The sequence below is a fragment of the Eulemur rufifrons genome, chromosome 12 (assembly GCF_041146395.1).
Source record: "Eulemur rufifrons isolate Redbay chromosome 12, OSU_ERuf_1, whole genome shotgun sequence".
NCBI lineage: Eukaryota > Metazoa > Chordata > Mammalia > Primates > Lemuridae > Eulemur > Eulemur rufifrons.
In genome coordinates, this window is record NC_090994.1 from 12626609 (window position 1) to 12770787 (window position 144179).

Consider the following 144179-nt stretch of genomic DNA (forward strand, 5'->3'; position numbering starts at 1 on the left):
ATATGAAGAGAAATGTCAGTGGTTTTGAAAAATTCTTTAGCATTTTCTCTTAAAATATTGCCTCTTTCTTCTGAAATTCCACTAAGGGAGGTATTAAACATTTTATTTCCAAAGTTTCTTGACACAGTTCGCGCTTCCTCCCCCCATCCCTGTACTGCATTCTCCTTGATTTCTTCAGATAAATCTTTAGGTTCAATAAGTCTCTCTTCAGTTGCATTTCATCTTCTGTTTAATCCACTGCTTACTGACTCTTTCTTAAAAAAATTTCAACAATTATACTTTTCATTACTGGAAGTCCTATTTTTTTTTTTTTCATATCTGTCTGGTCTGTTCTTTATTGATAATTTCCAGTAAGTACCTCACATGTCTTTAATCATTTTATACATAATTATTATAATTATTCTACATAGCAATTCTACAGTCTCTGACAATTTCATCCTAAAAATTCCTTTATGGGCCCAATTAGTTGCTTATCATTTGCATTGATGTTCACTCTTGTGACTTGCCTCCCTGCGTTTTTGGTGATACTTGTGAACTCATAATTGCTTGTTCCAAATCTGTGTGGTAATGAGTTGCTATATTTAGAATGTTCATTTCCAGAAAAGTTGTATGTCCACTTTTGCTGGAAGTTGAGGCACTTCAAGTCAGCATGTTTGAAGGAGAAAAATGGCAGCACTTCCTCCTCCTCCAAGTGCCTTTTAGCATAACATGGACTCTCTGGTTTAGTTCCCACAGCTTGCTACAGGCCCAAGCCTCAGTATTTGTATTGGAGCATGTTCACCAGCATTTGCTATTAGGCAAACTTTTGTTCTCTAGCTTCCTTTTTCTAACCACTACCAAATCCAGTTTGGGCTTATAGTTTGTTTTATTTATCTTCTGGGGGAGTCAGGAGAGATCATTGGAGATTTTCCTGATAACTATGTGTCTCTAAAAATGAAGCCAAATGAAGGATATTCTGTTTTCATCCATTAAGCAGTAAAAATTATTTTGTAATAACATACTCATTGGTTTAGACCCATAAGATTATGATGGGCCCTATGGACCATTGAACCCTCCATGAATGACTATATTAAAAAGGCAGGACCTTCTGCAGGGCTGATTATGCCTTTTCTTGCCTGGTTCTCTCCTTCACTTTGCCCCATCCACCCATGTTGAAGGTGGCTGAGACTATGTAAGTCATAACAATACACTGTGGGGTAATAGAAGCTGGTTCTTACAATGATCATGATAAAGCAACATTTCTATATTGGCCCTTTTCCACTGGTCCATCTTTCCTTGGAATTAAGTTTCCTTAAGGTTCTAAGCTAGATGTGCTGACAATTGGCACAATACCACAATGTCACCTGATAGCTCACACAAACCACAGTATCTCCCCAGGGGACTGCAGACTATTTGTTTTTGGAGTAGAGAAATACTTGTACTTTTGTTTAGATTATGCTCTGCCTTCATCAGGATAGAAGAAAGATCATATATAAGGCAAGAATGAAGGGATGTGTCTAGATTTCTGAAGTACCCATTTGGGAAAATTGAACTCAAATAAGAATATCATATTGATTTTATGTTCAATGATACACATACTGATTTTATTTTTTTTTCTGTTTTCCCATTTATTTGTAGCCCCATGGCAGGAAAAACAAAACAAAACAAAACAACCAATAAAAGAAAAGGCAGACTCACTGAAAATTACCTAAGAGAAAAGCAATTATTTATAAGCCTCTGTAGAGATATTCAGAATTCTCTTTCCTCTTTTTAATTTTCCAAAGTTCTGAAGACATTAGTTTTACAACAGACATCACATCTTGGTAAAATAAACAGCTTAATAAAAAGATACATGATATATATCTCTAAGGAATAAAAGTAAATGGAATATAACTTCAATATATCCAAGGGTAAAATAAGTAATGAAATGCCTCTTAGAATATGAAGGAAATGAAAAGTATGTATTTTTTGTAGTCATTCATAATATAGTATTGAGTTAGTGAAAAAGTAGAAAATTATCTTTGAATACATTTCTGCTCTTTTAAAACAACATCCGTGATACAGAACAAGTACATACAACTTGTTTCAAATAGTCTTCCAGTGTTAAAACTATCAGAGACATCTTTTCAGATGTATATTCAAGTAATATTCCCATTGGACATTTTTCATATTGTCTTTTAATTCAACACACATTTCTTGTTATTCCCTGTAGGACTGGAAAGGTACACCTGAAAAAATAATATAGCTTAATTTTTTTCCATAGGAAATTTGGTATCTCCAACCAAGTTCTTCCAATCACCATTTTGCAGAATAATGGTAACTACCATGGGATGACTGAAATAAATATGGCGCCATCAAAATCAGGAAAGCCTAAGTGTATTTTGTCCTTGTCATCTCTGAAAAGTTTATGACCTGCAGATGTAAGTGTACATTTTATCATATGGATGGAATTTAGTGCCATTGAAATTTATGATAAATCACATGCATAGGGTTTATAAAAAGAAAATCATGAAACAAAGGGGCTTAAGAAATTTGAAAGTTGAGACACTATATAAAGAATGAACTGGCAAAGGAGACTAAGAAAAGAAGGACAGAATTATTGTTGATTGAACTTAAAGAATATAGTGTCATAGAAGCCAAGGGAAAGTGTTAAAAGTGATAAACTGTGAAATATTCCAAAATTGTAAATATCATAATGACTGGAACTCTTTTTTTTTTTTTAAGAAACAGGGTCTCACTATGTTGCCCAGGCTGGATTCAAATTCCTGGGCTCAAAGCAAACCTCCCACCTCAGCATCTTATGTAGCTGGAATAATTACAGGTATGCACCACCATGCCTGGCTATTAATTGGAACTCTTGAATAGGGACTGGCTGTATGTAGGTCAGTGATGACCTTGACCAGAAGCATTAGGAGAATGGTGTGAATGGAAGCCAGGTTGCTGCAGAGTAAAGTGTCAGTGAGAAAGTAGGAAGTGTGTCTGTACATATAATTCATTTAAGAAACTTGACTTTCAATTGTTGCAGAGAAATAGGAACATGACAATCAATAATGAAGTGTCAAGAGGAGGTTTTAATTTTATTAAGACATTCAACAAATTTCCTTAGGTATCGTCTATATTTCAGGCCTTCTTCTAGGTAATGAGGATACAGTATTAAACAAGACTGAGAAAACCTGTCTTCTCGTGGAGCTTACATTCTAGTGGTGGGAGACAGAAAATAAACTAGAGGAATAAGTAAAATATATAACATATTATCTGCTGATAAGTGTTATGGAAAAATAAAACAAAGAATCAAAGAAAGGTAATACAAAAATGCCAACTGAGATTGGGGAAATGCCTCCCTGAGAAACGGGTTTTTGAGTAAAAACCTACAGGAAATGAGATAGATATCTTGTAGATGTTGGAGAAGAACATCTTAGAAGAAAATTCACATACAAAGTCCCTGAAGATGGAGTGTGTCTGGGGTGTTCAACCAACAGAAAGCTACTGTGGCTGAATGGAGAGGAAAGTAGAAAGAAATCAGATCAGGTAGATAATGAGAATATGCACATTCTAGTGGGCCAGAGAGGAGAATTTGCCTTATGCTCTGAGACAGGAAGACACTGGAGGATTTCGAGCAGAGAAGTGACCTGCTAAGACTTACTTTCTAACACAATCACTTTGACTGAGGTGTTATAAGAGGTGAGGGCCAAAGCAGGAAGCCTATTTAAAACTTGAAGAGAGAGATCATGGTATTGAGATCAGAGCAGGGCCTGTTGGGTTAGGGAGAAGTGCTATTCATAGAATTCTGGATCTGTTTTTAAGGTAGAGCTGACAGGATTTGCTCAGGGAATGGGTGAGCCTTTTGAGGGAAGAGGAGAAGTCAAAGATGGCTACAAAAATTTCTAGCATCAGAAATGGAAAGAATTGAGTTGCCATTAAATAAGATGTGGGACGGTTGAGAGGAAGCACTTTCTAGAATGAGCATATCAGGAGCTCAAATGATGTTAAAATGAAGATGCCCGTTAGACACTCAAGTGGACACATTGATGAGATGTTATTGGATAAATGGGACTGAAGTTCAGGGGGACATATGGGCTGAAGATTTAAATGCAGGAACTATTAGGTTCTAGATGATATTTAAAGCAGTGAGATTAGGTGAAATCACCTAGGGAGTAAGTGTAGTAGAAAAGGAAAGAGGTCAATAATTGAGACCAGGGTTACACAGAATTTAGAAGTTAACACATCAAAATAAAATAGCAAAGGGATCTGAATATGAATAACTAGAAAGGTAGGAAGGATGCCAAGTTAGATGGTGTCCTGTGAATGAAGTATGCCAAAAAGCATGAAAATAATCAATTATGTCAAATGCCACTACATTAAATAAGATAAGAAATGTGAAATGACAGTGGCTTTAGTGACTTGGACTTCAGAAAAGTAATTCTCAGGAAAATGCCAATTAAAACCATATAGTGTTTTTAACAAAGAAGTGGCCTTTTTAAAACAAAAAAAATTCATCATCAAACATTCACAAACATAAAAAATGGATGGAATTGTATAGTATTTATAGGAATAAACATGATAAACTCTTAGGAAAGAAATTTCACATATGCAGATGAGCATACGCTATCATTCTGAAATCCCTCTCTAGTTATCTACCTAAGGAAAAGTTTGTACATCATATACAAGAACCCTTGTAGCTGACTCTATTAATAAGGGCCCCAAACTGAAAATAATCTGAATGTTCATTAAGAGTAGAATGGATAAATGAATTGGGAGTAAATTCATACAATGAAATAATCATCAGCACAGATGAAGTACATTTATAAGAAACAACATAGATGATTCTTAAGAAGACAATATTGAGGAAAAAGAAAGCAAATCTCACAGAATGCATAGAATAGTTTCTATTTAGATATGATTAATAAATGAAACAACATAAACTTTAAGGACACAAACATGTTATAAAATTACAAATAAAACAGTGAAATTGTAAACACCAAATTCATGATAGGAGTTCCATCAAGGGAAAAAAGAAGTTATCAGTACTGTGAAGGCACACATGCAATAATTGAAAGATAATGGTAAACTCTATTTCTGAACCTGAATAATAAACATATACATATTTATTACTATAATTCACATCCTCCACATATGTTACAAATGTCAGTGTGTATCTACTTGATATTTACTAAAAACAAAAATAAGTCTTTACCAATCTATTGTCATTGTTCATAAAATAGATATAACATATATGTTAATGCCCTATATAATATAATCTCATAGTATCAGGTAACTCTTTTTTGTCACATTTATAAAGTCATAATTTTACATGTGTGTTTGCAAATATTTTATTTCTATTTTCCACCCCATTAGATAATACACTCCACAAAATGTGAAGCTATACTTTTAACTCCCTTATGTATCAAATGGCTAGCATTTTAGTAGGCTTTTAATACATATCATTGTGTGCGTATATATATGTATAAGTGAACGAATGAATGAATGAAAATACTAACTTGTACAGTGCACTCATCTTAAAATTCCTCATAATTTATGACTCTATGTAGTATTTTAGAACTTAAAAATTAAATCATTTGCCACATTTGAATATGACTTTCATTTTCCCATAAGCATATTGTAGTTCAAGTTCAAGTATGTGCAGAGGATTTTATAGATCCTGCCAAGCAAATATAACATAGTATCCATCCAGCAACTCATTTGTTCAGCAATTCTTTGGCAAGTAACCATGACATGGTGGGCCAGGCTAGGGGTGCCTGTGACTCAGCAGCATACCATTCAGATCATGGCCCTCTCTTCATAAAATTAATTTTAGCAGAGATTCAAATCTAAACAAGTAAATTTACATGAAAAGTTCATTTGGTGTTGTGTGATGGAAAAACACTAAACAAAGCAATGGGATAAAGAGAGCCTGAGAACTAAGGAGATGGAAGGCTTCTTTGGGTTGGGTGGTCAAAGAGTCCTCATATTTGAGGTGAGATCGAAAAAAGGAAAAAGAGTAAGCCATACAACATTCTGGAGAACTGCACTTCCCACAGAAAGAATATGAGGAACCATGGTATGAACTAGCTTCGCAAATTCAGGGAACAGATAAAGGCCAGAATGGCTAGAACAGTCCTAGTAACAACAGTCAGGGGAAGGGAGGTACAAACAGAATGGATCATGTAGGTTTTATAGACATGGTTAAACATTAGGAATGAATTTCAATTGCGATGGGATGCCATTGAAGAATTAAGGAGGAAAATGATATGTACAGAAATAAGTATGAAGACACAAGAGAGGAAAAAATGTACTACAGTTACATTTTTTGGAAATGAATATCAGTTAGGGTGACAATTCTAGTTTTGTTTGGGTTTATCATGATTTATCATGTTGTCCCCAAAAATTATTATTTCCAACATTGGATAATACATTTTCTGGTCTTTCTAGTATCCATTCACATATTGGCAAAACTTTCCAAAATATTTGTTAAATCATTACACACAAAATATTTGCCTTTAATTTTGTTTTGCAAAAAATAGAGAATAATTTTATTTAGAGTGATTTAGGCATCACTCCACCTAGATCTAACACGATACTTTTATACTATACCTTTATCTTAATTCCACTCCAGTGTTAGGGTATTATGAATTATATTATTTCACATTAGGTTGAGACTTATGAGACAGTTCTAAACCTGCTTCGGAGAAATTATCCAAATGGATTATAAATCATCTTTTTATTATCCTCACAGTTGCTTCTGAATTGTTTAGATAGGAAAAAAGCATCAGACTCTTTTTATTAGCTTGGACAAAAGTGGAAAAGCAATAAAATGCCCAGAAAAGTGTCACACAGGGGCAATAAAGTTGTGATAAAAATGACTTGGATTTTGTTATTCATATTTGCTGTTTGGCATCCAGTACCTAGAAAATGGGCAAGGGGGCCTTTATATTATAGCTAATAAATTATTCATAATCATTGGGTTGTAAAAGATAAGCACTGAAATCCTAAATATTCTTTCTTTCCTATCCCTCTCCCTTTTCTCCTTTCCTTCTCTACTCTGTAACTGGGGCTTAAAGTGTGTAAAATAGAATCTGAAACGGAAAAGCAAAAGTATGGAAAAGCTTCCTTCCACTAGAGCAGTGAAAGGCAACAAACTGCAGTCATTAAAATCAAGGGGTATTTAAAAATCTCAGAAATCCAATCCGATAGAAATTTTCTAGGAACCAAGCCACATACTTGCTGCTGGCAATTTTAGATGTTTTTCTATTTACATATCTACTGCAGTCACAATAATGTTACTTTTCTTACGAGTTTTTAATATTTTATTTTTATTGTTGGAAAGAGTCTAAAATATAAAACATTGATATTGGGTTTAAAACACAAGTTCTATGGAAATAAACTGTGCACATAACGGTAAACAAAAGGCACAAATGCAACTATCACAGTCAGCCTCTTAAATTTTACCCGGACATAATTGTTACATTTCTACTTTCAACCCGTTGGCACCATTATTTTTCTCCCAGGAAGTCACCTTCTCTGGGTTCTCATTTCGATTCTCTGATAGTTTTACCATTAGAAGAACTGATTGACTCTAAACCATTATTTTTGGACAGGTCACCTTGAGGTGGAAATTATCTTTCTAAAACAATTTCCCAAGTAGGTCATTACTATCATTAGAAAAAAAAAGTTTAATAATATCCAGTTACCCCCAAGGTAAAATCTTAATAAGTTTTATGTTATAAAAAAATGTCATTTTTCTGGCCAACCATTCTAACTTCCACCAGAAGCCCCACGATCAACCGTAACTTCAGTTACGTGTGTTTGCATACTTAACAATTTTGCTCATTTTGTTTCTCTTCTAATGCTTGAATTTTAAGACCATATTAAATGTCCTCCTTTCTTTGAAGACTTCTATGACTTTGAACCCCAGAGAAGAATGAACCTTTCCCCCTGCCATTTTCCATAGCATTGACTAATGTCAATTGGTCAATTGGTGACATACTAATGGGCACTGAGCACAGTATCTGCATTGGCGGTGTCATCCTGGTGAGAAAGTTAATCCTCAGATCCACATTGTGTGAAGTAGATACTGTTTCTGCCACTACGCAGGGCAAGGCATTGAGACTTGGGCAGTGCACATTCAATAAGTAAAACAGAGCTATTAGCAGCCATGATGCACTGTCACTTTCAACTGATTCCACACACTGTACAGTTTCCACCCGATCGTATTTTATTACAGTCATTTTTCCAGTCACCTCAGAAGGCCCACTTAATGTTTGTGAGCACAAAGAAAGAGGCCCACATACCTGTGCCTGACATGAGGTTCTAAATTATGTGCAATGCCCAGTCTGGGTCCAACCCAAGGCCCTGTGGCTAGCTCAGCCAGCATCACACTTGTCCTTCTAGAAGTGCAAGTTCTGCACCCCGACCCCATCACCTCCCTACAGCTCTGCAGACTGTGAGCCTTGGTGGTTCCCGTTATCTGCTGTGGGCAGATAAATGTGGTCTGGGCCCAGGGCACGGTCTGCCTGAACCAGGTTGGGGGACAGGGGTTGGAGTCTTTTACTCTCCTTTAAAGTTCTCTTTTTAAACAGGTTTTCCATGCAATTTTAAATGCCTCACAAAACAATCCCCACCTGAGCGGAGGCAAAGGTGAACAGGATGATCTTGGAAGCTGGTCAGCTTAGACACCCATGTGGAAGGACTTAGGGGGCCGGGAGGGCTGTAAAAGTCATGGTTATCCTCTCTCCATCCACTCTGCACACCCTCCATTCACCCTCCTTTCCCTCACCCAGTGCCCACATCCTTTTGCTTGGGGAGATGCACTTCTGCTTGCCAGTATTTTCTCTGGGTTCAGTAGGTTTTTGAAGGGTCACATAACTTTGTCATAACACGTGTGAAGCTTCCAAGGCATAAGGCACAGGAAAGGAGCATCCGATGACCAGCTCTGGAGATGCCACTACCCTCAGCTAGACACTGATCAGTAGGACAGGATTTTATTCATTTTTTCACAGCCCTTGCAAAAATTAGGGGCTGAATGATTGTTCTTTATTTTTGACTAAGTTAATTTCAAAAGAGTTGTCCTCAGGCTCTAAGATTCTTTCTTCTGCCTGCTTTAGTCTTAAAACTTTCCACTGTGTTTTGTATTTCCTTAAATGAATTTTTCATTTCCAGAAGTTTTTTTTTTTTTTTTAACATGTCTATCTCTTTAGTAAATTTTTCATTCATTTCCTGAATCCTTTTTCTGGTTTCTTTGAGTTGGTTTTGTATTTTCTCTTGTATTTCATTGAGATTCCTTACAATTCATTTTTGGAATTCTTTATCTGTCATTTCAATATTTTCATTTTGATTGGTATCCATTGCTAGAGAGCTGGTGGTCCCTTTGGGGGGGGGTGTCCTTTCTCTCTGATTTTTCATACTTCCAGAGTTCTTTTGCTGATTCCTTCTCATCTGGACCAGGTGTTGCTTATTTTTGGATTTTCTTTTGTTTAGATGGGATTTCCCTTCACACTCATACAGGTGTGTCTGTAGCACATGTTGGGTAAGAACCTCTGGCTTTGCTTGTGGGTGCTGTGATGGCGGTCGAGGTTCTGGATGGATACCTTGGCTAGAGATATCCTTAGTGTGGTGGTTTTCTCAGTTGCTAGCTATTTGTAGGCTGTAGCAACGGTGAGCTACCTGTGTGGGCAGATTCCCTGTCTCTTGTCGATGAGAGAGGATGGAGGTCTTTGAAATCCTTTCTCTTTCCCTAGCCCTGTAGTCTTCTTAACTGTGAATTGTGTTGGCACACTCAGTTTAATCTCCGAGACAGGTGGTGCTTGTGGCTGAGAATAAATCACACCCTGTATGATTGACTGAGTCAGTGAGTGCTATAAAGGGCTGTGCAATTTGACCTCCCTGCCAGTAGGTGGCACTTGCCAGAAGGAACCAGCTGCAGTGTTGATTTGGGGAACTGTGACCAGCTCTGGCCCCTAAGGAGAAGCACTTGAATGCCCCAGGTGATGGATGGTGCCCTGGAACATCTAGGTAAGTCCTTATTCTCCACCACAGCCGAGGCGGTGATGAAGTGAGCCTGTCCTCAGGCTCCACAAAAGCTGGCAAGGTAGCTGTCTCAGCAGGAGTCAGAGGTCCTTCCCAAATTGCTGGGGAAAGCCACCAGGGAGGGGCTTAAGCAGCCCGACCCAGGCAGAAAGTCAGCTTGTGGTGGGGGGGGGTTAGGGGGCGGTCTGACATTCACAATCTGGCTGTCAGGAGCAGATTGGCTCTTCTCCCTGCACCCCTGCTCTGCAGTCTCTTTCCGGCGTCTGCCAGCAGGCAGTAGCTCACACTGGCTGAGCTCCCCAGCAGTGGCACTGTGGGCTGGGGGCTTCCCTGTCCAGGATCCCACCCTGGGCTGGGAGTGCGGCCTTCCCGTGGGAGGAGGGGTGCTCCACAAATACACCACAGCTGGGACCCGTACTACTCTCCTTTCAGTTCTGCCCACGAGGGCTCCTTCACTTCCCAAGGTTAGTTAACAAACCTCTCCATGCCCCTAAGCATGAAAATCAGATCCTGGGGTTCCGGATCTGGCCTGTGGGCCTGTCCTTGGGCCCCCAAAGATCAGTCCCTGACTGTGCCAGAGAGAAGCGTGCTAGTCCCAAGTTTCCTATGGGGTGTTCAAACAGGTTTGATGTCCCTCCCCTTCAGGGTGTGCCCTGCTCTTAGGACCAGCCAGGCAAGCAGACCTGGGGAGGAATAGCGGGCAGGGAGCTCAGAGTCTAAGCACACACACACCCCTTAGTCCACTGCAGGTCTTTAAGAGGAAAAGTTTGAGCCCCACTCTCTGTAGAAGCCTGTGTGCTGGGTGCACCCACAGAGGGGAAGCAGCTGCTTTTAAGATCTCTGGCTCAATCATCTCTCAGCAGCTGAGGGCAGGGGAGGGGGAATGGGAGGAACAGAGTCTGAATGGAGAAAAGCTAGCACTCTGGTCATCTCTGTCCCTCTCCAGAAGGCAGCCTGCCCGAATGTTCAGGCTCTGGGGTCACTAAGATCCCCCAGAACCCACCGGCCCCCTGTGGCTCCCACAGTCTGGGCCAGATTTGGGAAATGTTTGTGTGAGATGAAAACTAAGGGGCTTAAGCTCCCCGGAGGACAAAGGCACACAGTAGGTGGAGAAGCAACATGGCACCTGCCATCTTGGCTCGGGTCTGTGGTCATGGGAGGTGCCCCAAGGGGGCTGGTGGCCTCGTGCTTTTCCTCAAGAAGCTCCCAGTTCACTGGCGGCAGCAGCTTTTGGGCTTGCGAGGGTAGAAAGGCTCTCCAGCAGCTCAGGAGACTGCTGACTGCCAGAGATGTGAGAGACAGAGAAACAACCCCCCACCCTACCTCCCCTTTTTGCCAGACTCCAAGCCTCTCAGGGTTTGAGCTCTGCCAATACCTTGCTCCTTGTTCTGCTTCGCATCTTCTTCCATTGGCATCTCTGGTAGGTTCTGGCACTTTTCCCTCAGAATTTTACCCAATCCATGTTAATTTTTTTTTTTTTTTTCATTTAAAACTTTTTCTTCTTTGTGAGGCAATCTGGCAGCTAATGTCTCTGGTCAGCCATCTTGTCTCTATTTCTACTATTCTTTTTTTTTTTTTTTTCCCTATATGTTTTTAGTTGTCTGGCTAATTTCTTTCTTTCTTTCTTTCTTTTTTTTTTTTTTTTGGTAGAGACAGGGTCTCGTTCTTGCTCAGAGCTGGTCTCAAACTCCTGAGCTCGAGCAATCCTCCAGCCTCAGCCTCCCAGATTGCTAGGATTACAGGCCTGAGCCACCGCGCCCCGCCCCACTATTAATTCTTAAACATAAATTCCACAAACTCCTCACACATATGACTTGCAATCCAGGAATTCATTTATTCAGTCATTTATTAAATAACAAATACTGAGCACCTGTTCTGTGCTAACCACTGAAAGAACATCAGTGAATAAGGCAGTGTTCTCACTGATCTCCAACATTACATTTTTTTCTCCTTACAATGCATTCTTCTCAGAGCATCCAAGATGATATTTTAGAAACATACACCGGGAAATGCCATTCCCATATTTAAGCTCTGCAATGGCTTTGTAATGCAAGAATCTAGCCTTTTGCCCAGCGTTTTCTAGGCACTTCCTGATCTCTGATCCTTTTAAATCTCTGTAGCATGTTACCATTTGCTCATCGCTTTCCAGACACCCTGGTTTTCCTGCCCTTTAATATACCAAGCTTGTTCCTATCTCGGTGCCTTTGTATGTGAAGTTGCTCAGTCTGCAGACTCTTCTCCCAAACTGTCAGAAAACCCTAGGTCTCAAGTATAAAGTCAACACCTCAGAGATGCAAAACCTGAACTACCTTTCAAAAATTGCTCTCCACCCACACTGAGCACCCTCAGTCACTCGGTAATGGGCTTTATGTTCTGCATAGCAATCGTGTATATTAAAGTCTCTTACTTATTCAAACATGAGTTTTATATGAGCACCTTGTAGCTTCTTCTATGCTGGCCTCATTTCTAACTCCAAACAAGGGAATCTATGGCAGTGGAGGTCTAGAGTTTAGCAAATTGCATCTGTTGGATAAATAAATGTTGATTGGAAGTCATCACATTGAAATGAGATGAAAGATACCTTTTACAAAATGACTCCACTTCCATAATTTCAGGAAATGGCAGTTTATATAGTTAAATGAGTTCAGCTCTGTTTTTCCCATTTAAGTGTCTCTGAATATCAGGTTCTTTTTTTCCTTTTACTTCTCAGTATTTTCTTCTCTGTATCTTGAGGTATTAAATGCTTTCTTTAGTTATTACTTGAGGACATATATGTGTGTGTGAATAGACATTTTAAAAAATTATTTAGTGTGCAACTCAACGTGTATTTGAAATATCATTTTCTAACTTTAACAATGCAAAGCAATCTGCTGAAGGTCTCTAATATACATTTAATGTTATCTGTTATGGTTTATTAAGGAGATACATCCTGAGGGGAGGCAGCGGAAATACTCAAAGGCACATAATGTGCTAAGATTGTAAAAGAGAAAATAGTTTTACTAGTTTCCTCAGGAGGATATTACATTTTGGATTTAGTTGCCCTGGGTTATGTAATTTTTTTCCTTTATGTTGCTAATCTCCAACTTTTAGAACACTGTATTTTATTTTTTCTCCAAATATTTTGCCTATTTCTTAGGCATTAGTTGTAGATGATCCATAGCTTTTCATCTAATCATATTTCTGAACTTCTTTTTGCATGGTGGCCTTCCTATTTTAGAGAATTACATAAAAGTAAAATATTTCTCAAAAATATAAAAATACTTGCTGGCTTCATTTCTGAAAACCATTTATGCCTGGAAACTAGTGGAAAAGTTGTTTTTTTTTTTTTTTTTTAAAAAAAACTGTAATCATTTAAAAGCTGAAGGCAAATTTTATATTTCCTATAACAGTTTGGTAGGGCTGCTACAACAAAGTATTGCAAACTGGGTAGCTTAAATAACAGAAGTGTATTTTCTCCTAGTGGTAGAGGTTAGAAGTCCAAAATCAAGATATTGGCAGGGTTGGGTCCTTCTGAGGGCTGTGAGGGAAGGAAGAATCTGTTCCAGGTCTTTCTTCTTGGCTTGCGGATGGCAGTTTTCTCCTTGTGCCTTGTCACATTGTCTTGCTGCTATGTTTGTCTTCAAATGTTCCCTTTTTATAAGGACACTGGTTATATTAGTATATTGGATTAGGGCTCACCCTACTGACCTCACTTAAACTTGATAACCTCTATAAAAACACTAGATAGTGTCACATTCTGAATTACTGAGGGTTAATATAATTCAACCCATAATTTTGGTTTATTACAAAGTTCTATTTTTTAACATCAACTGACTTTTAATTATTAATATGCTATTATAAATATATTTTAAATTAATTCATATTGTATTTCCTACATGGTCTCCATATGGAAATGGAAACAAAATTCCTGCTAACAACTGACTTTTTCAATGGTTCTATATAGGGAGAACATTCTTTGCAATAAGGAGCAATTGAACGTGAGCGGTTGAGTCAGGGAGAAATTCTTTGCATTGCTCAAATTGTTTCACTCCATTGCCTTTATCTGTTCCTGCAGTTATCTTGTTTGTTTTAATATAATGTCTTTCCTATCTCCATGAATTATGAAAATTAATTTACTAACTAAATCTCATGAAAATTCTTTTATCAGTGACATAGTAGACATATGAAGATTGGTTATCAAATTCCTTTAAAAATCAATTCCCAGTGTTTTGTTTTGTTTAATCACAAAACAAAAAAGTTCCTTAATTTATTAGAAGGCAGAGCCAGCAGCTTTAGGTCTGCCAGCTGGGATTCACCTCAAGTTATTTGCATCTCTTTTCAGGTTTTAACTGTTTCACAGAAGAGCCTAATGGACACAATTTAATTTATTATTATTTTATATATGATACAGTACATATATTTTAGATGTGCTATTTATATATATAAAATATTTATTTCTAGGAGCCTCATCCTCTTGAACATTTAACATTCAATTTGTCATTTAGGGGTATTATTTTGTTCTCTATTTTTTTTTTTTTTTTTGGTCCATTTAACAACCTCCTCTGCTTTCTTTTTTAAATTTACCTTTTATGTTTCAATATTATTTAATGAAATTTACTTAACTTTTATCTTTAAATGTAAGGTATAATTAATGATGAAAATTCATCCTGCAAATAAAAGAAAAAAGAAAGTTAAAAGTTTTCTGAATCTACAATCCAAGGCGAATATTATAAACATTTGGGTGAACGTAATTTCAGATATTATCTAATTATCTATGTATTTATTCTCACTCTCAAGCAATATAGCTAAAAAATCATAACTATGAATTTTTTTTATAGCTAGGCATTTTTCACTAATGATATGCCAAGAAAATATTGCATGGTGATAAATGTACTCACAAATACATATATAATGTATATTTTTATTTTAGCAACTAATATGTATATAGACATATATGTAGGTGTATATATGTACCCATACATGTATTGTTAATAACTTGGTAATTTTTTTCTATTAACTATGAAATATTTAATAATCTAATTATGTGTATAATGAATAGAGTTTTAGTAATAATAATAAATTATCTGTATTCCCAACACACTTGTAACAAGTAGATTATTTATAATGCTCCAAATTTGGAAGCAGCCCAGTTGTCCTTCCATAAGGCAATGGATAAATAAACTGGTACATTCATATAACGGAATATCATTCAGTGATAAAAACCAATGAGTTATCAAGTGACAGAAAGACATGAGGGAACTATAAATGCATATTGTTAAGGGAGAGAAGACAATCTCAAAAGTTTACATACTGTATTGTTCTATAATTATATGACATTGTCAAAAAGGCAAAACTATGGAGAGTGTAAAAAAATCAGCAGTTGTCAAGGGCTTGAGGGGAGAAAGGGAGGATGAATAAATGGAGGACGGGGGATTTCTAGGGCAGTGAAACTTCTCTGTGTGGTACAGTAGTGATGGATACATGTCACTGCAGTGCAAACACTCAGAACGTGCAACACAAGGAATGAAACATAATGTAAACAATGAACTTTAGTTATAATGTATCAATGTTGGCTAATCAATTGTGACAAATGTACCACACTAATGCAAGACATTAACAATAGGGGAAACTGGGGAGGGGGCCAGATGGAGGGGTTTTAAAGGGACTCTTTGTACTTCCTACTCAATATTCTATAAATCTAAAATCACACTAAAAATAAAATAGAGTATCACTAGGTTCTTTAAACGCTTTTGCATTCCCCCAGAAAGCAGCCTGAAACTTACCCAGTCATGATCCTGAATTTGGTGTTAATAAATCACCTGTTTTACTTAGTGGTTTTTTCAGTATCCCCAAAATAAAATATTTAGTTTTTCTCTATTGTTTATAATTTTTACAAATAAAATGTATTGATATATATATTCATCTAGAATTAACATTTTTCTCAACATGTTCCTAAAATTCATTTATGCTGACTAGCTCTTATGCATTTTCTCTCTTTATAGTAAGCCCTTGATTCATAAGACCCAATTTAGATAACCTTTCTACTATTACTGGATATTTGGATTGTTTTGGATTTTTGTTTGTTTTCTGCTATATTGAACAATCCTATGTTAATTAGTCTTACCCGTGCTTCTTTCTACTTTGTAGTTCATCTTTTTATTTTCCTAACAGTATCTTTTGAAAAGCAGATAGTTTTTGTTTTGATGAAGTCCAGTTTAACAATTTGTTATTTTATGGATCAGACTTTTGTTGTCACACCTAAGAAAACTATACCACCCCCCAAAATTAGCAAACTAATTCAGCAACCTAATGACAAATAAAACAAGTCTACAAAAGACTCAAAGAAAATATCCTGAATTGCAAAATGTTTAAAGCATTCCCTTTAATATCTGGAAGAAACAAGGATACCCCCTCTAAATATTTGTATTCAACATTGTTCTTGTTGACAGCACAGTGAAACAGGATAAATATATACAGGCTGAAATAATTTAAAAGAAATAACAACATTGTCATTATTCACAAGTAATAAGTTTTTACTTAGAAAACTCAAAAAGATAGAATCAACAAGGAATTTAGTAAATTGTTGGATATGAATTCAATATATAAAAATCAAGTGCATTTCTAAACAGAAAGCATAGAGTTATAAACGCTATACTAAAGATTTATTTACAGTAACAAAAACTCAGATATGTTACTTAGGAATAAATCTAAAGAGAGATGTGTAGTAATCTATGGAGAAAATTAAAACTTAAAGATGCTAAGCAAGTCCCAAATAAATGAAGAGACATACACTATTTACTGATAGAAATTTATTCCCCAGGTATAAATGATTTACAAATTGATCTGTAGATGTAATGAAATTTTAGTTAAAGTACTAAAGTTGTTTTTTATAGAATTTTTTTTCCAAATAGTATATCAACAAATAAAGAGCCAAGAACAGCTACAATATTCTTATACAGGGATGGAACTCAAAATAATTATACTGAGTGCAAGAAACTTGATCCAAAAAAAAAGCATGTAATTATACATATATATATATATATATATATATATGATTATATAAAATTCTAGAAAAATGTAAACCAAATTTAGTGACAGAAAACAGATCACTGTTGCCTGGGTAACCAAGTATGGAAAAGTGCAGGAGGGGTGGATTTCAAAGGGGCATGAGGACATTCTGAAGAATGATAGATATGTTACTTTTGTTGATTCCAGTAGTTTCATGGATACATACAGATCAAACATAGCCCATTCCACACTTTGTAGCTTATGGTATGTCAATTATGCGTCATTAATATTGTAAGGTAACTAATCATAAATTAAAAACAATAACAAATAGATGCCCTTATTTCTTTTTGAAAGTGATCATTTTGTATACAATATGAGTGGCCGTGGAAGCATTCAAACAATGTTAAAAAATAAAAAGGCACAGTAAAGATACATCCCAATATCATCCTCAGAAATTTTAAATGTGCTAACAGAGCTTGTGTTTGTCAACAAGACCATTAAAAACTAAAAGCAACTACAGGATACCTTCTGAGCAGATCTGGACTAACCCATAGCAGGCAGGTAGAATATATTGGCCTATTTCCTACATAGCTCTTTGTGAATATCTGTGGGTCTGGACTAAAATCGATTCTCATTCTTAATTTGTATTTGCTTGCCTAGTAACTGAAGGAAAGCTCTAACTGTCTAAGAGACCTATCACAGAAAATATTATTCCATTAGGACCCCTTGCTGATATATCATCTGATCCTGGCAACAATTTTACTGTAGGCACAATATTGCAATGGTCTAAGAAGCAGAATATAGAATAGGCCTATCATATAACTAACCACAAAGAAGTGAACTGATTCAGAATTACAACTGACAGTTGAAACACCTACTTATTAAAATGCTGGAGTAGGAAAAGACTGAAGGAATGGTTTGCACAATTGAATGAATGCATTTTAAACAATATGCATGGAAATGAAGATCACCATTCGCCACATTGTTGAAATATTATGGAGGAATATAGGGAACAAGGGGATGGGAGATGACACAGGAGTTACATAAACTTCTTTCCTACTATTTCTCTCTCTGCCTGATCCTACAGAAAAAGGATCTGGATTGAGTTTATGAGTTCCAGTTGAAGTATTGGTTGCTAAATATTGCCCATGGTACTACCTCAAAATTGTATTATCCCAATTCCTAAAAGCTGATGGTTTCCCTCACCTATTCAAACTAGATTAATGGTTTCTGCCTCTTTCTTATACAGGAGATTAAATAGTCTGGATAAGCTTGTATTTACCCTATCCTACTCCATATGACTGGGAATGAAAGTAGAGAATGCTTTGGCCACATTCAGAAAGCTGTCAGTCCTTTGACAGAACCTGGTGCCCCTCCCCTAGAGGCTTTGGGTGAAAGTTAATAACAAATGGAAAGAAAGAGAAGTGGTTACTCTTGGATAGGAAACTGATAATGATAATTCAAAAGGAAATGCCTGTATCAACTTGGAGCCTCAAAATAGATGGAGAGCAAGAAACTGATACTGTCTCTTAGCTATATTTACTGAGGCCAGAAAGGTGAGGCTAATTGCCTGCAGAAACCACCTCATTTGTTTTGAGTTGAAGGTCCAGCATGGGCCCCAGCTAATTTAAGAAGGTTCAGTCTGAAATCATTTATATGTTATGTGGAGATAACACTAGCAACATCTTATAAGGAACACTTAGAATAACTCTAATGTTGCTTTGTCTGCTCAAGGGCAGTGGCCTGGTATTACGGCAGCAGAAGCACAAGCGTTGATTTTTATGGGAGATTTATGGTCCCCCTGGCCTATGAGAATTCAGAATTGAATAATCTAATTTGCATAGGTGTCCTCTAACTGCCAAGGCCCCACTCATAAACAAAAACCATGCGTATCCACTAGTGTAGTTAGTTGGAATTGGAAATCTATTAAACTTCACTGGATTTTATGAGTGGGAAGCAATGAGCATTACTTAAAGATAAAGCACATTTGGAACCCATATCAGTATAACCTTATAGCATAAAATAGGACACATGGCTCTTCCCATAAGAGCTTTATCATCCAAAATTAGCTGAGATTTCACTTTTGGTTTATACCCTAATCTATGACATTTGTTATATAGGCATGGGCTGATTTTGTTGGAAAGACTGAGAAAATTTTATTATATTTAAAACTGACTAGTCTTCTAATCTTATTCTAAGTTGCAATGCAACTGTTTTTTACCATAATATTGGTGTAGTTGGTCAATTCATTGGATTGATAATACAGATGTTGACAATCAAGTTAAAACCTCCACAAAGTGTCATGTTGGAAACAGGCTGGCTATAGTAGTAGCTAGATTGAGTTAATTATTTAGTTATTACTTGAGTTGATCTTTGTGAGACCATTTGCAAAGTTCAAATTTTACTGGTGAAAGGAGGCAAAAGAGTTGTTGAGCTTTTGCATGATTACAAATACTTTTGGGCTGGAATACTTGGCAATTGAAATATCTCTTTGAAGCAACACTAACCTTAATTATACAAATAATTAGTATTTTAGATATTTCCCTTTTCTGTGTAATAAATGGCAAAATACACAAAAATATGATAATGATTTATAATTTTAAAAAGTTTGAACATGAGTCAGGAGTGTGGACTGCATACAATAAAATTACTTTACAGCTGGACTGGGGAAGCTTTATGGTCATCTTTGGAGACATCTGTAAGTCTGACACCAACTCTTGGCGGAGGTTAGGATGAAATGAACTAGTTAGTGATTGACGATGTGCTATTGAAAGTTCAAAAATATCCTTGAGACACCAAAGACTAGCCTGTTTGCATTAGTTAGGAATGTACGGAATTATGATCTATACCTGGCTTTACCAGTCTTTACTGCCTGGCTTGGCTACATGATCTGTGGGGTATAAAAGGTTTCTGAAGCTAAGATTCCTCAGGCGTATCTGGGTGTTTCATAATCTGAAGATAAAACTCATCCTGTGTGCACAAGAAAGGCCCCTGTGGGCCTGTGCCTGAAAACTTTTCTAATTCCAGTGCCGCCTGCATTTCTCCTGCTTTATCTTTAGCCTTTATTAAAGTTGTACACGACTCAGTACACACAGAAGAGTATTGTGAATCCCTTCAGTTATCCCACCCTGTGTAATTGACACACTTCAGTATAATTTTCTAACTATAAAATTTGTTTTTGTGCTCTATCTAATTATATCTATCAATATTTTTATGGTTTCTGGTTTTGTTAATATCAGTAATCGCTAACATTTATTGAATACTTACTATGTGTCTGACATGGTTCTAGATAACTTCTAAAGATATTAATGTAATCCTCAGAACAATGTTGCATGCAGTTTTTTAAAAAAATATTATTATTCCCAATTCTCACATAAGGAAACGGAAGTGCTGACATCTAAGAAATTTGTTCTCCCAGGTCACATGTATTAGTTGAGCTACGCACCACAGCATTTGGACCCTAAGGTCTACCTGCTGCTCCTCCATTCTTTCCTGCCCTAATATGGTATCATGATATCAGAATTAGAAAATTTTTTCTCAACTCAAAATTATAAATATATTTGTGTAAGTTTTTCCCTCATCCTCACTTCCTTCATACTAAATTATTTGCAGTTTTCAAACATTTTGTATCTTATTTTTGTGTGTTTTAGAGACAGTGTCTAGAGCAACCTCAAACTCCTGGGTTCAAGTGATCCTCCTGCCTCAGCCTCCCAAGTAGCTGGGAGTACAGGTACGTGCCACCACAGTGGGCTAATTTCTATTTTCAGTAGAGATGGGTTCTCGTTCTTGTTCAGACTGATCTCAAGCTCCTGGTGTCAAGCCATCCTCCCGCTTCAGCCTCCCAAAGTGCCAGGATGACAGGCATGAGCCACCACACCTGGCAACATTTTCTATTTTCTGTCACCACCTTATTTTGTCTTTGTCTTTCCTTCCATACAGAAAACATTTTTCTGTCCCACAATCTCCTTTTATTTAGTTAACTCTGCTTTTTAATTAGGACTGTCCCTTTCCCATAGCAATCTGAGTACAGTGTCCCTGTAATGTATTCCAGTGATAAATACTTTACACCTATGTACAACAGGCATAATTATAGATTGTAATCTTCTTTTTTCCTAATGTGCATGTATTTTCCTAGTGTATATTTTAACTCCAAAATATAATCACTTGAGGTCAGGATTATACCTTATGTTTTCTATCTACAGGGTCCAACAAAACTTCTGAGATTTAGCACTTGTTCAGGAAATATGAGTTAATGGAATGAGTATGGCAGGATTTGTATTTCTGTTACAATAATTCTGCCTATTTTGACAAGTTTTTGGTGTTTGTTTTTGTTATTTGGTCATTTAGTTTCCCTGCCTCCATCAGTTAGTACCACTGGTTTACATCAGTTTTTCTTTGTCAGATAGCAACCACCAAACCATCAACATTCACTTTACTTTATTTTTTTTTTAGCTTGAATAAATGTGGTATGAAATAATATATAAGAATAATTATGCTGAAAGGAATAAACATAAATTGGTATTTAGTGCATGGTAAAATCATATTGTTTTAAAAGAGGAATAAAACAACAGATTCCAAAGTCCCTACTTTAAAAAGAATGCTGTTTCTTGGTCCTCTCTGGACTCTCAGATATATCTTTTACTTCATTCCAAGAGTATGCACTTTGATTTTCCTAAAGAATATTGCTAATTATCTCTTCTTTAAGAAAGATAAAATGAGAATCTTGATGGACACAATTAGGTTATGTATTAAGAAATGCTTGATTTAGAATGCTAAGTCTTGAATTAATGAGTTAGAGGTAAATTTGGACTGGTTTTAGGTGAACTTAAAATACCATAGCAATTAGCTGGTTTAAAAGTCAATAACCCAGTGGGATTTTTGACTCTGTCGTCTGATGTAACATCCTTGCCTTACATGGACCATTTAGGAGGAAGTAGCCCCAGTGAGGGGTAGAACTACAGTTCTTCAGTTCTTCGCTTACTGCATTCATTCTGTTTGGATAGGACCCCACCCTACTCTACTAATTTGGCCTCTAATGGAAGCCACAGATTGGCCAAGCGAGCACGGCCACGTTATGTCCAAGACGAGCCATGAGCATACACTCATCACTGTTCATGTTTGTGCAAATAATAAAAAATATTAGATTATGAGAGTTTCATGCCCTCTCTCCAAGTAGAATAGTGTCATCTACTAGTCTTTATACCCATAAGACACCCCTTTGCCTTTTAGTTTTATTTATTTATTTTTATCTTAATTATTTCTTATTAAGTAATACTGTTTAATAGGATTCATCCTTACCAATTCAGTAACTTCATTTTTTAATACTTTTAAAAATCTTTCTTTCTATTATCTCAGTCGCTCTCTTTTCCTAAGTCTCAATGTTGATCTCCAAATTAACATGGAATATATTCCAGCAAGCTTCTCTGGACATGCACGTCTGGATTTCATTCACTGAGTCATGCCAGGATGCTTGCCCTCTGTCTTGCAGGAGGGAGAGAGCCACAGTGTTACATTTCCCTGCCCATGAGATCTAGCAACACTGCAGCTGCTTCCCTCAGTAAATACAGGATCCAGGATTCCATGACACAGCTCAACTTTCCCTTGTAAAAATTCCACGTTAGAGCCGTGCTTCTTTTCTTCTATTATTGAAAGTGCTTTTGTTCTTAATACCTTATCATGAAATACTCTTAAAGTCTGAGACTGCACTGGCTTTACCTGTAAGCTCACTTCTACCTATCTGTCAGCTCTCTTTCGAGAGCAATTCTTTCCTTGCCAGTGGGCCCAGGTCTTTGACTCTTGATTTCCCTCTGTAACTCACTCATGCAGATTGTCCCCTGGTACCACCATCAATACAAAGTGTCACGCACACATCTGGGTCTTCAGAGGCATCATAATCCCTGTCACTTTTCCAAGGAGAGGGTTCCAGAAAACTTGCTCTCCAATCCTGAGATGGGAGTGAAATTAACTCAGTTTTCCTGTGATAGGAATCCATATGAATCTACTAATGCTGGATTTCTCTCCTGATCTCCCACACACACCCAAGAGCAGACATTTGTAAGGACTTATTATACCCAAGAACTATAGTAATAATTCTGTAGGAAAGGGGCAAATGGACTTTTAGAAACCCCTTGTAACTGATATTACTAACATCTCTATTTTAAAGATGAAGAAACTGATGCTTATAGATAACCTCTATTTTGTTTTAAACTCTTACTCAGAGTTTAAGCTTATTAATGCCATCATCAAGAGGTCAGAAGTAGATGTTACAATAAAATTCTTTTCCCAATAAGATGCTTCAAAGTACTACATTAGATGTGAAAAATTTTAAAAATATATAACACTGTCATTATAAAAGAATTATGGGTTATGGGATAAATTTTACATTAGGCTTGCCTTGTTTCAACTTTAGTTCTAGCAAATATATCTGGATTACAATTAACAAACTTGAAGGGGAATTAATGAAAGTTTACTTTATTAGTACGTAGAAAAAGGATGGGCATACTTCTTTGCTTCCGTGATAAAAATGTAAACAAAAAGGGAGGTAAGAGGTCTAAACTTAATGCCTACTCTTGACCCTGAAATTTAACCACCATTAATACTTAAGACTACCATATATTCTGCTCCCAGTCAACATCCATCGATTAGGAGAACTGTGAGACTCAGCCTGTGCGTATTGTCACCTTTGTTAGATATGGTTGTGTGATGCTAGGCAGAAAATGCCATTGAGTGAGGTGAAAAGATGATGATTTTCCTCTACGTGCCAAGGTGTTCCTCAGAGACAAATCCAGTGATTGGGAATCTGCAGACTCTGTTACTGTCACCTCGCCCCTTTGTTCAGTTTTGTTTGAGCATCTCATAGGCTGGCGAACATCAAAACGTGGACTTCCATGCACTGGGAGAGTAGTGGGTCTTTCTCCAGTGCCCTGAAGGGACATGGAGGTCAGAGTAAGTTTTCATTCAGAATTACCAAGATCAAACTTCCTAGAAAACTAGTGAAGTTTTCAATTACCACTGAAAAGTAGCCCCTATTCTTTCAAATGTTGCTGTATCTTCTGTTGAATTCAATGAGAGTTAATTCCCATTTCTTCTATGATAATATAACCTAAAATAGTCCCTGCTTCTGATTTAATATCTGTTGGAATGCAGCATTCTTTAGACGGGAAATGTGGATCAATTGTCTGGCTTCATTTAACGTTGGAAACATATCGATTTACTGAGATTTTCTAATTTATTCTTACACATAAACTATATTTTCTTAAAGCTAAAAAATGGTTGAATATCCAATTTCGAATCAATTGAAAAAATAACACAGTAAAGTTATGCTGCAAATTTCCATTTTAATAAAGGTATGAAAGAGAACATCTAGATTCATCTACCTCCTGGGATCAGTTTATTCTTCCAGATCAGTTCTCTCAATCACCAATCATTTGTTCTTGATGATAATGGGAAGAGACTGTCTAAAGTATACAGTCCCATACAAGATTGTCATTTTCTATGAACATAAAATAAGATTACATTATTACTCACTTTTATTTGATTCTTTATACCATCCACACTAATGGTTTTTATGCAGAATCAATAAAACAGGCAATAGGCAGTATAGTCTAATAACTATGTTTAGGTATCCTTTGGTCTTAGCATTAATAATAGGTTACTGAAATTCTTGAATGTTTTTTCTAGACTTTTCATTAAAGAAACTTTTACAGAAAATGTTAAAAGCACACGCACGAAAGGGAAGGGCACCGCTTAACCAAAGTTGAAGGCAGGATTGTGCAATTCCAGGACAAGGAAATTTTCAGAGAAGGCATTGTTAGTGGGTCAAAGACTTGGCATGAAAGAGCAGTTCTCAAGTATAATATCTGAATACAGAACAAAGAATAAGCAACAATAACTGCCTGCTGTCCCATCACACCCCAATTCCCCCCACTGTCTGCTGAGTTATTTACAGGTTGCAAAATATTAATAGTCTTCACTTTGGGTTAGGGTTTGAGACCATCCATACTTCTCCCCACATTCTAGTCTGAAAACTCTTCAGACAATAAGCCAATAAGACATGGGGCTCATCTTGTAATAGTGTCACCTCTCTGAGGAATCACTATCTTGTGCTACCTTATGTCAAATGCCTGAAAATTATTTTCATATATTTTAACTAGTTATACAGTTGTTTCAGGAAGGAGGGTAAATCTAGTCCCTGTTACTCCATCATGACCGAAAGCAGAAGTTTTATTTGTTTTTCTTTTTATCATCTTATTAAAAAACAGAGATGATTAAATTGACATTTATATTTTATGTTCACATGGAAACTGGAAGTCTCGATGGCTCCTTGTATCACATGTTGCATCGGGAGTTGTGTTAAAGGTCTAAGTTTCTTAATGTAGAGGGCGTTGGCAATGGTGTCATTTATTTCCCTTTCAGTGGTTTGAAATGAACATAATATTTCTAGGTAAGTAGGCCTGGAGTTTAAAGCACTGTCAGTATTCTATATTTTAATAAAGAATAAAAATAATCAGAGGTAACACCTATGCTATTCTTAAATGCAAAATCACTCCCTGAACATTTTTATCATAAAAATTAGGTGAAATATTCATTCAATTTAATAATTCAGAAAACAAAAAAGAAAACCAAAAAGAGGAGAGAGGAGAAAAGTAATAAAGAGCAGGTATCGATATATATAAATAAAGTAGCATTTTATTTTTGAAAAGTGGGCATCTTGCATTTTGCCACATAAAAGTCCTTCTTCTTTTACTTAGTGGCAAAATTTTATTTTGCATTTTCTCAAATTGCCATGTCATTTTCTAACCAACTATTGAGCATTTTATTTCTATTTTAGGTTGCTTTAAAATGTGTTCACAAATTCTCTACTGTTTGTCCTTTCAAGAGGTCAAGCCTGAGACTCTTCCTCTTGACTGTGGACTATGTTTAGAGACTCACTTCTAATAAACAGAATAAAGCATAAGTAATGGTATGGATTTTGGAAACTAGGACATAAAAAACACTGTGATGTCAAAAGTCAAATAAAAAATAAAGATGAATCTCTGAAATTAAAATAATTTATTTGAGAAGAAAGGATCTATTGTGTGTTTTACTAAATACCTTCCTAAATATCAGTAATAACCCAGTTAGAAGGTATAACACATAGCTTACATTCAAAATCAATATGTTAGAAGAGAAAAAAGAAGAAGCTCCTTTCCAAATAGAATTATAATCTTTACAAAGATTATAATGTTTTACTCATTTGTTATTTACTAGGGTTTAGCATCATGCTCAATATGTACTAGAGTCAATATTCAATAAATAACTAATAAATGAAAAGATGGATTGCAAGTATATCAAAATTAATGCACAGGTTTAGCATGATCCCCCAAAAATTTCAATGAAATACTATTCAAAAATTGACAAAATGATTCTAAAGCTCATCATCAATAAGAATAGCTATATTTTAGAGTGACTAAACAGTCATCTTAATAGTTTAAGAATGTAATATAAAACCATAATTAAAATCATTTGGTGTCGACACACAAATTGGTAAATAAATTAATGGGGAAGAATTTTTATTATTAAGACTTAGTATTATTATGCTATTTAATACAAGACATCACCTTCATAGAACTAATGCAGCTGAAAATGCTTTTGATAAATTGTCTATGACAAAAACTTCATACAGAGTAATCATGGTAGGACACTCAAAATTAGTTTCGAATATGTTTAACACATTTTCTTCTTAAAGAAAAATCATTTATGTGGGAGATGGTAGGATATATGTATACAATGTGCAACCGTTGAATCAAGCTGATTAAAATATCCATCACCTCAAATACTTATCATTCATTCCTTCTGTCTAACTTGTCATTTGTGACAGCATGAATAAACCCAGAGGACATTATGCTAAGTGAAAAAAGCCAGGCACAGAAAGACAGATACGGCCTGTTCTCACTTATATATGGAAGCTAAAAAAATTGAACACATAGAACCTATATAGATAAAAAGAGGAAATTGCTTTTTAAAACCCAGAAATACACACAACTAATCTTAGAAGAGGTGAGGCTTTCTTAAGTGTAAAGTCATAATAGAAATCACAATAGAAAATGTCAATATATTTATAAACATAAAATTGTTTAAATTTTCTGAACATTAAGAAATGGTAAGTGCTATAGCTTAGTGGCAAAATTTTATTTTGCATTTTCTCTCATTCCATGAAATCTTCATACAATTTGTCAGTCAAATTGCCATGTCATTTTCTAACCAACTATTGAGCATTTTATTTCTATTTTAGGTTGCTTTAAAATGTGTTCACAAATTCTCTACTGTTTGTCCCTTCAAGAGGTCAAGCCTGAGACTCTTGGTGTTCTGAGAAGCGTTGTGCAGTTAAGAGTTAATATAGCTAATATAAAAAGAAAAATATTGGAAAAACATTAGTGTTAACGTTAATAAGCAACATAAAAGTACTGAAAGTTCACATAATGAAATTTCAAGTTAAATATGTGAAATATGAGGCACCTCACTATTAAATAAACATAAATTAAAACACAAATAGATTTTCTAGGTCACCTATAAAACTGGAAATATTATTTTAAAATAATTATGCTAACAACTGCTGCGGGAAAACAGGCAAACCGTATCTTTCTGGTCAAAATGGAAATTAACACAAATTAATATTTTATGCTTTAACCAAGAATCCACCTTTAGGATTCTGTCCTAGAAAAGGAATTAAGGATCTGTATATGAATTTATATGCGATAATTTTTATCAAACAGCTAGTTACAATGTTTAAACTGCAAATGATCCTCATAAAAAAATATAGGAACATTACATAAGTCAATAAAAATCATGGCATAATAGGCAGCCAATAAAAATGTTTTATCTAAGACTATTTAGAGACATGAAAAAATGTTCAGTACAAGATGAAACTTAAAAGGCAGTAAAACATGCACACAAATTATAATTTTAATTAAATAATAAATATTGTATAAATTGAAAAACAATGCCTGACAGGAAATATCCCAACATATTAATAAAATTTATTTCTAAGAAAATGCAAGTTAATTTTTAATTTATAAATTTTCAAATTATCTTTATTACTTTCAGAACATAAAATTGCATGATAATTTTCAAATTAACAAATGCTGCAAATTGGATTATATATCTCCTTTGCTCTCATAAACATGGAGACTTTTTATACTTCAATTACAATGTTACTAGTTTTCATATAATTTGAGTAAACTTATTGCTTATAATATATGTAGCCTGTTCTAGATGTCATGGCAATAATAATATTTTTTTCTATAATTATCATTTTTTAATTATATGTCTTGAATATTTTATGCTTGCTATCATTTTCAAGAATAAAACCGTTACTCATTTTTGATGTCTGTCTGAACAATAAGGTTTGGGAGTCTATTTCTTCACTTATTTTGAAACAGAAATTTTCAAATCAGTCATTTGAAATATAGCATGAGTATGAGCCACACAGAAAGGTGCTACTTCTCTTTTGTTGGAATGTTAGGAACATCTGCCAGGCTAGCTTTGGGGCAACACTGTCAAGTGGTCTTTGGAATCAGAGTCATCAGTCTTATTACAGGAAATTATGGCCATGCTACTCCAGAAAGAAAGCAAAGTAGCTTAAGTAACAAAGTGGGTTATTTAGTAAAAGTTGCAGGAGAACATTTGAATCTTGCTAAAGCTTTTCTAAATAATTACCAGTCGATACTCCCCACAGATGTTCTGTAACACGAGAAAAGATCAGAGGAGTCCCGTTATGCTGCTCTTTCATTACTAAGAAAGCCTGGCTTAACCGCTGGTTGCAGATCTACACTGAGTTTTCTATGCCTGAACAACCAGTATCATGATACGATTTCTCATAAACAAAATACATTATTCTGTAAGAAAAATGTCTATTAGAAATACTATCAAGGGAGAAATTTCTTTATTTCTGTCTTTTTGAAAGAGATGAATAAAAGTTAAGGAAGAAAAATGTAAGGGGTAAAATTTAAGCTGTTGCTTACAAGGAAAGGAATGTGTGTTGAACAAAATGTAAAATAATCTGCAATGAAAACTATACATGTAAAAAGACAAAATGCACCTATAAATTATAAAACAATTCAGAAGGAAACCAATGAGCCTTTATGTGACATTTTCAAAATATATCTAAATTAAAATAAAAACCAGCGTAATTTTTGAAATGTTAGAGGTGGAAGGTTTAGAAACAGTTAGGAATTAAGAAACCTAAAGGAACAAATTGGGGTGTTTAACGTTATATTTGTTGATTAAGGAAATTTAGAAGGAATTGAGTACAGGAGTGCTATAAACATATGACTGCTATAATAAGAAAAGATGCCATTCTTATATAGTATTACTGCAAGTTAATTTGTTTTTTGCAAATAAAATTCTACATTTTAGAGTAAGAAGGGAAAAGAAAAGTATCTTAAAATTTCCATGTGTTTTAAATGAATTAAAAGGAGGAAGAAAAATGTCAAGGTGTCCATCTGGGCATATGAAGTCCGAGCTGTCTGAGAGATACCCACATCTAATTATTAACTAGGCATTTGGCTAAATGAGTTTGAAGTTTATCAGGGTTGGAAATATAAAACTGGGAACTACTGATATATGGGTAATATTTAAAACCATAGGAATGGTCTCTATCATCTAGGAAAGGAATAGAGAGTGAGCCTTGAAAGAAATACAATATTTAAGAGATTGTATGAAAAGAATAACTTGAAAGAGAGCAGACTGAGAGCTATTTCAAAGTTACAGGAGGAGCAGTGGTTAAGGTGACTATGTAAGAGCCAAGAGAGGAGAAAAGTTGAAGAAAGAGGATGGGTGCAACTGAATTAAATGCTGTTGAAGTTCCTGGTAAGATAAGAATTGAAAATGTGCCCACTGGATTTTGCACAATGAGTGTCTGAGTTTAGCAGCCAGATTGGAGTGGAATATGAACAATGAGAAACTGGGGCCACTGTGTGTAGATTACAGTTTTAAGAAATTGCTAACAAAGGAATGTGTAGGATAGAGTGGAAACATGTGGGGGTAAAGGATTTATCTTTAAGTTGGAAATAATAAAGTACATTGGTGTACTGATGGGAATGACTGAGCTCAAATAGAGATAAAATATTAAACAGGTGGACAAATGACCCAAAGCCTGAGAGAACTTGCTGTCCAGCTGCCATCATTTGAAGGAAGCTCAGAACCAGCTTCCAGGTTGCTGGAGAGAGCTAAGAGGTAGAATTTCCCCAGGTGAGGCCAAAAAGCTCCCCTGTAATCACTTATTTACTCATGTCCCTACTGTCACCTGAGATAGCAGATGACACAGGGACCGCTCAACCAACAAGAAGAGCGTTTGCAATCACAGTGCTAGGAGAGCACTGAGCATGAGAGCACCCCATGCTTCACATCTCCTGTTAACCTCAGGGAAGAATCCAGTCATCCATCATGAACCAAACCATTCAGAAATTCTCTTTCGATACTTGTCTCTCAGGTCTTAGATGAGATGAAAATCTATTTTTGCATATTTTCTCTGGAGTGGAAGAGCCTACAGATGAAGTACTGTGTTTTGTTCTTCCATGTATCCAACATTGATTCCATAAATATTTATTAAACATATCTTTAAATCAGTAGGACACTTTGTAATGCCTAAACAACAGTAGGTGTGCTATAAGAAAAATCATCAAATAAATAAATTAATTCATAAATGAATGAAGTAGTAGGAGTAATCAGGGTTGAGTTTCATAGTAATTATTTTTCTGGAGCACATTTTTTTTACTTTTGAACTTTGATATTAATATTCTTTGAACAGTGTTTTATCATATTTACTTTTTGAAAAATTACATTCTTTACAAAACATTGAACCTGTTGTGTCATTATATGAATATTAAAACACCGTCTTTATTAAGAAAGTCCTCAAGAATTTTAAATGTATTGTCTTACACAAGCTAATTTTTCCCTAAGCCCACAGGATTTGCCAACGTAAGCAATAGATAAGAATAATTCTATGAAACTTTTAATTTTGTAATATCCATTCAGAAAGAAAAATGCAATGCCCAAGTAGGGCTTTAGTCAAACATGTGCTAGAATGAAGAAACTCTTATTGCCTCAAACAAAGATCCAATGAGAATTGCTCAAAAACTTACACTTGTGTCTGCAGATCATTCAAGATGCTCACAAAATAATCAAAGTAAGCACCTACAAAGTGTACTTTCTATTTCCTGTCCATAAGGTATGTTGTATGACAAATAAATCCAAAGGTAGATATCAGGAGTCTTACTTCATAAATAACACATATAAATATAATGAAGCTCCACTGTATTCACCATCACTGGGGGTAAAAAAGAGTAATAAAGAAAAAAGGGCTGGGCGCAGTGGCTCACACCTGTAATCCTAGCACTCTGGGAGGCCAAGGCGGGTGGATCATTTGAGCTCAGGAGTTCGAGACCAGCCTGAGCAAGAGCGAGACCCTGTCTCTACTAAAAATAGAAAGAAATTATATGGACATCTAAAAATATATATAGAAAAATTAGCCGAGCATGGTGGCACATGTCTGTACTCCCAGCTACTCGGGAGGCTGAGGCAGGAGGATTTCTTAAGCCCAGGAGTTTGAGGTTGCTGTGAGCTAGGCTGACACCACGGCACTCTAGCCCGGGCAACAGAGTGAGACTCTGTCTCAAAAAAAAAAAAAAATAAAAAAATAAAAATAAATAAAAAAAGAAGAAAGGAAGAAAAAAGTTGAGACACTCTAGAATTCAAAAGTTTAAAAGGTTGTTTTGAATTCATTTGCTTTTAGACAGCCACAGAAGCTGTAAGGACATTCTCTTTTAATGTACTACTTAAAGAAGCAATAAAATTTAGGATAAAATTCACTTCCTGTTAATGTGGAGCAGCTCACATAAGACTTTACAAATAAGTCATAGCCTAAGAAAAACTCTAAAGTGAAATTTGCCTTCACTATCTATATTTGGCCTTTTAAACTACTTCTCCCTTCTTCCATCAGGTCCCTAATGTCCTCTTGCTATCTAACCCATCTAACCTGTCTTCACAGAAGCCATGCGGGGAGAGAGTTAGGGACACTCTGACCCAAGATCCTGAATTTGCTGCTACTGCCTTGATACTGACTGCTGCTGCCTTATCCAATCACCCTGTAGCTTGCCCCAAGGACCCTCCTGTACCCCACCTTATTGATGATGGAGAATCATTTATGGGGCATCTAGCGTTTATAGCAAGGCTCTGATTTTTCACTCAGGAATCAAACCCTAGCTGTTTTCCAGTGTTCAAGGTATCTTCTCAGTTTTTCATCTGTTTTAAGTTCCTACCTGCTTTTTGACAGTGGTTATGTATTTTGTTTTCCTCTGTTTTGGGTTATTTGTATTTAATATTTGGTGTAGAAAGAGGAAACTTCAACATATGATCAGTTGTGCCATCTTGAATTGAAAATATTGCCCGTGTTCCTTGAAAAAGACACAAGTAAAACAACATGGTAAGATGTGATGGCCATGAGAACCCACCTCTCAGATCTCCAGCTACGAAGGGCAGATTGAATGATGTTCAACTTCTCTGAAATCCAGTATTCACACAGCATCCTGTGCTGCTCCCAGCCAATGACAGTAGTATCAAGTCATGCTGCTCCTAAGAGATGCAGGACATCTCTGACATGTGACTTTGGCTTGATGCTTTCCCCTAGTGGCCTTGCTCAACTTTCTTTAGAACACAGACCTTCCTTCTCTGTCTCCTTCTCTCAGGTCCCTCCCCACCCTCTCTGGCTCCCTTCCCATTTTTTCACAGCAGCATTTTCCTAATACATTTCTTGGATAATTTATCTTGTCTTATATCTGCATCTGCTTCTCAAGAACTTGGACTAACATATGAGGATATGAGGACATAAATACATATGTAGGGTGTATATGAAATATATGAGCTGAATCTAGGATGGGAGTCTGCTGGACTGTGACCCAGAGATAGACTGAAGTGTCTGGCAGTGAGTAGCAGAGACCAAAAGTTCACATAAGTAGTGAAACAGACAGGAAGAACTCCACTTACGTGAAAGAAACCTTGAAAGTACTGGAACCACTGTCCAATGTTGGCTCCATAGAGCAGCTTAGCTACCGTGGTTGAGGGAGCAACAACAGAAAAACCTCTTGCAGGAACTGTCAAATCCCACCTGGCTAAAGGAATGAATCCATTGTGGTTGCAGTTGGGAGCCCTTGAATACCAATAGAAGATCTGATTTTATTTTTATTTTTTTATTTTTTTATTTTTTTTTGTTGAGACAGAGTCTCACTTTGTTGCCCAGGCTAGAGTGAGTGCTGTGGCGTCAGCCTAGCTCACAGCAACCTCAGACTCCTCGGCTTAAGCGATCCTACTGCCTCAGCCTCCCGAGTAGCTGGGACTACAGGCATGCGCCACTATGCCCGGCTAATTTTTTCTATATAGATTTTTAGTTGTCCATATAATGTCTTTCTATTTTTAGTAGAGACGGGGTCTCGCTCAGGCTGGTCTCGAACTCCTGACCTTGAGCAATCCACCCGCCTCGGCCTCCCAGAGTGCTAGGATTACAGGCGTGAGCCACCACGCCCGGCCTGAAGATCTGATTTTAAACGATGCTTCATGATGGCTTGGAGGCAACCACAAGATTTCTAGACAAAAGGTGATGGGTAGAAAAAGAGAGAGGAATAATGTTCCAATCAAAATAAGCTTTTGAGCTAAAGTTACAAATACGTGAGGAAAACTAACACCAAATCAGCAATAAGAAGGTAAATTAATTCAAAATAAAAATTTTTTTTAAAAGTACAATGCTTCAAATCTTCAGAAAGACAAAAGGAAAAGGAAAATAAAGAAAATATTAAAAATAATACTAAATATAGCTAATGTATTTTTTTATTTATTCCATACTTAAGGAGGTAAATAAATATGAAAAAGAAAGCATTAAGGTTATATGGAAGATAGATTTAGCAACTCCAGTATGGCTAAGAACCAGTCCCAGGAATAAAGAGCAGTCATTGGAGTGCTAAAGTTAGAGACTTCCATAAAGAAAAATGTGAATTTTTCAGGAACACATCTAATAATGAGAAGGATGAAAAAAAAATCACACCCAGACACATATCATAGACTACAAAATACCAAGAAAAATGAGAAAATGTCAAAAGCTATCAAGGACAAGTGAGAGTAACAAGAAAAAAAAAAATAACTGATTATTAAAGACAGCCTATTACTAACAGCCACCAAAGCATAAGAAAATAGATTAACTTAATAAATTAACAGAAAAGATATTTTAAGTTAGAATTTTCCCATATAAACTATCATTCAAGAGGATTGTAAATAAGGGATTTACAGATTTAAGAAAAACTAAAATATTTTACCAGAGCATTTACAGCATATGCTTTTAGCAGTAAGAAAAATAAATCTAGAGGGAAGAAATAAAATGGAAAAAACAAGTGTAAGGAATAATAGTATATAAAATATAAATCGGATCACATAAATATAGATCAAATAAAACATAAATCATATAAAATTCACCTTATTTTTTAATATTAAAAATAATCTGACTTCAAATGCTATTCAAACATTACAAGAGGGCAAGTCGTAAAAGGTAATTAAAAAATACCAATATCTTTGTTTTGTGTAGCAGTATGATGATAAAAATACAAAATTTTATAGAAAAATATACATTATAATATTAACTTAAACATTAATAGTTACCACCAAAATAAGAAAAATACAATATAAAACTTCCAAATCAAGAGAAGGCAACAAGGGACAACTAAGGAAAAATTTCTGACTTTCCTTCTTCCCCTTTTTACCTCTTTCCTTAAGTCAAACTCTTCACTTCCCATCACTTCAAGATTCCCAGAATGTGGGAGTGAGAGAAGACGAATGGTCTGAATGTTGGTGCAGCCCCAATTTGTAAGTTTAAAATCTAACCCCCAAGGTGATGGTGTTAAGAGGTGGGGCCCCTGGGGGTGATTAGGTCATGAGGGTGGAGCCCTCATGAATGGGATTAGTGCCCTCGTAAAGCAAACTTGAAGCTCAGATTCAATTTTGCCACGTGAGGACACAACTAGAAGGTTCTATGAAGCAGAGAGGCCTCACCAGACACTGAATCTGCTTGCACTTTAATCTTGGACTTCCCAACCTCTAAAGTTAAAGGCAAGAAATTTCCACGGATTATAAATTACCCAGTCTAAGGTATTTTGTGATAGCAGCTGGAATGAACTAAGATTGAGAAGAGGTGGGAGCAGAATCCATTTCTTTAGTTGCATTTTTCCTAATATTTGAGTTTTAAAACAAGCAATGAGAATTAAATAAATTTTAAAGAGTTGATGTGAACTTCCCGAGTTCACCTTAAATGTTTACGTAGCAAGGGGATTGATTTTATAAAGGGGTAGGCACTGTGTGTAAGGAATCCTCCTATAGGAACTGAGGATAAGTATTGAGAACATAAATATCTGAGCAGAAATCAGAGGTTGACAATTGTATGACATCAAGGTAGGCTGAAGGCAGAGCAACCTCTGAAGCTAGGGAATTAAAACCTGACTTTTGTCATTTAACCTCTGTGCACACATCTGCAAAATGTTGAGCAAATGCTATAGTGGTACCATGGGAAACTGTCAATATTGATATTGCCTATAGATAAAGGGAACTCGCAAAGAAAAACCAGACTAAGCAAACCAACTAAAACTATGTCAAAGAATCCCAATTATTATAATTTTTGAGAACTGCCCCATGTGAATACCTATTTGTCAGGCCTTTTGCTAAGATTCTTATTAAATCTGCATCATTTTAATTTAATTATAATTTGATTTTATAAAATGATTTTTTTTTCATTCTTGATCATGCTGAGATCACAACTTATAAAATGATACCATCTTGCTGGCAGAGTTTAATCAAACAGAGCAATGTGTTTAAATAGAATTTTCTTTCTAACATTCTGTCTTATGTTTTATTTGGAAATTATCTATAAATAACATTTTTTTCCTCTTGTAAATTGTCACTATTTTATCTTAATCACCATTATGTTTTCACAGTATGTGAAGACTGCCAATTGGATAGAAAAGCATTTCTCTGTAGAAACACCCACTTTAAATATAGGCAGTCCTCTCTTTGCATGGTAGTATAGAACAATAAAAATAACCATGCAAGTTAAAAATGTGATAAACAAACTTGGTCAAAGAAAAAATTGCAGTTGTCCCATTAACTTTAAAATATTTTGTCCAAACATTAAAAATCCTTTTACTGTTAGTTGTAAATGTAAAGAAAAATGAAAAATAGTAATTTAATACACTGTAGTTTAAAATATTAGAAACATCGAGGATTTAAGTGTTTTAGTTATTTGTAAAAAATAATATCAGGAGTAGTTTGAATAGTGCTTGTCTTCTTTTCCTTGTATAATTTATAATAAAGGGAAATGCTTTTTTATCATGCCTTAACAGTGTGTCATACTCTTTTCTAAGTCGACTTTATACATTTTATCCTTTTGCTTTCAACTTGTGAAATATCCCCAAGATATCCTTTAATGTGAAGTTTTTGCTAGCATCAACACCTCTGGAATATCTTAATTCTTTTTGTCACAACCGTTTTGCCAATTTGTGTTAAGTTTGTCTTCATTGTGTTCCTCTAGTTGCATTGCTACAGTCTCATGAGTAGTGGCAGTTTCAATATTCCCGCAGTCAGTTATTTCTCCTATAACTCCATTTACATTCGATTTGAATTTCCCTATAACGTTATCACTCTTCGTTTCCTGGCTGCACTTTCATCTTTCATCTTGGACAGGTTTACTCCTTTGATATCTATTTTTGTGAAGTGATGTGTGAGTTTATTATTGGGAGAAAAGAAGGCAATATAAGTACATGCTTTGCTGTCTGTGCATGAAATTAAAAACAGATGTGCAATGGCCAATCAATGAAAAACTTTGAAAAAAGGGTACATCTGTTATTTAATGTAGTGATTTGTGGCTAATGTCAACGTTAGATTTTATGAAATTACTCTCAGTGAATATGCCATGGTAACTGGAATTTGAACTCCTGCCGTTAAAGGAGTAGTATTATTCAGCTAAACTGCGGTAACTGAAAGTCATTCATATCAGAATCATTTGAAGTGAAGATTACCTGTAAAGGAACAATATTAGATTAAAAGTTAAAGGATAGAAAACAATTTTCCATGTCAGTACATACACATATGCCCACACACACACTGGCTAATATCAGAAAAAGTGGATTTCAATAAATATTAACACAAATAAGAGAGCTCTTTCATAATAATGTGGTAAATTCAGGACATAAAATCATACATATATAAAATCTAAAAACAGATACAGAGTATAGGAAGCAAACCCATTACATCTGGAAGAAGAAATAGGCAAACATAGATGGAGATTTCAATAGCCTCCTTTCAATGATTAGAAAAAAGAAATAGAAAATTAGTAGGAATGCTAAAATTAGCGAGCAGTTGGACATAGTTGAAATCTATAGAACGATTCACTCAATGACAGCACACTACACATTCTTTTAAAATGCACACAGATTATGTACCAAGATAGATCATACTAGGGGCCTTAAAACATGTCTCAAAAAAATTTGAAAGTATTGGATGCCCTATAGGATTGCTGTTCTCATAGTTCATTACCATCACCAGTGTATGTCTTGAAGTTCATTTCTTATTCAATATTTCCTCTAAAAAATGTACATTTATAAGCTATAGATTTTTATTTTTAATTTCAGAAAATGATCTGAATATCTGGGCCATTTGATCTATTCTATTATTTTACTTTTTCTTGGATACTAATTATCTCCATGTTGTATGAATTTTAACTATGCTCTTTACTTATTCATTTTGACCAAATTCTTTTCACTGTGCTTAACTGTGCTTTCTGTGGAATATTTTGTCACATTTCTCTTCTTTTCTGAAATAGCCTTAATTTTTTAAATCATTTTCTTACTGATTTTTGGCAGATCACTACTTGTTGGTTTAACTCGGTTCTTTGAGTCCTTGTATCTCTTGTGTGAGCTTTTGTTTCAGAAAACAGGTTTTCTTTAGTTTCTTTGATTTGTTGGAGTAATGTTTATTCATAGTATTCATCTATTCTCTCATGAATATTTTTTTCTATTCTTCTGCTATTCGTTTCCATGGTTCTATTCACATGTTTTCCTGCAAAGTTTTTATATGCATACCATATTGAACCCCATCCAGATATAAATTATCATTGAATGGGGAATTTCTATATCAAATATTTGTTAAAAGTTCGGATGAAAAGGGGCCAGGAGTGAAGTGCTCTATGTACCTCACATGCTTCAGTCTGTGTTCTGTGAATTTTATTTCAACAATCTGCTTTGGGTATCACTTTACAATAGTGTAGTTTTTCTAAACCTCCTTAGCTTTAATGAAAGCTCTGTCTTTCCATGTGTCTTAGGCCATTGTCTTCTCTATAACAGAATACTATAGACTGGATAATTTATAAACAATGGAAGTTTATCTGGCTCACGGTTCTGGAGGCAGAGAAGTCCAAAAGCATGGCACTGCATCTGGCAAAGGTCATCCCAAGGCAAGACACCATGTGAGAGACAGAGAGCAAGGGGGCTGAACTTCTGTGATAATGGCATTAATCCATTCATGGGGGCAGAGCCCTCCTGACTGATTACCTACCTCTTAAAGGCCCCACCTCTTAATACTATTACAGTGACAATTAAATTTCAACAGAATTTTGGAGGGAGACGTTCAAACCGCAGAACTATGTTTGTTATTTTTATTCCTTACAAGATCAGAAGTGACTGTGTTGCTTGTATTCCAGCTTTTCTCCCATAGTCTCCACCGTACCATACAAATAGCCTGCTTTATATAAAGATTTTGTGCCTCTTTGTTTCTCACTTTCCTGTCTAGTAATGCAAAATCATGTACAGTATCACAAGTTCTCTGGCTGATTCCATTTTCCAAGTAAAGGGACAATGATGGAGTTCATGATATGAAATCTATTTTTGGACAACTTTCTGAGCTAATTGTGTGTGGATTCTCTCCAAGGACCCATTTTACTAAAATTCATAATCCTGACTTTAGAGATTGGTAGTTAGCAGCTATGACTGCTTTCTTATTATGTCAAAGATGTACTTATATATTTTTAAAAAGTTTTATTTTAAATTGATTTTAGAAAGGAGAGAGATTACTTTAATCCAATATTGTATACTTGAAATACTGAAACTCAGTTTTATAAATGTTAAATTTAAAATTATTTTCAGAGGTTGGAAGGTGAAAATATCCACAAAAATTCATGGATATATGAATTTTGACTTAGTACTGTGTGAACTCCAGATGTAGGGATATGGTATTAGGGCTATTTTTATATAAATGCTCTTAAAAATTATGTAATCACTGAACTTGCCTAGACAGAGCGCATTTCATGAGAAGTAAAACAAACAATAAACAAAAAAATAGTGACACTTACTGAGAAGGAATGTTCAATGGTATAAAAGCAGAAAGAGAAGTTAAGGGAGGAGAAATTTTTAATGAACAACCAAAAGCTCACTGGTGACTTTAGAGGAATGTCTCTGATGAAGGCACATTGCTATTGGTTGAGGAATCAAATGGTGGTTAGAATGAAAAGGAAAAAAGAGAGAGAGCCATAGATTGTTAAAATGTCAGCTAAACAGAAATTTTACTTTTAAATATTTATTTGTTGGTTTGTTTGCTTTTATTAAGACATGTTTATAAACCAAGGAGAAGGTGCTGCAAGAACAGAAAACATTGAGAATAAAACAGAAAAGAAGGAGGGCACTTGACTGGGAAGGATTCTGAGGCTGGAAGAAGGGTTAGCATTCAGCACAGACGTGGAGGTCATTAAATATGAAATGTCTGATTTCAAATCAAAACTGTAGATTAGATCTCAAACAAGAAGCAGTATCACTAATCAAAGTGTGCATCTAGATCATCAACACAGTTTTTCCATCTTAACGGTATCTTGTTTATGCCAGCATTGAAGAAGCCTGGAGAGCAAGTGGCAAGGAAATCACAAAAGGCATTTTCCACAGTTTGTTGAAAACTGAATATTTTTCCTTGCAAGAAGTGGTCCAAAGCCTGGAAGGAAGTGGTAGTCAGTTGGAGCAAGGTCTGGTGAATACCATGGACGACAGAGAGTTTCCAAGTCCAGCTTCTGTGATTTGAGCAGCATTTTTTGTGCAGTATGTGGTCAAGTATTGTCTTGCAAGAGGATTGGCCTGTCTCTACTGACCAATCTCAGCTGCTTCATCGCAGGCATCCTCATCATTTCATCCAGTTGGTGGCAGTGGACATCCTCTGTAATCTACTGATGAGGTGTCATGAAGCCGTAGTGGATAATACCAGTGCTGAACCACCAAACACACACCATTAGCTTTTTTGGATGAATATTGAGTTTTGGACTGTGTTTCCGCATTTCATCTTTATCTAACCATTGTGCCGAATGCTTGCAGTTGTCAAACAGAATCCATTTTTCATTACGTGTAACAATACTGTGTGGAAATGATTCACTTTTATGTCATGACAGCAAAGAGAGACAAGCTTTGAGACAATTTCTCTTCTGACACTTGTTTAATTCATGTGGAACCCATCTATCCTGCTTCTTTACCTTGCCGATTTGTTTTGAATGGTCCAATATTATTGGAATAGTAATGTCAAAACTTGCTGCTGATTCACACATAGGTTGAGATGGATTCACTTCTACAGCTTTCAGCTCATCATTATCGACTTGGTCTCAGGTCACCCACGTGGCTCATTTTCAAGATTAAAATCACCAGAATGGAACTTCTCAAACCATCGAGATACTGTGCGTTCATTAGCTACGTCCCTCCCAAACACTTAGTGAGTATTTCAAGTTGTCTGCGCTGCATTGGTTCTACAACAGAACTCATATTTGAAAATAACACAAATTTTTGACTCATCCATGGTTTCCAAAAATTGCTCTTAAAAGAAAAAAAGTGAAAGATAATCCCAAGCCAAAACATGCATTTGAAAGACAGAGGATATACGTTCACAATAAAAATAAAACAAGAAGTGTCAAACTGAAATGTCAGGGATATCAACTGTCAAACTTAGTACTTAAGGAAATCGGACATTTCATACTTCATACCCTAACCTATTATTTTTGAACAGCAGGGACTGTAGGGAGAAAGTCTCTGATGTTAGGAGCAAGCCTGATGAAAACACATCTAGGTAAATGTGCATGTTGAAGTCAGTAACTGGAAGAAGGTCAAGCTTTTTAATCTCATTTTTCTCAGGGAGACATGAAATTAGATATTTTGCTGAATGTAAAAGGAAAGTGAAGTTTGATTGGAGCCTGAGGAGACTACCAAAAGCCTAGATTAGATACTGACGGGATAAAATGGTGACAGGTAAAAAGATTGGCATGTTATGAGGGCCCAATCAAATTGGAAATAATGAACTTGTAGTGCAGCTCTCTGCGACATCTTGTGTGTCCTTTGCTGGCCCTGGAATAGGAGCCCAGAAGTTACATCAAAGGTTTGAATAAAATTGGAGATTTGAAGGGCAGTCACTTGAAAGATAAAGGAAAATTGGTTGAAATTGTGAGTGATCAAGTAGTTCTAACTGTTAAACTTTGTTTCCTGGATGATCAGGAATGGTAGAGACTAATATTAAATAAATTGGAGAAAATTAAAAGACTAAGGGCTGCTGTAAAGGTAAAAGAACTTGTGATTGGTCTTGAGTAAACTTTTGACTCACCCATTCATTCTCGATTCCAACTACCCTATACTAAGGTATGCCCCATGTTGTCTGTCAAACATTTTTAAATGAAGATCCATCCTCTGAAATATTACAGAATTATATTTTAAAACTTTACTCATTCATATCTAGAATGTAGACACATGACCTGTGATATTTTTAATCACAGCACTAAAATTATTTATAGAAGTTATTACCAAATTAGAATAAATCACATGCAAATGTTGTTAAGTTGCACATAGGTGTCCCAGATATTGGAAAGGCATTAGTGAAATGTGAAAGAAGGAATTTAAAGTCTTTAACACTTTAAGAATTAAAGGAAAACATGAAATACGATATTGCAGTAAGAGGACAGATGGATTATTTGTGTTTAAGAGTAGTTGCAGGTACGATAACTAATCTTGACTTGACCTATTTATTTTATGTTGAATTATAAAAAAGTATTCACTTGTCTCTTTATTCCAAATTTGAAGTTTCTATATCTTAAACAATGTTGATTGTCCTGCTACTAAATTTAGAATTATTGCAAAACATTTCTTTGTCCCACTTGGATAAAAAGAAAATTTGTATAATATAATGTCAGTATTACATAGATGTTTTACTTATGGATCTTTCAATTGTGGTCCTCAGCTACTCATGCATATGCTTAGATTTGTGTGCATGCCAGATCTAGTTACTATTCACATTCTGACTTAAGACACTTTATGTTTACTTCTGATAGTGACTCACGTCATTATATCAACTGTAAAATACACAGCTATCAACTTTAGTCATGTTATTACTCCCAAGTTCAAAGTCAGCAGTGTTTCAGTTTGTTAGATTTACAATCAATTCTATTAAGATTCGAGATTACTACTTTCATCAGGGAACAAATAGAAGGAATCAATATTGTTAAAAAATGGATTGTAGGAAAAAATTAAATTAGCTGTTAAAATACTTTTCTTCACATATTTTATTTCTTTATTTTAAATTCAAACAAGAATACAAAATGTATTCTCATATTTCGAAGCTCTGCTCATGGCTTATGATATAACATAAAATTTAATATGGTTTGATTCAATTTGCATTCAACATAAGAAAGTGCTCAAAAATATTTAACAGCTTTATGAATATTAAAATATGCTACTTGCTGTTCAGTAGAAATTTAAAATAGTAAGAATATTCTGTTTTGTAGAAAGACTAATGGTTCACTAGCTTCAATCCTGAGATACTACCTCATCATAATGATAACCTTTTTCTTACCTCCTGATTTATTAACATTGAAATTCTTCAACTTGAAGACTCCCTAGCTCTAGCTGATATTTTATTCTCAGCACCAGAATTTAGTATTTTAGTATTAAAATATTACCAAGTAATTATTTAATCAAAATTTATTTTAAAATTGTATAATTTTAAATAAGATATTTAATTCATTCTTTTTCTTCATTTAGAATGTGTTTTTTCAAATATACTATGGATTCTACAGTAATAAAATATTAACTGGTGATATTTTTATGTGTCTAGAAAATGTTTTTGGTGAATAACAAAGAATCATGATTACTTAGCTCGCTACAGAATCAATGTCACATATCTTCACAGCAAGCACTGCACCTCTGAAAACTTTTATTTTCCTCCTCATATTTTGATGATCTCTTCCCTGATACCCCATAGCAGCATTTTCAGATTTAATTATTGCATTGTTTATTGCAGCTTCACTTTAAATCAAATTTTCTCTCACTCCCTATCTTTATATGCTTACTTTTCTGCTTTCATTCTGTACCCATTAATTATAGAAATTCTGCCTATTATGTAAGAGTCAATAATTGGTCATGTTTTGCTCTGACCAGATTGTCAATGACATCTTCATAATGTTCCCTGTGTCAGCTTAACCTGGCAATAACCATTATATGTATTAGTTACATAGAAATAGTTAAAATAACAACATACCTATTTGTGTGCTATTTAAGTTTACAAAGGGCCTTTATATCTTTTCTGATTTGATCAGATCTCGCTAATATAAGCAGCAAAGAAATTTTCCAGAAGATTATTTGGCCTCTCATAGAATCAGTGAGAAGCCTGGAGACTCTGGCTCGAGGAAAGGGCACACATGAGACAAAGAAAACTAAGCACAAAAGCCCAGAGCCTCCTTCAGTTGAGGATGCTGCTAATCACACTATCAACGCGGGATGCTTCATAATAAATCTTCTGCTGGACTTCCATTCTAGTCATCACTATGACTAGTTTCCTAAAATTCTAAGAAACATTTATGATGTTTCTAACATCTTTGTATTATTTTTTCAAGGCTCAAAAACCCAGGCAGAATTGAGTCATTGGCTTGGCCTAGGTCACAGCCTGCTCTGCAAGGGACAGGGAAAGAGAGCTCCTGGTGCTTTCAGCCCTGTAATGGGAAAATGGACCCTGCCTTCCCAAAAGGCACCAACCATGCATGGGATGTTCACCAAAACGTGAAAGGGTTTCTAATGGTATTTAGTCAAAAGACAACAGCCCACCTGAATCATCTTTATCATAGCCACAGATAATTGAGTCTTGGAAAAAAAAGATCAATTTAGGTCAGGTGTTAGCTAGAAGAAACAATAAATTCTGTTGTCAGCCCAGAGCTTTTCCAGATAGGACCTCAAAAGGGAGCTGAGTTGTCCCAGGGATGTGGCCTGAGGCTACTAGAAGCCATGTTAAAGTTTGGTGAAGTCTCTTAGAGTAGGGTTTGAATGGAGTGTGCCTGTATAGCTATTACAGTTCCTTACATGGCTCTTGGTTAGAATTTGCCAATGAGTGGTGCTCTCAAAAGATTAGGGGGTAAAAGAGAAAGGGACATCTATTCTCTGATTCTGGGCAGATCAAACAGCAAATGACAGATTTGAGCTTTGGAGGGACTCCTGGAGATCATCAGTAGTAGCTTCCGGAGATACTAATATTATGGAGGAAAATGGAGATACATAAAATAAGCAATTATAATATGTTCATGAAGACTAAGTGACCCATGTGGCTTATTGGAAAGAACATCACAGAATATACATTCTAGTACTATGATGCTCTGTCACTGGCTGGGTGACCCTAGATGATTTATTGAAGAGCCTTTAAATTGTCCCATTGCAAAATAAAGAGGTTTTACTGTGAGAATAAAAGACTATAGAGCATGTGAAATTATTATAAAGTAAATGGTATCCACTTTGCAACAATTCATTTGGCTATAGTATAAGTCCTATACCTCTTCTCTTTTTTGAGCTCTTATGCTGACATTCCATAATGATTTCATAAACTTGTGGGTAAGAATTTGCTTAAATGTATTTTGCTCAGGCTTAAATTAACTCACACTTTCACAACTTTTAAACTTATTTAATCTGCATGGGTGTTTCACTATAATTCTGAAGCCATACTTCCCTAAACTCAATGCAATGTGAGTTAAAGTTTTTAAAATAGCATGTAAAAATGAGACCACATTCACTTTTTTATTGCATTTTTGTGTCTTTTTAGCAAGACATGATCACGAGGAAAGGGCAAGTTGTTAATGTTGCCTTTGGGAGATTAGCTGAGCTTGCAAGGAAATTAGTCACTAGTATTTTGAGTATACTTTATTCTACTTCCCTGTCTAAGGACAGTGGGTCTTTTATGGTGTGGAATATACTTACTGGCCTTTTAGGATGAGGTTTTATATTAATCTGGTTAGGAGTTGGGTTGTGTTTAACATTTGCTGTAGATACAGCTCCAAGGAGCTAGTTTTTTCTCTAGTGTCTTTGTTTTTTTGTCTCCTCTGTTGTCTTTGGGTTTCCCTAGAAACATTGATTAAGAAAGAACCTTTCAGCTGTAATCTGCTGGTATCATACTGGAGCCCTGTTGATGGAGGGATAAGATGTGTTGAAAGGAAAGAGTTCTATAGTCTTATGATTAAATCTCAGTCTTTTAGTGGGCCCACATCCCTGCATTGTGACCTTCATAAGTGTTTCTTGGCTTTTTTTTCCTTTTTCTTTTTCCCTATTAAGTCAGACTGGAAGGCAGAAGGAGCAAGATGGCCTTTACCCTAGACACACATCCAAGCAACAAAAATGAAGTCAATGAGATCTAATCACATTCATTGTTAGCGAGGTGATTATTCAGATGATCTAGAATGTGCCCGTGTTTGTTGTTTGTTTTATATATAACATTTCTGATGGAGAATTCATAGATCCCTGATAATATATACACTTACCTCAGACTGAGAAAATATAGATACATATTTCGCCAAATTTTGAAATCAGAATGAGTTTGCGTAACATCTCTGATGACTCATAACTCTGCAATTTTGAGAAATTTACTTAATATTTCTAAGCAGTAATTGCTTAAGCAGGAAAATGACCTGGGAAAGCTGCTGTGAAATAAATGAAATGACAACGGTAAAGCCCCAATCCCTTAGACTTTCCTTCTGTTCTTTCAATTAATCGTTTGCTTGAACGAAACATTTTCCATGTGGTTCCTTGGTAATGTGTTCTTACACAGAATAAGGCTTAATAGGTAATATCATGTTGTACAGTACATTATCATGCATATAAAACTATACATAACTGTATATAATAAATATACATAGTATACATTAGATTAGATGAAGACTGTGGCAGTCACCTAGAAGGGAAGTGGTTAGCATAGTGGAAGTACAGATATATACAGAACAATATTATAGAGACATAGTAGAAAGAGAGCTCACAATGACAAAAAGAAAATTCATTAGGATAGAATTTTGGAAAGTTAGTATCTTAGCTTGTTATTCCTAGAGTCTGACTTTTCTAATCACATAGTATTTACAGGAGTATCCGAATTTAACAATATGCGAAGGGATTCTTAAATGCCAGATTTTGTAAAAACCCCAAAATGATCATATTCTAAAATGACACGTAGATACAAGTAATTCTAAAGGAAATAGGGTGAGTTCTGTTCTTAGTGTCCAGTTCTTCTTCACTAAGAACTTGATGACATTCAAAACCACTTAAACTGCTGTGGCTAAGGAATGGCCAGCAGCCTCTGTGTTGGTCCAGCCTGCATCAACTTGTGATTCTACTTCGTTTTAAAGCTGCCTAGTTAGAACGTGTGTGGCTTGCTTTAATGCCTGTATTACTATTACTATTGTAGTAGCCTTTTTAGTGGTTACCTTAAGAAGGGCTGTGAGATATGGTTACTTGGTTACCTTGTCTCTCTCAAACACAGTGCACCATTCTGCATTCTTTCTTCTAGGCCTATCGTCTTCTGAGAGATGGTCCATGTGGCAATTTTGGCCAGCTTTTGGTAGGAACTATGACCCTTTCTATTTACAGCACGAAGAAGCACCTATAGCATATAAACTAAACACCTTCTCCCAGAAGTATCAGTCGTTACATTAATGTTAGCTCATTAATATAATGTTGAATGTTTTTTTCTTTATGTGAGTCATTGTTCCTCTGACCCCATGCCTGAGACCCCTTCCCTCCACTACACTTTCTGGGGAGATAAACAACTTCTTAGGTGCCCAAAAGACAAATAATGCTAATATCAGTATAGAGAGACCTGATGCGTGCATTACTAGATCATTACTTCTACTAACTAGGCATTATAGCCTTTCCTCGTGTGTTTTGTGTTTGAAGCTGCAGATAAAAGTATAAGGGAAAACGATGAAGAAATACAAATCACTGAACATGGAGTTTTCCCCCAACATTATATAATACGAAAGAAGAGATAATGGGAATTAATGAATGTTAGACAAGGCATACATGAGTCCCCAAAAAGAAAAGATCAATCTCCCATAAATTCTGCGCCTTGTTTCAACAACCCGTGTTTCTTTTCTTTTTCACTTCTCTTTTTCTTTTTTAGTGGCCTAGATAGGAAGAGGAATGAGTTATCCAACAGATTTAGATTTTGCAAGCCTCTGTGTTGATGAGCATGGTATTGAAACACATCGCTAAGAAAGGTTTTCAACACACAAATGTGTCATTTCCTTTCTTCATGTGGCAGATGCTGAAATACTATGAGATAAAGGTTTTAGGTTTCAATTGTAAAGGAGGGAAGTGGATAAATCAGTGCTGCCTTCTTTAGGACCAAAGGTAAAAAAAAGGTTACTTTGAATGTTTTTGTTCTAAAATTGCTTCTAATGATTATATGTGTCTACTCTGTGTGTATGTGATATGTGATATATATACATGTATATAATCAATAATTTCTAGTAGAATATTTCATTCTAACATCAATAATTTGGTTTGGTTGTTTTCAACTATAAAAATTAGGGATTTTTGCTAAGTTTTCCATGAGTGAAAAATGTTATGTATATGCATAAACACACGAAATACATGAAATACTTTGTAGTTTAAACTAATAAGAAATTTTTGTCATATAATTATGCATATTTTGTTTAAAAATATTGGCTTTATTCAAAGTATAATTTAATGTATTTTGGTTATTTTCCTTTCCTTACTTTTCAGTAATATTTTTGGCTTTAACCTAATGCCTTTTATTATCTTTACTTGCTCATATAGTAAATATTGGCTGGGTATCTACTATACGTGCTTCATTGAACTATATGTGGGGAAGGAATACAAAGAATAAAATACATTTACTGTCTTCAGGAAGTTCATGATCGAAAGCATATATCCAAATAGGCAAAATGTAATTTGAGCATCTTAAGTAGCATGAAAGTGCTATAGATAACTACTATGGAAATGTAAGGAAGGCCAAAATTACTGCAATGGGAGAAATGACTATCCAAAAAAATCTTCAAGGAGATGCTAGAAGTGAGATTGACCTTGAAGAATAGGTAGGATTTATACAGCATAAAATGGGGGTTGACATTCTCATTGGCCATGAGAAAATCATGATAAAAAAAAGTCATATAAATAAGATTATGAATGTTTTATAAAGAAATTAGGACTTTTATGCGCTACTTAGGAGTTGATATTCTGGAAGGACACTGCCTGCCTGTGTTCAACTCCCTGCTGCCCTACTTCCTTCCTGTGTAACACTGACTAGGTATTTAGATATTTTAAGACTTGGTTTCCTAACCTGTAAAATGGAGAAAATATTACTGTATCCCTCAAGGACCTGCTGTGAGGATAAAATAAGAAAAATGCATATTTTTTAAAAATTGGTCATTTTAAAATAAAAACCATTTATTGATGATTTTCTTGTGTACGGGGAATTTTGCAAAAAAATATTTTTAATCGTAATACTTATTTACATTTATATTGTAATCATATTTGAGTTATAAAGAAACTGCAGTTCAAAGAAGTTCCAATATTTGCCTAAGATCACACATCTAGACAATGGCATAGCTAATATTTGAATCTAGATTTCAGATTCAACAATTGATCCTTATTCTTATCTGCTACCAAGGCTGAGTATCAGTAACATCAGGCACAACATGGATGTCCCCATTTCTTACAGGAATCCTTCCAATGGACAGATTCCTTAAGCACAGAGCTATTGGTTTCACAAATCATGTTAATTTTCATTTTCTATACGTTTTCAACTGTTGTTACAAAAATTAAAGTTTTTATTTTTAAATAGCAAAAGAATATTACAAGGTTACTCTCTACTCCAAATCTTAAAGATGAGATTGACTATAAGATATGATGACAAATTTAAGTAGGGGGCAGTCTTAGAAGAAAGAATATACATCAAATATGAACAGACAGATGGTAAATAATATATATTATGTATAAAGGGTTTATTCACACACACACACATACACATAAAAGAAAGCCACCCTGGGGATTTATAAGCAGTAACTATGAATAGACAATAACCCAAGAAGAAAAATAAATGACAAAAAATTACATGGAAATATCTCTTCTACATTAATAATAAAAAAATGAAAATGAAAGCCACCTTGAGGTAACATTTAACTCTATCAAAAGCTAAAAAATTCTAAAATAAACTTTGTAAATTGGGTTCAAAATCACCATATGCATATATGACTGGAGTATTTACAAATGTGTGTGATCTTTTAAAACAGCACTAAGGCAGTAAATACCAAGAAGTTCAAAATAGCTTTCCTTTCACCTGGTAGTTCAACATATGATGAGTTATCCTGAAGAAACATTTCAAAAGAGTAAAACTAAATTACAAAAATATTTACAACATCATTATTTATATTAGTGAGGCATTGCCCTCCAAAAACAGAGAGGAAAACTGAAAAAGAAAAAATTCTATTATAAGAAAATGGCTGTATAAATAACAAACATATACTTGATGAATTATTATATAGCTCATCATTTTAAATTTTAAAAAATCATTTGCAATAAAAAAAATACTGAGATGATTTTAAGGGAAATGTGTTAAGACCAAATTATAGGCACACAAGTAAATCAATTATGTAACCTGGGTACATATGTACAAAAACTCAAGTTTCATAGGAAAAATAAAGTAATTTTTTCACTATTTTTGGGTGATAGGATGACACAATTTTTTTCCTAAATTACCTTTAAAATTGTTAAAATGTTTTTATGATAGAAACAAAAAAAATAAAGAGTATGGTTGCAAACAAGTCAACCTTAAAATAATCTTTTATTATTATTTTCTTATTGCAGCTTCTGTAAACTTTTCACCCACTATATAAAAAGCTGATATTACAGAAATGTGTTTCACTTCTCATGAGAACATGCCTTTAATAGATTATACAAACACAAAAGATTTCACAATCCTTTAATAGTACATTGACATTTGGTAGGAAAAGTAACTTTGTATGAAGTTACTTTTTCTCCTAACTTTGAAAATGATATTTAAAGGCACACTGAAATGATGTAAATTATTCACTGGCTACTACCAAAGCCTCATCTGTGCAGATACACTAACATTACTAAATAATTACGGTGATTATAACCAGAGTAAAGAGCTGAAAAAATTTGAAAATTCTAATAATAAATGCCTCTGAGGCAAAGTGGAGGCATTGAGGGTAATATTTTTTGTTTCACTTTGCTAGTTACATACAGAGAGAAACATTTTAGGTTCCAATGTGTAACAGAATTTTTTAAGTTCCCACATTAATGAAATACAAACTTTTCTTGAGGCATAACCCAAGATATAAAATCCAGTCAGCTTGAAAAAATATTTTGCCTTTCCTTTATTTATGTAATTTTAAATACAGTATTATGTGTGTAATGAACACCTTCAGGAACTCTCTGGTCACTGAACCAAAGAGGTAAAAACTCCATATCATGGATCTAACTAGTATGAAAGAAGACAGCCAATTGAAAAGATCAATAAGGAAAGTGGATTTTGTGTTAGAAGGTGATATGTTTTCAGGGGGAAAAAAATCAAGCCAGGAAGGGGAACAGGAAGTCAAAGAGGCAGGTTGTAAGTTGAAATCTGATACTCAGGAAAGGTGTCCTTTCTTGAGAGTGAGATTTTAGTGAGAACCTAAGTGAGATGGGAAGTCACTTAGGGGTTTCAAACAAGGAAGTGACATGACCTCACTTACTTTTTAAGAGGATCCCTGTGGAAGCTGTGTGGAGAATGAAATGGAGGGTGTAAGAGTGAAGTTGGCAGGGATAGGTAAGGAGCAATTAAAATAATCAAGGTGAGAAAGGTGATGGGGTTAGACAGGACGGTCCCAGGGAAGGTGATGGGAAGCTGTCACTTCTGCATAGGGTTTGAGAACAAACCAACAGGATCTCGTAGGGGATTGTATGTGGAAGATGAGAAACTCAGGGGACAAGGAAGACCCCCAGGCTTGGGCCACATTAGAAATCTAAGTGGAGATGTTGTCAGGCAGTTGCATGTGTGGGCTTGAGTTGAGAGAAGAGGTCTGGGCAAGAAATAAAGATGTGAGACTCATCAGCCTTCTAGGATGATGTATTTAAAGCAATAAAACTAGTGAGATCACCAAGAGAGTGAATATAGAAAGAGAAAAATGAGGATGAGGGCTGAGCCCTGGCTCACTCCCATGTTGAGCAGTTGAGGAGGTGAGGAGGAATAGCTAGGAACAAATAGAGCCCCCTCAATGTACTGTCTCGGTGCAATCATCAGTACCTCTCTTCTCAACAGAAAAGCATGAACATGACCAGATTTCAGGTATACACTCAAGGTCTTTCATTTTTATACATTGACTACCTGTTGATCTCTCAAGAGCTCATTTCTGCTTCTACCACATAAGAAACACAGCTTGAATTCCGTGTCCCAGGTTACGGGTGTCCTTGCGTGTGTAGAAATTCTTTTTTCTTTTCCATGACCACTTCTTGTTTTTCTCCTGCAGTGTCAACAAAGTTCTTCCTTGTTTTTTGTACTGGGTCTTCTTCTTTGGCTCGCCCAAAATATGTTCATTCTCAAGTTTATGTCCTTTGTCTTTTTTTTTTCCCCTGAAAAAATATTTTCCACTGTTTGATTTTTTTCTCCTACTCTTTGTGAAAGTGCTATGTTTTGATGTTTGTTCATTCATTCTTTTAATTGCCTCTTGTTTCTTAGCGTCCTTGGATTTACTCCTTAATTGCTTACCCCATTGGTACTACTGTAAATGCTTGGCTGGGGTAGATAAAAATGAGCTGAAATCCAAAAATTGGGATAGAGTGAAACAAATGGATTCAAGAAAGTCAGGATTTATGCTGCAATTGGATATAGGTCTTATAGGTGAGTGTAGTCCAGAATAAAGGCCTGGCTTCTGGTTTGAGTAACTGTGCCTTATTAGCATATACCTGACTATATTATGTATACTCCTATGCAATAAGTAGATGATAATAACACATTATTATAATAATAAATAGCTGCTATAAATGGATGATATACCAACATTGAAAATCCTGGAAAAAGAAAAATTAGGTTGATGTAGAAAATGCACCATTGGAGCTAGCTGTATTATTTAAAAAAAAAAAAAAAACACACAAACTAATTTTGTGTCTGAGATCTCAGTGGTATATATCAGCTTGGTCAGCCAACAGGTAGTTCAAGCCATGGAAGTAGATGGGATTCCCAGAGGAAGAATGAAAACTAAGAAAAAAGAGAGTAACAACAGAAAATGCCAGCCATCATATGACAGCACTATGTATGATTAACCTAATGTTTTTTCTTCCTGGAAAAAATATACATCAATATCTCATACAGTTCAGGATTAACTACCCCGTGCTGTACATTGCCCCAGAAAGCAAACAGAACTTCCCATGGTGTGCCTGTGTAGCTAGAGGGCAATATATATATATATATATGTGTATATATAAAATATAATGTACAGTGATGTGATAATTAAGAGACACTATTGACATTTAGAAGGTGACAACCTGGGTTGATAAATATTCTACACCACGAAGACATCCCAGATGAAAAAAGTATTGTCCTAACCAAAAGTCTAGTAATGTTCCCTTGACAACTGCAATGGGATGTAGCCAGAACTGGTTGCCAAGTGGGCCCAACAAAATGAAAACAAATGCAGATTAGAAACAGGCTAGAGTGTTTCTATGTCTCAGCAGCATACACAGTCACCCAAGCCTAAGATTTGGTTCAGGTCCAAAGAAGCTATCAAAAGAATAAGAATGTAGAATGGCAAAGAATAAATCTGAATTATGGACAAAACCTATTTTTCTAAGAATTTCTCTATCAGAATCAGCATGCCTTTTGGACTATTCTCCAAAAATTCATCTTATATAAAAAAAAAAAAAAACACAAAACTAATATACAAGACTAATGTCTTACGAAAATCAAATGTGATTATTCATTCAACAAATATTTACTAAGTATATTCTGTGTTCTAGGCTGCTTTAGACTCTGGTGATATTATGTGAACAAAAACAGGCATGGTCCCTGCCCCCTCATAATTTAGTCTAGAGATATTTATCAGATTCAAAAGGTTTCACTTTTTTGCATAAACATTTCTACCCAGTAGAGAGAGTAATCTGAGATGTTGCCTTTGCATTTAAGTGAAAATGGAGTCACAATATCTCAAATATGAAGACCAAAGTCATAGCAAAACATAGGGAGAAGGGACCATTAGGTCACCAGAAAGAAAAAGATTTCTAGTTCTAGTCATGCACTGCATAAAGATATTTCCCCTTAACAACAGACTGCACATACAACAGTGATCCCATAATATTATAATGGAGCTGAAAAATTCCTATGGCCCAGTGACACTGTAGCTATTGTAAGATCGTAGTACATCGCATTACTCATTTTTGGTAATGCTGGTATTACATAAACCTACTGCTCTGCTACTCATATGGCAGTCTAGAACATACAATTATGGACAGTACATAATACTTGATAATAAAGGACTATGTTATTGTGTTATGTATTTACTATACTATATTTTTATTGTAGCATGTACTCCTTCTACTTATTAAAAAAAAGTTAACTGTAAACCAGCCTCAGGCAGGTGTTTTAGGAGGTGTTCCTTAAGATGACATTGTTACCGTAAGAGATGACAGCTCCATGTGTTTTACTGCCCCTGAAGACCTGCCAGTGGGAGAAGATGTGGAGGTGGAAGACAGTGATATTGATGATCCTAAACGTGTGTTTGCTTAGGCTAATGTGTGGGTTTGCATCTTCATTTTTAGCAAAAAAGTTTATAAAACAAACAAAAAAAAACTTTAAAAACTTTAGAGAATAAAGATATAAAAAGAAAACATTTTTGTATAGCTGTATAATTTATTTGCCATTTAAGCTAAGTGTTATAAAAGTCAAAAAGTTTTTTTAAAAGTTTATAAAGTAGAAAAGACAGTAAGCTAAGGCTAATTAATTGTTGAAGAAAGAAAACTAGGAGATGGGCAAATTCATACCTAACAGATGCTGTCTGGGGAATGGACACACTTGTAGCTCTGACTTGGGTGGTACAAAGGTAATTTATGTAACCAAAGCATTTGTAGCCTTGTAATACTCTGAAATAAAATATATACATATATATTTTTTAAAAGAGAAACAAAACTAGGTTTTTAAAATAAATTTAGTGTAGCCTAAGTGTACAGTGTTTATAAAGTCTACAGTAGTGTCAGTACTGTACAGTGATGTCCTAGGCCTTGACATTCACTCAACACTCACTCACTGACTCACCCACAGCAACTTCTAGTCCTGCAAGCTTCATGCCTGGGAAGTGCCCTATACAGATGTACCATTTTTTAATCTTTTATACCATACTTTTTACCATACCTTTTCTATGTTTAGATACGTTTAAATACGCAAATACTTACCATTGTGTTGCAATTGCCTACAGTATTCTGTACAGTAACATGCTGTACAGGTTTGTAGCCTAGGAGCAATGGGCTATACCATACAGCCTAGGTGTGCAGTAGGCTATACCATCTAGATTTGCGTAAATGCACTCTATAATGCTTGCACAATAATGCAATGATGTAGTTCTCAGAACATATCCCTGTCCTTAAGTGACACATGACTGAACATACCAGGTCTATATGAACACATTCTCCATGGGCTCATCTTTCACAAACTGAGTTTAAAGCTAAAAAGCTTTCTTACATAGTCCCAATTACTTTACACTATAGTTTTAAAATGAATTTAGCTTAAGTTTTATTGTCATTTCAGTTCTTTGAATTATTTGCTCGTTTTTTCATTTATTTTGCTTGGTGAGTGAAACTGTTATACAAATCTAAAAATAGAGAAAATTAAAGGGGAAGAAATGGAAGGAGTGTCTAGATATGAATGATCCAATTTGGCTTCTTACAATTGTCAATTTTCTCAGATAATTGTTTATTTTTTACGGTTTGCCTCTACCTGAGAAAAAAGATTTAGGTCCTGTACCTCTGTCACTTCATTCCCTTCCTCCACAATGGTTAAATCCTTTAAAGAAAACAGTCTTTGGACAGATCGACATAAGATTCATGGAAACCAATTCTCAGAAATGATTCATGTACAAAGATTGGCATTGCAAACTGCCAAAAATGACTCTCCTTAGTAATATTTTAAAAAACATATTGGCAAAAGTTCAGTCACATGTCATTGAGCCTTACATATCATTGCTTCTCCCCAAAGCGAAATGAGCACGTTTGCATGCGAGTGACTGCCCTTCATCTTCTGGGCTGAACTTGAGTTTGGTGTCCTGGAGCTACCAGTGCACTCAGTTAAAACCCTGCTGTGCTAAATCTATAACTCAGCATTAGAGAAAATAAGAAATGATCAGAACATGCTGGCTTCATGCTAAATTTATCAATCAAATGGACTGAACTGTGTCCAACAAAAAGAATCATGTCATTTCTTTTTATGGAAAATATTCTTAAGATATAGCCCTCAGACCAGATGCCTCATCTCTTGAGAACTTGTTGGAATTGCAAATTCTTGACTTCCATCCCAAATATTAGAAACTCTTCGGGTGAGGCCCATCAATCTCTTTTGGTCAAGCCTTTCAAATGATTCTGATGCATGTTATAGAGACATAAGCAAAGATTGAGTCATAGATTATAAATTGTGCTTAAAAAGGTACAAGGACATATTTGTGTTGCTGCCAGTGTATAATGAGAATGAGAAAAGCCCTGGAAAGAGAGAGACAATTGAAGAGAGAGAGAGAAGAAGAAGAAGAAAACTTTTCCTTCCTGATCTAGTGACTAGACCGGACATTTTTTATCTTTCCAAAGTGATAAACAGATGTTTTGGCAAGGAAAAACAGGCTCATGAAGCTATGTTTAAAATATTCAATCCAAAACCATGAGAAAAGATCACAGGAAATATTTATTTCAAATGTGCAAAACTATTTGTTCTAGGGAAATTACTTTTTGTCTTTTCAGTGAAATAATTATTTTCTGTCAGTTGCAAAATATTTGCTTTTTTAGCTCTCTTCCCACATTCAAAAAAAAAAGTACACATCTACAAACACAGATATACATTTGTACCTAGAAAGATCCATGAGTAGGTTCCACATCAATTTGTCTTTTTGTATTAAAATTTAAAACTTATGGGTAAGTTTAGTATGTTGCTCTATATGGCAGATATGTAAGTTTAATTATACTTGTTTCTTTTTTAAAATTAACTTTCATTTATAAATTTCAATTTGAAACATTATGCCAAAGGGCCCGGGCCATTCCATATGGAATTAACATATTTTTCCATGTGCTTGACAGAACTATGGAACAGTGGGATCGCTTTCAGGATCACCAGGAAGACAATGACAGCTGCTTGGAATCTGTGAAATTTGATGCTCGCTCAATGACAGCTTTGCTTCCTCTGAGTAAGTAGAAGGAGGACAGGGTGCCCATGGAGATTGTTCTTAGAGTTACTGACAATATATACAATGATAGTCTTGAGACTTACCTTAAAAGTGTATGGATGTTAAAATAAAACTTATCTGATAAATAGGTCTACTTCTTTCTTGAGACAGAATAGAAAATAAGCTTAAATTGTATGAAATTAGCTAAGCCTATAGTATTGATTCGGTCCTCTGATTTCCCAGCCATAGGTCCTGGAGATAACTATGATCTTAGCACTATGAACTAATAATTGAAAATCATGGGCAGTAGGTGCCTCTGTTAGTTTTCTAGGGGTGTTGTAACAAATTATCACAAGTTGGGTAGCTTAAAGCAACAACAATGTATTCTCTAACAGTTGTGAAGTCTCACTGTCTGAAATCAAGGCATCAGGAGGGACATGTGACCTTTTCAGGGCTCTAGAAAAAAATCCTTCCATGTATCTTCCCAGCTTCTAGTGGCTCCTGGCAATTCTTAGTGTTTCTGGGCTTGTAGCTGAATCTCTCTAATAACCTCTGCCGTCTTTTTCACATGGTCTTCTACTCTTTGTTACTATGTGTTCTTTTCTCTTCTTATAAAGATGCCAGTCACTGGATTAGGGTCACCCTCATCCAGTATAACCTCATTTTAACTTGATTACATCTGCAAAGACCCCATTTCCAAATAAGGTCACCTTCACAGGTACCTCGGGTTAGAACTTCACCATATCTTTTTAGGGCACATGATTCAACCCACAGCTGCTGGAACAGATGTTTGTATAGGTTACAACAAGAGCTCAAATAAAACAGTAGTCAGCTGTATCTGAACAGGCTCATTTAAGGCAGCAGGACACACACAAATGCTTGTAATTCTGATAAAACCTTGAAGTTTTAATACGTACCACCAAGGGGATGGGTGGAGAGAAAAGAGTCAGAAAGACATTTCAGTTCGAACAAAAAGCGTACACAAAATTTAAGGGTCATGCATGAGTTCTTGCATAGGCAAACCTGGATATAGATCTCAATCCCAGGGCATGGTGGATCTCATGTACTGTGCAAAGGTGAGAAGGGGCCATGTGCCATCAGTGAGACCTACATAAAAGAGATAATAGTTAAAGCTGAAATAGGAATGATAAGAGATCAAAGAAGGAGGACCAAGGCATTGGGAGCAAAGAAAAGGCAACAGAAATACTTGAAAGCAATGAGAACATTTGAAATTTATTTAAAAGATAAAATACAAAAAATTCGTTATTATAAATTAGCATGAGGGAGAAGATGACTCATAGTTTTTTGACTTAGTCAACCTGACGATGGAATATCCTATTTTGCTTGTATTACAGGATGTTCTTTTTCTTTTTCCTTCAATCTTTTCTTTCCTTTCCGTTTCTTCACATTTTAAACATTTTGTCTTCTTTTCCTTTTAATCAAGAACATTATTGGAAAATGGTGTAAATTTTGTTTTTAATTTAGGAGTTTGCAACTGGAAAGCAAAATTTACTTCTTTTTTATTGAGCAATGAAAGCAATGGCCATAGGAAAGAAATTTTTAATGGACTTTTAAGTTTTAAAGTTTGATTCACCTAATCAGAGAAAGTCCTTCCTTATCTACTAGTTTCCTGCCTGCATTGATGTATCTCTACAACTAGCATTCCATTATATGAATCGTTGTTCTATAGAAATGCATAAGACTAAAAGGTTATTGTTATTAATGTTCTGAAATACCCAGAGGATGGGCTTCATTGACCCATTCTAAAGTTTAGTCAAAATGTGAATCAATTTTTGGTGTGTTTTTTTGCATTGTGTTCAAATCATAAGAGATATCCAAATGCAAAATTACTGAGATGGACTTGGAAAAGAACAATATTTTTGCATAATAGTTATTGAAAATAAATATTTCTTACCTGATTTAAAAATATGTTACTTTCACTCATAATATATTCTCATGTAAAATACATAGAAAACTAAAATTTATGTTTGCATATGTCAGTATCAATATTAAAATTATCAATTGATCCCCCAAAATGAGACAAGCACAATTTGTAGAGGATAGTACCTTCCTCATGGATGTTTAGTGAATGGATAAGTAAATCAAATGTCTGTAGTCTTATTCGTATTGGCTTTTCCTGTAACTTTCCCTTTGCTTCCTACTGGATAAATAAGAACCTATTTTTTTTTTTTTGCCCCCTTTTTATTCTAATAGACTTGGTAGTAACAATATAATTAGAGATTACAAAAAAATTTAAATAAGAAGAGTAAGTTTTCTAATAGTAGGCTGGGCTTTTGCTTTTGTAGATCCTAAAAATGGCCCTACCCTTCAAGAGAAATTGAAGTCCTTCAAAGCTGCACTGATTGTCCTTTATCTCCTTGTGTTTGCAGTTCTCATACCTATCATTGGAATAGTGGCAGGTAAAGTATTCTAGTGTTTTGAAACTTAGCAATTCACCCCATGAATTATTTATTGCAAAAACAAAAAAGAAGCAATGATTTGTATATGGTAGATTTATAAAGAAAACTTTCTATTACAAAGTGTAATATCAATTTATTAAATTAAAAAATAGATTCTGCAAAGTTGAGTAGAAACTAATAGATTTATTTAAATTAGTAAAAAAGAAATATAATGAAAAAATGAAGAGTAAGATAAAAATATAGATATATAAGCAAGGCCGGGCACAGTGGCTCATGCCTGTAATCCTAGCACTTTGGGAAGTTGAGGTGGGAGGATTGCTTGAGGCCAGAAGATTGAGACCAGTCTGAGCAAGAGTCAGACCATGTTTCTATAAAAAAAAAAGTAAAATTAGCCAGGCATGGTGGCATGTGCCTGTAGTCCCAGCTACTCAGGAGGCTGAGGAAGGAGGATCACCGAAGCCCAGGAGTTTGAAGTTGCTACGAGCTATGATTACTCCACTGCATTCTAGCCCAGGTGACAAAGCAAGATACTATTTCAAAAATAAAATAAAATTTAATTTAAAAATAAAAGTAAGATGGAAAGGATTAAGCCTTTTAAATATATGTATTATTTTCTAAAGTCCTCTATACTTCTAGTCGTGGGCCACAGATTTCATGATAAACATTCTAGTTGTGAATTCTGAAGACAGCATGATCACTTACATTAACATCTGCTAAGAGGCAGTCTAAGGGAGTATTCCAAGAGAGAGCCAAAATCCCACTAAGAAATGAATGGTAATAAAGACAACAATATTTATAAAAGTACCTGTCCTTTTTGGGTATTTACAATGTTCAAGCACTGGAGTATAAGATTTCAATAATTATCTTAATACACTCACCCTTACAATTAATCTCTGAACAAACACTATAATTATCCTCATTATCCACACAAGAAAATGGAGACTGCCCAGTGATGGAGCTAGAGTTCTCATCCGTGACTTCTAAATCCTAACCTCTGTGGTTTGCTGTCTCCTAAAGTAATTGAGTTTTTATACAAAAAATATGGTTGGCCAATAAAAACAAACAAACAAAACAAAGTCACCACCGAAAAAGATTTTCCACGGGTAAAAACTAACTCCTATTTTGGCCACGAAAACCAAATAAAAATCCAACCATACATTCAAACCAACCAAACTACAGCCATCTAAGTAAAAGGACCTGATGTGTCTGGTGTTAATCAACTTCCTGATGACCGAAGTTTTCTGTATGTTGCTTATGTATATGCTTATCTGTAGTTTGAAATGCGTAACTGAAAGATGCTACATTTTTGGTTATAAGACAGTTAGAATTTAGGTAAATTTCATCACTTTTATACAAACCACAGCCTGCAGAGCCAATCCCAGAGAGTGCAGCCTCTGACAGAAGTCTGAAAAGAATTCAAAATTCTAATCAAGTTCAAAATCTCTAGGCTATTAGAAAACAGTATGTTAACACATTTTTTCTAGAGTTGGCAATGGTTGATCTGAACTAATTTGTTTACTAAAATCACAATAGGTACCTACGAAGATTGACAAGAAGCTAAAAATGTTCCCATCTTACAAGTTCACTCTAGTACCAAATTCAACAGAATTTGGAACAGACCTTACCATATCTATCATGCCTTTATAATAAACCATTGACAATCCATGTATAACTTTAAGGTAAAGATCAGAATATTTTCAATAAGAAACTAAAGCACAAAATATATACGTCCACTTGACATAAAAAAATTATAAATGTAGGCAAAATATAGCCCTAAAATGATAGAATGTGAATTGATGGGTGAAGTAAACTGCTGTACATTAAAACCCTACTTAACTATGAAGGGTGTTAGCTATTGAGAGATATTTTCTTAATTATAAAGTTTACTCTATATGCTACCTTTTCTTAAAGAAGCTACTGAAACACTGAGTGTAACAATATAATATTGTCTCAAAACAATAAGATACAATCTAGGATTCATGTATATAAATTGTTACTAAAATACTAACAATTATTTACCTAAAAACAATGTAAATTTGGAGTAGGAAATAAATACTACCAACATAAAAGAATAAATATGATCTATGGAATCAAATATAACCCTCTCCTATGTGTTGACAGGCCATGAAAATTTGTCTCCTTTTATATGTGAAATAGAAAAGTCACGAAATGACATCTCTTCAATAAAAACAAATGAACTTTTAAATAGAAACTCTGGCATTCTTTACTTGGCCATAGGATAAAGAGTTAAACATTTTTAAAGAAAAATTAGTTTTCATTTAGAGTTTGATGAAACTAGCAATTGTGTTTTTTAATCTATTAGCAAAATGTAGATTTTACTGTCAGCTGATGTTTAACTTGTCAAATTAAAAATTGTTTATCACATGACTTTGGTCAAATCAGGTCTTTTCTTTACATATTGTGAAAAAAAATTGCTTTACTCATACAAAACAAAATTTGTTTCTAATGAAGGTAAAATTATATTGTTGAGTAATTACGGCCTTGTGCCTAGTAAAATAAAGCATAGAACACTGCTGTGTTCATGGAAACATCCAATGCTAGAAAAATTTTTATGTCACACAATGTTAACTCCCCATAGTTAATCAATATTGGGTGTATAGGTGCTTGAATCACAGATATTGAATCCAAAATATTAACAATAACAAAAACTGGAAATTTACCAAAAATGGAATATTAACAATAACAAAAACCAGAAACTTACCAAAAATGAAAACTTCCAATGTACCAGGAAATGGTCTAAGCACTTCACATAGAGTTCATTTAATTATTTAAACACTGCCTATTAGCATCCCATTTATACAGTTGGTAAAACAGAAGAGTAACTTGTTCAACGTCACTGCTTATTAAGGATAGAGCCATAATTCTAACCCAGACATTTCTATTCCAGAAGCTGGATTCTTAACTACTACCTCAAAAGAAATAATAATCAAGAAAGAAAAAATTTTAAGGCACAATTCTGAAATAATTTGTAAAATTGTTCATTTGGGTTTCTGACTGCTAAGGTCAAAATCCATTCCCAATCATTTTTTCATTCCTGGGGTTACTCAAACAATGCTTTATACATAGTAAATGCTTAATAAATAAATCATAGAATTGATGAATGCGTGAATGAGGCTATTAACCCAAAACTTGCTCCCCACACTGAGTTTAATAAACATGATGAGATGTTACCAAGAAATATGCTTTTTCCCTGGACTTCTGAATGCACTGTGGAGGGATTCACTTAAAGTTTTCTTCTAATTGATACTAACCTATCTTAAGAAAACCAATTTTTGATATTACACTTAGAGTAGTAACTATGAAATGCTATAACTTGTCTCATTTAATGTACTTGTCTTTTAATATACTTGTCTCATTTAATGTACATGATTAAAGTACAACAAACCAAAATGAAACAAAAAATGAAATATGCTTTTATGACTAATTTATTGATAAATTAAGAAATATAAAATAACATACATTCAATACAATCTCTGTCGTAGATCACATCAAAATCTTGTAACACATTTTGTTATTTCAATAAGAAAACATTAAAGGAATGCAACCAGGAAAAATTACAATATCATACGCTTTTTAAAATTGGAATTTAATTGCATATATTGTATGTATAATATTTATTCTCAATATAATAATAGCTGCAATAGTAAACATCATCTATTAAGTAAAAGTAGTGAATAAAGTAGACTCTACAGCTAAGATAACATCTTTCATGTATAAGGCACTTTAGAGTTAATAGAGTTTTCATAGGTGCCTATTTGTATGCTATGTGATTTCTATATCCACATCATGCTCAGCATCACTGTTGAGGTAATTATTACTTTTACAAATGGAAAAAAACTAAGCAAAGAGAGAGATAAGTAACTTGCACAGAGTAAAACTGAGGAGCGGAACTAGATTCTAGAATCAGGCAGCTTGGTCACGTGTGAATGGAGCAGACACCCTGAGTAGATACCCTGAGGGGTAGAACTAAATGGTTTTCATGTGTTATCTCATTTAATCCTCAAAACTTTATAAAGCTGGTACCATTACCATATCACTTTTATTAAGAAAACTAAAAAATTCAGGTATAGCTGTATATATAGATATAGTTTTGAACCATTTGAAGTTACTCTTTTTATTGCTCTATAATTATCAAGTATGAAAACCTAATGCATTTAGATAAAGGTATAATATATTCAGATATATAGAGATATGGCGAAACAAAAATCTTAACCATTACTGAAGAGTGATAAAATCATGCTTAACATTTTCTTCATTGTATATTAGTATGTATTACTTTTATCTGAAAAGTTAATGTTTATGTTTTTTATTTTTTGAAACTATAAAACATATTCCTCTCGATTGTTTCAGGAGGATAATTGGCTTATTTAGAGAACATATGCTCATTTGGATATATGTATCAGCAGCTCAATATGTTCCTAAAATACCATTTAATAGAATTTTTTCTTCAGGAAATAATTAATCACAAGATTATTCATCAAAACATTGAACATGTTACTGAAAACAAAAGCAAACTAAGTGTAGGGGCTTTGTTAAATAAATCTGGTAGATCAGTACTTAGATCACAATGTAGTTATCAGATTATTTTTGTAGAATAATGTTAAATCATATGAAAAAGTATTTATGATGTAGCATAAAATTAAAAAGTAATTTAGAGATTGTATATAAAATAAAACTTTTAAAATAATTATATGATAGCAGAAACATCATCAGATTTGAGAAACATACACTAAAATGTTAGCGTTTAACTCAGGATGGTGAGATTCATGATATATTATTTTTTCTTATTATCTACATTTTCTAACTTTTCTGCTATAAATATATATTTTATAATAGGTAAGGAGGAGTCTTATAAAAACAATATACTTTTAAAGTGATAAGTATTTATTTGCCCAATTTCCTGAATTTGCAACTGTGAATTATGCTTGTATGAAATAAATGACAATTGTATGAATTGTGTGACAACTCTCTGGCAGCTTAAGTGAAAGGATGAAGAAGATAAACTAATAATTCATCCCTACCATGGATGACGCCACTATCTTACCACATATTGTTTTTGTCTTCATCCTTATAACTAACATATTCAACATGCATACTTCAGAAACTGGATTAAGCATTAGCTCATTTTATTCTAACAACAATCCTGTGGAGTAAGATACAATGCCTTTCATAATCTATAGAATTTTCCCTAACTGGCAAAGCCAAATTCAATGGCCAAGGAGATTCACATAAGCAGAAATTCAGAAACCATGATGTAATTGTGGTATAAATTTTACTGTAAAGCAGGAAAGGGATTCTGTATGCTTCTCAGCAATATACTCAGTGAGGGTTACACATTGTATATTTAAAATAAATACTTGATTTAGCCTAGCATTCAAAGTCTTGGAATGGAATGGAATGAAATGAATAGAATGGAATGATATGTAATGGAATGGTGTATGCATTTGAGGACACAGGCCATGACTTGGTTTATTTTTACTTAAATATTCAGCTCAACTCCTGAAGTGGGAAGTGAAAAATTGCACAGTTGGTTCAGTTTATGAAAACGGCATATCTCAAAGTCTCACGGGAAAAGGAAATGGCAGTGAAGACGCAACGAGATTTCAAGAAGTTGTTATGGAACACATGAGCAACATGGAGAAGAGAGTCCAGAATATTTCAGATGCAGAAGCCAATCTCATAGATTCAGAGCGTTTCCAAAATTTCAGTGTGACAACTGATCAAAGATTTAGTGATGTTCTTCTCCAGCTAAGTACCTTGGTTTCCTCAGTCCAGGAACATGGGAATGCAATAGAAGAAATCTCCAAGTCCTTAATAAGTCTGAATACCACATTGCTTGATTTGCAGCGCAATATAGAAACGTTAAATGGGAAAATCCAAGAGAATACGATTAAACAACAAAAGGTAAGAGTTTTTGCATTGGAAGGTCACATGCTGGAATTGAGTACATCCAGATCCTGCCTCCTCAGGCAGTCAAGGAAAGCAAAAGTTGCGAACTCTATTTCAACATCATCCTGTTTATCCTGATTTCTCTGGCAATCTTACCAAAAGATTTCAAATGGATTTACTTAGTGCCTTCTCCAGACTCCCAGAAAAATGGGAATTTTTTTCCCAGTGGATGTAGACTCTCTAAAGGTATTTTTATTTTATAAATCCTGTTGAGGTGTCTTATTAGACTGTCTAAACCAATCATAATTTTTTAGATTATCTTAACAGATCTGGAGAGATAGGCACTCTATGTTTGTGAATTTTACAACAGATTCAATATTTCTTCACCGTCAAAAACATGGAAGCCTTATGTACATGGATACTCCACAAAATATAAATTTTAAAATAATTTATTTTGCCGCTTCCAAGAGGTATACATAAGGTGTTATGTATATAAATAACTATTACATAAGGAATTAAATTTTGAACAATGTCCATATATTGCCATCATGGTATCATCATAGAATAATAAAGTATACTCGTTATCATCATACAATCAAATCCACATTAAGTTTTCTACTTCTGTGTAAGCACGTAAGTGAAGAATTAAAACTAAATTGGAAACCATCTGGAAGGTAGTAGGAATTTTGAATTTGTTTGAAGAGATACTTAATGGAAAGAATCAAAATCTGGTGATCAGTGAGCTGTTTGAGTTTGAATAGATTGCACTTACATTTTGAAGGGAATTCCAGCATTAGAAAAGGAGATATAAGGGGATGGTGGAATTTTCAAAGCTATTTTTTTTTTAAGACAATAGTCACTTGCAGCAATTTAGAAACTTTTTAATAGGTCAGTGCCAGGGTATATACGGGTGTTTGTGTGTGTGTGTGCGCACTGAAAAACAACATTGTGACTCATCCCCATTGCTTGAGCAAGTTTATTAATCTTTTCATCTTTAGCCCAATGCAGAAACTAGTCAATTAATTGAATGCCTGAATTTGTAAATGCTGCTTGAGGAAAAGGCTTATGAGTAATACTAGCACAATACTTATAAAAAACATGCCAAACATTAATTTGAACCAAAAAGAAGAATATTGGCACTAAATGGGAGATGGGGTGGAATTTACTATCTCCATTGTTCATAGAACTGTACGACTGCAAACTTACGTGGCTATTTCCAAGAGGGCCACTAGTGGTAGTGCGTGGAGGCTATGCATGAATCCTCTATAGGATTTTTTAAACTCAAATGCACTTTCCCTCCTCCTGGTGAAAATAATTCCAAGTGAAATTTGACAAATGTGAGCATGGTTTTCAAAGAAGGAAATAAAAAGGCATCGTCAGCTTTAGGTATAAAAAACATGGGTGATTCCTGGTTTCTAGGTAACAAAATCACTTGGTAGCCCTCCAAATTCTGCTCTGTGGCTATCTGGACCTAACTGATACTTGCAGCAATTTTTAGCCATCTAAATTAAGTCTAGTACATTTATCATAGTGCTATGTCCTATAAATTACCCACGCTCACTATTCCACCTTTATTGTAATTGTATGTAAAATGCTAAATGGTCAGGGAAGGAGGAGGTGGAGTGTAGAGATATTCTAATCTAGAACAAGGTTTTGGATGAGGGAAGGCACAAAGCAGTGGAAACTGATAAGCTTTTCTGCTTAAGTATAGTATCATTAAGGGGCAAACCTGGATACACGTTCATTTCTTTTCAAAGCTCTTACAGCTTAACTGTCTTAATCCTCTCATCTCAACTAGTCTAGTTCAGTCCAGTCCCAAAGAGTGTAATTTTCTCTTCACATCTCGATCAAGGAGTAATATACCACCAGCTTATTTCTAGGTGCAAATGGGATACGAGAATCTATCATAGAAATACCTAGAAGTATAAAGCATACCGTGAAGACAGAGGATGGGATTAAAGTAGAACAGAGAGACAAAATCATTACCAGAATAGATGAGAAGGTTTGATGCATCCAAAAGAGGAAACCCAATACCCAAAGAGAAAAACCAAGGAAAGGACACAAAAAGAAAAGAAATAAAAATACTAATTGTTAGAAACTTGATGACTGGATACTTTAACCTCATTATATTGAAAAAATAAGTTAAGTGACAATGATTTATTATATCAACGCTTACTCTGCAAACTTAAATATATTAATGGTAACCCAGTATTTGGGTGTAAAAAGTAGACACTGATACACAGTACATAAGGGAAAAGAACGATAGCATGTGTTTGGAAAGCAGTGTGGCAAGGCTGAACAAAAATTTTTTTTTTTTTTTTTTTTTTGAGACAGAGTCTCACTCTGTTGCCCAGGCTAGAGTGAGTGCCGTGGCGTCAGCCTAGCTCACAGCAACCTCAAACTCCTGAGCTCAAGGGATCCTCCCGTCTCAGCCTCCCGAGTAGCTGGGACTACAGGCATGTGCCACCATGCCCGGCTAATTTTTTCTATATATATTTTTAGCTGTCCATATAATTTCTTTCTATTTTTTTAGTAGAGGTGGGGTCTCGCTCTTGCTCAGGCTGGTCTCGAACTCCTGAGCTCAAACGATCCGCCCACCTCGGCCTCCCAGAGTGCTAGGATTACAGGCGTGAGCCACGGCGCCCGGCCAGAACAAAAATTTTAATGTTTAATCCCCATGGTCAAATCCACTTCCAGGAAGCTGTCCTACAAAAGCACTTGTACAATATATAAATATATATAAAATTGTGTTCATTGCTGCATTGTTTAAAGTTGTAAAAAAGTACATATCTCAAAACTCTATCAATAGGAATTAAATAAATTATGAAAAATTCATATAATTCAATTCCACTAAATTATTGAAAATAAATCATTCTCTAAGTAATTTAGTAGGTAAATATCTTTAATATATCATTGAGTAAAAAATAAAAACATATTCCCGAAAACAGTATGATCTTTCTTGTTCACATTCTCTATGTATGTATATGCATACATATGTATAAATATACACAAAATATGTTTATTTTTGAAAACACAAAACATTACTTAAGCCTCAAATACAGAGGCAATAAAAATTGAAAATAAAGCACTATTAATATGCTAGTTTGAGGTTTCATTGAGTATGAAAATATACCTTTAATATTCATTACCACTTAGAATTATGATATTAAACTTTAGTTATTGCTGTAAAACAATTTTGTTTATAAACCTATTGGATTCACAAAATTGAAATATGTTGTCTCTCTATAGTATAAGGAAATTTCACTTCAGATTAATTAAAAATCTGAATTTTAATTAAAAATTGGTTTTAATTTTATTTTATTTCTAGCATTTGGCATCTATATATTTAGGAATAGAAGCATATCTTATATTTATTTAACTGATTTTGGTGAGGGGCTCGGGTTAGGGCTCGGGGTATAAAAATTCAGCAATTCAGTCAAAAAAGGAAATATTTCACAACGAAAGAATTACCATTTTAAAACTGTTTTCTAATTTCCGTATTCTTATTCCATAAAACTCCTGTAATGTATGTTTTTAAAAACCTGAACTTCCAAGACCTCTTGAACTTACATATTTGATAATTACATGTAACAAAAGTTGTGGATACTCACTTATGTTTTATAGGAAATCAGAAAATTAGAGGAGCGTATGTACAATGCATCAGCAGAAATGATGTCTATGAAAGAAGAACAAGTGCATTTGGAACAGGAAATAAAAGGAGAAGTGAAAGCATTGAATAACATCACCAATGATCTCAGACTGAAAGATTGGGAACATTCTCAGACATTAAGAAATATTAGTTTACTTCAAGGTAAAATGTCTTGTCATTCCTCCAGAAAATGATATATGTTAAAACGTACTGATAAAAGCAGAGATTTGGTATTTGAAATTCTATGGTTTAAAATAAGTAGTTTTTGAGCATACATTTATTACAGATAACCAGAAGAAGGAACATTAAAATCAGATCAAGACAGGGTAAGATAACCAGTAGGCTGGTATCCTTTAAATAGAAAGGGAGGGACAAATAAAATATCTCTTAAGGCCTAATGAGTTTCTCATTGCTAAAAATATTTCATAAGTACTGAAGACGAATGTAAGTTTTCTGTAATACAAAGTTCTCTACTTGTCCATAAATCAAGCTTGTTAGTACTGTTTTTCAAAGCTTCCGGAGTCTTTCTTACTTCTTACTAAACTGTATTATTAATTTAAAAGGCCTTTTGAAGTCTCTGTAATAATGATAGATTTGTCAATTTTTTTCTTCAGTTCCTGTTAACAAAACAAGGTGAATTGAATCTTATTTTGTAATTAAAATATGTAAAACATACATATTTTTATACTAGCTTTTATTTTTACATTGTAGATATTTTTCTATATTTTGCTTTCAACCATTTGCCTTTTGATATCCATTGTTTTACATTTGTCTCTTGTAATGAACACTTACCTATTTTTCTAAGACAATCTGACAATCTCTTTTCACTGTATTTATTTTCACCATATTATTATGTGCTCTGTTTTCCCCCAGCTTGTTTGTTTCTTTTGCTTTCCTTTCTTGACACTTTTGGATTGATCAAGATTTTTCTCTTATTGAATTCTCTCCACCAGAGTTACCAAAAAGATTTTGGAAAATTTATAGTATATTTCTATTTTATTGATTGTCACCCTTAAAATTTATCTGCAAGTCTAAAGTTGATCAGTATCTTAACCTTCATCCTGAAATAAACAAGGAACTTAGGTTATTCTAACTGATCACCCTCTCCCCTAGCTTCCTGCTGTATTTTAGAGTAGTTCATTTCTATTTTATGCATTTTTGCCAAGAATTTAGTCAATATTATTTTTATTATGTTATACAGACATATTTACTTTGATTTGCCAATGAATTTACCAATTGTTCTCCCTTCTAAATTCATCTAAGTCATTCCTTCTGGGATTATTTATGACTGAAGTATATCTTTTGCAAGTTCATTCTGTGAAAGTCCATCGGTGGTGAGACATTTTGATTTCATTTTCTCTATTTTGTTTTGATCTTTAAACTTGTTTTACTACATACACATTTCTTAGATTGACAGTTATTTTGAATATTTCTATCAGTGTTTTGAAGAAATTATTTCCTGGCTTCAGGCTTTTATTTTTGCCTTTAAAATGACTACTACCAATCTGCTAGTCATTCTCTTTGTCTTTAATATCTGCGGTTTTACTAATAATCTATGTTTGTGTATTGAGAATTTGTTCATTTGACATTGACAACTGGAAAGAAAAAAAAAAAAATGAAGTAGGTTTAAGCAGCAGTAGCCTAGAAGATTTGTCAGATTTTTATGATGATCTGAATATGAGGCAAGATTGAAAACAAAGTAGAAAATTAATGATCATAATGAATAGGAAATGGAGAAGCATGAAGCATAGCTTTGGAAATTTAGGCAGATATTATTAGGGCTGTTATCACCTGAGGAATTTAAATGATATGGTATGCCTGGATTTGCTTTTCCAGTTACTGAGTAATTCTTATCTATAGTACTATCATTACTAAGTATTATAAGTGAGTACATTTCTTATGGCTATGTAGAAACCTTAGGGTTTTTTAAATAATTATGAGGGGAAGCTAAATGGTAGATTTTGTTCATGTGTTTTACAGAGGCAATTGTTCATGGCAGATTATTACTGTAGCATTTATAAATTATTCCTGTAACTTTGTAATTAGGAAATATTAAGGATGAAGAAAAATACTGTGAATGCTTATGGCTTCTTGAACTATGGCCAATCATACACTTTGGCCAATATTAATCTAGTTTTCCTTGACATAAATCAGCAAAGAACCTGACGGGTAGCATTTTGTCCATTTATTGATATACAGAGGCAGTTATTAATGTGATTATGAAACAGAATTTTTAAGAGGCTAAATAGTAACTAGAACCAGGAAAGTGATTACAATAGACTCTAACTACTGAATCACATTTCTTCATTCTTTTTTCCATAACATGGCAGAATAGATTACTACATTTCTTTATAGTTGATGGAGACTTTATAAAACAGATTCTTATTTAAAAGTACCTATATTGAATGAAAAGGAGGGTGAAATAGACAAAATACATTCAGACTGATTAAAAAAAAAACATACTCTAGCAATAGTCTAGTTGCAGGATGATTAGGATGTGAACTGTAATACGGATGGAGAGGAGGCCAGTTTGGAAGGTAGCAGGATAGCACTATGTTGCTAATGTTCTCAAAACTTCTGCACCAGAAGCTAAGAGTAAATGGTATGTAATTAATTTAATTCCATTTCCCAAAAGTATCTAAAAGACACTTAAATCATTTATTGAGATCCTTCCCACACATCTTTGGAGGCAGTGAAAGAGATATAACAATGTATAAAAAATAAAACACAGTAGGTAAGATTAATATTACATGCAGAATAGAATAACAATAAAAATGTGAAGTTCAACACACCAAGTTAAAACTATACAAGAAAAGCCTTTGCCTGGTTTTTATACTCCAGGATTCTGATACCAGGTATTAGTATTTTTATTCAAAAATACACAGAGAGGTATCTTTAACTCCACATTTTATAAAATAACAGATATATTTGTTATAACTGAACTAAAACTCCAAAATGAGAGTTGTATACAGTTCCCATAGTTATATGCAAAATAATTGAAAGGATAGTTAGTAATTAGGAAAGAGTTCTATTTCTTAACAAAGTAATGGTGAAAATTCTACCTTAGCAGCTAGGATCCTAGATATAGTCTGTGTGTTCCTTGTTTCTGTCTCACACATTCTAGTTTTTCCTGGAATGTCTGAGCCTTGCTTTAGAACCCTGATTACCAAATCAAAGTCTTTGCTCGCACACTTTTTTTCAAAACACCATTCTTGAGTACTGTGGGTTTGCTTGTCTTCAGTTTTCTCAACAAAATTCAGGCTGTAAATTGAGTCTGTCTGTCCTGCTTGCTTCCTGATTCCTCGCTGGGTAGTGATGAGTGGATGCAGCTGTATTCTTGGTTATGGACATTAAATTGCCTTTCTTGGGAAGAACTACATTCTTCTGCATAGAATAGATGATGTATATAGATTTCCACTGATGTAGAATGATCACATTTCTTGGGCAACACCTAACTATATGTCTCCCAACAATTAATCCATGGCTTAGAATTCTCTAGTTAATTACTTAATGCCCAGTAGTACGTGGTTTGCATGATGATTATGTAAAAAAAAATATGCAGCCAAAAAAATATATAGACACACACACACTTGGAAAAGAAATGTTAATGGTATTAATTTAAATGATACAATTATGAATTATATTTTTCCTTACACTTTGTCTAGGTTTTATATTTCTTATAATAAGTAGAGTTGCTTTTATAAGAAAAATACAATAAAATATTAGTAGCCAATGTTGCATATGGAGAGAAAGGAACAATGTGCCATTGAGAAGAACAATGACATCTTGAGCTTCTAAAACTCAAATTAGACCTTGAAAAATGGGACAGATCAGAGAAATAAAGAGAAGTAGGAGCAAAGACATCAATAGAAGCAAAGAAAATGGACAGAATATGCTTATTCATGAGACAATCTTTATGTGGCTCCCTCTTCAGGATATTAATGTCTCTCCACTTGATAAAAATTTGTAAACAATTTGGAAACAAGCATTCTAACCAGGGATGCCAAATATAGTTGTGTGTTGTCCTTGGGCTGTGTACATGGCCAAACCATAGCAATTGAAAATGGCTCCCTTGAAACTCCACTATTTCATTATTCTATGGTACATCCATAGAAGAGTGTTTCTTCCTTCCTGTTTCTTTCTTTTGGTACTGAAAAGAAAATCAAGCATTCTGCTTTAAAGGAAGGGAAGAAAACTTACCCTGTACTCTCCACCTGGAAGAGGGAATGATGGTAGAATTATCTTTCAGTTCTAAAGACATAGTCAGTAAAATTATTCTAAAGAGGTGATTGCCAGATATCTCTATTTTGCTGGGCACAGAAAATTCAAATGACTAAATTAATGTTCAAACTCAGCACTCAGGAGTCACCTGGGAAATTGTGAAGGAAAGCAGTCAAAGTTTTCCCTGCAACCTCTCCATCTTGTTCATAATATCTATATCAAGAGAATATCTATATCTAAGAGTTCTAATATTTTACTTGAAAAAGAACTCTTCTACTCATTTTCACCTTTCTTTCTTTCCTCACATCTCTTTCACTTTCTCAGAATTCTCTTCCTTTTCATTCTACCCATTCTTCCAAGTACTCCTCAAATCTTGCTCCCTTAATAAAGAATTCTTCAACCATTACCACTCACACTGATCTCCATCTCTCTGAAAAATATCTGAGTTTATGGTCAGTTCCAACAATATGCTTTTTGGTTAACTACTGTGTATGAATTTTTGTTTCCCTTGAGGGTATCCAGAATGTCTTATAAGTCCTTATTTATACAACTCCACACAGTATCTAACTCAATATCTAACTGCCTAGTATGTGCACAACACCAGTGTGGCTTTGTTTGTGCCATCATGGTGTTTTTCTCTGCCCCCAGGTTCTGAGAACCTAGAAAAGTGTTAGGCATACATAAATATTTAATACGCAATTAGACGGTTTAATTTGGGGTTGTGTCTTTCTTATCATTATAGGGCATCACATTACTCAGTAGTAGAGCATTCATCCATTCAGGAGGGTCAGTCTCATTCATTCTATGTTATTGCACAACACATAAAAGACTTTGGATCTCCTTATATAAGTATCTTGACAGATGACACATCCATTTAACCTGTGCTTAACAACCATGGTCACTAATTGTAATTTTTTTTAAGGTCCTCCTGGACCCCCAGGTGAAAAAGGAGATAGAGGTCCCCCAGGAGAACATGGTCCACAAGGCATTCCAGGTCCAATGGGTATGGTAATTATAACTACTTAATAATATACTATGACACTAAGTAATATACATCCATGTATGTGTGTAGGGGAGAATACTTATTTTACTTTTAGTTATTTATGTGTGTGTGTGTGCTAGAGGGATATTAAGTATTCTAGTAGGCTAATCATAAAATATACTGAATGCAAAGCATTGACATGATTTTTGAAGAAAAGCAAATGCTTTAACCAGAGTCATCACATGGAGTTGTTCATAAGTCTAGGGAGTGCCATCTATATCATAGACTGCAAACAGTACATGGCAGACCCAACTTTAGATCACATGGGCAGGAGAACAGGAAAATCATCTTTGCGTTGAAAAATTGCAAGTTATCTGGTATTTAAGACATAAATAACTCATATTAGTGAGTTATGAGTCCAAGGAAAATTGGATTATATTTCCTATATAGTCTTTGACTGGAATATATCTGCTTAGACTCATGAAATCTGAATGTAAATATTGGCTAAATAATAGATGACTTTTACCTTTGCTGTCAGCCGCTCTCTGTATTTTACTGAGAGCAAAATTGTTTCAAATTATTTTCCTCTGTCTATATTTAATCTTGAAAGCAATATTTTGAAAGAAGACAAGAAGAAAAGAAGAAAGAGCAGGAACTTTCTTGGCTCTTAAAAAAAATTGTAAAAGACAATAACAATAACATGATTGTCATGTTACTCTTGGCTGGAAATCAAATACTCTGCATGCTGTTTGAAAGTAGGAAGTATATTGCATGGTCTAATTATAACTAGAATGGTTTGTGCTGCCAAAAAGTGTCTCAATAGCATGTTCTTAATCTTATTTTTCTATCCTTTGATTATATAAAATGTTCTTTCTGATCAATGGATTGATTAGCCTAGGTTACATCAGAAAAACAATTTTTAAAATGAAACGCATGAATTTGATACCTGCCTAACCTCTATTTACATCCTTATACATAAGAAGCAATATATAAAGTTTACATTAAAAAAAGATTTTAAAAATATTTTAAAGAAAAAATATGTATATGTGTTGGATGGGTTGGTGTTGATGTGCCTTTGAAAGTACTATCAGGTAAGAATTTTTATTCAGAAAAGTCTTTCTACTTGACTAGCACTCAGTAGATATTAACAATGGTGTATTAATGTCATAAGCATGGTAAATAACCAGTATTAAATCAGCTGCCAGAACTGCTATTGTCAAGGGTCCGTCATCTCCTCCATTACAAACTGCAATTGTCAAAGCTTTATAACTCAGCCATAAAAATTCAGTCTGGGCCACCACTTGCCATACAAAAGCTTCATCTTGGGAGCATCTTTTGCAGCAGTTTCTGAATTATGAATATAAGAAATAAAAAGGATTTAAAAGTTTCAGCTTTTGCTAATGCCATAAACAGATTCTATTACAAAGATTCTTTTCCCTTTTTTTAAGCTTTTAAAATTTTGATTATAAATTGATAATGTATAATTGTTTATATTTATAGGACACAAAATGATGTCATAATGTGTTGTTCTTGGTACTGCTCATTTACACAAATAGGCATTATCCAGTCCTTCATAAAACAGAGTTATATAATATATGGTTGTTGAGGTGATACATTGACACTGCTAGTTTTTCAGGTTACATTTTGTTTGGTTCATTGCAACAAAAGCTAACACAAAAATGTTCAGGGACTTTTCTAAGTGTTTTACATTTATTAGCTCTTTCAATCATCACATCACACTGATGATGTAGGAATAAATAATATACCCATTTTACAGATGCACAGGGAGGTTAAATGTCTTGCTCAAGGTCAATCAGCAGCTGGTGAGTGGCAGGGCTGGTATTTAAACCCAGATGGGCAAGATTACAGAGTCCATGCTCTTAACCAGTGTGCTAGACCACAGAAGAAAGACTGAACAAAGAGCTAGGGACCTAGGATATGTGAATATTTATCAGACCAGGCTTAATACAAGTGATTTGATCTCTCTAGTCTTATGCTTCTGCCTCTATAAAATGATGGATTTGGACTGGATAATGTGAGGTCCCTTGGAACTCAAACATCCCATGGCTGAGATTCTGTGTCGTTGTACCTAAATTGCCTATGAGTTAGAAGCAGGTGCCAGACCCTTTCCACTTGTCACATATTGTTGTAGAAAACTAGCTAATTGCCACCTGAAAGGCTCAGAAAGTCTGGTCTCCTGGAATAAAATTCAATAACAATGCTTATATTTAGAGGCCACAGTTTCAAACATCATTGAACAAACAAGTTATATAACTTTATAGGCCACATAAAGTCTGCTTAAACATCTCCCATAACAGGGGACTAATGATGGACTGATTTCTATGAAAGTGTCCCATGTGTTTCATTTATGGATTTATTTGCTCACCTATTGAAAATGTACATATTATAATTCATAGCAGAATAACTGTATTCTGAGTGTCACTGTAACGTACCCAACAAGTTACCATCAGAGAGGCCTTTTCTGTCCCCGCTGTCGAAAACAGATCTTAAGAAATTTTCTATTATATTTCCCAGTGTTTTCTAAAGTTATAACCTCTAAAATTATCTTCCTAATTTATTTGTTACCTTTCTCAACTTGTCTCTCTCCTATTTTTCCACACTGGAAGATCTGTTTGGATAAGGACATTTTTAGTTCCAGGAATGAATAGAGACTGGCACAATATATGTGCTCAATATATATCTGTTGAATTAATAGAGAAAATAGTAAAAATGGTAGTTATTTATGAGTAGCATTCTATAAAAAGTGGGGCAATGTTTTAAATTTTTTTAAAAATGAGAGAATTTAGTGTCAATGTTTTTATTGGTAAATTTGAGTGACAAGTCTCAACTACAAGAACAGAGGTCTGACTACCTTGCTTATATAATGAAGGAAGGTATAAATAGTAATTGATCAGCTTATCCTGAAAACAGATGTTAGGTTTTTTTTTTTAGGCTGTGAAATCCAGTCAATATATACTGCAAAGTATAAATTGAGTTGAAATGTCTTGCCTTTACTAATATTTCTAAACATAATTTATCATTTTTTTCTTTGGATATCTGCTTAATTTCTGTTGGAATCAAAGTTTTATATTGGGTTGAATAATATTTAACTATTTAGAATAATTCACTTCTTAAACTGAGCACTTCTTAGGGGATAATTAGCCCATTTTTAGGTATCTATATGAATGAACCCCCGAAAGTTATTTTTTAATGAATTAATTATGCATAAGCCTTGCCTCCTGGAACTTGCAAACTAAAGGCAACATTCTAAAAAATTGATATCAAAAAAAGGTATATAATCAATTTCTCATCATGTGCCTCCCCAAGGAGTCAACCAAAAATTGGATTAATGTGATCTCTGTGTATTGATAATGACATTTAAAATAACATACAAACTATTTTACAGTAGTTTATCTCAAACCACTGAACTCTAGGATAAAATATTTTATTCCATAGGAATATAACATTTGCTTTTTTGTGTGGTTTTCATGGTTATCATAGAAATATGGAAGAAAAAAATGGCCATTTTAAGTTTTCATTTAAGCATATAAAACCTTTGTATAAGTATATAATGTATACTCATAAGTAAATCGGTAGTGAGTGTGTGTGTGTGTGTGTGTGTGTGTGTATTTACATTGTTTGGTATTACACAGGGATTTGTAAAAACAGGTTTATGAAAGATAAAGTAATATATTCCAGAACTAGGACCTCAATTTTTTTACACATACTCTTTGGTACTTTTCATTGAGTTATGTTTTTCTAAGGCAAACCTTAAGAATTCGATTTCCAGCTATGCACTTTTAAAGTTACCATTTCAGCTACAGCAAATCCTGCCATTTGATGATTCCTGGTTGACTACATAAGCCCTCTGGTTAAAACTCAGAGATTTATTTTTTTCTCATATACTTTTGGTTCTACTAACAATGTTATTTAATGAATATCTACAATGTGCTAAATGCACAAATGTTTATACTTATTGCTTATATGACCTTCCAGTGTCACACATGAAATTTTAGAAAAGATACTATTCCTCTGATTGGAGATTCACCTATTTCATATTTATTTATAAAACTAGATGGTTTCATTAAACTTTAAAAGCTGTATAAAAAAATGAGTTATTACCCATTTTTTTTTTTCTTTATTAACCATGTAGGTCCTCCAGGTCTTAAAGGTGATCGGGGAGCAATTGGCTTTCCTGGAAGTCGAGGATTCCCGGGATCAGCAGGCAGGCCAGGTATTATGATAATGGGTATTTTTTTTTTCTTAATAGAATATGTAAAAGTGACACCAGTTCATATACACATATATATATATATTTAATTCTTGGATAACAAAAAATGGTCATCATTGTATAAATAGTAGCATTCACATGCAGTTTATCTTGTGGTCTAAAATATTTTGAAACTGATTTCTGCTCACCCAAGGAAAGTTTCCATGTCCCAAAGGAAAATAGTTTTTAAAAAAAAAAAAAACACAGGATTTATAAATTCTATACAATCATAAATCATCATGAAGAATGCCTCCGTCTATCTTAGAAAAAATAGAGTGGAAAGACTGCCAAAGAAAAACAAACAAGCAAAGTATAAAGTCCCCTTTAACCACCACTGGCCAAACCCTGCAAAGTTACAGTTTAGCAAAATACAGAGAAGTCTGAAATCTTAGCCCATGCAAAATAAACTGCCTGCTATTTATCCATTAGTGCTTAATAATCAACATCGTTGTAGCACTTTAAAAAGTACACACCTGATGATATAATTTCTACTGGCTATGCAAGTAGCCTAAGCTTGAATCGAGAGCTTGGTGCAGTAATTCTGGAAGGGGTTAGGCTGGTTGTTTCCTAATTTCAAAGTAAATTATCATTAAGAGCATAGCAGTGGTGCTGGCCTGTCATTCCAGCGACTCAGGAGGCTGAGGTGGGAAGATTACTTTGAGCTCAGGAGTTGGAGAGGCTGTAATGAATTTTCTCCCTGTAGCCCAGTGAGAAAATAACCTCTCTTCTAAAGTTTAATCAAAAGGATGATTCTGTAAAGTTTATGTCAAGTATATAATCTTAGGTTGTTCATTTTGGGCAATTAAATATTTGTCAAAGTGGTTTGAACTTGAAATTCATGGTAACATGTAGTTACTCTATTTATATTATTTTGTTCTCCTTCTTAGGGAACGTGATAGAGTGAGTATAGTACATATTTGAATCCTAGATTTGAATCCTACTTCCCCGCTCAGTCCCTCTCTGCCTCCGTTTGCTTATCTACAAAACAAGGCTAATAACAGAACCCACGATTTAGATTTTCTGTAAAAAGTAAAGAAATGAATAGATGTCTTAAATTGCTTCCAGAAGTTCCTGTCCCATAGCACGCTCTCTATATATGTTAGTTATTAGCTTCAGCCTGCACAAGCTTGAGGTTTCTTTCCACTCTCAAACTCCTAGAGTTCAACAAATACTCACTGGTCAAATTACTTGGGAGAGCGTTCTTTGATGCATTCTCCCAGTTAACACAATTGTATGCAGATTCGCTGTGTGCTGGAGATAGACACACAACAGCCGCTGCCCTCAAGGAGCAAGAGGCAGAAATATGTGTTAGCAATTAGCTATAATGTAATGTGGCGAATAATCAACATTTGTGAAGTTGGAGAGAATGCTACGGGAGAGTTTGGAGTGATTAATTCTATATCACAAGAACATGTATTAAAGAGGAAGTAGTGTTAGTGCTGGCCTAAAAGATGCTTAGAATTTCTTTAGGATTGTATTTCTCAGACTTTAGCAGACATCAGAATCACCTGGAGGGCCTGAAAAAACAGCTTACCGAACTCTGCCCCCAGAGTTTCTGATGCATCTGGGATTGCTCTTGCTTCCTGGCCCATTCTGGGTGATTCTGCAGATCCAGGGACCACACTTTGAGACCCACATCTTTAGATGAAGCAAAGAAAGGGGTGGAGAAAGAGAAACTTTGCAGTAAAGAAAAGCAAGAAAAAAGGTAATAAATCCAAAAGATAGACTTAGGATATCACTTCCTTATTGAAATACTCAAATTTGGGCCAGACACAGTGGCTCACGCCTGTAATCCTAGCACTCTGGGAGGCAGAGGCAGGTGGATCGTTTGAGCTCAGGAGTTCGAGACCAGCCTGAGCAAGAGCCAGACCCCATCTCTACTAAAAATAGAAAGAAATTATATAGACAACTAAAAATATGTTCAGAAAAAATTAGCCAGACATGTTGGCGCATACCTGTAATCCCAGCTACTAGGGAGGCTGAGGCAGTAGGATTGCTTGAGCCCAGGAGTTTGAGGTCTAGCAATGTCTCTACATGCATTTGAAGCTTGACCTTCATACAAAATGATGATATTTGTCCCATACCCCTGTGTAAATGGATGAGGTTTCTCAAAACCAAAAGTGACCAGCGTGTAGGTTTGGATGCCCAAGTCTCTTCCTACCTTCCCCATGACTGAGATCGTCAGAACTCGGCATTCCCAGAAATTCATTGACAGTCTAGTCTTTGGCATTTTCCACTCTCAAGAAATGGAAAATAAGATAAGCAAATTGTAATAATGGGAATAGGAGAACTAGGTGTGGAATGTGTTGGAAGGCTCTGGGCTTCTTGGGGGTGGGAGGAAGGCACAAAGGAAGAGGAGAAAAGGAGAATGAGTGCAAAACAAACTGCTTACGTTTCAGCTTTGCTTTTAAGAAAATTGAACATTTAGTGTCTTTGCAAATAATTTGAGATAGCACATAGCAGGTTCAAAAGTAATATCTATTATTATTAACATCAACATTATTATTACATTTCAAAACCTATAGGCTGTTATACATTGATATTTTAGATTACCTTGTCATGTTCTATCCATTTAAACCAAGCATTGTGAATTGCCCTGATTAAAAACAATTTTTTTTTTTTTTGCTTTTTTTTTTTTCAAGGAAGTCCTGGACAAAAAGGCCAGAAAGGGGAAAAGGGGAGTGGAAACACATCAAGTAAGTTTATAGTTTTTTATTTTCTGTGTGCATTTCCGTAATAAATACACTTGGGATATTAGTGATCCTGGCTTGAGACAAATGTGGAGAACTTTGGTATTGATCCATAGGGAGTCTGTGGAAGCCAAGCACTGTTTTCTACAAATAAAGCATGCTAACTGGAGTCAAACAAATAGATTATATTATGCAACTCTTTCAATCTCATTATCCATTTGTGTTTTGTTTTGTGATGAGCACTATTTTCTAAAAAATTCCACATAGAAAATTGTTCAGTTTTCAAGTCAATTTCCATCTACAGAGGGGAAAAATCAAGCTTATGAAAAGAAATAATGACATCCTCCTTACTTAACTAACTGAGCTAACTGAAACCTCCTATGTAAGAATTTAGACAACTTAAGAGCCTTGAAAGATTAACTCTGTAATGGCTGGGATTTTTTTGTTTTATTTTATTAAAAACTTTAAAAAGTGGTGTTCCATGCCTTAGACCTTTAAACCTGCAGCTGAATAGATTTTATAGCAGGAATCAAGATCAGTGGAATGTTGACCTCATGTTACAGTATAGAGAATCTTTAAACTGGACAGTAACAGCTAAATATTAGATGTCTTCGATTTGCCATGCCATCAGTCAATTGGTGTGCCTAGGCTGAATGTACCATGACATAATGAAATGGTTATGAAGAGGAATGAAGAATCCCCACTTGATTTCTCAGAATTAAACACAGCCTCCTCCTTCTGTATTCCCAATAGGAGTTACATGTGGTAGGTGTGTCTATGGGAACAGCTGATACAAACATAGTGATCATAATCTTTACTCTTGGGGGTCTGTTTTAGAGAGATGATAGCAAATCCCTTCATGTACCAAAATCTAGCAGTTTTTAGTTATAATCATTGCCTAAAAATATACAGTTGCCAATTTCTCTGCCTGAGCAAAAATAATTTTAACCTAATACTGTGTATGGATGTCACTTTTAGACAACTTTGGGTGTGGTTGTGAATATCAGCCATCAAAGTCAGCATTAGGGTGACCATGACACTTTCAAAATTGAACACAGGATATTGTGTGCCTTTTGAGTGTTTTAGTGTTAGTGTCTATTATTGTTCTCATTATATTAAAATAATAGAAACATTAGTATATCTTTTCTCATTTGTGTCCATTTATTCTTTAATGTGGTCACTTTTGTATACTTTTTCCTCCACTTATGTCCCTTTCTTTCTCTTTTTCACTCAATTTATTTTTGGTTAAGGTCCTCTGATAACTTTCTCTTCCCTGTCTTTATCTCTACCCTTATTTTATCTTTTGTTTTCATTATCTCCTTTTCCTGAGGATTCCTCTGAGCTTCTAAACCTTGACTATAGCCAAATAAAACACTTTTCTATTTTTAGTCTGTAAACGGAGCACTCACACTGTCTTTTGTTACCCAAGGGTATCACATGCTTTGAACATTTTTTGCAGATATGTTCAGAAATGTTTCTGGTTAGATATTTTCAAGGCTATTTTGGCATTTAAGAGCATACTTTCTTTGAGAAAGCAAAAAGGGAGATGTTTCTGTGTAACAGTGTGGTTAGCCTCTAAATTCCCTTTCATGCCTTCTCCATGTAGAATGTAAAACTCCATGTTTTAAAAAGAGAGAAAGAATCATATATGTAAATATCAAATATCGTATGTTCTGCTTTTTGCTTAAGTTAATATGCCAGTCATCTGTCCACATCATTGCTTATGCTCTACCTCTTTTCTCTCAATGGCTCACTTTATTCCAGTTATACAGCTTTACCATAATTACCATGATATAGCCATTCAATCCCCTAGTCCTGAACACTTAATGATTTTTGTTTGCTTTGGTTTGGCTTTAATAAACAATGCTACATTCAGTATTTTCACATGTGATCTTGTGGGAATACTACTTAATAGAGAATCTGCTAGAAGTAGAATCCATGGTTCAAAGGTTATATACATTTGACAATTTGATGAACTCTTGTAAATGGCTCCAACAGAGTTATACCCACTTACTCTGTAGGAAAGTGACTAATTTCCCATATTTTAGTTAATTCTGATATATGAAAATTTGTACTGAATTACTTTAATATACTTTTAAAAATATTTTTGGGGCGTGATTTATATATACTAAAAATATTCATTGATTTCCTCTTTTACATATGTGTCAGGACCAGTACATCGCTCTGGGCCCTTTTAAAATCAGGTGGGTGGGCGAGACACCCTCTGCTACCATCTCATTCAAGGGCCCTTCACCTCTGGACAAGTCATCAGCACAACTGACTTTCAAGATCCCTTTGTGGCTCCTCCAAATGACCTTGGTTCACGTGTCATGCCTGACTTCCACATGACTTCCTCTCCTGGTCCTTGGTGCTATTTGGGCCTCTGCTCCCATGCTAATACTTCTCTGTACTCCAATTACCCCACCATCACCCTGATCCCCTAGCACTCCCAGCCTGGACACCTTCCATGTGCTGACTGGTGGGCTGCTCCAACCAGTCCTCAGATGCCAGCCAGGAATTCTCTGCTGCCCACTCACCTAGAGTCTTGCTGAACCCAGTTTAATCCATTGGATTCTAGGATAAATCTCATAGGTCCTGATGAGATGTGTGTTCTTTATATTCAAAACATTATTCACAACCAGGCGTAGGGATCATATAGAAGAAAATCCATTCTTTCAATCATTTATCCACTCATTCATTTAGCATATTTCCGTTGTGTACCTCCATGAGCTGGATGTAACAGCTAATAAGACAGATATTGTCCCTGGCTTCTAGAGTGATTGTCCCTGAGAGACATACACAAATAAACAGGTGATTACAGTACATCAAAGTTATATTGGAGTTATAACAGGGCCGGATGGGTTTTCAGAGGAGATAAAGATTTTTGAATTCCTTAGAATATTTTAAAAAATTGATTTTGATTTACTTAGTTTACCTTCCCATCTTATTCTCCAAATTACAGCATTATTTTTAAGTTTTAAAGTGAGGTAAAGTGGAGTTTGGACAATTTATTCAATAAATTTAAACCAAAAACAAGACTTATTTTCTTATATTACCTGGCCATTTCAAACAAAAACATTTTGATCATTAAAAAATACTGCTGATTTTTTTTTTATTCCAAAAAGTTCTTTGCATGTTATGCTTTAAGTATCTAGTTTATATCCTGGTGAAAAAGAAATACTTCAGTAGAACTGGAGATATTTTATGTAGGTGAAGAAAGGGAAGAAAATGAGCAAAAAGAAAAAGAACAAAAAGGCAACAAAAAAGGAATAGGGAGAATGTGAGATTCCATGTTATTTTGAGTTTTTATTTACTGATTAAAAGACCACGGCTTCACAACTCTCCTCTCCTTGAACTTTTAACACATAACACCAGGGTTTGCACCATTAAGGCTCTAGTAGAATTCTAAGTAGTATGCCTATGTGTGTCTCACCTTTCCCCTTTCCTCCCCTGTGAAATGGACATGTTAACACCTACCTCACAGGGTTGTTGTGAGGATGAAATAAGATATTTTGTGTGTGACGATGCTCTGTAAAATCATAAAGTACTTTAAAGACATAAGAGATGGTTCACAGTGGTCTTTCTGAACTGGAACTGCTGTTCCTTGCTGGCATAATGCAGACATTTCAAATCTGTAATCAGAACATGAGTGACAGAGAAATGAAAATGTAAGAAGCCAAATAAATGTCATGGACAAAAAGAGAGATGCTAGAGAAAAGGAGAAGATTTTATATTAGATAGAGCAACGCAAGTGTGCCCAGATCACAAATCAATGAATTTGTCTGAGCTGAGCAGAAGAGCATTAGTTATAAATAAAAGAAGCTACTAAACAGAGTGCACGCCAGAGGCCAGAAGCTGTCAACAGAGGTCAGAACAAAATGTCAGACTAATAAAACAAGAGTCTGGTCTCTGAAGGGCAAAGCATGAGCCCAGGACACTGTTGATGAGAAAGTTCCAAGAAGGGTTGCAACAAATTAGAATTGTCAATGGTAGTCTGGGTTTATGTCTGCATGACACTAAAATCTCCAGGGGGAAAAAGGGCTGGGGAGAGGAGGAATTAGCCAGTCTTCCAGACAGTCTTGAATATTAGCAAGCTAGCAATACCGATTAGCTGGTTCATGTAAACATTTAGAGATAAGTTGGATCTCTTTGCCTGTGGTTTACTTTGATGCAACTTCCTATCCCACTCTGCCCTAGAGACCAGGTAGAATACTGGGAAACTCTATTCAGCAGACTTTGGTCCACTGTGGGCACAGAAAAGCCCTGATCCCAGAGATTCTGGGAGATAACTCCAGAGGATTTAGCTCAGTAGATTGTTAAGTGTGAAATACTAACCCAAACTTTCCAAATTAGGGGAGAAAGGCTTCTCTTCTCTCATTAGGCAAAAATAGATGCTGAATGCCCAGCTCAAATGCACAGTTACACCAACATTAATAATGTGTTAATATAATGAAGAGAAAAGAAGTCTGCACCAAGCTTTAATGCTAGTCACAAGGGCTTGTCTGCTCTGTTCTCACTCAAACTTGAAAGGGTACATGTTTCACTCAAGTGGAAGAATTCCTGCCATTCAGTTAAATACATGTGTGAGGCTCTGTCCTAAATATCCCAATTACCAAGGTGTGGTTTGGTCGTGTTTCTTACCAGGATTTGCTCATGCCCACTGAGACTATAACTAAAATGTGAATTTTGAATTATTTGCTTATTTTGAACCTCATACAATGATAAAAAAAATAATCCATTTTTCTTTCATTTGATTTCCACTGAGGACTCAGCTCAATCTTAAAATGAAAATTGGTCTTTCTCAAAGTATTCAGCTGATCAGAGTCAAACCTTCTTCTCCAATCACTGAATAACTCTGATGATAAACATTTAGAGAACCCTTGCTACAAACCAGCTGCTTTTGATGCTTCATCACACCTATTCCTCAGAAGAGACTCTGGGTTAAGTGCTATTACTATCCTCATTTTATGAATTAGAAACTGAGGCTTACTGCTAATAAGTGGAAAAGCAGAAACTCAAAGGCAGGTCTATCAGTCGCCAAAGTCCCTGTGACGCCATTCAATACTCCCATGCTAGTTTGATGTATTTTTATATATAAATACCACAGAAGTGTAGTGTGGAGGGTGTGGAAGGAGAGAGAGAGGGAAAGAGAGAGAGAGAGAGACATAGGTAGGGAGAGAGGAAAGAGAAAAAGAGAGAAAGAGATTTGTAATGAACAGTTCCATTTTCTAGGATGGGCCCAATAATTTGATGATCTAAGGAGATAAAAATTCTTACAGCAGATCAAATTCCAAAGAAGCATTCTCAATTAGTCTTTATTTGCTTATGTTTCCACCTTGATAACTACCCCAGCGACTGCCTCCAGTCTCTCTCCAAAGCATATTACTCAGAAACGTGGACCTCCTGGAGCACTCACAAAGCTTCCATTATCACTAATGAGAGTTACTTATGTGCACCTGGGGAAGAGCCACATGTTAATATTCAATCTTTATTTTCATAACTGGCTCAGCTTTAACATTTTTCACTATCATTTGACTGCTACAATGTCTTTCTTTTTTTTTTTATTATATCTCTTTTGTAACTCCACCATGTACTTTCTCAGTAGCACTAGTTACGGGTTAGCAAAGCCAAGAGTACCTGAGCAGTGATGGCTCCAGTTAACTTAGATAAATGCTGCCCATTCTTGACAGTTGTGTGATGTTTCAAGCTTCTGTGATTCCGCAAAGTGTTGCTTGAAAAAACACACCACACTCCATTAACACGGTACCTATGTCCCTTAATGGTGTGTATCACTAACACAGGCGTACTTTGGAAATACTGTGGGTTTGGTTCCAGACCACTGCAATCAAATAAATATCACAATAAAGAAAGTTACACAAATTTTTTGGTTCCCCAGTGCATACAAAAGTTATGTTTGCACTACAGTGGAGTCTATTAAGTGTGAAATGGCATTGTGTCTTTAAAAACATTGGACATACCTTAATTCTAAAAGACTTTATCACTAAATATACTCATAGTCATTTGAGCCTTTAGCAAACTGTAGTCTTTTTGCTGGTGGAGGATGTTGATGGCTGTGACTGATCAGGGTGGTAGTTTCTGCAGGTTGGGGTGGCTGTGGCAATTTCCTAATGTTGATATTTTTACCTCTCCCCATGAATCAGAAATGCTTATAATGATATTTACAATGGTGAATCCTTTCCAGAAGGTTTTCAATTGACTTTTCCCAGATCCATCAGAGGAATCACTATATCTATGGCAGCTTTAGCCTTACAAAATGAAGTTCATAGTTAATAAGACTTGAAAGTTGAAATGACTCTTTGATCCATGGACTGCAGAATGGTTGTGTTAGCAGGCATCAAAACAACATTCATATCTTTACACATCTCCATCAGAGTTCTTGAGTTACCAGGTACATTGTCAATGAGCAGTAATATTTTGAAAGTAATCTTTTTTTCTGAGCAGTAGGTATCAATAGTGGGCTTAAAACATTCAGTAAACTATGCTGCCAAGAGATAAGCTGTCATACAGGCTTTGCTTTTCCATTTATGAAGCACAGGCAGAGTACATTTAGCACCACCATTCTTAAGGTCCCTAGGATTTCCAGAATGACAAAGGAGCACTTGCTTCAACTTAAAGTCATCAGCTGCATTACTCCCTAACAAGAGAGTCCACCTGTCCTTTGAAACTTTGCAGTTAGGCATTGACTTCTCCTCTCAACAGTTATGAGCACAAAATATAGTACACAATGCCGTGCAGAAGCTATATTGTCTTTCGATTACCTCCAACTCCAAGTCAAGGTTCAAACACTCGGTTATCTTGGAAAATTATATTATCTTCATAAAAAGTCAGAGAATTCTGTACTGAGTTGTTGGTCCTGCCAATAACCGGACAGATTAAACTTTAGTGGGTCAAATTTGGGACACTTCTCTCTAAGACTCACATCTCAAATCCCCTATAATCTGTGATTTCACAGGCTCCCAGAATTACTTTTAGAATAAAATATAATTAATAATTCTATTATTACTGTTGATCTACTACTTCACAGTTTAAAATGCATTTTTTCACATATTGTCACATTTGAAACCTCAGTCCTAAGAGGTAGGTGTTATGCTTATTTTATAAATGGACAAATGAAGACACAAAAAGGTTAAATCATTTATCAATGTCTCAATAGCTTATAAGGAGGGACACGAGATCTTTTACAAGGTCTGGCTAAGGCGTATATTTTCAGAAATCAGAAGAACAGTAAAATAATTTATGCTATTTTACAATGGGAGCTTTCTAATAAGCTCTGTTCAGTATCTTAATGGATGACTTGATTATTTTTGCTCCTTCAGGTTTTAAGTAGGAAGCAAAATTTTAAATGTCCTACAAATATGTAAATAAAATTCTTCTGTTATAAAGTTTTAAAAGTTCTAAGTAACTCTAGAAATTAAGACTCAGTAAGGAAATATTAAATAATAACAAGATTGCTCTAAAACGACGGCAAATCTCCCAAAATATGAACACTATCATTGAGGACAACAGTATGCTCCTTGAAATGCAGGTGTTTTTCTTTAATTGGCAATTTGAAAAATCTGGAGGTAGTCACAGCATTATAGCTCATGATACTCTGAAGAGAACTTGTGCTAATATGCGCTGCTTTTGTCTCCCTTGACTTTTGAGTTTTGTTTGTTTTTTTTCTCCCACAGAGACTTATTCTTAACAATCACATCGCTGTGGTGATCTATACAACTAGGGAGCTTTATTCTTTTCAAATGCTAAGTTCTTTTTTCATCTTAAATATTTACCATTTCTTGTAACAAGATTATTTTGAAGCTCTGTCTTATGGTTCAATTCAAAAACTGACGAATTAAATAGAAGAAATAATGGCCTACTTTTTCATTTTTGTACATCAAAGTAATTTACTTTTACTCATAATTAGGTTAGACTTACAGAATATCATCTGAGTTTAGTATAGTTCATTTTGAAGCAACAAATTCTTAATCTTTATTTTAGTTGTTCAGTAGTTGAACTATAAGTGTTTAGTATCATGGTTGACTTTGCTAACTAATCAATTTCCAGCATGACCAAAATATCTACTACCCAGCTATTCTGTAGTATTCAAATGTTGGGTGTCATTTTGTTCTTCAGTATTGAAATAAAATTGTTTCAACACAGCACCAACCCCACATTCTGAAGCAATTCTGGTGCCTCCTATCTACAACATTTGGATGAAAATAGAGAAAAATTATTTTCTTCCATGTCTTATTCAAATCTCAGCCACCTCTATGGTCATAGGTTTTACAGTGTTTCCAAAAATTCATGCTCATCCCAAACCTCAGAATGTGGCCTAATTCGGAAGCAGGGTCATTGTAGAGGTAATTAAGCTGAGATGATGTCACACTGGATTAGGGTGGGCCTTAATGTCTGTAAAAAGGGAAAGACACAAGGAGGAAAACCATGTCAAGATGGAGGCAGAAATTGAAGGATACAAGTCAAGGAACGCCAAGAATTGCTGGGAGCCACTGGGATCTAGGAAGAGGCAAGGAAGGATTTTTCCCTTGAGCCTTCAGAGGAAGCATGGCCTTGTGGCCACCTTGATGTCCCACTTCTGCCTCTGGAACTGTGAGAGAATAAACATCTTTTGTAAGCCACATGGTTTGTGATCATTGTTATGGCAGCATCAGGAAACTATGACATATTGTCATCTTTGGCTGCTACCTTCCCTCCACACCACCTCAACTTCAACAATGAGCACCACACACATCATCTCTTCCCTCTTCTGAGGAATTTCCCCACCTCTACTTGTGGATCAAAGAGAATTTTACTGAAGATTTAGGCATAACAGGGAAGTTAAGCCTAAGAGTCTAAAACTTAAAGTTGAATCTTAGACTGCACTGTCTTGAAATTCCCCAACTAACATGGACACGATACATTCCTCACTGGTCATTCTCCTAGCCTCTCCCCTGCTATCATAAGATTTTCACACCCTGTCTCTCCAATAAGACCCTCTCCCTCTTGTTTTCTCTTCTGAACTCTGCCTCAGAATCTCCAAAATCCTTGTCTCCCCTAATTTCTGGGGAAGACTCAAAATCTGTTATATTTCCAGAGAAATTTAACTCTGTTTCTCTAGACATCTGATCTCTTGGTTATATATTGTTAAGTTATACATTGCTAGGTTATACATTGCTAAGTACATTATGAAGGTAATTATTTTAAATAAAGATTCAGTTTCCTTCCAAGAGGAGTTTTGCCATGTCATAAGCACTTCCAGGTCAAACTGCCACCAGATTTTTTAAAAACTTCTGTGTTACATTTGGATCTCAAATATCATAATTACTGTTGTAATAAATTTAACCCTAAGTCCTAATTCCAATAAATTATACAAAAAATGACCATGAAGTAAATAGGATAATTGAAATAAAAGTGGTACTTCTCAAAAATCACTTTTAATTTCACTTCTTTATTTCTACACAGTAGTGATTTACACATGCAAAGAAGTCTTTAGATATCACATTTTCCCTGATTTTTCTTTTCAAATTAGAATTTTGTCTGTCTAATAAAGGCTAGTAGATTCATAATATCTTGTAAAAAAAGACCTGTATATGAAGCCCTTTCATAATTTATTTAGGGTTCAGGTACGGCTCTATCAACATTGCTGTGAATCTATTTGTTCCTTCTTTAAATAAAATATATTTTCAACATAAAGGAAAGAAGAAAGAATATTTATAGGAAATGGCTAACATATAGTCATGTGTACACTACCTGGATTTTCAAGATGTTGACATTTCCCATGTTGACTACAGGTATTTGTTTTTTAAGAAATAAAATGCTATGAATACAATTGAAGCTCCATTATGTTCACCTCACCTGCTTTCCAGGGTAAACCTTTATCCTGGAGCTTTTATGGTTCCTTCCATTCATGCTTTTATGCATCTACTACATATGTATGTAGGTATGCATAAATAATACATGGTATTATTTTGTCTATTATTTTACACAAATGGTATTATACTATGTCTCTCATTCTGAGTTTGTTCTTTCCCTTCAGTTTTATGAATTTCAGCTTTATTTGAGTCAAAGATCCTTTATAACAGTAAAGACATTAGTGAATAGCCAGCCCACCCTTTAATTTAATTAATCTTAGTTTTAAAAAAGATATAATTATAAAATACAAAAAAGATTATATATTCAATTTCAGTCCCATTTACAAAATTACTGTCAATATCCCTGGGAACTTCCTTCCAGTCTTGTAACATAGCAGTATTTTGGGTGTAATTATAAGCAAGTTTTTAATTTAAGTGTAGTCACTTAATGTTATATTATCATCTTTTTCTACCCATTTTCTACATGGTCACTTTAACAGTTTAAGCTTCTAAAATGATCCATCAAATTTATGTATTATAATTTATTTAACTCTCTATTCTGGGATATTTAATATATATCTGTTTAAAAATAAGCCTTCAGTAAGCAAGATAAAAATGACCACTGGAGTTGTTCACTTTTATTCTATTTGGAGTTATTTCCTCAGATTAGATTACAAAACTTTCCTTCTTTTGGAAATTATCTTCTCTATTACTTTTTTTTTTTGGTGTCTTACGGTCATATGAATATGAATGAGCTGTCTGTGTAATAACCTTTATATACATTTTTAATTTTATATACAGACTTTAGAAAATATAAAGAACTTATCAGCATGATACTCTGCCATCCCGAAATAGGAAAAAAGAATCAGGGGACTGCGTTTAGAAAGTTAAACTATAGAATGAACATCCCATGAATCAGAGCAGAGATATGTCAACTCATCTAACCCGACTGAATGGATTAACATATAGAAAGAAAAATGTGCTAACCAAAGAGCACCGGGCAGTCCCAGAGGCAAAATGTCACTACTATGTCTCATTGTAAATTAATAAATTAATTAAACTAATGATTCACTGGTTGTGAGTTGGCTTCCCATGCAGATTGCCCATGGGAAGAAAATGGCCTTGTCAAGCAGATTCAAACATTCAGTTTTTGAGGCAATTACATTTCTCATAGTAAATTGAATTGACATTTAGTCCCAAGATTCTGTTTAACATTAGTCTGCCTGTAAGAGATAGATCCTCTCTAGGAGCTGACAAAATCAGGTATTGTGATGTCTAGGGCTTCTGATCAGACCTTCCCACCAAATCCTCCCACCTTGGGAGGCTCTCAGTAGCCAGCCATGTAGGTTTTTCCCATAACAGGACTCATGTTTGTGCCAGTTAAATCAATCTTTCCTTCATGATTTTTCTTACTGTTTCTATACGTAGAAACTATATTCCTTCTAAAGACTTATAAAATACTAATTCTATTCTATTATTTTGTATATTAAGCATTTGCCAATTTAATCTCACTAGGTAATGCAGTCCACATATCAAGAGACACTCACCGTTCATTCCTTCACTCACTCAGACCATAACTCTTCATCAAGTGACTACTAAGTGACAATCTACATTCTGTCAGGTGCTGAAAAGATAACCATCAGGGTTTCAGTCTGGTGGGGGATTAAACAAGATTACAGGGCTTTAATGTAGTAGTTGTAATAGTGCTAGGGGTAACCTATCCAAACATGGGGCTTGAGTGTGTAAAAATGAGGAGGGAGGAGAGAAAGGAAGAAAGAAGCATTGCAGACAGGGACCAAAGCCCTGGAAATAAAGAATAATGAGGCTTATTCAGAAAATGTGAGTAGTTATATAACTGGAAAGAAAAGGTAAAAAGATGCATAGGCAGAGAATTTCTCAAAGGGTTAGATTGGAGAGGTGAGCAGAGATAAATCATGACCCTATGTGTTCCAGGAGTCACTTGGCAAGACAATCCCCACTGAAATCCTCTATCATTCTAATCTATTGTGTTTGTAACTCTACCAGGGGTTGCCAAAGTTTTTCTGTAAAGGACCAGATAACAAATATTTGGTTTGCATGCCATTTGTTCTCCATCACAACTATTCAACTCTCCTGTCATAGCCTGAAAGCAGCCATAGACAATACATAAACCCATGAGCGTGGCTGTATTCCAATAAAACTTTATTTACAAAACAGACAGCAGCCTGGAATTGGCCCACAGTCCATAGTTGGCCTCACCACTGGTCTAGAAGAGTCCCTCCAAAAAAATATAAAATGATATTTGGAAATAATAAAGGCAAACTAAACTCACATCACATCTGCAATCATAGGGCAGGTTTTATCTCTCTGCAGAAGCTCATTATCATAGGTTAATCCTCTTTGAGGAAGATAGCATTAAAGGGAGAATTATTAATAGTAAATATATATGCATATGTATAAAGGTGATTAATATCACAGATAATACATTAATTCTATTGCTTTCATCGCAAAATAGAAACCTCAAAATTTTCAAAACTTGTAAAAATAAAAACTTTATATTTGTAAACAATTTTAAAGAATGCATTATATCTTCTAATAATGCCTCAGAAAACTTAAAAACAGGATACATGTTTTAGCCAAATTATTCCTAGAAACCAGGAAAGTGCCTGGCCTGGCACAGAGAAGTTGTGTTTAAATGCATTTAACTTAAAGCAGATATTACCTTCTCTTTTAACAATTAAAAAATTTGGTCCCACAGAGATTAAATGGTTTACCAATGTCACAATAACAGCATCAGAGGCAGAACTAAAATCCAGATTATCTGACTTCCAGATTTTTAATTTCAATTATACTCTAGAGTCACAGATATAAAAAAGAGTATAGGACTAAACATATAGTATAATTGATATTACACAAATACACCAAGATTATGAAAATATTTTTATGGACTGGATGTAAGATTTTTTTACAAATCTCTGCTTCAACAAAGAAATGCCTCCCTAGTCTCATTCCAAAAATGCTGTGTTCATACAAGTGACCTTGCCTGTTGGCCTAGGATGTTTAGTGCACAGATGGGCCTCTGGCCCAAACTAGGCCACAGAAGGGCTTCCCTGGATATTTTAGAATCTATCACTGAGAAAGAGACTGTAAAATATAAACTCAGGTGACTGTCAGAGCTGTCAGTCTGTCACTGAGAAAAAGACTGTAAAATATAAGCTTAGGAACTGTTAGCAGACATGTTCTATCATGTGAACTGGACAGCAATGATATCCAGCTTCCAACAAAAAAGAATCATGAAGCTTGGATAAAAGCTGGAGTCCTGAGCTGATTCAAGTCTTGGTTCAGCTGTACTAGATATCTAACTATAATCTTATCCGTGGGTTCCATGGAAAATCCCATGATCCTTAAAATATATTATTATTTTTGTTTTGGTTTAAGTTACTTTGGTTTCTGTTTCTATTTTTTATGCGTATTTTTGCCAATTTAAAAGTAAAAATTAATATATAGAATCATTCCGTAGGCACATAATCAATGCTTATGTGCGTTGATTTGATTTGAATCAGGAAAAAGTCTACACTAATAAAGTTAAAAGGAGAATTAAGGCAGCTATGCAGAAGAAAATATATAAAAATTACTCTCATCTGAAATCTTTAGATACAAGACAAAATTTCCCAAATGGAAAATCTGTCTGAATAAATATGTTAGCTTGATGCCAAAGGAACCATAGGCATAGTTAACATCCATATAACGATGAGTTAACTAGATTCGGAGAAAATTCTCAACTGCAGTCTTAAAGAGAAAATGCTGTGATGGAGGCTGATGACAAAATGAACTTTCACCATCACCAAGATAGAGCAATTGAGTGGTGTGTGAAGCCAACGCTCAAATGAGTCCGTTGACCTATCTAGAGACCTTTCCTCTATATTACTTCAGAGGTGGTCAAGGATCAGTGAAATGTGATCGCCCTTCGATAGCTGATTTATAAGTGAAAAATATTCCAGGTGACAGGTATGGATTGGCATACCCAGTTATATTTGGTCCTAAAGCATGCAAATAGAGAGACTTCCTCCCCCTCAGAATCCCATTAGCATAGAGGATTTGTAAGAAAATTTCAGCCATTCTCTTTGCAATAAAGGAGACCAATAACTGTAAGCATCACCATCTGTTTCTCATATAACATGCCTCCTCTTTTAAATATGTAATGCAATCATCTAGATCAGTGGATCTTAAAGTTTGGTCCTGGACCAACAGTATCAATATAATAATTTCCCAATACTTGGGAAATTCTTAAAAATGCAAATTATTAGGCCCCACTCAAGGCCTACTAAGTCAGAAACTCTAGGTGTGGGGTCAGCAATCCAAAGTTTGAGAACCACTGCCCCAGGACAAGCAAGGCTCATTAATAACATTTTGAGGGGAGTAAGGGAGTAAGAGGTCGGCCGGGCGCGGTGGCTCACGCCTGTAATCCTAGCACTCTGGGAGGCCGAGGTGGGCGGATCGTTTGAGCTCAGGAGTTCGAGACCAGCCTGAGCAAGAGCGAGACCCCATCTCTACTAAAAATAGAAAGAAATTATATGGACAGCTAAAAATATATATAGAAAAAATTAGCCGGGCATGGTGGCGCATGCCTGTAGTCCCAGCTACTCGGGAGGCTGAGACAGGAGGATCGCTTGAGCTCAGGAGTTTGAGGTTGCTGTGAGCTAGGCTGACGCCACGGCACTCACTCTAGCCTGGGCAACAGAGTGAGACTCTGTCTCAAAAAAAAAAAAAAAAAAGGGAGTAAGAGGTCAAGAATGCACAGTGAGAATGCTTACATGCACTTGTTTGGGCAATAAGATCGCCAGATTCATGCAAACAAATGTTTGACTATGCCTGTTTTTTTTTCATAATATGCAAGATAAATATATTATGCTTGGATATACCTGACTTATGTAATAATAAACATTTGGGCATGACACTAGTTTATATAACATGACTCTATTATGTAAAGACTTTATGCAATCCATTCTTGGATTATACTTTCTCATTTTCTTAGACAATTACAGGGAATGATTGGGTCAGCCAGGTATTTTACTAGGTAATTGAAAGTTTGGATACTGTAACAACAAATTATTTTCATTTTTTAAAATATTTTAACTTATGCTTATTAGGTGAGAAATGGCTGTGAACTTGGGCATGATTACACTAATTCAGTAATTAGCACTGTATTATATTTTGGAAGAATCAATAAAATAATTACGTTACAATAACATATATTAACATGCTACCTTTTTATGTTTATGAGTGGCTCAGTCAGCTTTTGTTACAGTAAATTGTCAATTTTCTTTAAGTGTTATTAGATTACTGTTTCAACAAAATTTACTTGAATTGGGGGGAAAATGTTATTGAATATTTCCTCAATTAATTGAGCTCTGAAGACCTACCCTAAAATCCCATTTTTACATTAGATATTCTTGTTGTGGCAATTACATCTTGCTATTTTATAATACAGTGTTCCTCAAACATATATTTGAAAAGATATATTTAAACAGAACTGTATTAATTGGTTTTTATGAACATTATAGAATATTATTATTTTTATTTAGCACTAATTAAATTTTTAAAAATATTTTCTGTCTCTACCATTCATTCTGTTTTTCAGATAAATGATTTTTTTTTTAACAAATTCTTACTGGAATAGTTCAGGCTGCTTAAATAATTTTGCTACTCCAAGTGAATTGCTCTTATAATATTAATTGCACACTTCTATTTAGCTCTTCCTAGGTTCTAAATCTATATATCGGTTTTTAAAAATATAAAAGCCATTTTGTAGTTATGTAAATCTCTCTACAGCATGATCAAGACTTTATAAAAGTTTATGACATATATGGTCATTTTGATTAGATAGGCATTACAGAAAAAAATGACTTTTCTAATTATAAACAAAGGGTTTTTTTGTAGTTTATTGATTTAGTCATTTCTCAAAATACACAAAAATCGTCTTGATTTTTTTTTATCCTATTAATTTTTTTTCACAAAAAAAAATTTGGAACAAAATCCAGGTGCCTCACAACAAGGAATATTCTCGCTATTACTAAATGAATGTTGTCACTATAGTTACCTTGTTTCTCTTAGTAAAATACATGAAATTTGGTCACCTGTTTTTCCATTTACTATATTAGAAAATATCTGCTCCTCAGCCTTCTGTACCAGTGAAATTCACTGAATTGTGTATTCCAGTTTGTGCATGATAGTGTCAAGAAAACAATGAATCACTGTTATAAATTTCTATAAATAATATGAAAAATCTATGGCATTAATAAACTTCTAGCTGTTAAATTTTAAAGTCATTGGAATATAAACTTTGAAGTGTCTCATATATATATAACTTGCATAAATGTTAGACTGGATTTTGCTTTTCCACTTTTACAAATGCAGTGTTTACAGTTAATCTCTTTGCCAATAGGTGGTGCTAGAAAGTTTACTATTTATTCCAGTAGTTGAACTTATTTTTAAAAATGTGCTAAAATGCTTTTTAAAAAAGAAAAAAGTGTTATAAAACAATGTGTACATAAATAACCCTCATTTGTTTTTTTGGATTTTTTTTTTTTTTTTTTACAGTTCTATCTAGGACAGTTCGACTGGTTGGCGGTGGAGGCCCTCACGAGGGTAGAGTGGAGATATTCCATGACGGCCAGTGGGGTACAATTTGTGATGACCGCTGGGAAGTGCGTGTTGGACAAGTCATCTGTAGAAGTTTGGGATACCAAGGCGTTCAAAGCGTGCACAAAGGAGCTCATTTTGGACAAGGTAATTTAGAGAAAATATTATTTTTTACAAAATGAAACATGGGCATTCTCTAACAACGTAGCACCAAGTACAGACAGGAACATATAGGATAAGAGGAAAGAATTCTGTGTAGGATTTTTTAAATGGCCTTACCTAGAAAATGCAAATTTTAAAACAGCCATATTATAAACAAATGGCATGCTCTAAGACGACCTGTACTGTTTCAATTGGTTAGCTGGAGAATATTGACAGAGAGGAAAGTAGAGTGATTGGTAAGGCAGATCAAGAACAACAGGGACAAATGAATTATTGACAAGGCATGACATCCCCTGGGTAGCTCAGTTTGCACAACTGGGTCTGGTGGGCACCTGAGCAATGCCATGTGCTCGCTTGGACTCGCTCTTCCTTGGAAGGAGAGAGTGCCATCCTCCACTGTCACCTCCTTGTGAGGTCCCGCAGGAACGAGATACAGTATTCATCTCTGACGGAGTACCTGTACTCTCAACGGACCGTGAAAAGTCATCAAAGAGAAAGAGGCAATTGCAATTGCTTCTGGCATACCCTCCTTTAAGGAACATGGCAGGAAATAAGGAAAGAAAAAGGTTACTTTCCCCCCTATTCAAATTTGATAACACATTGAATAGTTCTTTGGCTGCATATACATTTGTATTATATTCACCCAGATGACTCAGTAACCTGTTCTATGAATGTATTAAAAGGGCTAGGAGGAGAGTTTGCAGGGGACACACTACTATGAAATTTTGACTGTCTCATTGTTTTTCTAAACTGACGTCTTATAATAAGTTTTATATATAATTAAATATATACAAATTAAACATATACCAATGCTTCAACTCTGAATGACAAAGAGATGACAGTTATATGTGCACATATATGTATATACACACACAGGTGCACATACTCTCTCTAGGATTTTAGTCGATATTTCCTACTTGTTTATCCTATTATTCAAATCTGATAAGTAATTGGTTTCTCTGAAGTTAATGTTGACCAAAAAAAAAGAGATTTGACCTTCTTGATTTCATAGGTTTTATTGTTCCAGATACATATGGGCAAGCTGGCAAAAATGGAGAGGAAGCTATTACGTATGTAAAATTATAGAGATAAAATAGCAGCCTTTCCAGATAATCTTATCTATAGTGATAAAATAGTGGAGCGTGTCAAATCATCACATCAGAAGACTGGAACAAGATAAGATGGATTTCTCAAATACCTAAAAGATATTCTTAAGTGATATTATGCTATGGTCTATTGAGTAACAACTATATGCCAGGCATTGTGCTAAACAAACCTGAATAGGCTGACAGTAAGGTCACAGTTATTTCCTTTATTCCTTTACCTAAACGAATTCCCATATTAGATTTAGAGATGGGTTGAAACAGGGGCCCCAGGTTCTAAGGTCTTCAGAGGCCAGAAAGACACTTGAATTTCATAGAGTAGACAGAGAGACTAGAGACTGGTGACACACCAGAGTTTCTGCACCCAGGTTCAGCCCCTGGCCACCAGTTTTGAACTTGTACCTTAAAAGGAAATAAATAGGTCCAAATAGATATTTGGAGTTTCCAAATTTTCCATCTCTACCACATCTTCAGAACTTTCTTCCCAGGTTGAAAAGTGTGGAACTGAAATCATTCTTGTACCTATAAAATTGATCTCCCAAAGTAAAATTTTTTCGAAGTCAAAAGCTAGATTTTTTTTTCTTTTTTCTTTCTTTTTTTTTTTTTTTGTTTTGTTTTTTAGAGAAGAGGAAAAAGACCAGAAAAAAAAAAATCCCCCACTCTTGGTCACTAGAAAATGCAATGATGTGGTTAATCATTGAGCAAGACTGAGCTGCCAATTTGAGTGTCCATAATATTTTATGGGGAGAGAATCCATTTCTGTGATAATGAAGTTCCGCAGAATGAAAGGCTATTTATTTTAAACATATAATTGTATAAAACATTTCAAGTAACTATTAACATCTATGAAGAGGACAGTTGTGGGTCTAATAGAGGACATAACAATTCTCCTCCATGCTGTCTTACTCACCTGGTAAATGGCTGAAAATTCTTCAGTTTTGGAAATAACAGCTTGTGGATGCTTTGGGTTCTCAGGATGTGCATTTGTTGACAAAATGAAATACAGAGTTTGCCAATGATTCAGGTAATTTAATCAATGTGGGCTAGCTTAGTTAAAAAAAAAAATATCTTCAAATGCCTTTAATCAGGATGAATTCTTTGGTTGCTTACATTATCCAGAGAGATGACAACTCTGTGTTTAGCTTGTTTCCTTAAGAAACTAGCCCAGTAGTACAGTTTAATAACCTCTTATGTCTTGAGGTAAACCTTTTTCGTCTACTACAAAGAGAAAACCAAATTCAGAGCAACAACTGTAGTGTATGTACTTTAATTCAGAGAAAACTAATAAGCTTTGGCAAAATACAGCCTGTGGTATGAACGTGAACAGGACATTGCCCCCAGCTTTATTTTTTCTCTGAACATGAAGCTTTGCCATGGACTTCAAAGGTATTTTTCCATTGGAGTTCCAAACACAGGTGAGAAACACACAGTTGGAGACTATTGTCTTAAGACTGCATTAACTTTAAGGCCTAGTCTCACAAGTGAAATATTCTTTTCCTGAAAGTTTTTACTCATTCCTGCTTATATCATTAGGAATTTGTGGTCTAAAGAACTGATAAGAAAGGAAGGATACTGGCAAAAGAATTTTCTATTAAACAAAGAATAAAACAGTAAAGGTTAGTCCCAGGTGAAATTATTTACTAGCTATGCAGAGAGAAATCTCTTGGGTTTTCTTAACATAATTGATTATGTGTCTAATGTGAGTGTTTACTTTTAATGAGGCTGTGTATTTATGGTAGCTGATGATTCTGAACATTGTCCCACAGTTTTATTATAATAAAACAAGAAAGTGTGTCAGGATTTTGGTTTTCCTTTCACACAGTGAAGCAAACTGGAAAGATTAGAAGTTTTATAACTAAGAAGATATGAGTTGAAACCTTAGCTCTGGTACGTACATCTCAGAGTTTCAATTTCCTTTGTAAGAAAATGAAAATAATACCACCAACCTGGAAGATTTGTTTTGAATCTTAAGTGAACTAGCACAAAGAAAGTGCCCATTACAAAACATGACTCATAGTGTTACTCAACAGTGACAGAGATCACTGCTAGCAGTAATACAAACTGTATCATGACAAGTTTATATGCCATTCTCTTTGAAAGAGTCAGATCAGTCTCATATTATATAGTGATATCAGTGATGTTCCAAGGCTCAGAAAGTTAAATGTGACTTCCCATTGTACAAAGGTGTTCGGGGAGAAGAAGAGTGCAGAGAAATTCTCATAATCTCCCCACTCTACTCAATATTGACCAAGCTCTCCGTTCAGCTCTCTGCCTAGAGTTCAGTACCAAACAACTGAAGAATCATTGTAAGAATTTTAAAATAATAAAGCAAGATGGGCTGGGAGGAAAAAATAAAACCAGAACTAAGGTGATTTGTTTGAAAGAGGCAAAATGTGAAAAATAAATTTTATGATCTGCTTCGCTGGATGTTGTATTTTAAGAGACAGGCTTACACTGTGAACTGATTGGGGATTAGACATGGCGAACAACCTTTTTATGCAAAGCTGTTTAAACTCTTTTTCATTTTTTTTCACTCCTCCACCTTAAATTTACAGTTTCACTCAGAAGGAAAAGAGAAAGCAGTTTTGAATGCAGAATAGAGACAGGAAAGGAAACTTAGAAATGTGAGCGAATGGCTAGGGGGGTGAAAAAGAGACATGCATTAGAGTTTTAATTATTTGTTATTCTCTCAGGAAAGTAAGAAGAATCAGACTGGTATTGTACATCATTACCAAAATTGAAACAAAAAAGAAAAAAATTAAATGTATTCCCTGTGTATAGTTCCCCCATTATAGAAAGAATATAATTTTCTAGACACAACACCTCCCTCCTACCCCTGCTATTTTTTTCTGATTTGAAAATAGCAAACCTGGCTTACCAGATAGAATCCTTGTTAGTTTTAAGAACAATTAGCTTTGCAGCTGCAAGCAAAATGATTTATGGCAATAAAGCTTAAAGCATGCTCCTTTAAATAGGTTCTTTCATTTGGATGCACCTTGTGCATAAAGTGGAAAGTTCTTTCTTTTTCCTGAGTAGACAAAACAAGTTAAATTAAGGAAGCACTGAGAGATATCTGGTGCTTGTCACTGCTCGGGGGGTAGGGAAGGGAGAGGGTCACTTTTCTCTCTCTATCCAGAATTTTCAACCTCTTTTTCCCAGTGGTCTCCCTGTAGCAAACTCTGATGAGCTTTATCAGAAAATGGTGGTACCTACGGAATTTGTTCCAGGTATATCTGAGCCTATATGGATGCTGATGCAGGACATCAGAGCTGGATCTTGGAGCAGCTACTTCATCTTCTCCTAAGTTCATAGCACTGAAGCTCCAAACCTGAAAACAGAAACAAAAGAAAATTCTAAACAAAAATGTCATTTTTAAATCTTAGCTTATTTAATCAGCTCAATTCTTAGCTGCCTCTTCTTTACTTTTGTATTACCACTTTGACATTCTATGATTATTATTTTCTAAGTGGAATTCTCAAAAAAATGCAAGGACAAACAGAAGGCAGTCGAAAAATATAACTCTGCACCTCTGAACTATCCTTTAGTGAATGGAAGTAAAACTAATCTCAAAGATAAATAAAATATATCAATGGGTCAGAACTCAAATTCTTGTATACTGCTTTCTGCAGTATATAGTTGAAAGCTTTTAAATGTAAATTTTTAGATAATGAATATTGCGGAAAATAATGTAGACCCCATAGAATTTATAACGTATCTGCTTTGTTACTTACAGTAACAAAGACAATACTGAGTATGGAAAAGTATTATTTGTCAAGTGCATAATATGTGATCTCATGTAGTAGTCACAATGTCTGGGAGAAATAGATATTATAACCCCAATTTTTCATAAAGAAAATAAGTATGGCTAGCAGAAGTCACCAAACTTGCTCAAATTTTCAACTTTTCATAGCCCTTATGGTGCTGTTGGAGGATAGTGGAGGAATGTCAAGATTCATGCCTTAACCTTACCTCATACCACACTCTTTCCACTAGACAGAACATCCTTCTAAGTTCTTTATCCTTAAGAACTTCATTTCTCAAAAGATTCCTTCTCCAGAATCTTAGAATGTTAAAGATAGGTGAAATCTTGGAACTATTTTAGCCCCATCCTTTTATTCTGCATATTATAAAATTGCAAGAAACTAAGTGGTTTCTCCAGAATCACAAAACCAGAATCCAAACTATGGTTGATGTTGACCTATTCTCTATTCTGATTCCCATGGCATTTTCAACTTTAATCCAAAAACTCAATGTTTTTCTCAAAGGAGACACTGTTCACAAAGCACTTCCCACATAAAAGTCTTAAAAGTGATGCTGATTCATGTCACCTAGCCATGACTAAGTATAATTAAAATCCATTCAGACACTTTTAACCATTAGTGACTTTTGCTTACCCTCTTATCTATTTAACAGCTAATCTCAAATCTTATCACTGTATATCTATCTGGGTAATATATGAAAACTGATCACTTTTTTTCCCCATAAAAGTGTTGGTAATATTAAAGATACTCAAATCCCCCAAAGAAATAGCAATATCTATCTTTTTTATAAAGAGGTTAAGAGACAAATAGTATCCTCTGTGACGTATACTCTTAAGCATCATAAACCGAGATCATGAAACTCAGAAGCCATGGACGACACCCTTATTGTTGTCTGCTCTTAGAAACACAAAATCAATCAATTTTTCCTCCCTGTAGCCCTTAAATTGTAAAGGAAATCATAGATGTATGGATGCATAGGAAAATAGGTAGATAAATGAGAGAGAGAAGAGAGAGAGAATGAGAGACTAAAAGCCTATCTAAGATAAACACATCAATTTTACATAGCTTTCTACTATGTAGAAATAGTTCAGAGGCAAAAAAAAAAAAAAAAAAAACCGACAGCAGCAAAAACAAAGATCGTTGAGTAACAGTTATTATCTAAAGAAATAAAACCAAATTTGTTTTTTATCTTTTAGGTTTACACGAGGATAAAATTTTATGAATTTTATGCTATCTTTGTATTAATTTTTTAATGCAGAAAACAATTTGGAATGAGATACGAAATATGTATTAAATAAATGTTTCCCTTAGGCCCAATGGTCCTGAATATATTAATATAGAAGTAAAACAACAGATCTTTGGAAATTATTTCTATAACTCTATTTGGTCATCTATGTAGCCAACGAATATCACTAAGTTTTAAGTGTCATGATGTTCTGTTGGTTGGCTCTATTCTCTGTCATTTTGAGAAATTCATATACCTTTTCTGAGCCTCAGTTAATTTATCCATAAAATGGAGATAACGGCCATTATTTTTCAAGGTTATTATAATAAGTAAATGTAAAGTCAGATGTGAAAACTTAACATACTATCTTATACCCAAGAACTCAAAATACGTTCACTGTGTCTGAATCTTTTCCACGTAGCAAAAGACAGAGTTAACTGAATGGTACCATATATTTATCACATTGATGTGTCTTCAGTGAAAAACTAGAATAAGAATTCAAGGTTCTAGATGCTAGATGCTGTGTCACTAATTGTATATGTGACTTCAATTGCTTCATCTACCTGGAACATAAGCCCTCACTAAAAGGTCAGTCCAAGAGAGAAGGATTTGGATTTTGTTCACTCATTGGGCATCCAAGGCAGGTTTGCTGAATGACTGAATCGAACCATGCAAGGGATTGCAGTAAGTCATTGATTTAAGGTACTGGCTCAGGGCAGACACAGGGTGGGAATGCTCTGTAACCTACAATAGTTCCTTATTTTCTTGGATTTTCAGTTTCCTCAACAGTAAATGGCACAATAATGGCACTTAATATTTTAAGGTTGTTTGAGGATTCAGTGGGATAACACATCAAAAACGCTTTGAATGTTTCCTGCCACATAATAAATTCTTAAATGAGTGAGTTTAAATTTTCATTATTGTTACCACAGCCTTGGTATTCTAACATGCATGAATTCCTTTCCCGTGGTTTTTAAAAATGTGTGCTCACTTGTCCACACATTAATCAACTAAATAATTTCTTTTTTGTGCTTCCCCTGTTGGGATGGCCTTCCTGGTGCTGCAGCCATTGGAAAGATTCTCACTCTTAATTTTCTTTTCCTGGGTGGTAAAAATTCTGCACTGCAGAAACCTAAATCTAGTAACCATATCTACAAAATATAGAGCAAAAGTATCACAGTCCCCTGGGTCCAGAAGCCATGAAGTCACTCCATTCTTGTGCTCCCAAAATTTTGACAGAGCCATGGCTTTCACCAAAAATTAACTTCTGTTTATTTGTATATTAATAATTCATAAATGTCAAGAAATATAAGAAATATAACTTACAAATGTCCCACTGCTTTGGTCCCCTTCTATGTTAACATCGGAATAGTTTTATTATTTGTGCAATTGTTTTTATTTTTCTGTATTTTTAAGTAGCCCTTGGGAGCTTTCAAAAAGTTTTTATAGACTTTATACTTAAAAGGAAATATAAATACACAAACACACCTATACATACAAACATGCTCACACATATAAACAATCATGAACACAAAAAGGGATGTGTCATACTTAGCAAGAATAATTTGGGAACCAAAAATTGTCCCTTGAAAGGTTTCTGAGTTTGAGATCATATTCCCTTATTCTTTCCTTTTTGTCTGCCTTAAAATTCCAAGTTGAAAAGTCTCAATTCTTTATAAACAACTCAAAAAATACTTGAGCTGTCCAGCTTACCATTACTGCTCTTGTAATTGGTCGGCCCAGGAAAACTTTTGCTTTTCTGTAATAGAAGCATTTGTTTGAATTCAAATAATTTAATTACGATTATAGTAAATAAAAAATATATTTTTCATGATTAACTTGATAATGCAAACCAAAATATAATTTGTCTCATGTTCGAATATTTCTGTTCATTGCACAAATTATTCAAAAATTAAATGAATGCACCAATTTATTTTACATGTAGAAATCAAAAAGTCGTGTCTAATTCTAAGAGCAAATAAAAACATGAGTCTTCAAAGAAAATGTCTGTATAGACATCCATGAACTGTCCTGATCTACAGATTCTTTCTTCTTCAATCCAACTTCCACATTTCTATAGACATCCTCTTCTAAATTATAGATCTGATGATGTTATTTATTTTGATGACTCAGTAAAAAATTTAAGTATTTTTATAATATGGTCTCAGATTTCTACCTAACCTTCCCAATGAGTCTTCCTCCTCTCATTAATGTATTTTGAGTTTTAGATGCAAGGAGACTGTTAACTGTTCTAACACATCAAGCATTTTTGTGCTGTCCCTACATATGGAATGATTTTTTTATACATGTGAGAAGCCTCTATAAATTTTTTAAGGTTATCTCAAGTGTAATCCAAACTGTAACTTACAAAATCACTAATATCTGCTAATTTATTTATATATACACATACTACTATACACTTATGTACATTATTAACCATGTACATATTGTTACATTTTATTCATTGAGCTCATAGAATATTATATTGTTATTTATAGGCCTCTGAAAAACAAGGCTTCATTCAACACTATATCATGTAACTACACAGAGGTCTGTTTCTAAGTTGAAGTATTTTTTTTTTTTTAATTTTTAAGATGGGGTCTCACTATGTTGCACAGGTTGGTCTCAAACTACTTGGCTCAAGTGATCTCATGCCCAGCTACTGAAGTTATTTCTAAATATGTTTTATATATCTCTTGTGACTGAAAGAGAAATAGTCAACATCTTATTGATCAAAATTTAAGAACTGTGTTATTATGCTTACAGTATTAAGATGTTTATTTACCATCTACCAATTTTACAAAGGTGTTTGTTGAAATTTAACTACTAACTTATTGGTTTCTTGATGGCACGAAATGCTCTTGAAAGCTCATCAGGGGGTTTGCAAGTTTATATATTTAACAAAATCTGATGAAACAATTCATACAGAAGTTTTTCAAAGATTCTGTTTCCAAAAGTTTTAAGTGTAAAAGAACGGAGAACTAGAGAATATTGGAAAGACATTTCCAAATGTTTATTTTCAAAATTATCTTTTCATAGCATGAACTCCTCTCAAAAAACAGTTGTTTTCTTATTCATTGATAAAATAGTGTCCTTATCAAATAAGTGATGGTGAAATTTGTTTACTTATTTAGTTAAATATCTGCTAAGTTAGCCTAGTGCTGACAGCTATTGATTTTCCTTATAATGTATCTGAGTTGAGCTCAAAGAGAGTATTAGCTTGGTCACTTTCTTGTTGTTAGCTTGTGCAATTAGTAATATTCTTAATCCATGGTTTCCTTACCAGGATAGTTTGTGAGCCCTTTGCTGATTGAATTCATGTCTGTTTAATTAAAAATAGATAATATATTTGGTAAAACAGGCTCATGTAAATTGAAATACAATGGAAGCTAAGAAAGGGAGGAAGATGCTGCTATTGGATCCTCCTTTCTCCCGTATATCTTATGCTTCAGTACACCCTAAGACCCTTTGAGATCCAGATACACTTAGATCATCAGATTATTATTAATATTTATACCCATAATCATTAAGGCTAATTTCCTTCCTTATTTTTAGATTAACAATAAAACTAATTTAAGTCCTTTAAAAAAATCAATCACTCTTTAATCTGTGCTTCCATAGAACTGTATACGTGCCTTTGTTATACCTCTTATGGCTTTATATTTTAGTAATTTACACGTTGATAGAGTATAATGTTTTCTGAGACAGGGAATTAATTTTTGAATTCTAACAGAGAGTACAGAACTTGCATCTAGACAATGATCAACACTGTCTTGTTTAATGAGTGACTGAATTCATGGCTTTATCCCACACAAATAATCAACTATGCTTATTAATGCATTTGTATCTGATTATTGCAGGTACTGGCCCAATATGGCTGAATGAAGTATTTTGTTTTGGGAGAGAATCATCCATCGAACAATGTAAAATCAGACAGTGGGGTGTGAGATCCTGTACACATGCTGAAGATGCTGGAGTCACTTGCACTTTATAATGCACCATATTATCAGTCACTTTTATGAAATCATTGCTCAGAAAATTTATTTTTATTATTTTTCCCCATAAAATCAGTTTAATGAATATTTAAGAGATTAGGAATATTTTCCAAAGAATAAGAATTTTTTAAATTACTGAATAAATATATTGAATATCTTCTTACTATATATCTATATTTAAACCATTTCAACTTTCACAGGTTTTTAAATGTAATTTTCTCATATAATGATTTATATATTGAATGGAATATATTGAAATTTAGGAAGAAAGGAAGGGAGGGAAGAAGGAAGGAAGGAAGGAAAGAAAGAAAGGGAGCTCCAAGGAATAGAAAATTTGCTAATCATCTCTTGATTATGGGCCCCAAATTTTGAATTAGAAGATAGGTTGGTTTGTGATATTCCATCTTATGCTCAAGAACTGAGTAACAAATTAATTGAAAGAAAAGGCCCTGGAGACTATAATAATAGATAATTATTTCTATCTTAATATTTCTATCCTCAAGTTTACTTCCTACTTAAAAACAGTCTCATTCCATGTTGCATGTAGTAAGAAAGTCAAGGAATCTCAGAGAAACAAATTTATCCTAAAAAATTTCCCACCAGTGTCTGTGTACCCAGATTATATTATATTTGGGGAAGATCTCTGCCCTGAAACGTAACTTGTGTTCACATATGGACTACATAACAAGCATTTCCTATGCTAGAGCACCATTTGTTTTATTTTTGATTTTGAAATAAAACTGACAAAATTAGTGACCTTTTAATCATCAACATTGAGTAAAATGATATCACATTGAGATAAAGCACAAATGCACAATACCCTGTATCTGCGGATGATGCTATTCTTGCAGAGAATAAATACTTGAACAGTTCATTACTACTTGCCAAATGCCTTCTCCATGAACAAGGCAAGCAGTGTCTGGTCAGGGAAAAGAGCTGGCTAGAATCTGTTAGGAAGTGACGTGATATGGTCAGCTTACCAGACAGTATTGGGTCTGCCCCTTGCTGACAGCACACTCTATAGAGAGTCATTTAACTTCTCATCCTCAGCCTCCTAGCAGGTAAAACAGGAATGATTATCTGTGACCTACCTAATTCAGGCTGTGATTGTGAGGACTAGAGGTGAACGTGTATTACCGACAAGACAAAAGTTCATAACTTTCAAGTGCCCATAATATCTACCAGCCCTCCCACATTTGACGGTGTTAATGGAAGTGAAAAATTGAATTACTTCGAAGTTGCTTTTGTTTTTCCAGACTGTGTCCTTTTCATTTTGACATGACTCCGAGACTCCCACATGTCATAGTTTTATTAGGGTTCAAAATGTGATAGTGCTCTGTAAATTATAGAAAGTTTATTGTGTTAGTTAGAACTTTTAATTTTCCCAGATCTCTAGGGAGGGAAAAATGCTGTGTGAATCAGCTCCATCTAATTTAGTGAAGGAGGTGTCTTTTAAACTGGAAAACATTTAAAAAAAACAAAAACAAACAAACAAAAAAAAAAAAACACCATTAAGGGGGACATTTCCAAGGCTGCCTGGGAATAATTGGCCTGTCTGGTGTAGGAAGCCAGTTCTAGGCTTCCACAGGAGTTCAGACAGAGAAAGAGGAATTTTCTCTGATGCTACATGAAGCCACAGCAGAAATCTCAGATCAGGATGCATTGGCAAAAACACTCCCCAAATAAATCTACTTCCTCCTGCCTTCCAAAGTTGCAGCCCTTTTAGTTCTTTTTTCCTGTGTGCTCTCCTACCTTCACTGTGTTTTTACTTTCTCTTCTTACTCCAGAAGGGCCTGGGGTTTCATTTAAAAGTTGCTAAACTAAATCTGGCCAGTCCTGCAGAATGCCTGCTGTAGTCTTCCTGCAAACCACTCACTCATGACGTCAGTCCTCCAGCATCTGACACAGCTCACCGTCCTCCAAGTCAGGCTAGGGAAAGTTCCCGAGAAGTAGGCAACAAGAAAGAACAAAAGGAAGAGACTTGGACCCCTTCGGACTCCTTTATGATCTGAAGGAGAAGAATGAGGTTTGGCACAGAGGAGATTTTTATAAGCGGCGCCGTGATAGGATGAAGTTTTAACAACCAGCGTGCAACACTAAAAGGTGAAACCAAACAAACCGGTTGCTAGAAGAAGGAAAGCTTCAACTCAGGAGTTTTCAGTTGGATTTAAGAGGCATCTGGGCACCCCTGTAAAGTCGTGCAAAAGAAAGTACTATCTAACGATGATTGAGACTAGAAGGAAAGCGGGTGATCCGCAGGCTTGAGGGACTGGTTAGACGAAATACCTGCTTGGTAACAAGGCTCGTTTGAGCTGAAAGTGTGCTCCTTACTGTTGCTCCACAGCAAATCAGAGATGGTCACAAAATCTGGATTGGAGCCTCAACATTGCCCCTGATGAGGACATTATCTCTGCTTAGCATTTTTTTCACCTTTAAAATAAGGTATTTGCACCGCGACTCTCGACCTCGCAGTGTCACTGGTGTGATAAAATTCGATGCTGGTATGAAAATCTGTGTTAGCTGTGCAGTCTAATAACATTGAAATTAGCATTATTATTATTATTGCTGTCTAGGAAGAGATAGCAAGAGAGAGGCAAAGAACACTTGTTTCTCTTTTGCACTTAAGGAGTGAGTCTGGCTTGGTACAATTCTGTTCTCAGAATGATACATTGGTGTAGGGTAAATTTTTAGTATATGATAAGTTTCTTAGTAGTTCTGATAAGTCATTTTGGCCTAATTACCTTGCTTTATTGTATAATTCATGTCATGACATTGCCAGGTGCCAGTGTTGTTAGTATCAGAGGCTCTGCTTTAATGTTATATTTTTCTTAAATGGCTTAAGCGAGGTCCCGCAGTGTCCTGTGTTAAGTTTTAGGGAAAGAATTTGGGGCCATGGCTCAACCTTAACTTATTCCTGTTCTTTCAGCATCATGGCCAGAAGATAGAAGGTTGGTGTTGGTTCTACCACGTAAAAGTTAAATTCCGTGAGCCTCAGTCTTCTCACATGTATGTATGGGGACAATAAAAATACATCCTTATTGAAAATAAAAAAAATAACGTGAGAGCAATTTAGGGTACTTTTTAAATACTGGGGTTCCACAAGAGATCATCTAGAAAGAAGAGTTTCTCAACAGCGAAAGACAATACTGATGGGGCATGTTATTGAAAGCTTTTGTAACAAGGAGAATGGACAGAATTCTATATATTCTTTTAATTCTTGTGGGTTGTAAGTGTAGCACCCCAACACTAGAGTCTTTAAAAAATGAACTTTCAGGACGTGAAAGTATGCAGTAAGAGGCTAATTTTAAAAATTCATCATTTTGAAGGATTATAAACATGTTTTTATAGTGATCAGAAGTTCCTTCAGGTCCACATTTTTTTTTAAAAAAAATGCAAGATCTATAATGAATTACAAAGTAGAAAGCAAAGATATTAGAGAATTTCTCTCTTCTCTGATGGCGTGGAGCTGGGATGTCTTGAAAAAAATAATGAATTATTTGATATTAAACTGATTTCCCTTCCCACCCCTTCCAGCCTCTCTGGTATTTTACTGGAGTGAACAGTCAGAACTGACACTTTACCTCATCAACTGGGATTCCCATTCCTGCTGCTTCTTAGTTAAATTTAGGGTTCATCTTAGTGTTCCAAGAGTACTTTTCTTTTCCTGCATTGTCTCATTATAAACACTAATTCCATTATGATAAAAATATAGCAAACATAAAGTTTGAGGATTCAGAGAAACAGGTAAGTTCCCAATAACATAAACAACTCAGAACCAAGTACTAAGCATCCCTGTTGTTGAAATCTCCCACCATTGGGAATATCCTGTTGGTCTATGTTACTACCCCTTTGTTTCTCAGATACCTCTTTCCTCAACTCCTTCTCTTTCTTCTCAGGCTATAATCTATCACGCAAATGCCTGTTAATTACTTGTGCATCACAGATCTTCATTTTATTTTTTTAACTATGTCCCTGACTAAGGAGTCTTACTTTCCTTTTGTAAATCTACCAGCAAACATTTAACGAACACAATTAGCATTCTGTCTAAGAGATCTATTTTGAGCTGCTAAAACAATATGCTCCCCCATCCCATAGGTTAGTTTTAAAGAGAGAATATCATCATACATTTACTACGAACTAAAAACAGGCAAACGTTTATCTAGATATTGTGGGAGGAAACAAAAGTCAATAAGATGTCCTGGTCAATAAGAGGTGAATAGTCAGAGTCACCAAGGTTTCAGGTATAATGAGCTTATTATTCAGATTTAGCAGAAGGCTTTAGCAAACAAATAGGCTCTGTTACTTAATGACTCCATCTGGCTAGTTCTTGAAATAAGACTGAAAACATGTTAGAAGCCCAATCCCAACCCAAGCAGATGCAATCTCAAACCACTGACACAGCTATTACTCCTGGTATCTATCCCATTTCCAGAGAGTCCTGAGTATCCTTTTGCCTCCAAAAACTGCCTTCTCGGTATCCCTCCTATGTTAGCTGGCCAAATTATTGGATGTTTGCTTCAGTGCCTGGTTATCATAGGGGTTCCCTGCCAGCCTGGAGGACCCCTTGGGACCCTGCCCAGCTTGATGGGGTCTTATGGTCCTATTTTGTCCATGCCAATCCCCTCTCCCATTTGGTCCAGCCGGGTCCTCTGGTCTAGTAAACCCTGATTGTATCCCTGCTCATACCAAGAGAGACCATGAAAACTACAATCCCCTTCTATCCTGATTTCTGGTGTTGTCACTTATTACTTGGACCCACCTAAAGGATCCATCCATTGAATGTATCCCATTCAGCATTTAGAAGAGGTGGAGCTCACTTAGGCCACTTCCCAACCATCTCTTGCACCAGACTCATTGATCTTGTAGTTCTCTCTCCAGTTATCATTTCAAACTAGTTCAACTCTTTTATCATTTTATTCTACTGGTAATGTAATACTTAACTTTACAGTCTGGTACTTTTTAACAATGGTCAATTTCAAAGATAATGTGAATCACTACTAGTACAAGCACAGAATTATTAATAGACCATAAAAAGGTATTTGTTCATATAAAGTATCACTCATTGCCTTCCTACAGTCCCCTTTATCTAAGCACAGTGCTGATGTCTCTGTGCAGCAATAATTTTGTTCCTGAACTTTAAAGTAAGCCTTGAAATGACTTAAGTATCTGCTCCACCAAGAAGGCATAGCCCTCCCCCCTGAGTGTTGGTACCAGGGCCTAGTAACTGGGCTCCCTGAATATTTTCTGTCTTCTCATAGCACATTTTAATAAATTAAAGCTATTGTAAAACAATTTATACCTGAAATAGCAGATGGGTTGAAAATATAATAAATTGGTTTTAAAACATTTTCTATAGCTGAGTATTCTCTGACATGAAAGTGGTGGAATGTCAGAATCAGTAGCTTTTAGACAATGGAAACAGGCAGAGAAGGAAGTTGAAATAAGAAGAAAGGTTGTAGAATGGAGAGAACTCTTGGTTTTTCAGCATTTGTAATATCCGAGGGTTCATCCATAAGACAGAGTGCTAGGGGAGGGTGAAAGATGGCATTCCCTCTCCCCCAAATCAGAACAGAATGGGACACAAGGTGGGCCTGGTTGAGGGATTTGTCAAAGTTTCATCACACACTCTGCACTGAGGCACTGATGTGATGCAATGAGATTATCCAAGCTGTAGGTTGAGCATAGAAATTGGGACTTGAAGTGCGTTATCATGGTAGGTGAAAAAGCGCAATGGAAAGGAAATAATCTGAAGTCCAGGAGATCTGAGGCCAATCCTGACTCTGCCTTTTGCTAGTTTCCTAGGTATATAACCTTAGTCAAATTATTTAACCTTCCTTAGACTCACTGGCCTTATCTATATATTATATGAACGTAATAACAATTATCACAAAGAAGCATGGTAATCTGGAGGCCTTGTTCAGTGGAAGCCTTGCTGAACCTTATACACTGTATTCTGACACTGTTCTTGGATGATCTCACCAGTGATGAGCATTAGGGATATTTGTTCACGGATAACAGGGTGATACTTCTGGACCAATGAGGAAGCAAGAAAGGGACTAGCAAGAGGATAGAGCCTGTTCAAAACTCGCACTAGTGTTTAAATAGGGAATAAAGACAGATGACTCTGGGACATCTAGGAGCCTGCAGAATTGGGGCAGAATCCAACGGCGATGAGGAATTTGGGTTCCAGCATTCGGCATTAGCACACGATAAGCTGCTGAGCAGTAAGAAGGGTGTGAGCACAGCACCACACAAGAGCCAAGGAGCTGGCACTGCTACCCTGTCCCAGCCTAACCTAACCGAGGCAGCAACTGAATCTATTCTTCTCTATTCTTCTGCTTGTTCTTCCAGAACATCCTCCCTCAAGGTTAGATTAGTATTTAAACTAAAGGCTGTTTTGTCTACAAGAAGAGGAAATTACTCATTCTTGACTTCCCTCATAGATCTATGAATATGCTCATTGAATATTTCTCCACCAAGTCCTTAAAAAACGGTCTTTGTTACTTAGGGGTTAATGATTAGGACTTTGTTGCCCTGCAGTGGTTTCTCCGAGAGGCATCGGGGTATCATATCACTGAAGCACCACCTGTAAAATTTCAGAGATACAATCCACAGGATCTGTCTCACTATTAAAAAATCCAAAAACAAATGCCAATATATTGAGGAGCTAAGAGATGGGTACTGGAAGTCTAGTTTTCAACTGTATTTATGTTTTAACTTTCCAGATAGGTGGTGGCCTCATTGGTTTTTATTCTATTATTTATGCAAACCTTTTTGTCATTTTAATAATTTCATTAAAAATTTTAAAGGAAAAAATACTATAAAGGTATGATATTTGAAGGTGATTTTTGTTTTCCAGAAAGAGGGAATGGGAATAGTGTCACATGCTGCAGAAATTTCAAATGTAAAAAGTAAAAAGTGTCCTTTAGGGCCAGGTGTGGTGGCTCATGCCTGTAATCCTAGCACTCTGGGAGGCCGAGGCAGATGAATGGCTTGAGGTCAGGAGTTTGAGACCAGCCTGAGCAGGAGCAAGACCTCCGTCTCTACTAAAAATAGAAAGAAATTATCTGGACAACTAAAAAAATATATAGAAAAAATTAGCCGGGCATGCCTGTAGTCCCAGCTACTTGTGAGGCTGAGGCAGAAGGATTGCTTAAGTCCAGCAGTTTGAGGTTGCTGTGAGCTAGACTGAGGCCACGGCACTCTAGCCCAGGCAACAGAGCGAGACTCTGTCTCAAACAAAAAAATTACATAAAATAAAAAGTGTCCTTTGGATTTAAGGACCTAGAATATTCTTGTTGACTTGGTGGCAATAGTTTGAGTGGCATCGTAGGAGTGGAGGTTGAGGAGAAATTGGAAATCGTAGAGACAGGGACAACGTATATGAAAGATATATTTACTCCACCTGAATTGTGTTGTAAGCCAGCCTGGCACAGTTTAAAGCAAACCTAGTCTGAAGAGGTTTATCAACAGATACTGTAATCAGTTCGTCTCCTGAGAAGACCTAATGACAAAGCAGGTGCTTGTAGTTATGCATTGTGTATTTTTAGAGACCTTCCTTGCTTTGAATATAGGCTATTTTACACACTTGAGAAGCAACCCAAAAGGTCTACAGTCTGAATACTGTTGGGTAAATTTACCTAAGAATGAACTGGGCTGGGGGTGGGGAGAGTTTCCAATTATCCTCTCAGTTTAAGGGGGTAAAAGGAAAATGAGAGGTGGGGAGGGATAGATCCAGGAATCAGGAAGACACAAAAGAGAAACAAGAAGAAATAAAATAGTGTGAGAAGTGAGGATTAGGGAAAGCCTTCCTCAATTTGCAATTACTGACCCGTGAGAACGCGTTTAATACTTCCTTTACCGTCAATAAATACATTCACAATTAAAAACACATTATCTGCGCATAACACATTGTAAAACTACGTGCTGTCTTCTTGAAGCAGCCAAGCTCAAGTATTTAACTAAATGCTTACAAAAATGTTAATCCCGTGGCAACGATGTCTGGGAAATTCTGTATACCAAGTAAAGTCGGAAATAAACCATCTCCAATGAGGGCAAAACCAGAACATCATACTAAACTATAAAGATGGGAGATAAGAATTTAACAGTAGTAATCAAAATGAGATATGGTCAATAATCTGTTTTTACTAGGGTTGCCAGACTTAGCAAATGATAACACAGGATGGCCGGTTAAATTTGAATTGAAAATAAACAACAAATAATTTTATGGTTGTGAACTAAAAATAACATCTTTGCCCCCTGGTAACTGAACGGGGGCCTCTTGGCTAAGAAACACCTTAAAACTGAGTTCACAGCCACAGTGGGATGGGAGAAATAAAAAACAATTAGATGCATATGATTTCCCTTCAAAAATATTCATGACTCCTCCTATAGCTTGTGGAATATGTGTATTTGATTACTCTGCTTAGTGTACAATCCTGTTCCCTTTTGTCTCTTCTTTGAAGCATGTGTGCCTGGCTTCTGGCCAAAGCTCTGCTTCTCAGCCTCTTGGAATGGCAGCCCAACAGGTTGCTGCCCTTTATGAGAAATAAACCTCCTTAATAGTTAACAAGTGGCAAAAAAGGAAAAAAAAGTGGTAACCACTAAGCGATCTAGAGAGAGCTGCAGCTTCCCCCGGCGTGATGGGAGGTCAAGGCACTGACGTCTGCACGAGCCCATTGATACAGCTCAGCTGTCTCCCTGATCTTGCTGGGAGAAACTTCTGGTAAGCAGCCCTGGATCCTGGATCTCGCGTTTTTTAGAACTCAGATCTCAGAGGCTTTATTTCTCTCCACCCCTTTCCTCCATTCCTCCCTAGTTCCGGTTCCCTCCATTCTAGAACGAGGGAATGTGTTTGTAAGGCCCCTTGGTTTGGGGGGGGGCCCTCGTTGGATTCGGCCGGTCCATAAGGTTTTATGAGGACACCCATGTTTCAGCTCTTGGGGAGGACGCTCTCAGAAAGGTAAGTCCAGCTATAAAAACAATGTTATTGTGGTTATAGTTTTAAAGAGTCCTTATCTTCTCTAACTAGCTGTTTAAGTATTTACAGATAAAATGATATAATGCTTGAAAATGATGGGAAAGAGAATGATATATAAGTGAAACAAGATTGGCTGTGAGTTGATAATTAGTGATCTGAGTAATGGGTACACAGGAGTTTGTTTTATTATGTCTGCCTTTATAAATACTGGAATATTTTCTTACTAAAAGGTTTAAAAAATGAAGTTGTGGATGTACATTTGTTGAGGTTGTAAAAGATGTTCATAATTTTTTGCTAGCTAAAAAAGTAAGCAGTGTATGCAGAATGGTTGTTTTTGGTTAAAAAACACACATAGACATGAATAAAGAGGAAATTTTTGGGAATAAAAGGTAGGCTAGGGTTAAGCTATAATGTTTGATAGTTGAGGTGTATTAAATGCATTTTCAACTTGTGATATTTTCAGTGTGTGATGGGTTTGTAGGGACAGAACCTCCTTCTAAGTCAAGGAACGTGTGTGGATTTTTGCAAATGAAAATTAAAAGTAAAAAGTTAAATAAATACACTCATTTACTATATAGTGTAAGTTCATCTCTGTAAAATTTCTAAGATGATGGTAAAGAAAGGAATTCAATAAAATGATTACAGGTAAGATCCGAGCTGAAACAGTGACAAGAGACAAAATTATATTTAATATTATGTTAGAACCATTTGTCGTGGTGTGAGACTCAGAGTATTGAGAAGGTGAGTAGAAAAATTCCAAGAGATTTGGAAGCAGGGTGGTCTGACAGCTGGGACTGATAGACCAGGTGTGTAGCAATCATTTTATTAGTTACAGCTGCCTCTAAACGAATGGTTAGACCTTTAATCAAGACCTAAGATAAAGCAGCCTCTTAGACCACTGTTGTCTTAATATTTCCTGAGGAGACCTGATAGTATCTTTCACCTGACTACAAGTCAGAAAACGCTTGGCCCCAGCGTCCAATCCAGATAGATGCACCAAGTCTGTGAACCAAGAGCAATCAAAAAGCCTTTTCTATCCCTCTTTATACACCGTTTTCCATCACCTTTTGCTTCTCTAGGTCAACATCGGTGGGATAATTGGGAAGGAGTGAGAACGATATCTTTGTAGAAGGCCTCTGCCTTTGTTTTAGGATCATTGCTAAGAAAATGTTAGCGCAAAATTATCTATTTTTGACAGAACATGTAATAGGTGATTTCAAAAATCAAACTTAGGATAAATGTCAACAAAAAGAGGTTAATTTTTGAGTTCTGGTGTAGATTAAAAGAAAGACACAGTACAAAGCCCAGATTTTGCACTATCAAAACTATGGAAATATGAAGCGTGGTGAAGGAGGGGGGTGGCTTTTGTAGGAGTGACTACTTGAGGACTGTAATCTTTGCCGACTGGGCTTGATAGAGTGAGACTTGGAAGACTTGTTAAATGGCGCTAAGAGATTGTTTCAGGGGGAGAGAAGCAGCCACTCCTATTTAACAGAAGGTACAGAAAGAACAGCTATTTGAAGCTGCCATGGTTGCAACTTTCTTCCAAGGTACAATTTATGGTTAAAAACTTTGAAATTAAAAAAACAGAATAAAATAAAAACTTTGAAATTTTTGGTATTTCCAATTGATTCTTCTCTATGGATTATGTTTTTAATTTAGAAATTACCCTCTGCAGGTGCAAAATCTGCTGGATGGAATACATTGTCAATTCTATTTTGTATTAAAATGTATAAATATTTCAGCTAAAATATTTTCAAAATTACTGTTTTTTTGCCCACTTTCAGCATACCTTTCCTTCATAAACAGTTTTATAAGAGCAAAATACGTTTCTATTATTGGTACTTTTAATGTGTTGTGAAATTTTGATACTGCAAAATCAGGTCCTCTCAATTCATTATGGTACAGAACTGAATGTAAATGTACCCAATTATAAAAACAAGCACCATCAAAAGATTCTTCCCACATGTTGAGATAGTCCAAACCATACATACAATTTCAAAATTATATCTTTTTACGGTGAGCTTTCATCAATTAATTTGCTCAATTCCACCCTTGCTCTCACTGGGATAACTTTCAACATCTTCCTGTTTATTACTGTATTTTTCAAAGACATGTTGCCACTTGTTGATATTTTTATCTAATTTTTATAACAGCATTCACAATGATGTCAGATATTTACATTTGTAAAGGAAAGCCCTGAGTTACTGCCATAAAGGGATATGAGAAGTACATTTTGAGACTGCATTAACATTCAACATTATGAGGAAATAGCCTAAAAGAATCTGTAAAACCTTCCCAGAGATCTGAATGAGGAGGACCATTTCCTTCCCACCTATTTTCCGTAATAATTTAAAATGGATGCAGGACAGAATAACTGACTGATCCATTAACATGCAAATCATCTTGCACATTTCACCTGGTTGTTTGACTATAAACCCCTACGTTAGATGAGAATGTTCCTAAAAGCCCTGGTTATCAGGAAATTTAGCCTCAGATTTCAAGCTTTGGACAAAAGCAGAAAAATGGCATGGATTTTTAATGGGAAAAATACGTAAATATATCCTTCATTGACACTGCATGGGGAAATACACTAATGAAGGGGATATTAGTTTGGATTCATGACTGTATGAAAAAATTAAATTGATACAAGTGGATATGAGTGCGTATAAATTAGGAAAAGGGAAAAAGATTGGATGCCCTACATTTATTTGGGCCATGAGTACTCTTTATAAGTTCATTTTTATTTTTTTAAATTTTAAATGTTTTTGTTACATGGATCACTTTTATAATGCTTGAGTCCTGGCTATAAATGTGCCCATCACCCAGATAGTGTTCATTGTACCTGTTAGGTAGGTTTTTCCCAATCCTCTCCTCCTCCCTCCCCCCTGCTTGATTTTCACTGAGTTTTACTTCCCTCTTCACGTGTGTGCTCATCAGTTAGGTCCAATTTAATAGCAAATACATTTGGTGCTTGTCCATTCTTTAGATATTTCACTTAGGATAATGGTTAATGGTCTCCAGTTGTATCCAAATTGTTGCAAAAGGCATTAATTCATCTTTATTCATCTTTTTTTAATGGCTGAATAATAGTACTCCACGATATATATATATATACACCACATTTTGTTAATCTGTTCATAAATTGATGGGCACTTGGGTTGATTCCACATCTTGGCAATTGTGAATTGTGCTGCAATAAACATTCGAGTGCAGGTGTCTTTTTGATAAAATGATTTTTTCCTTTGGGTAGACACCCAGTAGTGGGATTGCTGGATAAAATGGTAGCTCTACCTGTATTAATAATTCTTTGAGAAACCTCCATACTGTTTTCCATAAAGGTTATACTAATAGCAGTCCCAACAGCAGTATATAAGTGTTCCTTTCTCTCTGCATCCACACCAGCCTCTCTTGTTTTTGAAATTTTTAATAAAAGCCATTCTAACAGGGGTAAGGCAATATCTCATTGAGGTTTTAATTTGCATTTCCCTGATGATTAGTAACACTGAGCATTTTTTCATATGGTTATTTGTCTACTTTTGAAAAAAATTCTGTTCATGTCTTTTGCCCACTTGATAATGGGGTTGTTTTTTTCCTTGCTGACTTGTTTGAGTTCTCTGTAGATTCTGGATATTAGCCTATTACTGGATGTATGGTTTGCAAATATTTTCTCCCATTCTGTAGGTTGTCTATTTGTTCTGTTATTTCCTTAGCTGTGCACAAGCCTTAATTTAATCAAGTCTCATTTATTTATATTGTTGTTGCTGTATTAGCCATTAGGGTCAGTTGGCTGTTTGTGGATGGTTTTACATCTGGATTCTCTGGTCTGTTCCATTGGTCTATGTCCCTATTTTCATGCCAATACCATGCTGTTTTGGTTACTGCAGTCTTGTAATACAGTTTGAAGGCTGATAATGTGATGCCTCTAGACTTGTTCTTTTTGCTTAAGATTGTTTGGCTATTCAGATTCTTTTCTGGTTCCAAACGAAGCATAGAATTATTTTTCCTAGGTCTGTGATACATGTTGGTATTTTGATGGAGATTGGGCAATTGTGTGGGAATGAGCAAGACGAAAAGTGAGGGTCTGGAGCTCACTGGGGAGGACAAAGGTGCATGGTAGGTGGAGAAGCAACATGGCTCCTGCCATCGCAGCTCCTGTCTGTGATGATGAGAATTGAGTCCAAGGGGGCTGGCAGCCTGGTGCTTTGTCCTCATGAAGCTCCCAGTTCACTGGCGGCAGCAGATTTTGGGCTTGTGAGAGTAGAAAGGCTCTCCAGCAGCTCAGGAGACTGCTGACTGCCAGAGATGTGAGGGAGGGAGATACAAACCCTCCCCCTTTTCGTCGGGTTCCAAGCCTCTTAGGGGTTGATCTCTGCTGATATCTTTCTCCTTGTTCTTCTGTTCTTCTGCTTCTTCCTGTGAATCTCTGCTAGATTCTGCCACTTTTCCCTAGGATTTACACCCAATCCATGTTTGTTTTCTTTTTCTTTTTCATCTAAAACTTTTCCTCTTGGCTGGGCATAGTGGCTCACGCCTGTAATCCTAGCACTCTGGGAGGCTGAGGCAGGAGGATCGCTCGAGGTCAGGAGTTTGAGACCAGCCTGAGCAAGAGCGAGACCCTGTCTCTACTAAAAATAGAAAGAAATTATTTGGACAGCTAAAAATATATATAGAAAAAAATTAGCCGGGCATGGTGGCACATGCCTGTAGTCCCAGCTACTCAGGAGGCTGAGGCAGAAGGATTGCTTGAGCCCAGGAGTTTGAGGTTGCTGTGAGCTAGGCTGATGCCACGGCACTCTAGCCAGGACAAAACAGTGAGACTCTGTCTCAAAAAAAAAAAAATAATAATAATAAAATACATAAATGAAACTTTTCCTCTCTTCTGAGACTATGTGGCAGCTGATGTCTCTGGTTAGCCATCTTGTCTCCTCCACGAGTACTCTCTGTAAGTTTGATGAAAGAAAAAACGTTAGCATGACAGAGGCATCCCACTTTCATGCACCATCCCATCAGGAAAACCAGATATTTCGTTTGGTCAGAGTTCCCTGAGAGCAGCACTGTATCAAAGATTCTATCATGTTTGTGTCTGTTTAATATTAGCCAAGCTGTTAAAGTCTCTAGCCCCAACCCCAACTTCTGACAGCTTAGGGCTAAATAGGTTCTACCTAAGTACCTCTAAGGACAATATAAACAATACTTCCTCATTACTTGGGAAAAATATTAAACTCCACATTTTCAATGGAATATTTTTAAAGCATCGCATCGCCACATTCCCTTGATATGTAAGTCTGTTAGTGACAATACTGGCTGCTGCCCCATGTGCAAAACACAATGGAGAGGTCCAACATTGGATTTCTAGGCAGTCTTGCCAACGTATAAATCGCTTTGTCTACTTGGCGCATTGGTTTGTACATGGAAAGAACTCAATAAATGTTTGACAATTGAATGGAAAACATGAGTGTGAATTACTTCTAGAACTCAGTTTTTAATACTTCAATTTATGTGAGTATATATCATGAATAAGAATGCGGTATCTTTATTTTGCTGACAATTTCTGAAACTTTCAAAACCTATTGCATCCTTAAATCTATTTTTTAATCTTGAACAACTTCCTTTTCCTTCCCTTTATGTATGCTATTATTTTATTTTTTCATTTGCAGTGAAGGACTAGTACTATTTTTTAGATGGGAATAGGTTCCAGAGCAATGAACTACATTTTGCAAATTTTGTGAAGTTTGAGAATACTATTTTTTCTCCAAAGAGGTGTTTGAAAAAGCTGAAGTTAACCTGACTGGTTTGAATGGTATTGAGTCACCTTCCTCCTCCTTCTGTATGTTGAAAAACATGTTTTCTTCACTCATATAATTGAAAAATGTTGCCATTATTTAGAATTACCTTTTTTAAAGATTTTTTGTTCAGTTATATCAGCTCCTTTTCAATGTATATACTTTTTAATCTATTTTCTAGAGCATAAGTTTGGTTGCCTATTTCTCTAGTATCCTTCACTGATTTATAAGGTTTATTTGTAACTTAAACATTGTAGCTTTTTAGTTCTAGGGTTAAGGAGGTGATTTTTTTTCTTACTATGATGAGTTCCTTTAGGAAGAACATTTTTATTGTCTTCTACCCTCTAAATGATCACAGCTCACTTTTATATTTCCTATAATTTGTTTCTAAATTTACTCCTATAAAAGTCAATTTCTGATCTTTTCAAATTCCTTGCTAGAGTGAATTGGATTCTTTTATGTCTCTTTCCTTCTGTCTCTTTCTAGGCTGTTGTGCTCAGTTTTTATACTAGCATTCATATCCCCTCTCATTTATCTGTTTTTCTACCTGCTTTCCTGCATTGCATTACAGGAATTATGTAAAATATATGTTATGGGCACCTCTTTGGGCCAGATCATTGCCCTTCGTATATTTGAAAATGTAATTTATCTCCCAACCCACCTTTCCATTGTTGGAGAAAGCACTTTACCTCCTCCTCTATTACACAAAGTTAAGATGTCTACAAGGTAGCAACAGTCTCAATTTAAGAATTCTGGAAATCCACACATGGGAGTAAAGATAAGTGGTAATTTGGAATAATGACAGAATGAAAGCTCATAGCAAGTGAGAATATGAACTTTAAAAGAAAAAATATGAGATAAACAGATAAGATTCTAAGCAATGTTGGGCAAATCTGCTTTCCTGAGTTGTATGTTAAACATCTTGAAGTGGAAGAAGCAAGTTTCTCATCAAAATATTTAATTGCAAGGGAATATTTTTAATATCAAATATGCAAAGCAACATGTATGGTTCTATAGGGGGTTTCAGGAGCTTGAAAAGAATGGCATGCACGTCATGCTTTCTGGGAGTTTACAGTTTACTTGTGGTGAGAAAAATCTATAACCCAAATAATTGCCCAGGAAAATAAGTAATACAAGATTCTATTTGATTAGGTGACAAATAAGTGGAATAAACCATCAACTCCAAATTCAAGTTTTCAAAGAGGAGAAAGAAGTTTTATTACTGAGATCAATGCCTTGATGCTATTGCATTATTATTTTAAAATATTTCTCTACTAAATAACACATACCTTTCTATACATTTTTTTTTATTTGTATGGGTTCTTTTTTTATTATTATTATTTTATATCATCTTATTGTTATGGGGAATACAGAATTGCAAGTTACATACGTTGCCCATGTACCGCCTTTCCCCCCAAGTCAGAGCTCCAGGCGTGTCTGTTCCCCAGGTCATTTTTTATTTTTTGTATATAATTTATGAAGCCAATAGCTTACTGATTATTAGAAACCAAACATCTGTGGTTAATTAAAAAGGGAATTTGAAGTGTCTGCAACAAAAAGTTTGAGATGTTGGCAATTTAATTGAAGACAAAATAATCTGTGCAGAAAATGGCAGTATTTAATAAATGTTCATCACCACGTAGAGCTGTAGACCTGAATGTGTAACTGCCCAAGTGCTTGTTAATCAGGAATCAGTAAAAGTTTCTGCTGTGGTGCTAGATGCAGGGGGCCAGGAAGTCTTAACACAAGGAAGAAAATCAAAAGTGAAATTTAAGCTAGTAGCTAAAATCATGGATTACATTAAATAAATGGTAAAATAGCAGGGTTCGAGAGAGAGGTTGGCAGTAACTGTAAACCATTTTAACTGTGTGTTTTTTTACAGTCTTCTGCAATTTTCCACTTTTTCTGCTGAAGCTATCAAAGAAGATCACTGCAATTTTGTATGAAATGTTCCACAGTTTTTCCATTGATTAAAACTCAATGGCAAAATAACTCTAGCTGCTCCCAATCCCCTTGAAAATGGTGGACAATCACAACAAATAACTGAAATCTTTCTCAAGAAGCCATGTGCTGCCATTAGGCATTTTGGGTGAAAGGAAGAATGCACTGAATAGATACTGTTATTCTGATATTATTGTGGATCCCCTCCCTCCCGCCATTTTAGAATGTTATAACATGTATTGGATGCGCTCAAAATACACTCGGAATGGACTTGAGCTTTGAGAAATTTGAGACAGGCTCAGGAATAGCTGGGAGTGAATCTGCAGTCTGCATCTCCTCTTTGAGCAGTGTTGGGCACAGAGAGCCTGAGATTTGAGGCAAGTAATGTGTTCAGCACATCCCAGCTGTTCCTGGGAACACTGTGTAAGGCTTTTTGCTTATAAAATTATCTGGGAGGGAACCATAAATAAAAGGGTTTTTGTATGTTTATCAATTTCCTTGGAATGTGTTTCATCAAGTTATATTAGAAAGTATTTTTTTTTAAATCAGAATAAGTCACTCTAGTATTTTTGAAAATCCTTGAAGGGGAGCATTGCCTAGAAGATAAAACACTGGGTGCCTGTCCGGGAATGGAAGACCCTTTAAAATTGTCCCCACCCCATCTTCCACCTCTGAACATGGTGGAGTGTGCCTGTAGTCCCAGCTACTCAGGAGGATGAGGCAGGAGGATGGCTTGAGCCCAGGAGTTTCAGGTTGCAGGGAGCTGTGATGGGGCCTCTGCATGCCAGCCTGGGCCACAGAGTAAGACTCTGTCACCGAAAAAGAAAAAAAATGTTCCCCACACCTAATGCTTCTCCTGCCTCAAATCCCCTCACATCTTCTGCATGAGCTAGAACTGGGTACTCACAACTCTACCAACACCTGTGCGTTTTCATATCTCTGTACACGTGCTTTATTTTTCCCTCCATGTAAGATGTCCTTGTTTTTCTGATAGACTCTTCAATAATTAAGAAATGAAAACTTCCCCAAATCTTCCATCCTACCCTTGACCCTTCTAAGAGACTGCCCCTTCCTTGCTCCGGCGTTTTCCACAGTACCTTGTAAATATTCTACTGTCCCTTATCATATTATTAATAACACTATTTTAGTTTCATCTCCTCGATGGCGGGAATTGTGCTTACATTGCTGGAACTAAGCATCATGACTAGCATAGAATAGAAACCCATCAAATAGTTACAGAAAGAAATAACCAAAAAAGAATGGAGAATGGGGAAAATGGGAAAGAGAGAAAGAAGAGACAGAAATGAAAAAAATCAAGGAGGAAAGAGGAAAGAAAGGGAATGAGAGGTAGGAGGGGAAGGGAAGGGAAGAAAGGAAGAATTGCATAATAAGAAAATAAATGTTTCCAACCATCTGAGTAAATAAAACTGTCGCTATTCATCAAAAATAAAAAAAAATCAAAATTCAACATGTGCTCATTTGGGAAATACAGAAATCAGAAAGTATTAATAGTTAGTAAATACCATGAACTAAAAATAAAATCCTAAGCCTCCCTGCCCAGAATGGACCCCATAAAGTGGTATCAAGCATGACTGCACAGGCACATGTTTCTCTTTTCATAAATACTCATGACTCTTCTGTAGTTTATTAAATATGTGTATCTGGCCACCCTGTTCAGTATAAATTCCTGTTCCCACTGTCTCTGCCTGGAAGCCGTGGTTCCTGGCTTCTGAACTGTAGGCTCTGCTTTCCTGCCTGCCAGAATGGCCACCTGCAGGCTTCAACCTTTTATGACAAATAAAGCTCTCCTTTTCAAATTATGAACCTCATTCTATTTTTTTGGTTAACAGTACCTATAATAAATATCACAATAGGTGATACCTGGCCAATAAAAATCAGACTGACTCTGTGAAGCTTTATTCCAGCGTCCTGAAGTCACAGGGGCTAATTAGTTAAGCTTTTGTCAACACTGATCTACTTTTATTAAATCAGAAACAAAAAGTAGGTAGTTGTCATCACCTAGAGGTGAAGGGAATAACGTCAGTTCGTGATCTCACAATGAACATTTTTGGGAAGCATCCCAACAGCTCTATCTGCGACCATTATGTAAGGACTAATGACATTTATTCAAAGCTAGCTGTCTTTCAGAATGTACTGACAAAAGTAGAGTGATGATGATGGCAATAATAGGGAATTAAAAAGAGGAAAATGGAAAAGCAAGGATACTTTATGCTTACATATGCACATCTTTAAGTTAAGTCTATTTAAAATACTTTATATAGCGAATCTATGTTGGCCCAGATCAGGAAAGAAAAATATGTCAAGTAGAACTCAATTGGTGAGATGCAAATAATTTCAGTTGCTGTGGGAGGTCCTTAATTTCTTTTGTATTCTGGTAACTTTTATTTTAATTGCCCTGGCCTCAGCACTTTATTGTATTAGATTAATGGAAGAAATGTATTTGTAGCATACATATAGTTCTGGATTAATCTGTTAAATTGGCTTTACTTTTATTGTTTCTTTTACTCTCTAACCTGCTGCTTCCTTTTCAGTATTTGCCTAATCTATCAAGGTGACATACTTCTTAGAACTTGATTATCCAGTATGTGCACATGTATGTGTAATTTTCTGTCTCTGATTAATGGGGCATCTCAGTTCAGCCCACTGTAATGGGTGTGGTCGTGTTTGCCTATGACATCAAAGCGTAATGGCATTTTGCTGAACTTGGGTTGCACTTGAGAGGGGAAAAAATGAAAAAGGAGTTTTGCACCTGTTTGCATTGTCCCTCTCTTTCTTCATTCTTTCAGTAGATTGGGTTGTGAGCAAGAAAGACTGAGCCACCTGCAAAAAAGAAGCTTGACAGGCAATCAAAATTATAGGAGGGAATTACTCTTAAAACATCTCGCTGCAATTTTCTGCCTGGCCAACACAAACTCCATTAAGGAGCATATTTAAGGCACCACATTTTCTTTCCAACATTTTCAGGCAGCTACGTTTTTCTTTTAAAGAAGCCAATAATTAACCACTGGTTCTGGAAACTGTAATAGGTTATGACTGTCATTGGAATCAGTGTTAGTGGAGTATTGATGGCAGGTTTCAGACAATTCCCAGAGAACAAGCAGAGCATTACCTGAAATACTTTTTATATAGCTTCTGTGGATGTCTCTAAATTCAATTTTGTATTCTTTGTGACAGGGGTTCCCAAACATATCTAGAAAAGCGTACTGTGAAAATCTTGTTCCATACTGAAAGGTCTCCTTGGGAATTGATTATTTCAGCAGCAAACTTATTATGAAAGTTACGGCCTAGAATGAACCTGGACGCTTACACTGGAAGCCAGTACTATGCAGTGTGCACTTGCAATCATTTTAGTTTGAGTCTTTCCTTCATTTATAATAAAATATGTTCCTTTAATCCTGATGATATTTTCTCTGTTCTTTTCCCATTGTAAAGCAAAAATATGGGTTACTAGGGCTCAGTCCTCAGATTGGCTGCAGGTCTGTCATTTTTCAGACCCTCCACTTGGTCTGTGCTGTCCCCTGCCCCTGTTAACTGAAAGCAAAACAAGCAAAAATGATTTAACGTGAAAACAATTCAGTGTATTTGAGAAGGCATTTATAATTTTTAACATAAAACAATAAGATGCAAGGCAAATCACTGTATGCCTGTGACTAAGCTTCAATTTTATTATCTGTAGGGTGGGGGAGGGTTTAGGCTGAATAATTGATATCCTCAAATAATCCTCATTTTGTAAACAGTCTCAACCTAACTCCTTACTATTCTCATTCAGAGGCTGTTGATAAACAGAAAAGTTGATGGACTTGAATTGCACTTTTTAAAATTTCCCTCTCTCTCCCTGATGGTGTTGCTACTATTCAGTAAAATGATCCTAAGGAACATTTTGGTGGGTGGGAGGGGGATCCTATCAAACTAAAAATATAGATAATTAGACCCTGAATAAAGGGCTTTCTGACCTCCCCCAGAGGTCTGGAAAACCCCTGGAGTTGAACTTAATGCTTTTATTGCACATCTTTCCCATGGCATGGTTGAGGACATGGAGAAGAGAATTCCTTTTGGATACAGCATTAGCAGAAAGAGGCCCTCACTGTATGGTGAGCTGCTCAAGGGGAGAAATTACTTCTTATAATCCTTGTCTGCCTAGTGCCTGACTTATTAGGTACTCAATAATGAGGGATAAGTGAATACATTCATGACGGAGTCAGCCGAATAGGAATTATATCCAATCCTTGCACAACCTGTTTCTAGTTATATGAACATGCACATTCATTTCACTTATTTTGAGTACTAGTTTTCTCATCTAAGAAATGATACCAGAAAGAAGAGTTTTGGCTATATAACAGAGTCATTCTGACCTTCACATGAAATGAGGGATGTGAAAGCACTTTTAAACCTACACATACTCAAATGGAAAAAAAATTTATGTACCTCTTCCCTGCTTGCGTGGTTCATATGTATGCTCTTCTCTGCATGATCCTTGCATTGAACTTGAAGCCAGCCAGCCACGCTGGATTGGTTTAGCCCTCAATGGAACCAGATTAAGACATTGGCAAAGCTGGCCTTGGCGCTTCCTCACCTGCTTGTAATTTGTACATAGATCTGTTAGAAATTGCCTGGTGCGTCAATTTTTCGGAATTTTGATGTCTGCCTTATTTCCCTCTGCTCTGCTCTTTGAAGCCTTAGCATTAAATTGGTCCAAACCTTTGGCAAGGCCTTGATAAGTAGCTTTTGAGTCCTGCCCGGAACTGACGTTGCTGTATATCATCCCTTTGTCCTTGCCCTCAACTCTGATTGAAATCTGAGCCTCTTTTCAAATCTACAGTCTCAGGCTGGCCACTGCCTGATGCGTTGGTGTGTATGAATGGGCACTCCAGACACTGGTCTCAGAGGCTTCCTGCATTGGTACTATTGCTATGGAGAACATCAAATCACAGAACCCACTGGAATGGCTGAGGTGGCTGGCTTGGCAACCCCCACACTGTCTTTTCTTTTTTTAAAAAAATACTTATTAGTTATCTACAATGTCAAAACTGTACAAAAAAAAGTACATACAGAAGAGTCTAATTTCTACGCCTTACTCTCACCATATTTCCCATCCCCTAATGGATGATTATTTTTGCGTGTTCACCCTTCCAGTGTTTCCAGAATATGCTGGAACTTCTCCAGTGGATTTCCAGACCCCCACAAAGGTATTCTCATTGGTGGGTGGTTGTCAGATTCCATGCACTATGGGGAGAGGATGTCAGAAAACTTCTATTCTGCCATCTTGCTGATGTCACTCTCTATTTTTCTGTTTTTAAATCAAACCTGGGAATCTCTTTTTCAGCCAGTGAGTTTAATATACCTGCATTTAATGTGATCACTCACATTTTTGGAGTTTTACAATAAAATTTACTTTTCTATTAACTTTTTCCTTTTTTATTATGGTTTTAAAGTGATGTAGTCTGCTTTTTGTGGTTGTTACCAATATTTTGATAAGATTCATACTTATATCTATTTTGCTCTGTCAACTTTTTAAGCATTTTAAAAATCTGTATTTCCCCAAAACCTTTTCCCAAACAATGTAATATCTTCATGTGCCTCCGTTGTTCTCTTTTCTGTTCACTGTCATGCCTCTCTACTGTGTTGGAATTGTTTAGAATGTTAATTTTGATTTATTGTTAATATCTTTTTTATTTTTCTTTGCTATTAACTTACTTGAGCATTATTTGGGTTGGGTCTTTCTTTTATGGTACTTACGCGTCTCATATATTTAGATAAATAGTCCCTTACACTCATTTTCCCTTAGAATCTGGTAATATGTTTCTGGGGAGTAGGGAATGGGTTGAAAAACCCATTAAGAGATTGTGGTAAAATATGCTTTAGGACAGAAAGTTTTTGATACTTAAAATATTTCTGAAACTTCCCAATCACACCATCCCTCCTGTTACAGTTTGGATGTTTGTCTTCTCCAAATGTCATGTTGAACTTTGATCCCAGTGTTGGAGTTGGGGCCTAGAGGGAGGTATTTGGGTCATGGGGATAGATTCCTCATAAATAGATTAATGCCTTCCCTCAGGGGTGACTGAGCTCTATTAGTTCCTGAGAGAGCTGGTTGTGAAATAGAGCCCAGCACCTCCCGTCTCTCTCTTGCTTCCTCTCTCGCTTGCGATCCCGGTACGTGCCGACTCCCTTTCACCTTCTGTCATGAGTGGCAGCAGCCTGAGACCCTCACTAGAAGCAGAGGCTGGTGCCATGCTTCTTGTACAGCCTGCAGAACTGTGAGCCAAATAAACCTGTTTTTGTAATAAATTCCCCAGCCTCAGGTATTCCAGATATTCTTTTACAGCAACACAAAACACACTCAGACACCTCTCATCAACAAATCTTGTATTTCAGGGAATCTCTTAATAGAGCAATTCTTGGCATTCTTTTCAAAGAAATACCCTGGGTATATTCATCCAGATGTGGTAGATGAGAAAGCAATGCATAGTGGACAACCTGTCAACACAAGGCAGAACTGTTACAATCTACTCATTAGCAGCACCTTCTTGATGCCACCCCAGTGAGTTCGGTCACCACTGAACTACTTGTACAGGTTTTTTTTTTTTTTTTTTTTTTCCCAAAAAAAAGCTGGCACAATAAATGATCCAAACAGGCCACAATCAGAATAGTTGCCAAGGGGCTCTATTTGGCACACTTTCCTTTCTACCCAGATTGTCCTTTCCTGAACTTACATTAGGACCCAGTCACTATCTAGCAAATCAGCAGTTTCTTATGTTTTAAGTAGTAGGTTCTGTGATAAATCAAACATCCTGTTGTTTCTGGGATATCGTCAGGGTCCTGTGTAGGGCTTGGAATCTGCAGCTGTTTGTTCACTATCTTATCCTGAAGTGGGCCTTTCATCTCCCCCTATGCTTCCTAATAAATGCATATTGCACAGTTTGCAGTGAACTTGACAGCATCTATCCTGGAATGATGGCAGAAGATATTTTTGGGAAAAAGTCTTTATTGCATAACTATTTTATTAATATATATCAAATACATGGGCTTTTAGAAAATTAAGACCACATGTTCTATGGTGAGCAGGTCTATGCAAACCTGCTTCCAAAGTCCAAGGAAACTGAGAGGCCAAAGAAAGAGGTTGATAAATCCATTTTCTCAGCCACATCCTGGGCAGCCCAGAGAGGAGATGGTGGATCCTTGTACCATTACCCCCAGACTCAAGGCTTAGATACCATAGGAAAGGAATGGGCAGGACGATTGAAGTCAGCCCTTCAGGGAAAAAACAAGAAGGCTGTGTGAGTCTGCCTAAGAGCGGGGTTTGTGGTCAAGGTTGTTTTGACCTAAAGGCAGGCTTTACAGTAAAGTAGATGAAGTAGAAATCTTGGAGGCATTCTGAGAACAGGGGTCAATCAGAAGTCAACACATGGTAGATTAACATCCAGGATAAAGTTGCTTTATGTTCCACACCGTAAATGATGAATTATTAAATTTTTGTAAATATCTGCCAAAGTGCTTTGAGCATAGTAGGTGTATGAGAAAAATTATTTGATGTTAGTGGGCTTTTTCAACTTAACTGAACTTCAGAAGGATACCCTTTTACCCAAGAACAAGGGATATGGAAATTTATGTCATCTCAAATATGCCATCCAGCTTATTTTTCCTATATGAAGGATATTCTATCATGTTGTTTCTGAATGAAATACTTCCATGAATACTATATCTTAAATTATCTCCACTTCATTAGTTTTAAAAGCCAAAGCAGAAATCTAGTGTAAAATTTTTCACTGCAGTACTCAAGAGCTATATTCTTTATTTTTTATCTGAAACGTAACCATGCCACATGTTGAGCTCAGGAAATGAAAGTCATAAATTCAGTTTTTGAAGAAGAGGGAGCATTGTGTAATATTAAAATCCTGGGCTTTAAAACAAAATTAGTTATTTGGCAATTATATTTTATCTCTAAGAAGAACAAGGAGGGAGAAATTCAAGATGTCAGTCCAAGATAATGAATTAAAAATGGAAAATGAAAGAAAAAGCAGAGTCCAGGATAACTTCTGAGTTTGGGGCCATTTGGAATATCAGGGGAAAAAAGAAAAAAAAAAAACAATCACCCATGCATCTGGAGGAAAACGTGTTTGGAGAAGGCAAACAGTAAAACAGTTGCTGGTGGATCCATAATCCTTATCATTACCAAGAAATCAGATCTTTATTTACAAATATGAGTATTTTCTTGCCAAGACTCTATACCACCAACTGTATGCATTTGTGTTGCCAGTACCTGAATAACTAAATAGACCTGGAGAAAATGATACAAAATGAATGGAAACAATCATAAATGTACAATTATTAGATCTTAAAACCATTTGCTATATTTCTTTAGTTGACTCACTTTCATGTTCCCAGATGTGACACTTAGAAAACTTTCTATAATTTCCTCCAGCTTCTCTTGCCAGTACTAAAGCCACCTAAATAGTCTCCCCAATTCAATTTTTGCTCCTCCCAGATAAACTCTTCAAGAGCAGCTAAAGTGACCTTTATTTTTTCTTTAATTTTTTATTAAAGCATAACGTATATGCACAAAAATCCAAATACCATAAGTGTACCACTTCATGAATTTTCACAAACTGAAAATGTCCATGTATTTTCATTGCTAGTCAAGAAACAAAACATTGTTGGCATGCAGCTTGTTTGGTTTTGTCTGTTTTTATGGTTTATATGAATGGATTGGTAGAGAATGTGTTCTTTATTGACTGACTTTTTTGCTGGGAATTATTAATATGGTTATAAAATTAATCCATGTTCCTATATAGTTGTTGTATAGTATTTTATTTGAATATACTAATACATATATTTATGTAGTATTACATATTTTTATTGTGTGTATATATATATACTAATATATAATTGTCCACCCTTAAATGCCCATTTATATGGTGGGCATTTGGTTAGTTTACAATTAAGTCTATCATACAATAACACTGCCATCAGCTTTTCTGTTGATATCTTTTGGTGAGCATATGTATGCCTTGTTATTGCACATGTACCTAAAAGTATGCTAGATAATGCATTTATTCCATTTATTATTTAATTTTAGTTTACCAAAGTTTAGTACCAATTTATACTAACAGCATGAAATTATAGTTTTATTTACAACTATAAATGAGAGTGGCAGTTGCTTGAAATATTTGTCAGCACTTGATAAAGCCAGTGTATTTTTTTTCTTTTAAAAATTCTGGAGGATGTGTAGTTGTCTCGTTGTGGTTTCAATTTGCATTTCCCTGATAACTAATGAAGTTGAACACATTTTCATATTTATTGGATATTTGGATATCTTTTGTGAAGTTCGCATTTATCTGCTGGGTCCACTGGCTTTCTTTACTTGGAGGAGTTCTTTATACATCACGAATATGAGTTCTTTGTGAGGCATATATATTGCAAATATCTGTTCCCATTCCATTCATTGCCTTTTCATTCTCTTAATAATGACGTTTTTGGAACATAATTTCTTAATTTTAGTATAGTCAGTTGTACCATTTTTTTATTTCTTGGTAAATATTTTATTTGTCCTTTAAAAGGATGTTGGCCTGCTCCAAAATCACATTTTCTGTAAGTGCTTTATTGTTTTATCTATTACATCTAGATCTATAAATTTTCTAAAATTGATTTTTACTTTTGGTATGAGATAGGGGTCAAGATAAATTTGCTTTCTGTGTGATATCAAATTATTCCACTACATTTAATGAAAAGACAAGTCTTTCCCTCAGTGCACTGTGTTGTCATTTATCCTAAATCAGATGACCGTGTATGTGTGGGTCTGTTTCTTTTCTGTCGGTTTATCTGTCTATGATCCAGTATTACATTGTCTGAATCGTTATGCTTTATATTAGATCTGATTCTTGATACCTAGGATGGTAAGTCCTATACTTATTAATCCTCGTTCATGATTTCTTGACCTGTTTTTGGCCTTTTGCATCTCTATATAAATTTTAGAATCAGCTTATCAATTTGCTTAGGAAAAAAAGTTGGAATTTTGACTGAATCTCCGAAGTACTTTTGGGGGTGTTAATATTGAATCTTACTGGAACATGGCATATTTTCACATTTATTTCAGTCTGCTTTAATTTCTCCCAATGATGTTTTACAGTGATAAGTAAAAATGTCTTGCACATCATTTGTTAAATTTATTCCCAAGTATTTGATTTTTTTATTTTATCATAAATGATTTCATTTTATAGTTTCCATTTCTCTTTATTGCTAACATATAGAAATACAATTGATTCATGTATATCATACTCTATTATCTTGTTAAATTCATTTATTCTAATATTGGGTCTATAATTCTTCAGTATTTTCTATGTCCTCTGTCATGTCATCCATGAGTAGCTACAGTCTTATTTCTTCCTTCCCAATTCTAATGCCTATAATTTAATTTTCTTGCCTTATTTTGCTAAGATTTCTAGTATAATGTGAAATAGAAGTTGCAGTAGTGAGCATTTATTCTCATTTCTGATCTCAGTGGAAATTTTTCAATATTTTATAATTGATTATGTTCATTGAAGATTTTTTTATGGGTAGTTCTATTAAATTAGTTCTGTTAAATAGAACTTCTGTTAAATAGAAGTTCATTTCTATTTCAAGTATATTAAAATTTTATAAATGGGTGGTGAATTTTGTCCAATTTGTTTTCTACATCAATCTAAATACTCAATTTTTCTCCTTATTGTATAAGTCTAATTAATTACATTGTTCAATTTTCTAATCTTTAATGGTGCATACTCGAAACCAATCCCACTTGGTCCTGATGCATTTTCCTTTTGATCTTACTAGATTTAGTTGGCTAATAATTTGTTAAGGATTTATTGGGATAGAGTGGTCAGTAATTTACCTTTGCTAAGATAGATAACTTTGTTTCTTGAATTAATGTTATGCTGGCCTCATATAAAATTTCTCAATATGGCGAAGCATTAAGCACTGCCTCTGTAAAACAAACAAAACTGTGCTAATTTATGGTTTCCCTCAATTTCTGTCTTATTTTTGATACACTGTATATGCTTTCTATTTTATCTCATGCTGACCCTCATGCAAAACTTATTCCTGTTGATTAGTACACACACACCTCACTTATACACTCACACCCACACACCCCTAAACATAGCATTTTGTAGACTTAATAACTTTACAACAGATTTGAGGGGTAGAGGCCCAGAAGTCATATGACACAGTGGATTATTCTTTTTCTCACGCTGCTCCTTCTCTGAATCTTCTCATCTCTAACATCCCGATACAAGTCATGCCCATGTCCCACAGAGACTCATTTTCCCAAGTGGTCTAATCAAGGCATTTTCCAAACAAAGGCAGCTTGATCCCTAAGTCACTTTTTCCTACCAGCTCTGAGAACTCAATTTTCTCCCTCATTACATTCTCCTGTGAGCAAAACAGTTATAGCTCTTTGCAAATTTATTTTATTAATTCTCTCCTTGGACCTTACTGTGAATAAAAGAAAAGCACGGTGACAAACCGGCCCACTCACTCGGCCCAGACTCTGTCCTTTCTAATCTGCAGTTGGAAAGGATTCTTCTTTGAGGCCCCAGAAGGGTAGTGTTTCCCAAATTATCTGTGGTGTTTGTCCCTTTCCTCTTTGGGAGTATTCATTACCTACCATGGTCCTCTTCTGCATTCAAGACCAGCAAGCAGCTCCCCTTCTTTCTGCCACAGCACAAGTGCTCTCTGGGCCATGATGTTGGCCAAGAAATGTTCAGATGTATTTAAATATTTAATTCAAATAAAAGAGCAAGATTTAAGAAGAAAAAGAGTGAAAAACAATTCCCATTCAGAGTCCCTTGGCACACTGTGTCCATTCACAAAGCAAGGTCCAAACCCCTTGTGTCCAACCCTCATATGTGACAAAAGTATCAGGAACATCAGCCTCCTGCACAAGTGGCCAGCAAAGCTGACATCTCCCTAAACACACCTTCTGGTTTCCAACCTTGTTACCTGGTGGAGACCACTTCCCACAGGAACCCCATTCTCTCTGTGAGCAGAGCTCCTGCAAATACTGTGCTTTTTCCTGCCCCTGCCCCTGCCCGGCATAGACGGTAGCCTGCTGGATACCAGGATGTGTATATCCATTGTTCCCAAAGATCCTGTTTCTCACAATATTCTGCATGTGACAAGCAAATTGATGGGCATAATCTTAGCTCGGGTCACAGGGCTTACTCTAGGGATTCATCAGACGGGAAGTAGAGATCTTATTTCTACTGCCTGGGCCCTTGCTTGTTGTATATTTAACTTCAAGAGGCTGATTGTACCATCACATTCAGCTCCCAAGTTGGAATGAGTCTGCAGTCTCAACTCCGCTCTGATCGTCCCCAGGTGGAAGTTAATGTTACTTCCTTTTCTTCTGCCTCCTAAATTATCTTCACTGACACCGAGTCTGTATGTGTCTTGGTGTAAAAATATAATTTAACAATATGCAGAGATCTTTTCTCCTACTTGTAAAAAGACTGTAGTTAGCATATAGACATCCAAGTCTCTGAGATTTTCTGTATTACTGATACCAGTGGGAGTGTGCTCATTCATTCCGCTCAGAAAGAGCTAGATTTGTCACCACATACAACTGTCTCAGGATAGTTCATAAAAACTTTTCTACCAACAATGATTTCTTCTCCACCTTTGAGGCCTGACAATCCTATAACATTCTGGTAGTATATTCTTCCCAACTGGAAATCTTGCTCTCCAAGATTTAGCACAGCGCTAGTTGGGAACGTCTTTGGTTTCTCATGGAGAAATGCCCTAAAGGATGCTGAATAAACAGAACCATGATAGCTGTCCATTTTCTGGGGGATTATGTCTTATCTGCAGGGCAGGGACCATTTGGGAGTCATGTATATAATCCATAATCCTCTTCACTGATGAAAAACTCATTTTTAAAAGACATCATTATGTATCTCTTGATGCCTGGTGCTTCTCCTTTGCTGCTTTATGGGGAAACTTCATGGATTTTGTCACTCTTGTAAGCTTGCATAATACTTTATCTATAACAAGCTGTCCTAAAAGCTATGTCCATTACCAGTAGCTTCCATTCGAAGTAGTATTCCCGGAACTATAATGACCCATGCAGGGCTGTTCTCTGTTCCCTTAATTCCATATACCCAACAGTTTCGAGTCACGTTGACACTGCACTTCTGCCGGGTTAGTGTGTGGATTTCATCTTACACAAAGCGGGGAAATGTACTTTCAGTTGATACCCTGGAAGAGCTCCCAAAATGTAGTTTGGTGATGGCTGAGGCTCTTCAAACCTTATTGGTATTCCCTCCCTCTATCCTTATACCCAAACACTATTCCTTTTTCACCCTTCCTCCTCTCAAGCAAGCAAACAAATGTCTCTCATGTTCTCAAACCAAGTAGTTTTTCTCTCTTGTATGACATCCATGCTCAGCAAATATTCTAAACACAGCATTTTCCCAAGTCAGTTTTCTCCTTACGTTAAAAAAAACTCCCTCTAATTATGGGTAGAAAACACATTTAACTATTATCTGCAGAAAAGCACAGTGAAGTCAATAACTATTCATCAAAATCCCACCAACATTAATTTTTTGGTGAATCTAATTTTGGTCTTTTTGAAAAATACATCGTTTCACACATAAATGGCATCACATCAGGAATTACAAAAATTTTTCGTCCTTTTTATCATTAAACATCATGCCTTTAGATATTTTTACATAAATGAATGTTAATAAGCACATAGCATTCCATTATTTATTTAAGCAATACTCCACAATTGTTGAGCATTTAGGTTTCTGTAAAATTGTGTTGCTGTAAGCAATGCTACGAAAAATAATCATTCCATAATTATAAATTTTCATGTCATATGTTGATGATACTCTTTCAGATTTAAGGCCAAAATCAGTGCACTTGGTCCACTATATAAAAGAACAATTAAAAAGTTAAATAAAAAATATTTACAAATTGAATAGTTTTAATATAGACCTTGTTAATGCCTATATATTTTAAGGAACTCTTTCTTCGAAGAGATTGTCACAGAGCCTTTTTTGGTTGTTGTTAAGCAGAGAAGAATATCAGATAACGTGGCAAATTCACTGGCAGATTTTATTTGAAGCATGACAGCTAAACCATCTATAGATATCCACTACAAATGAGTGGCAGAATTTTGTGATACTTGTTTTAATAAAAGAGGAGATCAGATTCCTAGAAGCACTTCTTTCCTGGTCTCATAGAAGATTCCAGGGAAAATGATCTTAAAGTGATCTTTCCAAAACTACAGTCAACAGGGAATTCCTCTTTTTAATAAGCATTGCAGTCTTGAATCTAAGCATTGAAAGAATAGACCACCCATGATCTGTGTCTTTGGATTAAAAAAAAAAAGCCCTAAACACCTATATAAAGCCACTGAAGAATAGTTCACCAGTTCTGTAATTTTCCTTTGGCCTTTATGGAGGCTAACACATCTAAATGTTATTGCAGGAAAAATTATACATAGATACACACATTGATGTATATATAACATATAATGAATCTATCTTATTGTCATTAATAGATAAAAAACTACTTTATTCCAAGTAGGAAGATAATATCATATAATGTAATGTTTGTGTGCCCTAAAATATTGATACTTTATTTTTCTGTATTAAACATAATAAAGACTATATACTAAAGTTTTAAAATACTTCATTTTCACTAGGGCAAAGATAACTTTCAAAAATAATTTTATGGCCGGGCATGCTGGCTCATGCCTATAATCCTAGCACTCTGGAAGGCCGAGGCAGGAGGATCGCTTGAACTGAAGAGTTTGAGACCTGCCTGAGCAAGAATGAGATCCCATCTCTACTAAAAATAGAAAAAAAAATTTAGCCGGGCAACTAAAAAATAGAAAAAAGTAGCCGAGTGTGGTGGCACACACTTGTAGTCCCCAGCTACTGGGGAGGCTGAGGCAGGAGGATCGCTTGAGCCCAGGAGTATGAGGTTGCTGTGAGCTAGGCTGATGCCACAGTACTCTAGCCCAGGCAACAAAGTGATGAGACTCTCTCTCAAAAAAAAAAAAATAATAATAATTTTATTCCAGGGAAGTTTTCTATTTCCCTAAGGATTTGATTTGCTTTTTCTCTTTCAAAATTGAGATCTCTGTAACAAATCAGGTTTCCCTTTTTGTAATAATTTTGAGAAAGCTCAGAGAAAAATTTTAAATAATATTGAATGTTATGGCTGGCGTTTGTGTCTCCATCTTCTTTGGTTCTGATATTCTATTTCTATTACATAATTACCTGTATATATCTTTTATTATAAGCCATATTAGAAAACTTTGTAAAAAGGAACTGGAAAAAGGATAGATTTCATATTTAACAGCACTAAAGGTGGAATAGTTGTTTCTTTTTTATCACATATTTCTCCTGACTAGAAAATACTATTAAATGTTCCAGGAGAAATTAGAACCAAAGTTTATATGCTCACTTTTGGCCAACTCTGGCTGGTACTATAATCTAAAGAAATATTTGGTTGTTTGTGATGTAATTTCAGGGGTTTGTCATTATGTTTTTCCTTAGAAGGGAAAGAAAATCAAATTGTGCATCATTAAATATTGCCAAATTTCAAAGTTCTGATTCCATTTTGCTTTCAATTATCCTCTCCAACAAAAAACATCATATTAAAAAACACATTTATTAATAGTAAGCTTTGAATGGTGCTCTTCTTAACAAATTATCTTTTTTTCTCCCAATATATTTAAGACAAAAATCCAAAGTTACAAAGATAGAGAAAAATAAACAGGAGAGTTAAAATTATCATCCCCACACTTCCACCCCCCAGAAAAACCACCTGGACATTTTATGAGAGGGTATTGTTTGGCCTGATTCCTCAATGTAATGAGTCAGTGAATAATGATTGTCGTCTTTCTGTTGTATTCAAAGATAATTATAATAGCAGCCCAATCACAAATATAAAGCATATGCATATTGATGTATGAGAAAAGGGTTTTAGAGTCAAGAACTTACGATAGCTAAATGTGTTTAAATAGTGAAAGCTTCTTACGATACTTCTCTATTGAGTGTGTTTTGGAAGAAGAGGAAAGAAATGAATGGCCCGAGAACCTAGGAAAAGCCATTTCAGGCAAGACACAGTGGATAATGGATGCGTGGTAGAACAAGCCTTAATTCTCCACTAAACTTTGCTAACTTAGGCCTGGCCTAAATAAAGAAGTATTAAATGAATACCTCAGAGTCATTTACCTTTTAAAAGTAAGACTAATTTGTTCTCAGACACAGATTTCCAGTAGCTTGCCTAGAAGTAATTTCTACTGCTCCTCACACGGACTGTAGCACGCTATTGATTTCTGTAAGCTTTGCAATTCTTATTTTCTCTGTCTACTATCTCTTTGATGGTCTGGTTTAGAACATATCTCACCTTCTGGGCATACTGCTGGTGGGAACATTTAATCTGAACTGTAGCCATTCTCCATCTAGGACTGAAAGAAGAATAGGTTTTTTGGGGTTTTTTTTGTTTGTTTATTTGTTTTTAAATCTCTGTTTATTTACTGAGAACAAAATGTTATCACCATTTCAGAAAAAATTAACCCAAATTATGTTGCGATAGCAAAACAGACTTAGATGAGATACCTACCACACTGCTGGCCTTGTGTGCTAGTATGTTTTATGTGCACAAATTGACTCCTTTGCAAAGTGGCCTGTTAGACTTACCAACTAAAGGAAAGAACACTTTTGAAACTAAAACAGCATTTAATTCAAAAGAGAAACTTTATAGAATTAGGAAATAATTATGGTAAACACTCAAAAGAAAATCACAAAATAAACTTCAATATTGAGCTAATATCTGAATGCTGAAGTGGGAAGCAGTACTGGGAAAAACAAAAACAAAAACAAAAAAAAACCTCCTAAAACTTTTGCCTATAAAAGAAAGCCTGAGAAATACCATGGTGGACAATACAAGAGTGGAAGCATTTATCATATTCTATAAAGAGGTCTCTGTAAAGAGACACAAATATAGTAAGTAGTTAAAGTATAAATAAAAAAAGAGAAAACATAAAATGTGCAGAAGGCTAATAGAACTTGATAGTGAATATAAGGCCACATTTTAACACTTGTAAACCAAGAACAAAGATTGCCATGTGGCTTCATTTTGATCAAATTCATTAATTCATTTTATGAGCACTCCCTAATGTTGTCAGTGAAGCTGGTTGATACTGAACTTTTCTAGGGCACAAACCTTCTGAAAAGCAGAAAAATATATTTGGTAGTATCTGTCAATAGAAAAAATGTTGACACTTTTGATGTCATCTTCTTCAGGCCCCCCATGCTGGGGAAATGATCTAATGGAATGAGGTACATATCCAAAGATTTCTATAGCATTTTAAATATAAAGCTATAGGCAACCTTAATTTTAGTAACGATGATACACGCAGACATTTAAAATAGCAATTGTGAATGCTATATATTGCAGTAAAAATGCTGCTCATAATATTAAAAGTCTGGATACAAAATTATATATGCATGATTATACATTGTGTGTAGGGGCAGGAACAAGGGCAATTTAAAAAAATTTTCATTTTATTCAATGATTAAAAAATATAATTAGAATTTTAAACCTGAATTAAGATTAATGCCACAAGTAGAGCAATTTTCAATATAATTAATAAAAAGCCTCTATAAAATAAAGTAATTCAATAACTTTTTCTTGGACTTACATTTTTAAAAGTTAGAAAAAGGAGCATTTTCTGTAATAGCCTAATTGCTTTCAGTTCAGAAAGTTGTCTTTTCAGTTGGTGTATCTAGCAAATTGTAAATAAATCCAGTTTGTGCTTCGGGGTGACGACAACATGAGAAATGTATTTTGGTGAAATTCAAACTCCACATTTTCAATCCCCAAAATGACCTTTGTGACTTTTTGAAGAAGGCTAGGTTGTACAAATATGGAATGTATGAGAACATTTAATAAATGTGTGACATTGGACTATTTATTTAATCTAGCACCTTAGGTTCCTAATTTATAAAATGGGAATAATAATTTATATTTTTCAAGATTCTTATAAGCCTTAAATGAAATATGCCTAGCTGCATGAAGATACATTAATGTCTTTTCCAATTTTAAGTAGTAGAGTAAAAAATCAGGAAAGAATATGATAAAATTCCCTGCCCTAAGTGACAATAGACCTGGCTCTTACTCCATGCCTGCTAGAATTTTCTAAATTTATGCCTCCTAGATGTTTATCCTGCTTCAGTGTCAGTTGTCTGATCTTCAAAATGGAGTTGTTCTGGATGATTTATTGAGGCTTAACTTCATTGTTACCAAAATGTGAGAGTTGTGTAATCACATGTATAATTCTAAATTTTTTCCCACATCTCATCTTTATAGATTCCTTACATAAAATTTTAGTCACTAGGAATATTTGTCTCTAATCATGATATTCCCAAACCTTACATTTATAACTAGAGTATAATCTTTAAACACCAGATATCTAGTTAAAATTGAAAACCAACCACCGCCTAGATAGAGTTTAGCTTTCATTTGGTTATGGGACATGAGTCTACAGAAACTATGTGGAGTTCTGCATGCATAGACCACAGTGAGTCTACGTGAACTCAAAGGTAGATATCTTTGGTCACTGTTCCCTATTTAGAAAACTCAATCAAAATTGTGTTTTGTATTTAAAGCTGTTAATTTGCCATCTGTTACAAACAGTCTATTTCATAATTATTCTGATTATAGGAGAAAATCTCTCTACATGATTGTGTTAGTGCCTTGGAAGTCTCAATAAGTTTAACTATTTTGTACTGGGAGTGAAGACAGGTTGTTTTATCCAGCTATAAACACAGGGTTGGCCGGACCTGAAAACAGAGGAGAAAATTGAAAGAATAGCAAAATCCATTTTTATAAGAGAGTCATCAACCTTGAGGAGTAAATACCCAGGCTCCACTTGAAAGTCACGCTTTCTCTCCTAAGTGGAAAAAAGTGAAGATTTGAAGAAGGAATGAAATATAAGGGGGATGCAGAAAGGAGATTAAGTTCCTCTAAGGAGAATAGCAGATTTTATTTACAGCCATGGAGTGTGGACTCGATCAGATGCCAACGTCACGGACATAAAGAGCACGGTGCCCATCAGAGCTAACCTGGTGACATGAGTGGCCAATGAATGCACACTTAAGCCAGAGCCCCACAAAGGAAGTTGTGTGTCATAAAACAGGGTCTAGATTAAAAACCCACAGACATTTTAAGAACTCTCTCCATGTTGAGAATGTGATTAAAAAATAGGACTGAAAAAAATGTGCAGACTGGAATAAAAAAAGGGAAGATTTTGTGCAATTTTTTTTAATATGCCCAAGCCTGTGTGAGTGTCCATATTACTGGTATCAGCATCCTTGTAGCAGACATATCATTGGCAAGGTCTTCCAGAGTGCACACTATTATCTTTTTATGGTTTCCTTTTTATAGCAGATATTACCTAATTAGGAAAATAGATTTTATTGCAGCTTTTGTTTTACTGTAAAAGTCAAAGTACTTTCAGGAAATGAACGTAGCGTTTTCCCAAGGCACTTAGCTAAATGAGAATTTAAAAAAGTGGCAACTGGCAAAATTCTCCCCTTTCCTGTGAATAATTGGAGAAAAGAAAAATAATGTGGAATAATCCTCTGCTTGAAAAAAAAAAAATTTGTGTCAATGAAGATTAAATCTGTAGTACTAGAGGTTGTAAAATTGTTCAGTGCATTTTTATGCAAGTATCAGCCTACGTGGGAATGGCATATTTGCTTCTGTGTTCATTGCATTTTGATTACCTACTATGCACCAGCGTTTGGCTGGGTGTTAACAGATTCAAGATGGCTCTACTAATACTGTTCTATTCATTTCCCC

General features: G+C 35.3%; 1 protein-coding gene across 5 annotated transcripts; it reads left to right on the forward strand.

The window, feature by feature from the left end:
- Positions 1-47654: 47654 nt before the first annotated feature.
- Positions 47655-107631, forward strand: MSR1 (macrophage scavenger receptor 1). 5 transcript variants are annotated; one of them, XM_069485199.1, is made up of 11 exons: positions 51605-51656; positions 56654-56758; positions 59044-59157; positions 64670-65082; positions 68692-68878; positions 73860-73940; positions 78073-78153; positions 80832-80885; positions 91063-91075; positions 97320-97495; positions 107460-107631. In XM_069485199.1, the coding sequence occupies exons 1-11, from the start codon at positions 51605-51607 to the stop codon at positions 107591-107593; spliced, it is 1410 nt and encodes a 469-aa protein (XP_069341300.1). In that variant the 3' UTR covers positions 107594-107631. The 5 variants fall into 5 exon arrangements, with proteins under 5 accessions (XP_069341299.1, XP_069341301.1, XP_069341302.1 ...); XM_069485198.1 differs by lacking the exons at positions 51605-51656; positions 91063-91075 and adding an exon at positions 47655-47714 and having other exon boundaries at positions 56652-56758; positions 97307-97495; XM_069485200.1 differs by lacking the exons at positions 51605-51656; positions 91063-91075 and adding an exon at positions 47655-47714 and having other exon boundaries at positions 56652-56758; positions 80836-80885; positions 97307-97495; positions 107460-107535.
- The last annotated feature ends 36548 nt before the right edge of the window (positions 107632-144179 follow it).

What these genes read in the sequence shown, in the direction of transcription:
- MSR1 (XM_069485199.1), top strand. Translation starts at nt 51,605, where the DNA reads ATGTACTGTCTCGGTGCAATCATCAGTACCTCTCTTCTCAACAGAAAA. An exon ending in TATCATTGGAATAGTGGCAG is followed by an intron (nt 59,158 to 64,669) that starts GTAAAGTATTCT and finishes TTAAATATTCAG; the next exon opens with CTCAACTCCTGAAGTGGGAA. An exon ending in GGGATCAGCAGGCAGGCCAG is followed by an intron (nt 78,154 to 80,831) that starts GTATTATGATAA and finishes TTTTTTTTCAAG; the next exon opens with GAAGTCCTGGACAAAAAGGC.